The sequence below is a fragment of the Gymnodraco acuticeps genome, unplaced genomic scaffold (assembly GCF_902827175.1).
Source record: "Gymnodraco acuticeps unplaced genomic scaffold, fGymAcu1.1, whole genome shotgun sequence".
Lineage (NCBI taxonomy): Eukaryota > Metazoa > Chordata > Actinopteri > Perciformes > Bathydraconidae > Gymnodraco > Gymnodraco acuticeps.
This window is the reverse complement of record NW_022990693.1, coordinates 999,140-1,143,318: the sequence shown is the minus strand read 5'-3', so window position 1 is coordinate 1,143,318 and position 144,179 is coordinate 999,140. Positions and strand designations below refer to the sequence as shown.

The 144,179-nt window shown below is 42.4% G+C and overlaps 2 protein-coding genes across 3 annotated transcripts; one reads left to right on the top strand and one right to left on the bottom strand.

The window, feature by feature from the left end:
• Positions 1-42,689: 42,689 nt before the first annotated feature.
• On the top strand, positions 42,690-121,828 carry gpr4 (G protein-coupled receptor 4). Of its 2 annotated transcripts, none has more exons than XM_034230513.1 (4): positions 42,690-42,931; positions 116,126-116,936; positions 119,428-119,692; positions 120,876-121,828. In XM_034230513.1, exons 2-4 carry the CDS (start codon positions 116,808-116,810, stop codon positions 121,598-121,600), a joined length of 1,119 nt encoding a protein of 372 aa, XP_034086404.1. In that variant the 5' UTR covers positions 42,690-42,931; positions 116,126-116,807; the 3' UTR covers positions 121,601-121,828. The 2 variants fall into 2 exon arrangements, with proteins under 2 accessions (XP_034086404.1, XP_034086403.1); XM_034230512.1 differs by lacking the exon at positions 42,690-42,931 and adding an exon at positions 99,141-99,489.
• LOC117555597 (ribonuclease P protein subunit p20-like) lies at positions 112,474-112,748 on the bottom strand (the record flags this gene model as incomplete). Its single annotated transcript, XM_034230516.1, has 1 exon — positions 112,474-112,748. A coding segment is annotated over one exon (240 nt), but the record flags the coding sequence as incomplete, so codon positions are not given.
• Positions 121,829-144,179: the final 22,351 nt, after the last annotated feature.

The window sequence follows — 144,179 nt, the reverse complement described above, 5'->3', positions numbered from 1 at the left end:
CAAAGTGCTTACACAGCAGTCAGTGATGGACATCAGAAAATGGTTAAAACAACCAGCCCTTATCGCCAGCAGTAACACTGCATCTACTGCAGGTAATAACAGTTCAGATCATGGGGACATTACGTTACCCGCGGCCACTGTCGTGGACACTAACGTCCTCCCGCCCGACTCGCCGGCTTTGCCCACGGAGGCGGAGCAGCCGCAGCCGTCTTCGTTGCCCCAAAACACCGCCACCCCTCGGCGGCCCGCAAGTGCCAGAGGACCTCGGCAAAACAGAGCCTGCCCAGGTATATTAAAAAAAGTACCCAACTCGCCTGTACAGTGGGGTAAGGTGCTCATTTTGCAGCTCATGGTTTCACAACAGAGATTGGCTGGAATATTCCTCAAAAAATATGCCATCTTCTGCTATGCATGGAGACATTTCGGTCTTGAAAAGGGGAGTGATTTGTAAAATATCCATAAAGAAATAGTAAATCTGCTTACAGTTCTGTTTCATATGGGTGTTGAGAGGTATCCATAGATCTCTTCATGTTGCTCTCAAAGTGCACCAGATTAATGCTTTTAACTTCAATATTAAAAAAAAATCTTCCCGGGGGAGCATGCCCCCGGACCCCCCTAGAGGAGGTGAGGACCCCTTAGAGGCAGGGGTGCCCAACCAGTCGATCGCGATCTGTGTCTAAAAATAGAACAACAATATTCTGTTTTATCGTTAACGTCCTATAACATAATCTTCCTGTGCCAGAATAATACACTTGAATGCATCAAAGCTTTGTGATTGGCCGGCGTGACCCCATGTGTCGGAGCGTGGCTGGTGGGCAAGTGGGCACTATTTCACTGACGTTGTCCGTGTCAACAGGAGTGACAGTCCGCACACACACAAGACCGCAATTATGGCAGAAGCAAAAAAGCCCAAAATATATAATTTTCACTCCGAGTGGGAGGATGATTATTTGTGTATCTATTCCAATTCAAAGTCCATCTGTCTCATCTGGCAATGCGAGCGTGGCTTATCGAAGAAGGGTAATTTAGGAGCGGCATTCAAAACAGTGCACAAACGCTACGAGACGGAATTCCCCTCCTAATTCTGCCCTACGCTCCCAAAAGGGGAGGGGCCTGAAAGGACAGCTAAATGCACAGCAGTCCATTTTCACCAGGCCCAACAACAAGAGCAAGGCTGCTACCATAGCATCTTATCGTGTCAGTCACGTTCTTGCGAAACACATTAAGTCTTTCAAAGACGGCGAAGTTGTGAAAGAAGCATTCCTGGAGACTGCCGATGCGCTTTTGGGGACAGTAAAAATAACAGAAGCATTTCAACAGGTTTTTGATATAATAAAAACTCAAGTTAGATACCGTTATTAATCAGCTGTAAGTTTTAGTTGTTTGAACTTATTCATTATAATTATTGTACAAAATGGTATAAAATAAATATAAAGATTATAGTCTATTATCAATTCAGGGTTAAGAAACTAGTGTTGCTTGCATCCTATTTTAAAGGCATTTATTTTTATACTCGACTAAAATGCAACAAAAAAAGGGTTTGATTCTATTAATTTTGTCTTTTTATTGCACTTTGGCAGCAGATTCCTGTGTAGCTTTAGATCTGAGTTGTCTTATTAGTAAGCCTAATTTATACTTTTGTAGCACACTACTCAGTTTTATACAAGTAGAAGTGTGTATTTACCTGGTAGTAGGCTGGTCAGTAATGGCTTACGCCTCTCTATTTGGACTGGTAGATCTCGGCAGACTGGCCACTTTAAAAGTAGCTCTCGGTTCAAAAAAGGTTGGGCACCCCTGCCCTAGAGGGTGTTAGGTCCACTCCCCACTTATAAAATAGCACTTTACCACTGCACTCTCAGTTGCACCCTTAGTCATTTTGTTCTGGAACGGGGCCTGGGGCCCAATGAACAACTTGAGATCGAAGTTGCTCTGGCACAAACAAGCGACTCTGAGGACACCCTCTAGGGACAGGATTTCCGCTGTTTGCCTGTTTGACCTTGGCTTCAATGGGCCAGGTCACACTCCCTATCACTCGGTCTGGCCGCAGAATGGGTTCTGGACTCTTGGGGACTGGCTCAGGATCATACATTCTGGAGAGTGCATCAGGCTTTCCATTCTGTGAACCAGGTCGATATGACAGAGTGAACCTAAATCTATTAAAGAACAAAGCCCATCTGGCCTGCCTAGAGTTCAGACGTTTGACCTTCCTGATGTATTGCAGGTTTTTGTTGATCCGTCCAGACCAGGAAATCCTGCTCCGCTCCCTCCAACCAGTGCCGCCACTCTCCAAAGCAATCTTCACAGCTAACAGTTCCCGATTTCCCACGTCGTAATTCCCTCTCAGCAGAAGATAGTTTACGGGAAAGATATGCACACGGATAAATTTGTTGTCCCCCGCTGACTTCTGGGACAGTATAGCTCCAACGCCGTCGTTGGAGGCGTCCACTTCCACCACAAACTGTCGGTGGCGATCAGGTACACTCAGGATGGGAGCTGTGGTGAACCTCTCTTCAGTTCCAGGAAAGATTTCTCTGCCTGTGGATTCCACACAAACTGAACATGGGGAGAGGTAAGGGCATGGAGAGGAGAGGCAATGGCTCTGAAATTGCGTATGAAACGTCTGTAAAAGTTAGCAAATCCTCAGAATTGCTGAACTTTCTTTCTAGTGTCTGGTGTTGGCCAATTAGCCACGTCACTGACCTAGCTGGGTCCATTTCCGCCACTTGGTAGGGGAAATCACAAAGCCCAAAAGGCCACTGAGTTCACATGAAACTCACATTTTTGGCCTCACAAACAAATGGTTAGCCAGGAGTCTCTGAAGAACAGGTAAACATGGTTAACATGAGTTTTCTTATCTGGAGAAAAGATGAAGATATCATCGAGATGCACAAAACAGAAAACATTCAGGAAAGCTCTTAACACATCATAATGAGGCTTGGAAAACAGCAGTGCATGTAGCAAAGTCCAAAAAGGCATCACCAAATATTCGTAATGTCCCGTAGGTGTATTGAAACCTGTTTTCCACTCATCCCCCTCCCGGATGCGCACAAGGTGATAAGCATTCCTTCAGTCAAGCTTGGTAAATATCTTAGCTCCCTGTAACAGTTCGAATGCCGTAGAGATGAGTGGAAGGGGATATCTGTTCTTAACTGTGATCTGATTTAGTGGACTGTAATCAATACAGGGCCTTAATGAACCGTCCTTTTTCCCCACAAAAAAGAAATCTGCTGCTGCTGGGGATGATGATGGCCGAATCAAGCCAGCTTTGAGTGATGATCCGATATACTCTTCCATGGCCTCCCTTTCAGGACCAGAGAGAGAGTACAACCGTTCTTTGGGGATAGTAGAGCCAGAGAGAAGGTCTATGGGGCAATCATACGGTCTATGGGGAGGCAAGGAAGTAGCTCGTGTTTTGTTAAACACCTCCTTAATGTCAAGATAACACTCTGGCACTTTGGACAAGTCAGGAAAGTCAGAATGTTTAGAAGAAGTGACACTGTTACTATCTGGCCCCTGTTTAAGGTTACTAGATCTGTGCAGTCCACTCAAAACTGTATGAGAGGCCAAACATGAACGAGAGCACTCACTTCCCCACCCCTTTCCTGTAAGCCAGTCCACGTGAGGGATTATGTTTAACAAGCCAAGGGTACCCCAAAATGAGAGGATGTTGAGCTGAGTTATATAAATGAAAACTAATATGCTCACGGTGCTCCTGATCTATGACAATTACTATGGGCTCAGTGCGATGAGTAACTGTACCATAAAAGGCGGCCATCCAACGCGCTAGCCTCTAATGGCTGATCTAAAAGGACAATGTTTAAGTTCAACTCTTTAGCCAGCTCCCAGTCTACAAGCTCTCATCAGCCCCAGAATCAATTAATGCATCCTGAGTCACAGTTTTAATCATTCAGTTTCATTTATACCCGAGTCAGTTTTCTCGAGGGAGGGTCGAAAGAAGTCACTCTGCTCACCAGCGTCCCTCTTCCCGCTGATGAGCCTGATCTTTTGCCCGACAGGCTGCCAGAACATGACCCTGCTGGCCGCAGTAGAAACACCGCCGCTTCCGTAGGCGGCGCTGACGCTTCTCCGGGGTGAGTTTGGCTCTTCCGAGCTGCATCTGTTCCTCCGCGGCGATAGGAGGCGCTGGTCGCTCTGGAGACGAAGTCCGGGTATTTCTCCGCCAACCATAGTGTTCCCTCTGTAACTCCCGTCCGAACAGCGGAGTGGAAGCTGCTTTCTCCCCTCTCCCGACGTCTCTCTGCTAGACGTTGGTCCACCCGGATAGCCATGGCGATGAGCGAGTCCAATTCTACAGGCAACTCTAATGGAGCTAACTGATCCTTTATGGCAGGGGTGCCCCACACTTTTTGGGCTGGTGAGCTACTTTTGAAATGACCAGCTCACCGAGGTCTACCAACCAAAATAAAATCCCAAATTGCATTTATACATGGGATAATAGGGCTGCAACAAACGACTAATTTGATAATCGATTAATCTATCGATTAATGAAACGACTAATCGACTATTCAGACTATTACTGTACGCCTTGCACAATTTCTCAAACCCTCTTATTTAGCCATCAACTTTTAGATTTAGCTTGAGGTTGTGTTAGGCATGTGGAAACTAACAATGAAGACAATAAAGATTCATACTTGATTCAAAAATACATATATTATTAAATTAACAAATTGTTTACAAAATTAACATTGCTTTTTATTTAAATTAGATAAATAATATTTCACATCAAAAGAAACACAGTGTTTTAACAAATCGTATTAAATAATCTGATGACAGAACTGTAAACAGAATAGCTGAAACTTTAACAAAATAAAGAGTAACTCTGTGACCTCTAATCATTAACCCATGTTTGTATCATGGAGTTAACTCTGTGTGTTGCTGCTAGCATACATAACACCTGACGTGGAAACGTTGCTCGTGGACGGGGCTACAGAGCTACTAGAAAGACAGTCGAACCCGGTGCATTCCTCCGTCTGAATGTGGAGCACTTTTGCTAATGTTAGATACATTGCTCGTGTTACCGCCCTTACATGCTAAACACTCTTGGCAAGGAGCATTGTCCACCTCAAGACGGGTAACATTTAACCACACCTTGGAGCGCTTCTCTCCGCCATCTCCTCCGTGTGTTGCTGCATGAGGCAGCCGCGTGTGTGTAAACTGCCCCGCCCCCCTCGCACACAGACGGGAGAGAGATCTCGTCTGGATCGGAAAGGTCGAAAATACACCGACCATAGACGCATTTGTTTGTCTTTTTGCATATTAGAAACGAGTTGGCGACATTAAGACTGCGAGATAATGTTGTGTAGCAATAATACATGACCTTTCCTCTTTCTCAACTCGCGACTCGGAGGGAAGTCCGCTGTCATATGCCTTGTGAACCACTCCGATAATGCCTCTCCTCACGTTACCTTTCTTTGGCAGAGCGACGCTTGCTTTACAAATAAGGCAATAACCTTTGAATGTGACATCACACAAACAAATATTCTTCCTCCCATTCTGGCTGGAAGTGGTATGTCTTAGCTTTTGCTCGGTCCCGCACTCATTTAGTTGTTTGTCTCTTGAACTTAATTTGAGTTTTCCCGGCACTTGACTGATTTTGTATCGCTTTGCATTCTGCTGTAACAGAAAGCGATAGGTCGCGTTTTCTGTCAATCAAGTAAACTCCTGAATTAAGTGGCAGGGAGGTCGACCGGGTCGACCGAGGGTCGACGTACTGGGCACCTCTGCTTTATGGGATCCGCTAATCCATGCAGAAAACGCATCAAAAAGAGCCGCTGAGTTCCATCCACTCTCCGCTGCCAGGGTCCGGAATTCGATCGCGTAATCCGCCACTCTCCTCTGCCGTTGTTGATGTTCACCAGGGCTCCTCGCTGACTCTCTCCGGGTGCTGTCTTGGTCAAAAATGTTTTTCATAGAATCCATGAATAGCCTTAACGACTGGCAAACAGGCGAGTCTCGGGCCCATTCTGCTGTTGCCCAGGCTCCCGCTTCTACACGTCAAGTGAGATACTATGAAAGCTACCTTAAAGCTTGATCTGTTGGAAAATGCTGCGGGCTGGGTGTTTGAAATGGAGATCGCACTGTACCAGGAATGGACGGACAGTTTCCAGAAGCCCCGGAGAACTTCTCCGGTGAAGCGAGGCGGATTGTAGACGATGGCATTGGTATTTGAACGGGATCTCAGCAAACCCGACCTCCGCTGAACCAGAACACTCCTTGGCCGCAGGAACAGCAGGACGTGCCTCGAGGTGCGTAAGTATGTCACGCATTTTCTCCGCCAGGTGATTATTTCCATTGTCACTGTTGACTGGAAGTTTTGCTGACGGGCATTTAAGTCCTGAACCCCTTGATTCATTGTTGTCAGCAGTTCCTCATGTTGATGCAGGAGTGTTCCTGCGCCTGCAAAGCCGTCTTTAACACGGTGGAATCGGCTGAGTCCATCTTGTTTGGTCGGTTCGTTCTGACACGAAGAACTCACAAAGACTCAAATGCACAATCTTCCTTTATTTAAAAGAAATACCTTTTATTATCCAAACAAGGTTAGGAGATCAACGAGGACACTGTTCGCTAGGTTCAAACTAATAGTACAAGAAAAAGTCTTTACAAAGAAAAAGGTTTCTAGGATCTACTAGGACTACTAAATAGTTCACGAGGTCGACTAGCTCAAGTGTGCATGAGAGAGTACAGACATGGACTTGGTAGACAAGACGAACCGACACAAAACAACAGGAGAACAGGGCTACATACACAACAGTTAATGAGGCACAGGTGAAAACAATCCAGAGCAGGAGATCACAATCAAGCTGGCAGGTGACACACAACGACAAGAAGTGATGACATCTGAAATGAGAGGACAGAGCCAACATCAAAATAAAATGCAAAGGCCACAATAATAAACACAAAACAATAAGCTAACAGAACTCTAACGCTGAAACCTTACACCACATACAAGTGAAATTAAGTGAAATTCAAGCAATGCACACAATCATTACAATTTGAGACAGTCAAGCAAATCAGTTTCATCAATATCAGTTAATAACAAGTGCAGACCAGTTGAAAGTGAGATAACAATGCATGTTTAAATATACCCAATGATGCAAGAGATCTAATGGCAGCAGGCAAAGTATTCCAGTCAGTTGGGGCTTTAAACATGAACGCTCTTCTGACAATCAATTTTTTTGCAGAGGGGACAGAGAAATAAATCTGAACAGAATGTCTAACTTGATGAATTGTTGAGTAGGGTACAAAATACTGCTTTAAATAAGGGGGATAGTTAAGATAAATGCATTTAAATATCAGCTGAAGCCAATGCGTGTGTCTTCTTACATTTAAAGAAGGCAATTTAAGTTGGTTATACATTGTGCAGTGATGTGTACGAAAAGGACAACCAAGAACAAATCTGCATAGTCTGTTGTAGGCTATGTTGAGTGGAGCAAGATCTGATTTATGTGCATTATCTGTAGATAGATACCCCCAAAGTTTTTTTCTTATTTGAAAGAAGACCTTAACCTAAAGTATTCTTAATGTGTTAATAAAGGTTAATTAGTTTGTCTGTTTTGCACATCCTCATATTAATATCTTTGTACATCCAGCACTAAACTGTTTATTGTAGAGATCACTTACAGTATCTTCTTGATTTTTATATTCTATATTCTATCATTGACCTTCTACTTTCCCCCTATGAAAGTATGTACTCTTAATATTTTTTTCATCAAATAACATTATTCAACAAAAATAACATTATTCAACAAAAATAATTCAATAACGTGCTTTAACCACTAGGAGGTGCACACAAGGTACACACAGCATACTAATAATAACTTTGTATTATTAGTGTAGGACACTTATGTATGTATAACATTTGAAGATGTGTAGTTTTATTCATGTTTTTACATAATTTTACAGGATATTGCTATACTATTTCTCATGTTTTACTTCTACACATTAATATATGATTTGTAAAACATCACAGACAGAAAGGTATATCCGTCATTTAATGGTAAGCTATTGAAATTGTGATCCATAGATGTGTCTCCCATCACCCAAATCCCCTGACTATTCTCTCAACTCAGTATTTACATTCTGATATTCAAATAAAATCAGTAATATCTTTAAAAACGTGCATTGCTGCTAAAACATCCAATCAGCGAGCTGAGGATCTTTCCTACGTCTGTTTCCGGTATTGTTCCTGTAATGAGAGTTCACATTTATGCTACATTGAAGGGCGGAATTGACTACACATCTTCAGAAACATAATTAGCTTCAGATATAACTCACAGCAAATAAAGTATAAAAATACAAGTTATAAAAATATAAAGCAATGGCATGTAATTTACGTTAGAATAAATAGAATGGCTTTGAATAATAGATGAGAGTAAAATCTACGTCACTTTACAAGCCCCGCCCACTTTTGGGGAAACCAACGCTGTCATTTGAACAGCGATCAAGCCTGAAGCCACAGAGATCTTCTGTTACTGTCCTTTCTTCTTAGAGGAAATACAGAAACACGTAACTCTGGATTTGTTTTAATGTTTGAGGTGCAATAAACGACACAGCAGCTTTTTGGCATGCTAAAACTATTATTTTCTGCCTCGCTCATGAGAGTAACAGCTGGCGATATTACAGCCTCGCCTACTGATTTTAATTTAACAATATATCGAGACCGATTCTCGATTTCAAATGTGTGCTCTAAAATGATATTTATAAATGACTATTATCATTATTATAAGCAAGACAATAAAGGGCAAAGATAAGTAGAAAATAAACGTATTTAAGATACGTTCATGACTAACGTAATGTGGGAGAAAATACGTTTCTAGCTAAACATAATTGAGAATGCAGTTTAGTTCTGTGGGAACGTCATTTTTAGGAGACAGGGTTGGACTTTTTTTGTATGAATTTATGTTTCATCCAATCACAGCAGCTTGTTGACTTATCACGAGGTTTGTCAAAGGGGAAAGACGTCGTCACAACAATAGCTGGGGATTGTGGGTAGTGTAGTCTCTTTGGCGCTCCACATTTCAGAGAAAACAAGTTGTTTCTCAGAATTGAAGGGAAAACACAAAAGCATTGCACACAATTTAAAACTATCAATGTCGTTTAATTAACAAAGGTAATCTGGTGTTTTTGAGTTGATGAGTAGTGGAGATATCACTGTCAAATCAATCGACAGTAAGGAGAATACTTACTTCCGGGTGTACAATTCTCCGTTATCCAATGGGAATGGACACTCACATTGCCCTTAAGAGCTGCCGACATAAATGGATGCGGTGCTTCCCTGAGCGTCAAATACCCTCCGCCGATGGGAATACATTGCAATCAGTTGAAAGCTCTTTGCGTCCGTTTATGAAGCTGAAGGAGCCTCGGTGCGTCCCAACTGGACGCCACGGGACCCTGACCAAGCGTCGCTTCTGGACGCTTAGGGAGTGAGAGTGTGTTGTTTAAACAGCAGTAATGGCGCTGGCATGCATTAAAATGTTCAAAAGAGTGAATACAAGAAAAGTAAATAACACTTGCTAGTTAAAAAGCAGTAATTAATAACTCAGGTGGCATGCTTACTTGTTTTAAAGGTCCCATGTCATGCTTTTCCGGTTATTACCCATCCCCTTGTGTGTTATGAAGGTTTTTATGCATGTAAACGGTCTGCAGAGTCAGAAACCCTCAAAGTGCACCCTTTATGGAGTAAAACACAGAAAATACCTGTCTATGCTGCCCCAGAACGCCTCGTTGGAGATTTCTCTTTTTCTTCCTGGTACTAAGTGACGTAACGACGACCCAAATGGACCCATTGGTCGGGGCTCCTCACACACACACTCTTTTAGCGGCGGAAATGTGACGCGCTGGGGGGGGGGGTGATAGTGGAGCCTCGCAGCGTGGCGAATATGTGGCGCGTTTACACTGTAGGTGCGCTGCGTTTTGGGGGTGCGGGGGGGGGGATGCGGGTGCTAGTGGAGCCTCGCTGCAGCCCCCCTCAGCACCCCCCCCCCCTTCCCGAGTCCATTCGCAATGTCTCGCTGTCTTGCAGCAAACCACACCAGTAAGCCAGCTCACACTGTCAGCTCCTCGCAGCAGCGAGCTGACCAATCAGAGCGCACTGGGCTCACAGGGAGGGGGGGAAGGAGCTCCAACAAGGCGTTTAGGACGGAGAGTGAAATTCAGTGAATACACAGACTATACAGAGATGCTGTATGAGAAAATCAATGTGAGTTTGGAAAATTGAACAATGTAAATCTTTTCTAGTAGACCTCAACAATGGAATTATGATCAGTAGAAATGGCCATGACATGGGACCTTTAAGATGGTTTGAAGAGGATCCAACGCAAACACGTGTCCAACTGCTGAAGAATCGCTGTAAAGAGGAACAGGAAGTCTCACACCGCGGTATTCTCGTTTGAGGGTGTGTCATGACCGTGGCGTTGACAAAAGCATTTTTATGAAGTTTTCCAAAACGTATTTATAAGAAAGTTCAGAAAATGTGATATTAATTTACAAATTAATGAGTTCTTAAAACATGTTCTCATTGTTGCTTAAAGAACCTGTGACAGCCTCCCAACAGCTGTTGTGCAATGAAATATTGGGCTACTAGTAATCTCGAACCGTCAGTTTAAAAAAGAAGGTGCGATAACGTTCCGATAAATATCAATAATTTCGAACATCGCGGGGGAAATTCCTTCGACTCATTTTGAAGTTTTGGGGGGAAGCCGGAAGTGACGTCAATTGCGGGAACGCTTCACTGTGCGGCGAGAGAGCCAAACACGGACAAAGTGTGTTGTCATGCGTAGAAATGGTGAATTACTGAGTTAGGCACGTGAATAACAGTTTTAATGAAGTTGACTACAGTATATTCATATTTGTCAGTGCTTTCATGTCAATTCGGCGAACATAAACATAAATGATCGTGGTGAAGATGATGATTACATTAGGATTAAAAATCGGTAGTGAGAGCTACTGAATTTCCTCCCGTCGGATGTGATATAAAAACAAATCGATTATTTTTGTAGTTGTAAACTCAAGTGGATGAAACTACATTTATTAGTGCTTTCATGTCAATTCGGCGAACATATGATACATTAAATGATCGTGAGAATGATGATTAAAAATCGTTTGAGCCGGTCTGCATTTCCTGATGAGAAAACAAACCGATGCTTTTTGTAGTTGTAATACACCAACATGGATTAAACGTGTGGTTGTTTACCACAATGTTGGGGAAATTAATGGATAAAATGCACGGATTATTATTATTATTATTATTATTATTATTATTATTATTCCCACTCCGATCGGGACACTAGGTCCACCGTTTCCCCGCAGCGAGGCTTCCCCCGTTGACAGTTTACGTGGGCTGGGCTGGGTGCAGTGGTGGACTGGCCATCGGGACGAATCCCGATGGGCCGGTACCGAAGTGGGCCGGTCGGATAAGTCACTAGCACATCCCCCACTCCCCCCGTTGACAACTTACTAGCGGTACCGAAGTGGGCCGGTCGAGAGTCCCGGGCTGATTTTAGTCCCAGTCCACTACTGGCGACATGACCGTATTATCGCCCATATTGACGCACCTAATTCCTAAACTTCTAACAGATACAACATAAAACGATCCTTCAGCCTCATATGAGCTCTCAGACACGTTCAAAATTAAACTCTCATCGCTGTCTGAGCTTGCTGCTGTGTGCGCCATCGTGCGTTTGCATGCAGATGCTGGGATCCTGAACGGTGCAGCTGGAGCGCTGTGCCCGCAATAACGTCACACATCATTTGGCGGGACTTGAAGAATCCCCGAGAAGATCCAGAAAATGGTCAACATTGAAGGGCAGATTAATGGTTATCAAAGTACAAATATCCAAAATCAGTTCAGTAACGGTTTTCAAGGGGACAATATTTACTCAAATTGATGGGTTTGGATGATGGGGGAAACTCGTGTCACAGGCTCTTTAAGTGTTACTTATTTAAACGCACAACATTTTTTTTTTTAGGGCAAGTCAATTACATTAAAAAATGAGGTTATGTTGACTTCACCATCAGAACTGTTTTTACAGTGTAGCCTGAATGGAGGATCGACACCCACTGCCCTACATTATCACATTACACTGGGAGATATCAAGGCATAGCATAACACAGTGTAGCATAACACTGTTGTAGAGCACATAAAACATGATCTGACATCACAAAATATATGTGGAGCATTTCAGGCACTCCACCTCTCTGGTTTCGCTCTCTTATTGTCCAGTATCACTTTACCTCACATTCACACACTCAAAGAGAAAGGGCAGAGATATTTTCTACCTCACTACGCTAAGAAAAGGTTGGTTGTAAAATGTAATTACAGGGGTCAACAACTTCTAGTTCTCCACAAAATTACTTTAAAAAGAGCTTCTGGAGCTTCAATTGGAAACATAATGTGTGGAAACAGGCTGCTTATACTGTCATCTACCAATGGCAACATCAGAAAACACCTCCACAATTGCAGCTGTGCATGTACAGTAAATTACGTACTGAGGGTTACACAACAAGCACATTAACTAGACTCTCTGAAAGTTCCCTCTGCATTACGCCCAGCCGCCATGAATTTAGAGCCTGTGACTCAGTGGCGGTTCTAGAACATTTTACATGGGGTGGCAAAGGGGGGGCAAGAGGTCAAGCCAGGGTGGCATGGGAGGGCGGACAGCACGTGGTATTTTATACTGTATATATATATAACCTATTTATTGTTAAATCATGCCCTAACAAAAGTGTTCTTAATGCACAAGAGAAACAAGGTGTTCAGACAAACAAACAAAAATATAGTATAAAACAGCAGAAAATACTCATGATACCCTAGCATTCTGTTTACTGTAAGTACAGTAAAAGTACTTAGTTATAATTAAGTACACAAATGACATCACTCATCTCTTAAGATAGCTAAAGGTGACCTGCAGCAACACATTTCAATACATATTTGTCAATACTAAGAGCTGCTAGATGGTGCTGCTGTGATGGAATATGTATGCAAGAAGAATAAAAACATACCATGTGGTCCAGCTGGAGTTTCATCTGCCTCTGTCCCTCTTCTGACACTTCATCTTTATTCCTCATACATTTCTTATTCTTATGTCTTCATCTCCTCCTGGCTTCCTCCTGCTCTGAGCCTCCTTGTCTCTTCAGTGTACTGTATTTTCCTTTTCCTCTTTCTGTCCGTCCTGATCACTTCTCAGATATGTCTTTGTGTTGTTGTTGAATCACTCCAGCTACTCTGGCCTGCAAGAGTCTACTTGTGAAAAGCACTGGTACAAATGTGTGTATAACTTTACACGTTAGGGCCATGTAGTGTAAGTAATTCTAGAACCCTGAGAGCAGGACAGACTGAAAAGAGTCAAGGGAAACCTATAAAAGTTAACAGCATTTAATTACACCAAAGATGCGGATGGAATGGAATGTGCGAGTGGATGCTCTCTCCCCATGCGTCCGGTCAGCCAAGGTCAGGGAAATGAGGTCGATTCTTGGCTTGCTCTTCCTGTTGTCATCTGAGGTCTTCTCCTATTGGCTGGCGTCGACGGGGGCAGGTCCAATGCAATTTCTGCCTTTTCTGTTGCTAAATTACATAATTCTGGTGTCTGTGGTTATTTAAACATTCCCTAATAAACGTTATTCCAGCATCAGTAAAATGAGTGTTGATCCCAGTGTGTTTAGGGTACAACATCACGTCATTTCACCTTCAATTCACGGTTTTGAAAACGTAGCATTTCGCCACACGCTAATGCTAACCGGAAATTACAAAATTCATGTGTGAATCTTCGGTTTTTAGAATAAAACAGATTTAAATTAAATACAGTATATTTAATTCAAACCATATCAACATTGATTTTAATTTAATCTAAGTAGCATAGCATATAATAAATATAAAATCAGAAAGTATTTATCAAACGCACAAAGGCTCTGTGTTTAGATCCAGTTTGACGGTAAAGAATGTATCCTGGTTTAATTTATCAGCCTCATTGCTGTGATGTGTACTTTACGTGGATTTAATAGTACCGCATAGTTTAGTAAATAAAGTGATCTATCTCCCAGCTAGTGCTGCCTGCGTAGTATTTTGTAACGTAACATTCCAAACAGCGACCGTCTGTTAAATGCTATCGATTCAAACGGCAGCGTTTTATTAATATTTTGTTTCAAGCTCTCGTCCTTAATAAAAACAAAACTAGTGGAAGGGGAAATGCTCCCAGGGGAAGCTGATCCACCCTCAGGTGCTGGGACAGCTCGGTCTCTCTGCAGCTGCATTTAATGCAGGGCCGTAGCTACGTTTGTTCGTTTAGGTTTGTTTCTACAAGTACAGTTTTAGGGACACAAAAGTTAGGGGGGCAGCTGGGGGGGCAAGGCTCTGCCCCTTGCTCTGTAGAGCCTTGCCCCTGCTGTGACTACATACCGCCTTTTTCTCAGCCCCAGTAGATTTTTTTTCTATTGTTTCCAATAGAGTGCTCTGCACATTTTTATGTGGCCGCTTCAAGGACTTTGATTTTAGTTAAACTTTTCAGAAAGCAAGGCTATGTGTTATTTTTGTACTGGTAGGGTAATGAGAGAAGAAGCTTTCTCTGGCCATGTCTTTGAGACGGAAATGATCAAATCAAAGATCAAAAGGCCATTTGTTGATCAGACGGCAAGTGAGAGTTTTTGGCCAACTTTTCTCACCGTACATGGATCGTCCTCCTCACTCTATGGCTCTCGGATAGAGCGGTGAAGCTCATTCTTAAAAGTGTGTGAGAGCAAGAATATTTTGATTGGTTTCAAGAATGAAAAAACATTGTCTGCCCAGCGCCCTTCCAGCACCTTTCTGACAGAAAACCTGCTATGTAATCCAAGGCCCTACTTCGTGATTGTGGCAATTTAAAGGGGACCTATCATGCAAAATGCACTTTTTTATGTCTTTTATACATAAATATGTGTCCCCGTCAGAAAATAAAACCCTCTCTCTTTTCCTCCGTACGCAAATCTTTTAAAAATGGGAGTACAACGAGCGGATACAGATTTGCTGCCGATATGACGTCAAATCGCCGGCGGACCCACAGAAAGTTGCTATCAGAAACAATGCCTGACGTGTTTTGGACGTAATCTCGTCTTTGTTTACATTAGCAAGCTAACAAGCTAACACTCCGAGCTAACCTGTACTGTAGAGCACGTGTTTAAAAAGCAGGAAATAACAAAAGGAACTCACCTTGTGATAAACCCGCAAGAGAAAAAGCATTTGAGCTCCATACTGTTTCAGAAATAATCCTTGATGTGTTTTAGAACAGGATGGCGTTTTATCAAAGCAGAATTTTACTTTATCTCCGGTAGAATTCTGATCAGGCATTAGCTCCGCCTCCTCTTTTTTTTTTTAAAGCTAATTACCCAAAATCCACGTTTCTCTAACAGGGCTGCAAAAGAGGGGTATGAGCAGCATGAGGCATGGCTACAATGGGTGAACTGTTTGGTATTTTAAGCAAACAGACATGTTTTGTATAGGTATGGCCCTACAATATATTTTTCCAATATAGCATACAGTAATAGGTCCACTTTAAATTTGGTTGGTCCTGAATCCTTACTACAAGCGGAATAAGTAAACTTTCTGTTGCTGCCATGGCACGTAAGCTTCCTCTATGGTGAGTCACTTACTGACACTGAGGTCGCTTTTGTTTATAGTAGATGGACACCAGCGCTAAGGTGCATTACCGCCACCTAAGTAATGCTAAGGTTTCTCATCTGCTAGGTAGCTTTTAAGGAAAACAATTTATAATGAAAAGGAAACCCTGGAAAAGCATGGCAGAGTGTTGGCCAATGTACTGAGTCACGGACAGCCCACGCCAAATGTAACCCTGATTACAACAAAGACAACAAGTGAGATACTTTTCAATCTAATGCTACCGTACAATAGTGACTGTTTGAGAAAAAGCATGCAGTGCTGAAATAATTGATCTACCAGGAAAGTTAATATCGATAAATCAAAATCTCCCTAAAACCAAACGCACCCACATTTGGGTATTGGTTGGAACAATAAATTATCTTGTCCAGTTTCAAAGAGACACGTCAGCCCAAGCCTCGTCTAATAGGATAACTGTTCCGGAGGACACGGAGATGTGTCAGGCTTCTGCTCTCTTAATTACAGCGATGACTCATCAGCTAGTGAAGTGACAGTGGTGTGAGTCACACACACCTACACAAACACACATACACATAATCGTAGGTCTCTGAGCGGAGTGTTATTTTTGTACTGGTAGGTTCAATTGTGGGCGATTCTGCTTCTGTTTTCGAGAGCTCATTGGTATCAGCAACATCGCCTCCTTCCAACATGTTATTAGTTTGTTGTCATGGCAATGAGACTATTATGTTACCCCAACAATTAGTTTATTTACTGTTTATCTTTGAAACAGTGTTTCTGTTCTATTGCTAGCCTCTGTTCTACACTATTTCATTGTATTCTTGAAATAGCTTGTATTACATCAGTCCAGGGACACTTTACTACTCCATCACTTTATTTATTGACTGACTCACTTAGAAAATGATAAGCTGCTGCCCATTCATCAAAGTGAAAGTGTTATGAGTTCTTAGTATTTAATCACCGTCATTAGATCGTTAGACTCTTCCATCAGAAACTAGAATTAATGTAGGTGAGTATCAAGACAATTTAAGTTTTTAGAAATGAATGCAAAACTCTTTTCATTTTTGGTCCGATGGGTGCTCGATTTGAGCTAATACCTCTAGTTTGAAACCATTTTGTTAAGAGCTAATGAGTGGTGAGTCTTATATTGAAGCATCAGTGGAATATGAATAGCCTTTAATTCCCTTTCATGTCACAGCTGTTCTTTGAGTAACTTACAAGACTGGACTAGCATTTTGATGATTGTCAAAAACGCTGTCCTATCACAGTCCGATGAGGGTTGTTTAGACACATTTTATCCTGGTATAAAAAAAGAAGATTTCTCATAGGATTGAATGGAGCGAGTCCATCGACACAGCTGGAGTGCCATCATAGGGGAAAAAGTTAAAAAAAACATAGTTGCAGACGCGATAACTTAACAGTATTACAAACCATTGTGCAGTTTTCTGAAAACCCTTAAACGCATTCATCTGTTATTCACACTGAACTTCCTGGTAGGGCTGAACGTTTGGAAAAATTGGGACTTAATGTGTTTGATTTGTCTTATTTAGAGTTGTGCTGGAATGAGTTAGCATTTTAGGCACTTCCAATTCATTAGTCTCAACAGTGTGCAAAATACGGGGGGGTCCGGGGGAGCTCGACCCCCCTGATTAACACCCCCTGAAAGCCTCAACAGCTACATTTGAGGGGGGTCTCAAATTATAATATTTATTTGTCACTTGCAATGGTCACTAACATGTTTTTAAGCTTACTATGTCCAGTATTCACAAATCAAAACATGTATTCACAAATATCTTCTATTTATAAAAGAGGAGGGGTGTAACCAATTAGATTTGGCGTTACTGGGACACGGTACGCCCACTTCCTAAAATGTCTCCGCGAGTGAGAGCAGGCCAGAGTTTCACGAGCAGAAGAGCAGGAATTGTTCGCGAGAGGCATGTTTCTCCCCTGCAGGCTTCAATATTGCTCTCGCGCGAGTGCCGTTTTAGTGCTCGCGAAAATAATATACGTCCGCGGCTGCTTGACTTGTGCTCATGTGGATCTCATATGCCTTCGCGATTTATGACAGAGATTTGCCGCCATAGGCGGCGATTTCATTTGAACAGGACGGCGCTAAACGAGAAGCATTCGGAACCAAGTACACGGAAGGAATGAGGTATTTGCGGTCTAAAATGACAGAGAAGAGACTGTCAAGTTTGGCTGTACTCAGCATTGAATCAAAACGCACCATAGCTTTAAATCTTAATACGTTTGTGAGAGGCGATTTGCTGAACAACATGGTAATCGCCAGGGCCGATTCTAGGGTCTGTGGGGGCCCTAGGCAAAAATTCACTGGGGGCCCCTCGAACCAGCTTTCATCACCATTGTGTTATAAATAATGTGACACCAACAAAAAAATTGCTAAATGTAAACAGTTTTTTATTTAACAACTTCACATTTTTGTTATATTCAAAGTTAGTTATTAGTTAGTAATATGAATATAAAAGACATACAACAACGAATCAATCACACATATAAATATAAAGAACAATTAAAACCAGAATAGTTTTCCTTTGTAAATCTACGTGAAGTCTACTGCAGGTCTCCCTTGAAAAAGAGATCTATGATCTCAATGGGACCAATCTGGTTAAATAAAGGTTTGAAATGAAATGAAGTTTTTTCAGTATTTTGCGGAAAGACTATCTGTTTCTTGTATTGGTCCTCTTTTTACTAGGGCACACTTTTCACTATCATTTAGGACATATGGCCATTGTGCAGGGTCGTCTGATGTGATCAAACCTTTTGTAGTCGTGGTAGTGCTTCTGGAGGTAGGGGTTGACATGTCATCTTCATGATGAGAAGATGTTGCTGTCCCACTGGAGGCAGATGTTAACGCCCCACTAGAGGCAGATGTTGACACCCCACTGGAGGCAGATGTTAACGCCCCACTGGAGGCAGATGTTGACACCCCACTGGAGGCAGATGTTGACGCCCCACTGGAGGCAGATGTTGACGCCCCACTGGAGGCAGATGTTGACGCCCCACTGGAGGCAGATGTTGACGCCCCACTGGAGGCAGATGTCGACACCCCACTGGAGGCAGATGTCGACGCCCCACTGGAGGCAGATGTTGACGCCCCACTGGAGGCAGATGTTGACACCCCACTGGAGGTAGATGTTGACTGAACTGCTATGACCAAAAAATAAACAGGGAATATCATGTTACAAGGAATCTTTGGAGTGCGATGCACAGTATAATCAATTAAAAGTGGAATACTTAACTTACCATCATCAGCATTTGGAGGGGGCACCTTATCCTTTTCCGTTGCTGCTGCTGGTGCCAGCAACTTAAGAAAGGATCCTGAGGATTGATAACAAGTTAAACTTATAACAGTAACATGTTAACAATTCAGAATGCAGGCTGCAGGCTTTCATAGTGTGGCTGATGAGCAGGTTGCAGGTGTGGTTGATTGGAGATTGCTCCCAGCCGTGTAGAGCAGACCAGCAGGCAGGTGGGGGGAGAGAGAGAGACACAGTAGAAACAAACACATACAAACACTAACGGGGGTTTCAGGGACGGGCAGTGATAGTTGGTCCATTCTTCTAAATGTCTGTCTTTGGTTTTCTCAGTGTTATTCGATCCATATGAATAGAGATATGTGCATAAACAACAAAAACACTTGGGGTATAATGTTCGAACAATGTTATCACCAAACATTTTAAGAATGTTTTTAGAGAACGTTATCCTACCTTTCAGAAGTACATTCTAGCAACCAAAATAAAACTTCTCGATGAAACCATTCCTAGAACAATGAATGGTAACATTCTCAGAATGTTTTTAGAACCAACAATGTCTAGCTGGGAACTCAGACATGCCTACGCAAATGTGCAATATCATGAATTACGTGCTTGTTTTTTTATAAAAACGAAAATGTGGTGACATCAGATTTCTTTTAAACATCCTTTTCAAACAAATGCAGCACGTTTGTTTTTTAAAGCGCACTACAAATAAATCTGACGTTGACCATGACCGTGTTAATATTTCGCATCACAGGAACATTTTATAAAAAAATAATAACCTCCTCCTAACATTATCCAAATGTTGCTTTCAACATGTTCTTCTTTGGTTAACATATCACATTGAAGGCACATTTTATAAAACCCTTTCTGTCATCTCAGGCCTCAATAACATCCTGAAAACATTTGCAGAATGTTGCTTAGAGAATGTTCTTCATTTGTTATCATGTAACGTTTTATAAAGAACATCTTTAATGTGTTACCCCAACAACGTCCAAAACACATCCTTATAATGTTGCAGGCAAAACGTTCCACCTTTGTTAACATATCACATTAAAGCAGTGGTTCTCAAACTTTTTCTGTCAGGCCCCCCCTTTGGAGAAAAAAAAAAGTCGGGCCCCCCCCCAACACAAATAATCAGGCTCAGTGGCGGCGCCAGAGATTTATTTTGGGGGTGCTGTGGGGTAGCTTGACGTTTCATAGAGGGTGCTCAAACATTTAGGGTTTCCCATTAATGTACCGGTCGCTACAGTGGAATGTTCTACTGCAACACTCCCCACGCACATATACACAGTGTTCCCGCAACTGTTACAATGAAGGCTCGATAATCAGCTCACGGCATATAGGTGTAAGCAGGGGTAAAGTGCTATTATTATAGGTGGTGTGTGGAGCTCACATAGGGGGGTCCGGGGGCAAGCTCCCCCGGGAAGATTTATTTTTAAATATTGAAGTTACAGTAAAAGCATCAATCTGGTGCACTTTGAGAGCAACATGAAGAGATCTATGGATACCTCTCTCAACACCCATATGAAACAGAACTGTGAACAGATTTACTTTTTCTTTATGGATATTTTACAAATCACCCTTTTAAACTTTATTCTTTTTTTAATGTCATAAAGTATTTCATACCTGTTTTTCATTTATTCTCTTATTGTTTTATAACTATGATGATCATATAAATGTGTGCCTCGGAAATAATTGTTTACATTAATGGTGACCAAAACATTTGAGACCCACTGAGATAACTTAGACTAAAGTTAACTATCTAAACACTCAGAGAGTCCTTTAGTTCACTGAGCCTCTCAGTCTGACAGGAGAGGACTCTCCTCCACTTTGTTGTTGAAAAAACTCCTTATATCCGTTAGCGTAGCTCGCTAGCAGCAGAAGCTAACAACAACGATCTACGGTACCGGTGATATATCCCCCCCTCTCTCTGGTCGCTGAAATGGGGAATGGAAATTACGGGCCAAAAGTTGTATTTACAAGTATTAAAAGTAAGCAGAGGACACCAAACCAACTGAGACCCGTCTGTCCGCCGCATCTACGCACTGTACAACACACACCTACACACTGTACCACACACCTACACACTGTACCACACACCTACACACTGTACCACACGCACCTACAGCTCCTAAAGCATAATCAGGATACAGCCGTTGTATATTTTATTATGTGAAGCACTAAATGGTCTTAGAAAAATATCGACTCTTTGTTTGTAGATATCTACTAAACTAAAGCAAATAAAGAGAGTAGGCCTGTTATACTGAGTGATATATATTATACACACTGCTCTGCTTTCTGCACGGACCTCACAGCTGTTCTCTCTGGAAACATCGCGTTGTGATGAAAGCAGTTTCTAAATTAATATCCAGGGGATGCATGCAGAGCTGTCATTGGCTGAGATAAATCCGGCCGTGCGGAGGAACCATCAGTGTATCCTTGGTTATTGCTCCTCCAGAGAGCCTCCTCGACGCTCGGTCCTCGGTGTGCATTTAGAGAAATGAGATGTCCTTCAACATGGTGCGCTGAAATTCATTTCTGGGTCACTACCGGAGGGCCGAGGAGTCGAGGAGGGGACATTTGAGAATTGAGAAGCCTCTTAGGTGAGGAGGAATGCTCCAAGATGTTGTGGAAATACTTTGGAGAGGATGGTAACGGAGTATCTGAGATGTATTTTCTCTTCCTCAGTCACATTCTGAAAGTGTTTTCAGACTGCATTGAATCACTTGAGGCCAAATCATTCAGCATAACCTCTGTGTTTAAGGTAAAGGGAAACTTGAGAGAAGGTTAAAGGACACATTTTTTGGCTTTGCTGTGAACAACAAACTCAAGCAGCTAACCCCTGATCTGGCAAAGAAATGTGAGGCTGATTTTCTTGTTTTCTATGAAAGAGCCAAGAAATACGTGAGTGAAAGGTATGACTTCTCTGAGAACAGCTTTTATAGTAAAGTGGCAACTCACAACTGCTGAGTCCTATGGAGAATACAGTGATGCAGTCCAAGCCTGCAGCCTGAAAGACATTGACATGGATGGACTCTATGAGGAATATGGCATGGTGGAAGCTATTCTCAGCTCTTCAGAAATGGAAGGATGCCACAGTGAGGAGCGGTATCTCAAACTGTTTTCCAAAGCAGAAGTCCCACTTGTGAATCTGAGGAAGGTCAGCGCCTACATCTTCTCCATCCCATGTAGCAATGCACATACAGAACGAGTGTTCTCCATGATGACCTCAGCATGGAGAAATGAGAGAAATCGTCTGGATGTGGACAGCGTCAAGGCAGAGCTGCAAATTTGTGTCAACTTCACATTTGAGTGCACAGACATGTACCAGAGACTCCTTACAAACAAAAAACTCTTGGAAGCAGCCAGGAAAGGGCAAAAGTATCGAAAATAGACATTCAACTTGTGGTTAGTACACTAGTCTCATTGTGTTTTGAGTGTGAAGGATTCAGTGAAGCCAGGATAAAAACTAAAAGATAATCCCAAGGTGTCCTCCTTTTTGGTGTTGTGGAAATGGCCACCCTAGGCGTTGTACCGACCCGGCTGCGCACACTTGACTCGGTAATGTCACGGCCAGCAGAGCAGATACTGTTCTGCTAGGTTAACTCATGTCATGTTAAACGTAAGTAAACAAAATAAATAATTTGATTCTAGTGGAAGTTACGTAATTCAAGTTTCTCTATCCCACAGTTAAGGTTAGACTAGCAACATTTAGTTATTTAGTATTGCATCGTTATCTACTCAACTTACTTACCACTGTCTTGATTTTTTCTCTCATCTTCATATTTTTTCTTTTTCCTTTTTTCGCTTCCAGAAAGATAATTTCTCTTAATCTTTCAGTGCCTTTCCTTGTCATCAGGATTATTTTGTAAACAATCATGCACGCGATTTGCGACACTGACCGGAGTGAGCCTGGATAAGGTGGGGCCCCATTAGGGAGGTTTCCTACTGTCTGTCATTGCAAACGTTGCGCATTGCCCCACTCACTCAAATTCAGTTCATCTACAATAATGGGGCCCCCACTATTGTAGATGAACTGAATTTGATGAAGGCTTATGGCAATAATGATGTCTGTTTAATTGTATTTTTTGTATAATTTGTTGTTCTGAATTTTGCATTAAAAAAAACAAAAACCGACACTGATGTCGTTTTAAAGATGTGTCGCCCCTCGGGGGCCCCCTACTGGTCTGGGGCCCCAGCAGTTGCCTGCCTTGCCTGTCTGCAAGCGGCGGCCCTGGTAATCGCCGCATTCAGCTGTTGACTGACTCGATGAGCATACAAAACTGTTAAAGGTAGGGTATGTAAATTTGAGAAACCGGCTCGAGATCGATAGAATTTGAAAATACATGACCGGAGAAAATCTGCCACTTCCTTATAGAGCCCCTCCTCCAACACACACGAACGCGCACATGACCAATGAGGGCACGAGATAAGTTAGTGTACAGATGGAAGGCTGACAGGCAGGTAGGCCATCCAGTTACTTTAGCCGGGCCGGCTCAGATGATTGGTCGTGCTTTTTACAGTACTACGGCTTCCACAGATGACGTTTTTTAATGGATTTTTTGTCAAAGCACTTAAGATATTCATTGCTATCGGGATGTTAAGAGCATTCCATGGAATATAACAAAAAGCGTATCTCGAGCCGGTTTCTCAAACTTACCTACCCTACCTTTAAGATGATGACCTTATGTGTGTATACAAATGTTTCAAGTCCTGAGAAAGTCAAATAAGACCGGTGTAAAACTTCACTGCCCAGCCAAAAAAAAGTAACCACTTTGATTGAACTAGGCCAGTAGGTAAGGACTTTCCACTGGATAATAACTGCAGTGATGTATATGTTTTAGTTGAATACACGTTTTTTAAACCTAACTGATGCAGTTAGTCACTTCTTTAATGTTTGTTCTTTCTGATGTAAAGTCAAGGTTGTAACTGTTTGCAGTGAAGTTGTTTTGATATATGATAGTAATTACTTGTCTTTCAAATTTGAAGGAGGGTGAGCAAGCATCTTGAGGAACATTCATCATTAACTCTCTTATTCAATAATAAATGAATATGTGAATCATAACAGTGATTGACAGCTGATAGGAATAATATGATTGTTAATAGTATCATATTCATTCAGACAAACATCGATGAGACAGTTAATTAATGTACTTATTGCAGCAGTCTTCATACATTTGGTTCCCCTGCTGGTCTAAGAGTGAGACAAACTCATTCAGTTATTGTTCAGTTAAAATTCATTAAATGATGTCTGCCACCTTATATATGTATATGTAAGGCTTTACTGATGTGCCACAATAATGTCACCTAATGTTATTGAGTTAAAATATCAATATTGTGGCTTTCCAAGTTAACATTGATTGATATGACTGCGATTAAATCAGCAATGCCACCCCTCAAATTCTCCTGCCACCCTCTTGCCACCCCATGAATATTTTTCTAGATCCGCCCCTGGTCCTATACCTCCCACCCTAACCTTCCCTTATATTGTAAGCGATTTTGAGTCCTTGAAAAGCCCTATAAAAATATGATGCATTATTATTATTATTATTATACTGCCAGGTATCAGATCTTGCTGTGTAAAATAATCTTCCTGAGAGGTGTCACTACTTGACTGTGTGGTCCACAGTGAATGTATTCCTGACAGCAACAGGTGATAAGAATCAAAGGTTCCCATGGGATCCCATAGAAAATGCACGCGGGTCATTTTTTACCCATGTATGGAAGCTTGGGGTAGAAATACAAAAACTACAATTTCTTAAAATGTAAATTTAAAATGTGAATGGCATGATATCCAAAACATGTTTTTTGAGGAATAGCTGGAATATGAAATGATAACAAAATGTAATTACAGAGATACTTCAAGAAAACCACCTCACCGGGCCCAAAAAGACCCACTTATGCATCTAAGGGTACACACGTTTAAGTATCATAAACGTGTGTCTGCCATAGAGCTTTTTTTCTGCAATATTTCAAAATCCAAAGGAAAAATCACTTTTCTTTTTGTTGGGAAAGCCCTTGCGATGATAACTTCCGGGTCGTCCATCAAAAATACATCATCACTGCACCACTCTATTGTCTATCTAAGTGCAAAATGATCCACAATATTGCAGGGAAGGATCATTGGTGCATACTTTTCACTTTAATTCAAATATATATTAAACTGATGCTAATGTGTTACTCTAAGAGGATCTGTTCTTGTTATCAGAGGTCTGTATGACATGATCTAGGCGGGAAGTCCCTGAAGCACCACAATACTTAATTTAGAATGATGTCGCTGTTCTAGGGGAACCTACACATACCATGAAAAGTCATAGATTGATATGAATGTTTTATCTCGCCTTACATTTGTTTGAGTCTCCTGCGATTTGGATGCTGAACTAATCCATGTTTTGGTAGAGAATTTTTCAACCCTACTTCCTGGTTCGTGATTTATGATCTCCGGGGTACCCTTAACAACATGACCCTACAACACAGCCCCCTCAGTGCACCGCTGACTCCCAATTTAGTATTTCTCTTAAGCTGACTGCTACCACTTTTTACACAGTTTGAAATAGATGAGGGTTTGTTGTTTCATTTTTCCAGATGGAAAACGGGATCCCGGTATCAACTGAATGTGTGTGCTCTCACACTGCAGTGAGTCTCTGTAATGTAACGCAACGGAGCAGATATGTGTGTCGATGAAATGATACGGCTGATGGCCTGCAGACCGAGAGGGGAATTAAACAAAAGAGAGGGAAAAAGAAAGAGGGTGGGGGGGTGATCAGAGGTGTGTGTTGGACTCTCTCTGTGTGTGTGTGTGTGTGTGTGTGTGTGTGTGTGTGTTTGTGGAACTGCTGACAGTCTGACGCCGCGGCTAAATGCACCCAGGACGTGATGAGGTAACCACTGTCTGTCTGTAAACACAGTGAGCCCTGTTAGACACACACACTTACACACAGGGACGTCTCCGTTGTGGAGCCAGCAGCACCTGCTGTGGCCATATTAGAGCAGTTTCAGATGGTCGATAGCGTCTCCCTCCCTCCCCCTTTCTCTCTGTTAGTCTCCACCTCTAACCTCTTTCTGTGTTATTCTATTGTTCATCTTTCTTCTCTGTTATTGTTTTTGCCTCATTGTCGCATTCTCCATTTCCAATCTTCTCCTTGATCTTCCCTCTTTTTTTTTTTACGATGGATCTAAAATTACACCCATTTGGCTCGCTCTCTTTTCTAACTCTCACATCATTTCTCTTTCCACTTCTCTTCCCCATCTCTTTCACTCCTCCACTTTTTCTTTCCCTTGATCAATATTTTCCTTTCATCGCTCCATCTCTTATTCCTCCATACCTTGTCCCTCTCTCAGTGTTTGGTTGCTCACACTGCAAAAAGCCTGAAATTATTATGGATTATTGTAGAAGATGGCAAATTGGTGAAGATCATTGCTTTTTCTTTGGTTAAAATTTGGTGACTTACTTTCGGAGTGTGATGATATCAGGAAATTAAAAGTGCTTGATGAAGTAGAGGAAAGATATCCCTCTCTTTCTATCTCTCCTCCCACACCCTCTCCTAAGGTCTGCACCTATCGACTGTTTTAGTAATGGAGTATTGAACATGATTAGATGAAACTTTAATGATCCCAGAGGATAAATGGGGTTGCTGCAGTGGCAAGAAGAAATATGATACATCAAATAAAATCAGGCTCTATGTGTGTGTGCATCTCTGCGTGCAGGAGTGTGTATACCGATATATTGAGCAGACAAATTGATGAATGATGTGCACAAAAGTCTTACAGGATGACTGTCTTGTGCAAAACAGCAATGTTTGTATTATTGCTTTGGATTATTAGCAGCTATATAAGACAATGTTCACTTTACTTTTTGCTCTGGTTTGGTCTCCATCAATTTCTGAAAACGTGGCTCTTTAGCTACAAAATTCTTCGCTGTGTTAACTACGTATACGGGCTCTGCCTTCTGGTGCAGAGCAGGTCACATATAGAGTGTATCGGAGCTTATTTGCTGAAAACTGCTAATGTTGTAACTAAAACAAGGTTGCTCAGAACAGTCCAGAGCTGAGGGGAGCTGTAGTATAGTGGCTGGCCACTTAGTCTCAGAGTTATCTTGGCTCTGACTCGTGTTGCATAAAGCTCTGACCCTTTTGTGAAGATCCAGGGAAGGCAGGTCAAACTTAAACAAAGGTCTATTCAAAGAAAATAAAAGCGCTACGGCAAGTTAATCAAATCCAAACTGCATCTCGACCGACTATAACACATTAGATGACTGAAACATTAACATTTGGCTGAACGGTCAAACTTGTTTTTCGATCCGAAATTGCATCAATCCGACTTCCATCACCTTACTGGCATGACGCAGCTAAACTCTTTTGGAGATACACACTGAAAGCTGCATTTTAGCATTATCATATGTCGTAAATAACAGAAACAAAAGCTCAAAATAGTCAAATAATATATATAAAAATATGCAAAACAGTCTTATCTATTTACATAAAATTCAAAGCAAATGTCATCTGTCCAACATAAATATTTTCTTGGACATACATACTGTATGTGCTGGAGTGGCTCTTACATGTAGGGTCGAGTGATACATATTGTACACCCCAGCGCGTGCACTACGCTCTGCATCAGCCAAACGACTCGCTGCACCCTCGCTGCGAGGGGGACCCAAGTTCCCATCAGCAAAAACACGTGGGTTTGCTATCCTGGCTCCAAGATGGTGGAATGAGCTCCCCATTGACATCAGGACAGCAGAAAGCTTACACACCTTCCGGCGCAGACTGAAAACTCATCTCTTTCGACTCCACTTCGAGCGATAGAATGACTAACAAAGCACTTATATACTAATAAAGGACTGGCTTATCTAAAGCCAGTTGAGTAGCACTTGAAATGTTTGGCTCTATGAAACCTGATGTACTTATATGATTCTGTTTTCTTCAAGGTTGTATTTTGTTGGTCGAACGCACTTATTGTAAGTCGCTTTGGATAAAAGCGTCAGCTAAATGCAATATAATGTAATGTAATACCATCCTTAGTTTACACTGAGGCTTTTTCCCCCCTCTGTCGGCAGGATTATTAAAATAAGATCTGAACCTTGTTAAAAGGGTGAAGCAATGGCCGTGTTAGAACAAACACACTTTGGAGAAGATCTGAATCACAATGCGTTCATAAGAGCGATGATTTACTAAAGTTAACATTGTGAGGTAGGCCAATTGTGCCACATTCATGTGATAAATGAAAAATGAATTCTTGACCTAGAAAACTCATGTTAACATTTCCCAAAGTCGGAACAACAGAAATAGATATGAGCATGTCGTTAACAAGGTTTGTCACTACAAACCCCTCTCCCATTACACATTATGAATGATTAATATTACTGCAGCGTAACGTGTCATTACCTTCAAGAGGGACAATGGGATAAACAGATAATACAAAAAGGACAAAGGATGGGGTACATATAATGCTTATTGAATTGATTTTGATCGGAAATACATGCATAATTCTTATTAGATCGAGTCCACATTTAATCTATATAAAAAAAAATCATATTGAGTTAACAGTGAGGTAAACACTGAAACCGATCCAGTGGAGTACTGTAGCTACTTTTTGTAAAAATAAATGTTCTCACATTGTGTCAATAATGATTAAAAACCGACTAAAGTTGGTCAATAAATAGTTTACAAAAAGATAACCTTTCTTCTTTTTTCCCACATCAATACAAAGCCCTGAGAGATGTTTGACCGCTCAGAGCCACCGTATATGCTGATGTCATGATCCAGAATGGCATCTGATAAACTTGCCCTCCCAGCACATAAAACTTTAAAAAAAAACAAAGTAAAAAAGCAAGGTGAAATGAATGAACAGAGGATTCTTAAGGAGGACCGATGATGACTGTTATGTTGGATTGAGTGAACATTGCCTTCTTGGTTCTCTTTCTTCAGTCCAGCCTGGCAGCATGTCCTCTAAAACACATTCCACACTCTGCAGAAATATTTCGCTGAGTCAGTTTTAATTTGCTGCAACTTATTTTTTCTCAACGATGACATCTGGCAGATTCATGAATGCTAATGATTTAACCCCACTGCGTGACATTTACTTAGAACATTTTTTTTTTCAAGCAGAAATTCTAAGTAAATGTAACAACCTATATTTCAAGTAACATCTACTTACAGTTAGGGCATTTTAACAAATACACTTAACAAAGTAGGCACAGAAACACATTGATATACTGTCAATCAGGTCGAAGAAGAATCCGGCCCTTTAACTTAAGTACAAATATTCATACCACACTGTAAGAATACTCTATTACAAGTGAAAGTCTGGTAATGAAAATGTTACATTAGCTAAATGCTGTTTGAGTATTACACGTTAAAGTACCCTATAGTAAAACATCCAAAATTAAACAAAAAAACATCAAAATTAATAAGTAAAATGTACAATTTTTTGTAAATAAAAAACAGAAGTGTATACTTTATAAACTCCATAAAAGATCTAGTGAAGCACAGAGTACAATATTTTCCTTTGATTTGTAGTGGAGTATAAAGTGCAATGAAAAGAAAATTCTCAAGTCAAGAAAAAGTACCTCAAATTTACACCACTGCTTATGCAAAAAGTTGGACTTTCAAGAGAGATCTTGAGGAAATTAAGTTCAAGAAAGATTTTTGAAAAACGACAGAAGCGTATTTCAACTTTAGTGTGTAACTTAAGTTCATTGCATGGATGATGCCCGTGAGCAGAAGGCAGGCGTTCACCAAACATTTACACTCATCAAGCCCCTCAGATCCCTCGATGGAGATAGGAGGTGTGGCGTCTTCTTTTGCTGAACTTCATGGGGGACATGGAGCTTCACGACACTCAGCATAGTCCTTTTTCGACGATATCTTTGCCTCCATAGAGAACCGCAGTGACGGGTCCTAAAACCCGGAAGTAAGTTAGCATTTTTACCACTGCCGGTTCCTTCGATAAAAAGCAATGGGATTTCTCCATAGGGTTTTGGAAAATATCTGGAAATAAGGTCTGTGGTTGAGACACATTTAAGAGACGGATCACGTTTTGTTCTACGACATTAAATACATCAGCAGTGACCCCACTGGTGATTTTTGAAGAGTTTACGTGTCTGAAAAACGATGGTTGTTACCAAGTGGCTGAATAGGACTACAGAAGTTGTCCAGGCCGTTTTACGTCATTACACCGAACACGTAAAACACTTCCGCTAAGTTTGTTTGCCCTGTTCTGCTTGAAAGCAAGTACCTGCCTCCTGCAAACTGTTAAAACAAACGCTTCAACTTGTATCATTTACAATCTGTATGTTTGAATATGGATCTTAAGTTGGCGTGACATTGAAGCAGCGACCCTGCTGTAGTTCGTTTATAGCATAACGTTAGCATTTTGCTTCTGGCGACTAGATTTATGATTCGAAAATTATAAAAGTAGGATAGACATGTGGATATTATCCGGCTGAACAAAACGTGATCCGTCTCTTAACACTAGAACCGTCAATCGGGTCAATTTGACCCAGAACTGTTTTTTATTGGATGTAACTTTTTTTCAATAACATATTAAAGTCTCCTAGTCCGTGACTTTTCCTGAAAGTGTGTTATGTAGCACCCTATGTTGTTAAAAATTGTCAATATGAAGTCAGATTGAAGAAATCACCCACATTTTTGCCATTTATACCTATTTCCGCCAAGCGGGTCATATTGACCCCACCCCTTTTCGCGCTATTGATTTTGCGTGTAAACAAACATGACGTGTTGCTATAGCAACGCCTTTTGTCTACTGCGGTTCCTTATAGATTGAGAGATAGATTTAGAGAGAGATAGATAGATTAATAGCGACAGTCTGTAGTGAAGGAGCGCACTCCCGCTCACGGGAGACTGCTTGCTTTTCACCCAACAACGACAACCGCCTCACGAAACGCTATTTTGTAGCGTTGATAAACGAAACAATTTAACAAAATTGCTTGTCAAAATACCAATACCACAGGACCATTTTTCTTTTTAAAGCAATACTTTTACTTTGAAAAGTAATGCATTATAATACCGAGTCAATTTGACTCCGGTGGCGGTTTTAGGTATAAAAAATCTCTGGCGGTTCTAGTGTTAAATGTGTGTCAACCACAGACCTTATTTCGAGCTATTTTTCAAAATCCTATGGAGAAATTGCATTGGTTTTTGACGAAGGAACCGGAAGGAGTTTACTTCCGGGTTTTAGGATGCGTCACTGCGGTTCTCTATTCTGTCAAAACGTGTAAATCAGTGTTAACATACAATACTGTATACTTTTCTTTGATGTTACTTAGAGTTAGCTATTTAATTAAGTATTTAAGTAGCCATTGATTGTACATGTTCTTTTTAAGCAGAGAGGGATGTGAGCTTCAAAAGGTGCAAAGGGCTTTATTATCATATGCACAGTAGCTACAGTGTGGATATGCAATGAAAAACGTCAGTCCCAGGCTCTTCCAACAATGCAACATAAATATATATATAGGACATAAAAGAAATACAAAATATATATAAAAATAGTGCAAGCTCAGGATACTATTAAGGGAATTTATATTAACTCTTATTTGTTACAGTCAAAGTATGACTACAAGTAAGGAAGCTTAGTTTATTAAATGTTTGCTTTGTTCCCAATTGGAAGTAAACCTGATTAAATAATTGGGTTCTACAGGCTCAAACTATCAATTCTCCTGAAAAACACATTTTGAATCAGAATATTAAACATTTAAATGTAGTAATTTAGAAAATATAAATAAATATTATACAGTCAAATATCATTCCAATGTACTTTATCTAAATGTTAACTTAAAAACAACTGGAGACTGAAGAGGTTTTTCACATACTGGCAATATGTACTTACCTTTAACAGACATGTCAATTATTGTAGCGAACACACATAACCAGTGGTGTAGTGGGTGTTGGACGCGGGGGTACGCCGTACCCCCACTTATTTGAAGCATGATTTTTTTTGTAATAGTCTAATAAATATAAAAATCATTGCCAGTGTTATCAGTTGCAAGTGTGTATTTGTTGTAATAATGACGACAACATAATAGGCAGATTTCACAGTAGCCTAATTATAATAAAAACAGAGCTCAAGCATTTATGCAACTTGATTTGAAGCGTGGGTGTGTGTGAGGGGCAGCACCGTGTGTGTATAATGCATTTTTATTATTTGTCCTGCGTCCCACAAATTGAGACTATGTCCCGCATTTGAGTGACAGTCACGCAGAAAGGCCAGCTCGGTTCGCTGATGGCCGGCACCGCCCTTTATTATTATATTATTTAAACGGCATCATGTAAGTTGCGCTGACAGGCGACACAGAGGTCCACACACAGTGTGGGACAGCAGTGGTCGCGTTAACCGAATATTTTATTTAACAATGACGGAAAAATCTGAAAGCAGTCTGTCATTTTGACAGATTAGAACAAACTCGGAACAGCGCCAACGTTTCCCCGCAGCGAGGCTCTGGTGTTATGCCGTGTTATGCATGCCCTCCAAAGGGAAATGATATAGTTTCCAAACCGTACTTTGCCGTACAGATCAATACATGTCTGGGAGGTTGCATGCACCCACGGCATAACACCGCCCCCCCCGTTGACAGTTCACGAGCGTGCTCTCTCGTGAACTGTTCAGACCCGACGGGTAATAAGGGATTATGACGGACATTTTACGATCCTGTCTGTCAAAATGACGGACAGCGAAAAAGTCTGACGGACAGCGAAAAAGTCTAACGCCACCTCAGTGGGACGGAGAGATATGCTTTGGCCATGGGTGACAGCAGTGGTTCAAACTGTGCATTGTCTCTCCACCACTTCAAAAACAATACAGTTTTTGCCAAGAAGGTGACAGGGCGAGATGTAAATATACTGTTGGAACTTGTCAATGTCTCTAGGTGTGTATATGTAGCCCTGTAAATACGATGTCCTTTTGTGTTCTGTTGTTTTGTGTTCTGTTGTTTTATGTTCATGTTGTAACCTACTTGTTGCCATGTTGGACAGGTCTCTCTTGAAAAAGAGATCGATGATCTCAATGGGACCACCTGGTTAAATAAAGGTTTAAAACAAAAAAAAGTGTTTAAATCGCGGTAGATTTTGTCAGTCTCACGACGGTATTGGGAAGTTTATTTACCGTGATACCGCGATATTCGGTATATCGTTACATCCCTACAGAAAGATATTGGAGACAAAGATTATGCATTAACTTCGATTTAACGCGCTACAGAAGGAGGCACCAGCAGTTAAACTTCCAATAAAGTCACTATTGTCTCAGTAGTCTCCCTGGATTACAGAGTGGCCCACAGGCAGTTTACACAGAGCAGCGTCCATGGCAGGGAATGTGTGACATACCTTTTTTAGGAATCTGGTGCCGCTATCTGTCTCAAGGTGCACAGGAAATAAAAGCACACATGTGCATTACACACAGTCGGATGCATGTGAGAGAACTGACTTGACTCCCCTAGTAAAGGAAAACTATAGGTTACTTACGTAACCCCAGTTCTCAGAGTAACATGAAGTGAGATGTCTCACTATGGGATGTGCCTCAACGCGTATGCAAACAGAAGCATCAATCTCATTACGCCAATCCTGATTGGCTGGTGATCTTGACGTCAACGTCAGGGAATCTACCCACCCTTTAAGTAGCTTGCGCTACGACGCAGCGTCATTCAAAATAAGCACCTCTTCTCGCTTCGCCTTAGCAAGAAGGGCCGTCTGGTGAGACATCTCACTTCATGTTACTCTGAGAACTGGGGTTACGTAAGTAACCTATAGTTCTCATTCATAACACTCCGTTCGATGTCTCACTATGGGATATTGAAACTCCCGTATTGCTAGACATGCTTATCTCAAAAATCACCAAAAACAACCAGAACTTAACAGGTAGAACTCTGTCTCAACACGGGACCCAGCACGGCACGGGCCACACTTGGAGCAGAGACATCTAGCCTGTAAAAGCGGACAAAAGTGAGCGGCGAGGACCAGCTCGCTGCTGCACACATGTCTTGGATGGAAACACCCTTGAACAAAGCCCAGGATGTAGCCAGTCCACGAGTAGAATGAGCACGCAGGCCCGTTGGTGCCTGCAAACCCTGACTCGTATAAGCCAGAGCAATCGCTTCCACAATCCAGTGGGAGAGCCGTTGCCTGGTAACAGGCTTGCCCTTCTGAGGGTTAGCCCAGGATACAAAGAGTTGGTCATTACAACGAAACTCTTTTGACCTGTCCATATAGATGCGTAAAGCACGAACTGAACACAGCAAATTCGGCCACTGTTCCTCAGAGGAACACAGCGGCGGAGGAAATGCCACAATGTCAATGGGGGTACATGAGCCAACCACCTTAGGTATAAAGGCAGGGTTGGGCTTCAGCAACACTCTCGTTTGCCCCGGGGCAAACTGAGTGCATGAAGGATGTACAGAGAGCGCATGAATGTCACTGACTCGCTTGGCAGATGCCAGAGCCAGTAACAGCACTGTCTTCAGTGACAGGTGTTTCATGTCAGCTTCTTCCAGGGGTTCAAATGGAGGTCGAGTGAGCCCATCTAAAACCACTGCCAAGTCCCATAAGGGCACCAGTGACCTGGAAACAGGGAGGAGCCTGCGAGCCCCTTTCATAAAACGGCAGACCAAAGGATGTTGGCTAGCCGTCTTTCCCTCAAAGCCCACATGGCATGCAGCAATAGCAGCCAGGTACACTTTGATCGTAGAGAAAGCTCTGTGTTTATCAATTAAGTCCTGTAGAAATGATAAAATCACCCCGACAGGACATTGAAAAGAGATGTGTCCTTTTTGAAGGCACCACTCCTCAAACACCCTCCACTTACAGTCATAAAGAGACCTGGTGGAGGAAGCTCTCGCACTCTGAATAGTGTTTATCACCTTCTGAGGGAGACCCACTGTATTCAGATTGTACCACTCACGGGCCAGGCCCATAGTGCCAAGCGCTCTGGGTGTGGGTGAAAGATTGCCCCCCCCGCCTGAGACAGTATGTCCCTGCGTAGTGGGAGCTGCCACAGCTGCCCGAACAGCAGCTGATATATCTCCGCCAGCCAGTACATTGCAGGCCAGTGCGGAGCTATCAGGATAAGTGTGTGGCGTTGTTCTCTCACTCTGGCCAGAGTTGGGGGTATCAGAGCCAGGGGTGGGAACGCGTACAGAAGGACCGGAGGCCAAACGTGCGCGAGCGCGTCCACGCCTAACGGTGCGTTTAAATCGCGAATTGAAAAGAACAGCTGACATTGAGCATTTTCTTTTGATGCGAACAGATCTACCGCGGCTCGGCCATAACTAGGGATGGGTATCGTTTGACATTTATCGATTCCGGTTCTGCTTATCAATTCCGGTTCTTATCGATTCCCCGTTTCGATTCCAAAATTGTAAAAGAAAGAGGTCAAACGTTTAGATAACAAAAATATCTTTATTCTTTTCAGCTTTAACTGAAATTGTTACAAATAAAAAATATACATGCAATACAAATGTATTGCACAATAGCTGTGCTTCATTTTAACTGAGCTATGCCTGTGGCAAGCTATTAACACTGTGCCCAATTGTCTTTTTATTTTTTAGTGTAGTGGAGCCTCACTTCAGAGCGTTTACCGCGACCCATCTTTGGTGTTATGAAGTGACTGAGCTCGTGAACTGTCTACGGGAGGGCGGGGGGAGCCTCGCTGCGGGGCAACTGTGGACCTCTGTCGCCTGTCAGCGCAACTTACATGATGCCGTTTAAAAAAATTAAGGGCGGGTGCCGGCCATCAGCGTACCGAGCCGGCCGTCAACGGCCCGCTGACGACCGGCCGTTCTGTGATTCTCCAGGTCCGCCCTGTATTCCACCGGGTCACAGACGGACCCGCTGGAATACAGGGTCTACCGCGTTTAGGAACCGTTAAGCAGAACCGAAAAGGTGTATTTTGTATGGGTACCCGGTACCCGGCATTTTCTTATCGGTTCTCATCTGGAACCGAGTTTCGGTTCCCAACCCTAGCCATAATGCACCCACAGCTGACTCACAATCCTTGGATGTAGAGTCCAGTCTGCATATAGTGGTGCACCTCTGGACAGCAGATCCGCCCCGAGGTTCATTACTCCTGGTACGTGCGTCGCTCTCAGAGAGAGGAGACGTCCGCAGCTCCATAAGATCAGTTTGCGTGCCAGCATGTGTAACTGGAGAGAACGCAAACCCCCTTGGCGGTTTATATACGATATTGTGGTCGTGTTGTCTGTCCTCACGAGAAAAGGCAGAAAGTGTTTCAGGGTGAGGAACACCGCTAAAAGCTCCAGATAATTTATGTGTGACCGTTGGAGGTCTCTGCTCCAGAGACCCCTCACAGGTCGACCTTCGTATATACCCCCCCAGCCCGTCAGACATGCGTCTGTGGTGACCACCTTCCGCGATAGGACAGCACCCATAGGCACGCCCCGTACTAGAAAAGTCGGGTGTAGCCAGTGGCGCAGAGCCATTACGTATTTTGACCATCACTCTCCGCGTGCCCTGACGCGTGGGGTCCAGTCTGAGGGCAGCTACTGTTAACTGTGATCGTTATTCTCGCGTCCAGGAAAGAGAAGCTTCAAAAGGAGACTAAATGGAGTCTCTGAGATGTTTTCAAATTGGTACTTTAATTAATAAAAAGCATGGTAAAGTCACAAACAGGATATTGTTCGACAGAAAAGCAGCTGTCTCTGGCTCTCGCTAGCAGAGAAAAGAGGCCGACCCCTCAGGTCTCGTTGTTTATATATCCTCTCCTGGCTCCTCCCTGCGGGCCGGCTCTCCACGTATTTAATGTTCGTTGTTACGCATATCAGAGGATACAGACATTGTACATTCAATATATATCTAAACACGCCCTTTCTCCTCCTTAACTCTTTCATGACTTTTCATGTTTTTTCTTTGATGTTAAGTCCATTTCCCTGATGGCGCGAACTTGAGGATGACGTTCTGGCATCACTCGAGGCGGCGGGAAGATAGGGGCATGGTGGCACCCCGAAAACACATGAGCATCCAATACTGGAACGTGCTCTGGAGCTGGGGAACAGGGAACTTCCAGCTCCTTCATCGAGGAGAGGAGAGGAGGCTGTCCGGCCGCCCGCTTCTTCTTCCTCGCCTGGTGGCTGAAAACCTGGGTCAGCTACGGGACCGGAGATTTTCTTGGCCAGCTCCCTCTTGCCTCGTGCCTGGGCTGGGGACCCGGGACGGGCTGCGGTCTCTGCTGCTTCGGTATTTTGAACCGGGCAGGACGTGAGGCAGCTTGGGTGAAGGCCTGCCGCGGGACCATTGGAGGTGGCGGCTGGACCCTTCGGGGGAGACAGAGCTGGAGAGCCTCGTCTCCCTTCCTTTTTGACTCGCACCTCAGCTGCATTGAAGCTAGAGCGGAGCCAAATATGCCCTCGGGAACAATAGGCATGTCCAGAACATTCTCTTTTTCCCGGTCTGGAAGGTTGGTCAGGTTGAGCCACCTGGCTCTCTCCTGTACCACCATCATTCCCAGCGCTTTGCCCGTGGCTTGGACTGCGCAGCGCTGCACACGGAGGCAAATGTCTATGATCGCTATGATCTCGTCCCACACCAGGCTCAGGTCTGCTCGACATGTCCTCGCAAAGCTCCGCCTGGTAGGCGGTCAGCAGCGAGGAGATGTTGAGAGCCCTGGCGGACAAAGCTGCGGCTTTATAGGCCCGTTCGGTCATCGCTGACTGGAACCGGTCTGCCTTTGTCGGTAGCATGGGGTTCCTGCTTGGTGTTGAAGCCAGCCTCGGTTGGAGGTGCCACCAGCGGTTCCATGTGCGGCATGCGGAGGCCGAGCCTCTCCATACCGTCACATTCCAGGGAGGAGGCACCCAGGATTGGGGCCTTGTTGTTGAAGGGACGGTCTCTCCACGAGACCGACACCTCGTCCAGCATCTCCGGAAAGACTGGAAGGAGCTGCCTCTTCGTCCTCGCTGCTTGGGGAAAGTTCTTCCCCTCATAGCGAGATCTGGAGGTCTCCTTGGCTGCTTCAGGCCATGGGATGTCCAGCCTGGACGCAGCGCGTTGACACACGGCCTGCAAGTCCATGCTTAGGACGGGCGAAGCTGGTGTGCTCTCGCCCGGGGGAGAGGACATCGCTCCCGGCTTTGCGGCTTGAGCCGATGAAACGAAGATGTCATCCCCATCCGAGTCAGACAGGAGGAACTCAGAGGTATCCTCTTCGTCCTCCATGTAGTCCAACTCCAGGACATCCTCCGCGGGTGGAACCATGGTGAGGTCGAATTGGGAGCCCCAGCTTGACACAGCGCGGGGCTCCGCTCTCGCGGCTCTTGCCGCCACCGGGTCCCAGCCTGAAACGGCGTAGGGCTCCGGTTCAGCGGCTGTCGCTGTTGTTGAGCCCCAGTCTGATACAGCGCGGGGCTCAATCTCTGCGGCGGACGCCACCATGTCTTGATTGCCGGACGGCGAATCAGCGGACATGAGGGGGTCCTGTCCCGACAAGCTAGCTTGGCGTGCTAACCGTCGGCGGAGGCTCTTCATGGTGAAGCGGGTACAATGCCCGCACGAGCCGGGGTTATCGATAGCCTCCCGGGCGTGTTCCAGCCCGAGGCAGGATGAGCAGACCTGGTGTGAGTCTGTGCCTGAAATCTTATACCCGCAGCCGCATAGCCGAGCCTCCGAGTCCCTGACTCCTCTGGTGTGAGGGAGAGAAGGGTCCATCTTCGATCGCCGGGGTGTCGGCGTGGAGTGGACACGCTAGTAACAGGTACGTTACTGAGAACAAATCCAACCTTGCCGTTAGTCCGAAAGGAAAAAAGGCAACGGTGTAGATTTGATTCTTTAAAGAATATTAACTGGTGTGTTAATACCTTTTTGTATCTCTGTCTCCTCTGGTGTGAGAGAGAAAAGAGAACGTTCTCTTTACCGTGGTGTCGGTGTGGAGGGAAGAACAAACTAGCAACAGGTATGTTACTAGCTTGAAGAAAAAAATCAAACCTTACCGTTATTTCGACAGAAAGAACGGCGAGGCAGATTACAATATTAACTGGTGTATTAATATTGTTCAGTCTTCTTGCAAATCAAAAAAAGTAACCGGCAAGCGCCCGTCGACCGAATGTTAGCTTTAGGTTCAGTCTGTGGACCGTTAAGCTAGCCCGGTTACTGATAAATCGAGATGTGCTCTGAAGCGAGAAGAGGTGTTTGAATGACGCTGCGTCGTAGCGCAAGCTACTTAAAGGGTGGGTGGATTCCCTGACGTTGACGTCAAGATCACCAGCCAATCAGGATTGGCGTAATGAGATTGATGCTTCTGTTTGCATACGCTTTGAGGCGCATCCCATAGTGAGACATCGAACGGAGTGTTATGAATGAGAACTCAGTTTGGCGACACACTGCTTAACGAGCAGCATTTGAAAATGTAGCGTGAACACCCCCCCAAGTAAAACAAACTCTTCTGAACTACTAATGCCCCATTGCGAAACAAAATTATTCTAAAATGTGAATTTCGCCGCTGTTAACTAGTTTGAAGCAACTACTAAACCACTAAGTATTACATGTTGTGTGTGAAACCCATGAAAGCAGGCTAAATTAGCTAGCACGCTAACTAGCTAAATTGCTAAGCTGAAAGACTGACTAGCTAACATTCGTTTGATATCCAAATTAAGCTGGCAAGCTAACAGGGATGTACAGAGTTAATAAAGTACATACATATACTTACATGATTCAAAATCCACGAGTATTCATATTAGACGAGGGGCCATGCTTTCTTCTCTTCAACTGGAACCGTCTGCTTTTTTTCAAATGTCTGTAGCTACTGTGCGTAAACTCCTCTGACGTCATCGGGGGCGTCGCCCCCCTTTACTCACATTGCCCAGGTACATTTTACTAGCTTTTCACAGGTTGTAGGTCAACACATTACTTTAGGTAGCATTTACTTGGTGCTATGATTTAAATGTACTTAACAAAATTAAGATACAAAATTCAAGTAACACATTAAATAATAGGAGAGATTTGGAGTAAAAGAACATTATTAGTAATTTGTTGTAGAATTTAAACAAATAATCAAAGTATTTACTGAACCAAAAAGTCTTTTTTTTCAGTGTGCCGACGGAGAAATTCTAAATATACTGAGAGGCAATTTGACGACAAAAGCCTTTTCTAATCCCAGAGAAAGGATTTAATATTCGTCTCTTTTTAGTGCATGTTTATTTTGTCTGGCATGCATTTATTTGAGTGGCCTTGTTCCTGTGACTAACTGCATAGCCAGTAGCAGCAGTGTCCTTTGTATTGTTTCATTTATTTTTACATAAACATACCACATTTCATTTGTAACTGAAAAGATTTGCTCAAAACGGGTTGTTCATTCATTTTCATTAGGAGGCAAATGAACAAACAAAAAATTGTACTATTTAATATTTGTACAAACTCTCTTTAAGTGCCAATATATTTAATTGCATGATACTTACTGACTAATAATTGTTCTGGCTTCATGTACAATCTTTTCTGTATCCATTGGTTATATAATTACAATAAGTTGTTGGTTGCAAATGTTAGACACTTTTCAAACAGTAACATCCATTTTTTTCTATAAAAAAGGGCGTGTACCAGATTTTTCTCAGATATGTGTAACCTACTTCAGCTGGAGTTAAAAGAGGTAAAATACTTTTTACACTTGGACCCTGTGTGCCCTCATATCACTTGACACGACTGACCAGAATAGAAGAGACCAATCAGACGATAAAAGATAAAACAGGAAGCGGCACAGGAAACAGCCACTTCCTGCCAGAAGGCCGGGGCAGCCGCCACACAGTGTACCACCAAAATAACATTCTTGTTATATTATTATTATTATTATTACAACTATTTCTTCAGCACTCACTGCATTTATTTTCCTTTTTGTTAAATGATGACACACACCTAAGACAAAACGGATAAAAACAATAACACAATAATTAATGAATAAAAGAAGAAATAATAATACAAATAATAAGAATGATAAAGATTAATGACACATTTAATGGGGATGTTGCTTATTAAAAGCTAATCTAAATAATGTGTTTTCATGTTTGACTGCTATTAAACCTTTGTGCATGTGTGTTTGCACGTTGTGTGTGAGCATATCTGTGGATAATGGACATGGTCTCACACACTCTTACCTATACACACACCCACACATAACCTTGACTCAACAGAAATACAGGCTTTCCAATGCATAGTGTAACACACACACACACACACACACACACACACACCAACACACACACACAACACACACACACACACACACCACACCACACACACACACACACACACACACACACACACACACACACACACACACACACACACACACAGTTCCGGTGGGATTAGTCTAACAGGCAGCGTCTCAGAAATGAGTGGAGGTGTTCTGCATCCCATCATTAAAACCTCTGACACCCCCCTCTTCAAGCCTCCACTGTAGTGTCATTAGTCTGAGGAGCAGCCGGAGACTGACTGACTGACTAACTGCACACACGCACGCACGCACGCACGCACGCACACACACACACACCTCTTTCATTTCTCTCCAGACGTACAGTAACGAGCTGTTGTGATCTGATCAGATTCGAATTTGTTCAATAAGGTTCGATGCGGGACACGTCACAGGAAAATGTGGCACTATTATTGGAGTCATTAATTTTCCCTGCAGGGCATCAGGTGGAGCCTGCGAGGGCTTTGAAACATGGACGTCTGCACGGCCACCCGAGCATGAAATGAACAGCCAGGATTAACTACGTGCAGCCGTACACCCCCCCCATCTCTCTCTGCCTCAGGCCCGGGACTGTTTTGTCTGTCCTGTTTTGTTTGTTTGTTTGTAGCCTTTATTTAACCAGGTGAAAGCCCCTTGAGATCAAAAGATCTCTTTTTCAAGAGTGACCTGCAGGACATTAGTTACACATGTAACATAAAAACAACAGAACAACAATAAGGATGACAAACAACATAATGTACAGGGTACAGTTTACAAACTCTATTTACAGAGACAGGTACCATGAGTATCAAACAGCATGTCACCCAGCTGAGTTTTAAAATGATGCAGGGGAACCAAAGTGCTCAGTTTTAAACATGTTTGCAGACTGTTCCAAGTTAGTGGAGCTGCACAACTAAAAGCTTTCTTCCCTAAGACAGTCCTAGCACTTGGCACATTTAATAAAACAACATCATGAGATCTCAGGCAATACGTACTTTCAATTCGTCGAGAGATCAGGGAGCAGATATAAAAAGGTAGTTTACCCAACATGGCTTTATAGATGAACATGTACCAATGACTGAGCCTCCGTACAGTTAGTGAAGGCAGACCTGCCTTGGCATACAGGGTACAGTGATGAGTAAGTGCTTTACAGTTAGTAACAAATCTCAGGGCACTGTGATAGGCGGCATCTAACTTGATCAGGCAATGGGCAGGTGCATTCATATAGATCAAATCACCATAGTCCAGCACAGGTCAAAAGGTCACAGTGACTAGCCTTTTCCTGGCTTCAAAAGAGAAACAGGACTTGTTTCTGAAAAAGAAACCTAGCCTAACCCTCAGCTTTTTAAGCAGATGAATGACCTGAAGTTTAAAAGTAAGACAATCATCAAGCCAGATACCAAGGTATTTATAACTGGTAACCACTTTGAGTACTTGTCCTTGCATAGTAACAATATCCAAAACAGGCTCTGGTGTCTTTTTAGCTTTAGAAAAGAGCATTACCTTGGTTTTATCAACATTTAAAAGAAGCTTCAGTTCAGCGAGCTGAGTCTGAATAATGTTAAAAACAGCCTGTAATTTAACACCAGCCTCCTGAATGGAGGGACCTGCACAGTACATCACGGTATCATCAGCATAAAAATGTAAAGTAGCTTTTCATTCATTCATTTTTGTTTCTTTGATGTTCACTTCTTTCCTTCCTGTGCACTCTTCTTTTCCCCCTTCATTTTCATGACTACCTTTCCTGGATACCAGATGGTCAGAGTGCTGTGTACAGACAAGCTGGATGCATGAGGAGTTGAAGGTGGAGCTATGAGCCTTTGCTGAGGACCTTAGCTGCACCAGAAGCTTGTCGGTATTGATTTGCGCCTTTTCAGCAATTTAACATGTGGGGACACAGCAAACTTTCTTGATCATGGTTGGCCTTCGATTTATTGTAGATTTTGAAGACAATGTGGATATGTTCAGTAGAACATGTAGAATCCATGTAGGTAGATGTTTCCAGAGCACCAAGAAATTGAGATTTCAACCTATAAAAACGTATTATCGTTTGGTTCGTAGCGTGTATATGGAACAGTCTGCACACTAAATCTGTGTATTTGATAAAGAAAAAATAGAATGTCACGAGTATAGATACTTTGGGTACCAAGTTGAAAACTTGACGTTACTCATTTTTTCTCTAGTCCAATGGTGTTACGTACTCCCGGGAGGCGATTACAATATCTTTGTGGGGAACTGAGATCTTTCCAGGGTGGCCATTTTTTGTTTTTAAATCTGAAAGGATGCAGTAAACTATATTGACATGTCAAAGAGAAGCAGCTTGTTTTTTTCCCTGAAAATTCTATATTGAAAACAACAAATCGTTTTGAGATCGGCAGGAAGAGAGCAAGTCAAGTTAGCAGCGTTAGCATACCAAAGCTAACAGGTAACTAGGGATGCTCCAATCAGGGTTTTTGGGGCCGATCGCCAATCACCGGAATCAGAATCGGCCGATCATAGGGTGGGTGGGGGCTATGGGGATCTTCCATTTAATGTGTTGTATTGTGAATTGGCTGGTGAGGCACTGACTCTTTCAGAGTCAGATTTACAAATATTATATTTTGACCTTAATCGAAATGTTCGGTTATTTTCAAAAGCTTTTTTAGTATGATGCTTCGATTCATTTTAAACAGACTGTTCAACAAAAGGATACCCCAAATCTAAATATTGGATTGTTCTTTCTTAGTAAGATCCCATGTTCATTACAATGGTGGTCTTACCTTGACTTGAAGATGAAGTCCATGCTATCCTTCTGGACAACAATCTCCATTACATTTTTGTAAAAGTCCTCCTCATCTCCCTCTAGTTTCAAAACAAAAGTCTAGTTTGTTGTTTGCGTCTACCGTCTCTGAGAAGAATAACAGTAGCAACAAGAACATGTGGGCTCACTTGCGCCCCCTTCAGTGCGGCAGAGGTTATGGCTGCCTCCCCTGGTGCTTTTTTCATTGCCGTTGTATGATGAGACCAGCGAGCCTAAATATCATATATACGTGAAATAAGTTATTTAGAGACTATGGATGGCGAGGATAAATGTAATAAAGGGATCTACAAACATTACATTGGTGACATACAGTGAGATGGTGCAGGCATGCGCTTAGGGCCCGCTTTCCAGCCAGTTTCTGTGGGGTGACGCATTCTGAGGTGAGGCAGAGCTCATCTGTGCCTCACCTCACCCCACAGTAACTGGCTTGAGCGTGCTCACAAAATAAGTGCCCGCGCTAAATTAGTGCCCGCGCTCCAGCAAGTTACTGTGGGCTTACGAGAGGCAGAGCTCGTCCCTGCCTCACTCCTCTTCGCTCCCATGTAGTTGTAGCGGAGCTATAAAAAGCGATTGGAATCATACAGAAATCACACTTACAAAACAGATCAGTGGAGACATTTTATTATTATTACTATTTAGTTTTTCTTTAGTTGTTTTTCCGTTACATTGGAGTATGACAGGTGAGGCTCTGCCTCCCCTGACTGCACGTCACTGCCGGTAATATATGCTGATGTTTAAAACTCAGTTAATGGGGCTCATTTTTATATTGCTTCAGTTTATAATCGTAACAGATCGAAAAGATCAGATTAATTTTTCAATAAATGATGCGCTTCCACAAACAACAAACAACATAATTATTACATTCAAACAAACTACTTATAGTAGATGAAGTACATTATTAAAAAGTTTACATTAATTTTGCATAATAACAACGAAGAAATAAACGGAGCCTCTCTCTCCCTCTCTCTCTAACAGCTAGTCTGTATCTCATGCAGCTCGCTGATCCAGTAATGAGTGACCCGAATAAACATATTTATTACCAGTTTAGGTTGTTCCAGAGGTAGATAAAATAGATAACACAAGCTTCAAGTTAGTTCTAACTTGAAGCTTGTGTTTTGCTCCGCTGACCGGTCCGTCACAGTGGGCGGAGCTGCAGGTGATCCGGGAGAGCTGCGTGTTCTCCGTCAGCTGATCCTGATCTCTGATCTCTCTCTTTCTGCTTCACACATGTTGCATACCGCTATTTTATCGTCTTTTTAGGACACCTTGAACAACTGCAAGACCGGTGAAACCATTGTGGCAAGCTTCTTTTGCCGCGCACAGAGAAAAGTCTCATGTATTTTGCGTCATCTGATCGGCTCTCTTGATCGGCCTTTATAGGGAGCATCGATCGAACTATTAAGAGTGAATATCGGCCGATAATGATCAGAGGTCGATCGATCGGAGCATCCCTACAGGTAACGTTAACAGAGGTTCCATTGAGCTACATTTTGAGGCATTAGAGACCGTTTAGCAAAAATAAGAATTGGGTGAAGATACATCTTAAAGTTATCACGATGTGCTTAAATGTCAAATTAAGTTCTTGGTGAGAAACTTTAATAAAAACCTAGTATGAAGAAGATGTTTTTTACAGCAAAATAACATGGACATTGGAGAGGGAATTACGACCTGTTTAACTTCCTAACAAGAACCAGAAATGTACAATAAAGGAGTGTGTGCATTTTTTTGTTTATCATGGTATTGAATTGGGTACAGAGAATTGTGTAATTTTACTAGTATTTGTATCGACTAAGGAATTGTATCCCTAAAGAAGATAGTTCATCCCCTCCTTGGTACAACGCAGTCCTGACACACACATCCTGACGCTTTGCATTTCTGATCCACCAATATTTGCATCAGATTCACTCTCTAATGACGATGTAAACCAAACTGTATACTGGCATGTGGTTGTCATGCAACTTCTTGAAGCCAATTTCTTTATTTGCATTGTAAAAGTGTTGGTTTCAGTCACTGGTGGACGCCGGCTCACTATAAACATAGGCAAAGTCCTAGAATACCAGATGGCCAGTACACTCCGATTGATTTTTGCATAACAGTTGTAACTTGAGCTTTTATGGTTTCTAATTGTCTCCTCTTTGTTATGAAAGGAGGGTCAACACAGATAAAGCACCATGGAGAATGTAGTATTACTTTCCTACTGAAAAGTAAGGATTGCTATAACTGTAAGGCTGCCTCCATATGATACACAATTTGCTCAATTTGCTGGTAGTGCGCAGAGCCGTGTGGTGAAAAGTTAGTTAGTTTAATTTCAACGGTTACCTCGCCTGCTAGATTGCGTCGCTTAATACAGCAGTGAGCTGATCTGTGGCACGCCAAAAGGTCAGTTGCAATCAAGGTGAAAGTTAAAATAATTGTAACTTTGAGCACAGGCGGCTCCGCTCTCTCCATAGGGACACACCGGCAATATGAATACAGCTTAATCCTTTTTGAAAAGTCAAATCAAAAGACAATGAGAGCAATGAGAACAAACATGGAAAGGGCTCTGGTAATATGGATGGCATCTAGCCAATTGTTGGCTGATTCATTACCAAAACAGTTAGACAAAGGATCAAAGCTCCTCTTATGTCTAGTACACGTTCAATGAATGTCCTACTCCTTATCAGTCTCTCTTTGTTTCAATTTATGACTTTGTGTTACTGTCAACAGGCTGCTGGTCAGCGGAGGGGCATGGATGTAAAGGCGCTGGTTGATGGCTTCCTGCTGCCTGATATAGATATAGAAACAGGAAGTTAGACACATGTAAGAGGGGCTAGCCTCTGAGTGTTCCCCGTACATTGTAGAGTGATATACAGTCTGCAGGTAGTGTCACAGTCTGGCACAACTACTTGAATTCCTGAAATATGTCTCATTATTCATGTGACAGAGCAGCGAGCAACTTCTCACTGTGAGCCAGGGCAGGTATACTACGTCTGGAAAGTCAGGGAAAAGTTTGAAATTCAAATCAGTTCTGAAGAAACTGCAGTTATGTTTTCTACCTGTCGTTTTGAACTGTTCTGCAGGTGGAAAGGTCTGGAAGTTAAAAGCCAGCTGCTTAGCATTCATTTGCTACAATCTGTGTGTGTGTGTGTGTGTGTGTGTGTGCGTGTGTGCGTGCGTGCGTGTGTGCTAGTCAAACCCATCCTGTCCTGATGTTTTCACCAATGACATGACTGCTTAGATCTAGTGGCTGAGTTTCTCTTAGGTGACCTGTTGTGTTAAAGCTGTCTAACTTATAGAGTTTCGTTTTGCGTTGTTAACAGATAAACAGTTTACATTTAAGTGGTATAATATATATTAATTGTATCATCTTAAACTTTGACTAGGGGTGTAACGGTTCACAGAAGTCACGGTTCGGTTCATATCTCGGTTTGGGGGTCACGGTTCGGTACGGGTTCGGTACAACAAGGAAAAGCAAATAAAAGTCCCAAATGCATCATTTTTTTTTGCTGTTATTTATTTTTAACAGTAGTGCAAGTTTTGGTATGAAAATAAGGAACTCTAACATTTGGAATCATTAGCTGTATTACACAGTTAAAAACAAACCACAAACAGTAACACACACTCTCAGATGGCCATATTATTTATAATGGCTGATGTCAAACAAAAAGGTTAAATAAGTTGTACAACTAAAAATAATGTCTTGAAAATACTAAAATAAATAATAAGTGTTTCAATCACAATCAATAAAAGGCAATACAGAACTGTATAACATCTCCTGATGTCAAAATATAAAATAAATACAATGATAAATATAAAACAAAAACAAATCTGTACCTTTAGGAGCAATGTCTAACATGTGTAATTAACTTGTGAGTGTGTGAGGCCATTATGCCTAAATAAAGGTACTCAAGCTTTACTCTATTTTCAAGTTTTTCTTCAAAAAGATGAGTTTGTCTACGTTGTCAGCAGTGAGGGCAGATCTGTTGGCGGTAACTATGTCACCTGCCGTCGAGAAAACCCTCTCGCTGGGGACTGAGACTGACTCGGATGTGATTGAGCATGTTTGACGTGTTACCACCAGCATACCGCACCGCTGTCAAACAACGCCGACACACCGTCCTCGTCCGATCCACAACTCGCACCCCATCATTGTTGTAGTCCACAGGGAACGTAAAATGTTCCCACACACCTGGGTTGCGTTCCGATAATCCAAAAATCAGCTCCTAAATTCTAACCCTATCGTCTATTCCTTGACCTCTGAGTGAAACGTCACAGGGTTAAGGGATAGTGGATAGGAGAATTCAAAAGGACTTAGGAGAAGAGACTGCGGTACTTTGAGAATCCAAATGCACTTTCACTATCCGACGTGTTTATGATGCGCCAGCGGACGTCATGAATGTGCGTCTGCTGCTGTGGGGAAACTATGGAAACTACAGTTTTCTATACAGCGGACTACAACATGGATGTATAATAAGAAGGAGGGACTACTGTAAACTCATCTAGAGACTCTGCACCGTGCTCTGATGCTGTTGCTTTATGCTTTATGAACGTGGACAACAGAGAAACATATTCTTCATGACCAAAGTTGGAATTGAAATAAAAAAGGAAAGTGAAACTTATGCTCGTCACCCTCTCCCTCCGGTCCACATTAATACAAATGATCCCAATACGTATGATTGTATGAAAAGATCTTAAAACCAATACAAATGTATTTATTATAAACGTTAGTCCTTAACATCTATCACTGTGTGTATCACCATTCAAACATCTTTTAAAAGTTGAGCAAACCCCACACAGCTCAGTAAAGACTGTGAGATGTTGACTTTATTTGATCATTTCATTAAAAACTAACGTTCATATTTCTTTTTTTGATTATAATACTGATGCAACTTACCACATACGTTTTAAAATGCTTAATAAGCACCGTAACGTTCATGATATCATTTCTCGGTCATAATCGGTTGTTTCCGTGAACGGCCGACTGTTGAGTGACGGCAAATGCTGCGGCTGCAATGCATTGTGGGGCAGAATTTTCTCCTCTCCTTTCGTCAAGGGAGGTCCAGTGGTTCCTAAGCTAAAGGAGGTTATAAAGGAAGTTTGAAACCTCCTTTCCTTTCATTTAGAGAATTGGAACGGCACTTAACATGGCTGCCACTGAGGGACTTCCGGGTCATTTCACTTGGTTAGGAAGGTTCCTAAGCTAAATGGACTATTGGAACGCAACCCTGATTTAAAAGAAGCAGGTGGGTCTTCTAGCTCCTGTGTGTTGTGTGAACTCGCCATATTAGCTACTAACTTTTCTTCTTCATGTATTGTGTTCGTTTTGTTGTGTTTTGTTCTTGTTCTTCATTTGTTATTTACGGGCGGCTGGCTTTAGGCGCAATACCGCCCTCTGGATTATATATAGTGTAATACTGCCCTGAGTGACAGACTTTTTTCCCACTCGTAAAAAAAGGCGTATTCGCCGTGTGACTGCATGTGCCGAACCGTGACGTCCGAACCATGACGGTACGGGACGGATACAGTTACACCCCTAACTTTGACACAAAGCCACACTGATAGAATAAAATAGGACTCCTTGTTTTCATCTCTATCATGACATGTATGGGAAACCCATCGATTTGTGTTGAGATGTCCGGAAGAAGTATTTGTCACGCCCTGGCTCAAGGACGGACAAAGGAAGGAGACCACACATGATTCATCCAATTGAAGTGCATTTATTTAAAGAAACTAAATTAACTATGAAGTCAGTTAATCAGTAATGTGTGTAGTGTGTGTGTGTGTGTGTGTGTGTGTGTGTGTGAACATGCATCAGTATATAAAGAAAGAACAAACCAACCAAGGTCCAGTAGAGCCAAGCAACCCAAGAGGAGAGAAAGACTGACTGCTCAGGCACCCATAATTGTAGCTGAGCAGTCAACCCAAATCAGGTGTCAGCAATCTCTCCTAATTTGGGGAGTGGCTAACCAGGGACCTGAGTCTAAGGCCTAGGGGCCGTCACACCTCCCCCCTTAAGAATGAGGTAGCACCTCAGATCCTGAAACAAAACAAGAACATTACACACAACATTTTCTTCTAATTCATAAATCCGAGTAACACGTCTCAGAGCACATAAAAACTGCATTATAAGCCTATCAAAAGTGATACTAGGCAAAGAAGGAACTATGACAAAAAGTACATGAGGTGACTCCCGAAATTTGCACAAAACCCGCAATCATTACAGCCTAACCCCAGGAAAAGCAACTACTGCTGCTTAGTGGACGAAACAGGGAATGCCTGTACGGCCAAAACTTCAAGAAGAATGGGACAAAGCTCCCCTTGCCTGCCCCATCTTACCCAAAGAGGTTATTGTAGCTCTCTTTCACATACTTCCGTGTGTTACAAATGTTGCACTCTGACCTTCTCGCCCAATTGACATTGCCACATGTTTTGCACTTCCAATCATTTACACTGAAGAGACCCCTGCTCTTCCCAGCCAGAGTTTTCCAACTATCTGTTCCTCCAGCTTTCATCATCTGTGCCCTCATGGTTTTCTTCCTGCCACATCTGTAACAACTGCTTCTTCTAGCAAAGTTCATCATTCCACACTTATCCGGACAAAACCAGTCCTCGCCTCTAACTTGAAAACTCTTTCCTGCAATGTTTATTTTGTTACCCCTGAATGGCTTTGCATGATCTGGCCAAAAACGACCACCCGCCAGGTAATTTCCCAAAATGATGTCCACTCCAGTCACAGGCAACTCTGAACGAACACCAACCTTCACTTCTCTCTGGACCAAATCACAGGACAGAAACAGTTTATGCTCAGGCACAGAAATGGTTTGCAGACCAATCCCTCTAACTGGAACACAGCGCCCCATGTCTGAATCTGGAGAAAAAGGCAAGATGGCCTCCCTCACAAAAGTATTCAAAGCGCGTGAGTCCCTCAAAATCCTGACTTGAACTTTCTTGTCACTTCCAACTAGAGTTACAAAACCGTCAGACATAAACGAAGCATAACCCGACTCAACCTCTGAGATATCAATTGCCTTACCCTGCATTTGCAATGGAGCCAAGACTTCTGTTTCACCAACTTTGGGATTATGAATAGTTGTAGCCAAACCAACTGACTTCACATGAAAATTGTTGCTTTTCCCCTCTAGCAAAGGACATTCTTTTTTCCAATGACCCTGTTGATGGCAATAATGACACATTTGCATTGCTTGTGCCATTAGGATGCTGTGCAAACTTTGGGGACAAAGATCGTGCTTTCTGAGATTCATTCCTTTCATAACGCTCACCAAAGATGCGCCTGTGCGTCAACACATACTCATCAGCCAGTATTGCTGCCTCCCTAGGACATGTGACTTTATGTTCATTAATATAGGTTGCAATGTTCTCAGGGACAGACTGTTTCAACTGCTCCAGAATGATTAAATCACATAACTGATCCAATGTTTTTACTCCAGAAGAAGAGTACCAGCGCTTGAAATACAAGATCAAATCCCGTGCAAATTCCACATGTGTTTTGTTACCACTCTTTCGCCAGTCTCTAAAACGTTGGCGGTACGCTTCAGGCACCAACTCATAAGCCTTCAAAACAGACGATTTCACCGTGTCATAATCTTTACAGGCGTCAGAAGATAAAGCGGAGTAGGCTTCTTGTACTTTACCTGTAAACACACACTGCAACATTAAAGTTCTGTCCTCATCAGGCCAGCCCCTTGAATCAGCAACACGCTCAAACAGACAAAAAAAAGTGTCTATATCATTTTCATTAAACTTTGGCAACAACAGTAAATTACTTGCAACATCAAAGCGTGAACTTACAAGTTCCTCATTCAATGCCGATGCAGACATTTTACCTGCCCTAATCAAAGCCAATTTTTGCAGTTACAAATCCAGTTTCATTTGTTCTCACCTCAAAATCAACAATTGTTCCTATTGTTCAAATGTCAAGCCAGACACATAATTAGTGACAATGCTCTTACCTCCCCTGTCCATCAGTACCGCACAGTCTAGCAAATGAGCCTTTATAACACTTTTCAGGGTTTCCTTTGTTTGGAATCAACGACAGAGTAATAATGAGCAATCTTCACCAACTGCTCCTTTGTACATTGCTCCAACAACTCATCCGAGGGACACTGAACAAAATCTTCCACAATGTTAGCCATATCGAACCACAAAAATCTAGCAACCTAGATAACCAAATTGAGGTAACATACACCAAACCTTTACACTATGCAACTAGTGGCAACAACAACTGGTGACTCCCCATGCTCAAACTAATTAGAGTATGTCCCTTATCTGACTAAACTCGTACCTAGTCTTCGTACAGATACTTGTGGCGGGTATTTATTCACTGCAACCCAGTGGTACTGGAAGGAAACTGTATACACAGCGACCCCACAAGAAATCATGGACGTGATCCCGAGACAACTGCTCTAGCCACTTTCTCTGTCACACTAAACCCAACTCCCGACAACAGACTCTCTATTAGAACCTGCTGCTTGGCCTCACATAGGAGAACACCAGTCACATGCCACACCAAACATTTAGCATATTTACCTCAAAGAAAACTGGCCCACACTAGATTATAATAAAGCTCTCCAAAACAACTACATCCATGTGTGATACTCCAACCTAAATTAGCACAGACAATTCATACCAACAAAATGTATGTCAAAATTTGACTTTTGACTTTAGACAAGCCCCCATGTCACGCCCTGGCTCAAGGACGGACAAAGGAAGGAGACCACACATGATTCATCCAATTGAAGTGCATTTATTTAGAGAAACTAAATTAACTATGAAGTCAGTTAATCAGTAATGTGTGTAGTGTGTGGGTGTGTGAACATGCATCAGTATATAAAGAAAGAACAAACCAACAAAGGTCCAGTAGAGCCAAGCAACCCAAGAGGAGAGAAAGACTGACTGCTCAGGCACCCATACTTGTAGCTGAGCAGTCAACCCAAATCAGGTGTCAGCAATCTCTCCTGATTTGGGGAGTGGCTAACCAGGGACCTGAGTCTAAGGCCTAGGGGCCGTCACATATTACAGAGTAGCATCAACACCAATGGTAGTATTGTGGACAATCCTAAAATGTACAGTCCCTCGAACCTCCTTAGTAACAGTCATGTGCTCTTGCAGTGGTTTGTTAGCAAGCATTTAGAACCTCTGAAATGTTCAAATTGACCAATTAGAATCGAGACTTCAGCTAAGACACGTAATAACCCAGACACTGACCCCGTACATAAACCTCACTTAAAAAAAAAGAAGAAATAGAGTGTATAAAAAAGTGAGGTTTAGAATAGGAAGCTAAAATGTTCTAGCACAAACCCCATTGTTCTGTGTGTACATTAGGCGCGTTCACACCGCAGTACTTTTCCCACTTTAGTTCCGATATAGTTCCGAAATGTTGCGTTCACACCAAAAAGAGCCGGAACTAAAATGAGTTCATGAGAACTTTTTTACCCCCTTTTCCGTCCCTGCTAGAGAGCAGGGACTTTCGTGGGAGAAAAAGGTTCCTATTTCTGATTGGCTGGGCGGATTGCAAACCACGCCCCGTAAAACTCCCAAAAGGTTTTGTGAAGCCGCCATTTTATTATTCTCGCATTAGCATTATTAGCATTAGCCCAGCTCACAAACGCAGAGAGACTAATTTACGGCAACACAAAAGAAAACATGGGAGCGGTGGAGATGAGGAGGTGTCGGCATTTTGGCGATTTACTCGGAAGGCTTCAGTACCCAACTCCGGGGACTTCCGGCCTGGGACTTCGGGTGGCAGTAGAAGAAGAAGAAGAAGAAGAAGAAGAAGAAGAAGAAGAAGAAGAAGAAGAAGAAGAAGAAGAAGAAGAAGAAGAAGAAGAAGAAGAAGAAGAAGAAGAAGAAGAAGAAGAAGAAGAAGAAGAAGAAGAAGAAGAAGAAGAAGAAGAAGAAGAAGAAGAAGAAGAAGAAGAAGAAGAAGAAGAAGAAGAAGAAGAAGAAGAAGAAGAAGCTTCATTTGCCTAATCTTTCCTCAGGGACTTATTCCGGTGTGAACGCAATCTGTACTTAGTTCATGAGAACTAAAGAGTTCTCATGAACTAAGTTCTGATGAACCTTTGTGGGAAAAGTACTGCGTTGTGAAAGTGCCTATAAGTGGTGACAATCATAAACATGTCTCGTGTTATCGCAATAACATTAATCGAGCACTATCTGATCCTACAGTGGTGACCCTGTCAACTATCTTACACTTCTGAGCAGTTTCAAAAACTGCCACATGTTTAGGCAGAATGCCTTTCCTCCGTCTTCACCACACCGAATGCTAACAGTTGTGTCGTTACAGCGAGGCAGCGATTGCTCTGACTGAGTGGTCTCCAGTCAGTGTAATACATGTCTCTTGTGCTGATTTACCTTCTTTCTTTGCCTTTTCACTGCCATGCTATTGATGGTAAACATCTGTGCTGGAAGTAAGGGTTTTTTATGCGTTATGTTTTCCGGATTAATCGTGAGCGTTACCATGTTAACGTTAACATCCCTAGTGTGAATACATTGATCACCACTAGAACTACAAGGCCATTTTTTTCTGATTCTGGTGTCAGTTCTATAGGATTTAGCCCACTACATTGAGACATTGGTATGCATGGTAAAAAGCTCATCCTATATGAACTGATGATAACCTCGAAAATAATGCTACACTAGTTATGTGATACGCCAAAGGGACAAACAGGAACGTTTGGGACAGTACACACTCCTTTAGAGTAGGGCTGTGCAATCAATCGTATTTTAATCTCGATTACGATTTTGGCTTGCAACGATTACGAAAACAGCGTAATCGAAATAAAACGATTATTTTGCTTTATTCCCTTTCGCAATGATGCTCTCAATTTGTTTTGCGTTATACATCCTGCGCTTTCACCCCTCCCTAAAAGCCCTCTCGGCCAGGTTGTGTTGTGACTTACAGTCTGTTTAATAAATCCATATAAACACGTTACAAGGGAAGCTTTAGTTGCCGTGTCTTTATTCTCCGGTCCTGCATGCTACGGTAGCGTACAATCAACTTTTACTGACTCGTCAAGCCGGAGCCTCTTAGCTACTTCCGGTTTCTGGATAAGGGGTTACCAAAATAAGAGCACTGCGTGGAGCAATATATTCAACATTACAGGTTGTGAGTGGCATTAGTTATCATATTTATATTAGAGCTGTCAAACGATTAAAATTTGTAATCAGATTAATCACAGCTTAAAAATTAATTAATCATGATTATTCACCATCCAAACTATGTCCAAAATATGCCATTTATTTATGTATATTGTTGTGGGAATGGAAAGATAAATGAAAGAAGGCGGATATATCCATTTAACATACAGTATCTATGTTTATTATAACATTTTTCTGCGTGTCAAAATGAAAGACAATCCACACACCTATCAATCATCAAACCGTGGGGTCTTAATACATTACGTGTTGATTTCTATCAACGGGGGAGTACTTCAGGAAAGTCCACAGGGGGGCGGCGGCTAGTGGAGTACTTCGTGACCACAGAGTGTGAACGTTGTGATCAGCTGTTTTAGCTCAGTTCTCCAGTGACGGGGGGGAGAGAGAGAGAAGTCTCCCTCCGCAGCCGGTTGGCGTAGTTTTGGCACAATTCCGTTGTACAGACCGACGTTAACAGCAGCCCTGTCTGTGCACACGGAGACCGACTCTGTCGTCCGGTGATCTAACCGCCTTCTGGAAAAGCTTCACAAGTAGGCCTACGTCGCTACGCAAATGCGCTTTGTGACACAAGTGACGGTACGCATTTCAGATTACGCACATAACCTGCGTACCAGTTATGTGCACCCCTGTACTACAGCAAAAGTATTCTCCGTCGGGACTTCCTGCAACAATCCACGCCGTTATCAAAGATGTTCTATTGAGAAGACGATCACTACGTGACAAAAGTTTTCAAAACCGTGACTACTGAAATCAATCTTACTAACTGCTGTCTGTGCAATTTACTCCGCGTGAGTTGGCAGTCTTTATTTTGCTTACTTTAACATCATTTTTCATGGTGGGGCTAAGCCATTTCTTGGTATGGGTGTAGCCTACCCCAGCCATACCGTGGCGCTGCCACTGGTGGCACGTATGGGGCGGGCCATTCTGCACATGCGTTAAATGCGCAATTAATTCAAAAAATTAATTACCGCCGTTAACGCGATAATTTTGACAGCACTAATTTATATATGTTTAGTAGGTTGTGGAAGTGCGCTCCAAAATATTTGTTGATCTTTATTGGTATTTATTATTTTTGATATTATTTATTTAAATGTGGATATAAATGTATACTTTTTTATATTTCTTTTTTTTATTGGTTTTTCAGTTGAATTATACTTACAGTTCAGGGTAATCAACTGTTCAAAACATACTGTTCAAATTATTATATATATATTTTTAAAGTTCAATAAATGGATGTTTTCAAAGTCAGTGAATAATCGTATTTAATAATCGTGATATCAATATTGACCAAAGATAATCCCAATTATGATTTTTGCCATAATCGAGCAGCCCTACTTTAGAAACTGTCACCTTGCTTAGTGCAGGCTAACACTGAGCAGCAATTTCCTGCTGGTCTCACCAACATGACACAGGTGAGACTCAGACGTGTTCTGGTCTCAGCTGAGGACTTCTGCTGCAGTGTGCTGACTCACACTCTGCAGAGACATTCAAGAGGGATTCACCAGCAGTGCATTTTACTCTAAAGATATTTAAACTGATGACCATGCTGGACACTGAGCCATTCTAATAATACAGTCTGTTTGTTTGGTCCAGATATACCCAATCATCTTCACTGTAATCTCATCTGAAGTCACTGTCTGTTGTGAGTCACCTGGAAAAGGGCTTTTGATGGATCACTGTAGTAAGGTGACTGCCGCTCTGGTGACAAGTGTTTGTCAGCACTTCCTGTAAATGAGAATTTAAACAAGGGGCTGGACAGATATCCAATAGAGCGCTTCTTTAACGGCAGGCTGAGGTAGATGTTTTGTCTTGACTTTTGAAAGATGTCATGCCACTTTATTGAATGTTGCTGCTGCAGTCCAGAGTAAAAAATAAACATACAACAAAGAGCAGATGGACACAAGAAAGTACGCTGAATACAGGTGAAGAAGAACCTTTTAAGAATCTTATTTTGATGCAAATATTTGTTAATGGGCTGAAATGAAGCAAAACCTGAAAGTGAAGGCAGTGATTTAAACATGTGTAAAACACGTATGTACAATTTCATTTAAAATGGTTAAAATGGCGAATCTCGGATTTAGACCTATTGATGGAATAGCCACAAACCAATCACTAAACCATCCCAGCAACACTTGGCAAAGATGCCTATGACTTTTGTGCTCTTTTTAAACACACGCCTCAACCATAAGCCCAAAATGACATAATTTCTGGTATCAAAACCAATACATACTACCATAAAATCATTTTTAAGCCAATGACATTTTGCATTGCATTACAAAACCATCAACATCCCTCCAGTCACTCCACTATCTGATTAACAGACATGGCAACACCTGCTTCCATGGGACACAAAAGACGTGTCTGAGCTCAACACAGATGTTGCGCTTTATGCCTTCATACTAAACAGGCTAACACTTTGACCATCACAGGAACATCTCCCTTTTAACTCTTTCTACCAGGGCAACAAAAGCACCCGTACCCTCGATAGACATGCTTGAGGAACTATGATGCCATAAATCTAGTTTAGACAGGCCCCAGGGTGCAGTTTGATTCAGCCTTATCAGCTGCCAAAAATAAAGAAAGTAGCCCACATCAAAAAACGATTTTATCACTATCAAAAACAAATTATTGTTGGTTTTGCAGCTTAACACCACATTTAAACTGTATACATTTCTCCTTAAGCTCTCCTACAGATTGAGTCATGTAATTGTCATACAACTGGTTTGGCAGAAAAAAATAACCTCTCCGTAATGAGCTGGAACGTCACAATAACGCAGCTGGCACTTATGTAGATAACAGTGATATTACTGGAACACAGTCAGAATGGCTTCTCTTTCAGAGCACACTTTATTTTATTATTTCCCATATGGTTGATGTACCAACACAATACAGTTAAAGTTCCACATTTGGCTGTTGGTCTGATTGTAAGGAGCTCGTCAGTATAGGTTTATTGATTTTTGTTATTCTAGTTTATTTATGTTGTTTTTGGGTTACTTGTCTGTCCTAGTCAATGCGATATCTCAGGATGACTAAAGGGTATCTCTTTGGAACATACTTCTCCTCTGACTGAAGGGTGAACTGATTAGATTTAGTTGGTCAGAGGTCATTGTGACATTACAAAAAGTAAAACAATTCACATGCTAATTATGACTATTTCTCATAGACTGTATATATAAATGGACGTAGGGTCCGTGACGTCACCCATAGGATTCTGCAGAGTTGCAGAGAAGCCCTTAGTAGGCGGAGTCGGCTACTAACGGCTCGACAGTGACGTCAGAGTCTAACTCCCACCTGCTCCAGCCTGATCCAAATAAGGGCAAAGAGGCGGGACAGGGCAGGACCTGCTGCCAACGAGCGTGAAGTTCCAGACCTAGCCCAGGCTAAGAAGCTAAGCTAACATGCTCCCAGTATTAAGCTAACAACCCAGCTTGCTGCAACTGCTCCTCGTTCCTCCTCGATAATTAGCTATTTGTTGTTATTCTTAATGCTCGTCATTCACACCTTAATAAAATAAAAATAAGTACCGATACAGAGCAGAACAATTGTGGCGATGTTCAGCTTAATAAGCCTTGTTCAACATCATTTCTTTAGCTAATACTACAGCGGGCTGCAGGCGAACCAAGTCCGCGTTTCGATGCATTCCTTGATCTCCAGTTATAACGCCGGACTCCGCCGCCGGCCGAAGCTAACGGAGCCGCAGGGGGCTAGCTATGGCCGCCGGGACGCGCTAGCGAGCTAGCCCCCTGCGGCTCCGTTAGCTTTGGCGGCGTGGACTCCGGCGGCCACCACCGGGATAATTGGGTCCCCTTTTAACATTTGCTCCCGTTTAGCATTATGGGCGTCATAGCCATATACTATAAAAGTCTTACCCAAGGCTGAATCATAAACTAAACTGTAGGCCTATATATATTCAGAGGCGCGGGAAGGTATTTTGAGTGGGGATGCTGAGGTGCTGGACTCCAGTGAACACTATTACGGGCACGCACAAAAGCACTCCCCACACGCAAATACACAGTACACCGCGACTGTTACGGAGCGTCCACACTACAGCTTCAAAAAAAGCTTGGCGCTGGGCGTGTCTGAAGCTTGGGGATGTTATTCACGCAACGCGACCAACAACCAATCACATGAATCTCCCGCCCCCGACATACAAAGCAAAAACCCCCAGGGGATTTTATGGGAGCAATATATATATAAACTCCCCAAACAGGCGAAAACCTACCAGTTTCACCCACTGTCTCTGCCACCTCCCTCCATGCCTGGTTCCTCCGGTTTGTATCCCGGTAGGTGAAGAGGGTCTGGTCATACAAAACCGGGTGATTTGCTACGGCGATAATGTTTCTCCTCCATCTTTTTTTGAAATATAGAAATGAACGGCGGGATACTGTATCTCTCCCAGCTTAGACGCGGTTTGATTGGCTACGGCTTGAGCTGTCAGATTTTCCGAAACGGGATTTGATTGGCTGGCGCTGGCTACTCCGGCGTCTCCGGCGGAGACGGACCGCTATGCTACCCACAATTCAGTTCGGCGGAAAAAAAAGCGGCAATGTGACGTCACCCCATTCAATGTGAATGGGCAGATTGAAGCTGTCGACGCTGTAGTGTGGACGGGCCGTTACAATGAAGGCTCGATAATCAGCTCACGGGGTAAAGTGTTATTTTTTTTACGAGTGGGGAGCGGACCTCACCTCCTCTAGGGGGGTCCGGGGGGATGTTCCCCCGGGAAGATTTTTTTTAAATATTGAAGTTGAAAGCATCAATCTGGTGCACTTTGAGAGCAACATTAAGAGATCTATGGATACATCTCTCAACACCCAGCAGATGTTCTTTTTCTTTATGGATATTTTACAAATCACTCCCCTTTCAAACTGTATTCTTGTTTTACTGCCATATAGTATTTCATAACTGTTTTTCCTTTATTCTAACTGTATTCTTGTTTTACTGCCATATAGTATTTCATAACTGTTTTTCCTTTATTCTCTTATTTGTTTTATAACGATAATGATCATATGAAGGTGTGCCGCGGAAATAATCTTTTGAATCATTTGTGACCAAACCGTTTGAGACCCACTGAGATAACTTAGACTAAAGTTAACTATCTAAACACTCAGAGAGTCCTTTAGCTCACCTGAGCCTCTCAGTCTGAGAGGAGAACTCTCCTCCAGCTTGTTGTGGAACCAACAGCACCGTATGTCCGTTAGTGTAGCTAGCTAACCAGATGCTAACAACACGGTCCCTGCTGCTAGCACCGGTCCCTCTCTCTCTCTCTCACACACACACTAAATGCGAGACACACAACATTACATTGCATTTAGCTGACTCTTTTATCCAAAGCGACTTACAATAAGTACATTCGACCAGGAAGACACAACCTTGAAGAAAACAGAATCATAAAGTACATCAGGTTTCATAGAGCCAAACATTTCAAGTGCTACTCAACAGGCTTTAGATAAGCCAGTCCTTTATTAGTATATAAGTGCTTTGTTAATAGTGCTATTGCTCGAAGTGGAGTCGAAAGAGATGAGTTTTCAGTTTGCGCCGGAAGATGCGTGTGTGTGTGTGTGCGCACACACACACACACACACACACACACACACACACACACACACACACACACACACACACACACACACACACACACACACACACACACACACACTTTTATTTCCATGCAACTCTCTGATTGGTCCGGTGTCTTGCCTCTGTTGCATTCACTGAACACGGGAAATTAGTCCTGTCGTCCTCTGTGATTGATTGATTGAAAAGTTTATTAACAGCTTGTATATTGGGTACAGTACAGTACAGCTCAAAACATACAATTGTTAAGGGGATGCAGACCAGAGAAAGACTTTCGTCTTCTTTACATCAGGGTCCCCCATTTCCAATTCATCATGTCATTTAAGACATATAAGACATATTTGACATACAGATGGCTTATTTACAATTTACATACAGGTGGTTTTTTACATACAGATGGCTTGTTTACAATTTTCATTTTAGATTTCGTTCCAATACATCCTAACCGGACATTTAAGACATACCAAGTCTACAGATATACAGTTAGTAACAGAGTCTAAAATGCGAGTATATACATAGATGGGGGGGGGGGGGGGAAGCTGTCCATTGAACGACAGGTTGAGATTTGTACCATTACCGGGGCCAGTTTTGCAATGCTCTCCCCCGAAGGTGCTCTTTAAGAGAGGTTTTGAAGGTAAGTATACTTTTACTTTCCTTTACAGTTGTGGGAAGAGCGTTCCACCTTGATGTGGCATAATTGCGAAACGTGTATTCCCCCTTTTTTGTGCCAAATCTGGGTTTCACATGATTTGTGGAGCTCCCTCTGGTGTTATGATCATGGTATTCCTTGACCTTTGGGAAGAATTTTGACATGTACATGGGTAGCATAGAGGTGTAGTGGATCTTGTAGACCAGGCCCATTGCAAGTAGCTGTACTCTGTCGTCTACTCTAAGCCATCCTAGGTTGTCAAAGTGGGCAGAGGTGAGGTGGGTTCTAGATGAAAGGTCAAGCAGTAGTCTGACCAGTTTATTTTGCGATGTTTGAAGTTTTATTTTTAGCGCCTTGGAGGTGCTATGGTACCATGACGTGCAAGCATAGTCATAGTACCCTTGAATGAGTGCTCCTGCCAGAGTTTTCAGGGTGTTTTTGTTTACCAGAGAGGAGATCCGGTATAGGAATCTAGTTCTTTGATTGACTTTTTTTATTACATTGGATGCCATTTTGTCACAGGAGAGGTTTGCCTCAAGAATAGATCCTAGGTATGTAATTTCCTTCTTACTTGTGACAATAATGTCGCCCACTGCAACTGAGAAGTCGTCGGATTTGCTGAGATTATGTTTCGAACCGAAGAGAATGGACTCTGTTTTACCCAGGTGTAATGATAATTTATTATCGGCGAGCCAGGTGCAGATTCTGCCGAGCTCGGAGCTGAGGGTTTTTTCAACCTGCAACCTGTTCCTGTCAGAGACCAGCAGGGCTGAGTCGTCGCGAACAGGAACAAGTTGCAGTCACATGCTGATGACATGTCATTTACATAAATTAGGAACAGTAACGGACCTAATATGCTTCCTTGTGGAACACCACAGCTCACTGGGAGGGGGGGGGACAGAGTACCGTTTACCTCCACCATCTGTTCTATCCCCTCCAGGTAGGATTGCATCCAGCTCACCGATAGTTTATCAAAACCAATTGCTTTTAGCTTGTCAATCAGAATGGGGTGATTGACAGTGTCGAAAGCCTTTTGTAGGTCCAGCATCACCATGCCGCAGTACTTGCCCTCGTCCACCTCTTGTTTGATGTGGTCGCTCAAATAAAGAAGGCATGTGTCAGTGGAGTGGGATGTTCTAAAGCCAGATTGAAATTCATAGATTAGTTTATTTTCCGCGAGGTACTTTTCGACCTGTTCATATACTATTTTTTCCATGACTTTCGAGATGGAGGTAAGTATAGAAACAGGGCGGTAGTTGCCTGGGTCCAATTTGCTGCCCTTTTTGTGCAGGGGGGTTACTCTTGCAATTTTGAAGTCTTTGGGTACTTTTCCCTGTTTTATGGAGAGGTTAATTATGTGAGCTATTACTGGTGAGATGGCGGTTGCTGTGTCTGAGGAATTTGGAGGGGATATTGTCGTGGACAGTGGCCTTGTTAGGTTGGAGGGCGCTCAGTTTAATGAGTACCTCTGCTGTTGTTACCCTTGCTAGACTGAAATCATCTTTGCGTACCCCTAGGTTTTTGTAGTAGGTCATGATGTGATATACTCCAAAAAGCCCTGAGTGGGAGGGTAATTTATTTACAAGAGTTGTGGCTATGTTTGTGAAAAAAATGTTCAAGTACTTGGCCACATCCAGTTTGTCTGTGATGAGCCTGTTATCTGTCTTTATGTTTAAGTTAGAAAATCTCGTTTTGAGTTTTTTACTGCAGCCAAGCTGGTTATTGAGTAATTTCCAAAGTTCACGGGGTTTATTTTTGTTTTCCTCAGTTTTGACATTGATGAAATTCTTTTTGGCAGTTTTGATCATGGAGCTTACGTCATTTCTTAGTCTGTTTCTTTCAATTTTGAGTTCAGTCACATGGGCCTGGAGTTCACTGCTCGTGCTTTTGGAAAGCATTGACTGACTTTTATGAAACTCAGAGCATTTTTTGTCTCTGGTTTTCCTGGCGGTCAGTATGCCGGAGTGCATCCACGGCTCAGCGCGATTGTTTACCCTGGTTGTTCTTAGGGGGGCCAAATCATTGAGTATTGCAGAGAATTTGTTTTTGAAACCAAGCCATGTTTCTTCAACTTGTGTACCACTGAGCTCATCTGACCAGTCCAGGCTCTCCAGTTCTAGGTTAAAGGCCTCGCTAGAGTAGTTTTTGAGGTCTCTAGATATGACTGTTTTGTGACAGCCGGCCCTTTGTTTTAGCTTTTTGCGGGTACAGAATATCATATAATGATCACTTAACCCGCATGCTATAACCCCTTTACTGGAGATCCTGGACTTGTCAGAGGTCAGAATGAGATCAATGGTAGTTTGTGTTGTTTCACATACCCGGGTGGGTTGGGTGATTAGCTGGCTGAAGCCGTGCAGATCACAAATCCTACTGAAGGACTTGAAGACGGACGTGTCTTTACGTTGCATATCCGTGTTCCAGTCTCCAATAATAATTGTCTCTACATCCCCCACATCAGCCAAACACCCATCTAATGTATCATAAAAGTCACTCTGTTCCGGTGGTCTATAGATTGTCCCGACTATTACAGATTTAGCATTGTCAAAAAGAATTTCAACCCACACAGATTCAATATTTTCATGATGCAGGTCAGTACGGTTTTTGAAATTGGTGTCTTTATGTATGTACATGCAGACACCACCTCCATTCACGTTCCTGTCCCTTCTCACTACAAGATAATCTTCAATTTCAATCTCTGAATCTGTAATGGAATTGTCCAATTTGGTCTCAGAAAAGCATAATATGCTTGCCTTACCGTTCATGAATAGCTGCCTGAGTTCAGCCAGTTTGTGTCTCAGGCTGTTAGTGTTCAGATGAAAAATATGTAGTCCATTTTTGTTGCTTAAATGCACAATGTCGTCAGCTTGCAGATATTTGTCTTTGTCCGTTACAGCAACCGGCTTGTCGTGGTGTGGGGTGGTGGTGTGGGGGGAGGGAGGCTCCTTTGTAGCTTTAGCCGTTGATATGCTAGCAGGGTGGCTAACAACATGGCTAACAACATGGCGGATATTTGTTCCCTCGGATCTCGGTTCTCTTCCTCTCGTCACTGCCTCATGCGTGTCTGTCTGCCGAGGCGTCCCCGGGGGAATCTCGAAGTCTCCGTTTATTCCTTGGTCTCCGCTGTCTCCACGGTCTCTGTTGTCGTCGCGTAGTTGTTGTTGCAGCGGAAGAGATGCTAGTTCTGATGCTAATTGTGATGCTAGCTCCTCGAGCCTGCAGGACTGGCTTCTTGTCTGCACCGGGCCCGGATTCAGATGGATGTCTCCCGCTAACAATAAGACCAAGACGATCAGACTTCTTCGGTCTAGTTTGCCTGACGGGGGTAAGTACTTTCGCGTCGGGTTTGCAGTTAATAATGCATGAATGCTTGCACTTCCAAAAGCGAGGTGTTTCCTTTCCCAGCCGTTGAGAAGGTAAAAGTCATTGTGGTTCATTTTATCCCCGCTTTCATTACTCTCCTTCTCTAAGTGATGTTGCCTCATTGATGAGTTGAGGTAGGAGTCCATAATCCATATTGTCAGGAGGATGAAATATGTAAAAAATCGTGAGGAATAACCGCCAAAGCGGGAGCTCTCGAAAATGCGACCACTCATAGTGAAACCGGATGTTGATGATGAGGTTCACGTAAAGCACGGTTAATGTATTATATTATTGAGGTAGAATTGTCCGGGGCTACAGAAAAAACATTCGGGGCAGGCCAACATATTATTTTACCAACAATGTGGAATTTATTGGCTACATATTACACAGATTATGCACAGCGGGAGCAGCAATAACCGTCAAATAATAATTCAGACAGGGGAGCTCCGCACCCCCTGCCTGCCGCTAGGGGGTGCTGCAGCACCCCCCTTCCCGCGCCCATGTATATATATATATATTAGGGCTGTCAGTCGATTCAAATATTTAATCGCAAATTAATCGCACATTCTTTATCTGTTCTAAATGCACCTTAGAGGGATATTTTTTCAAGTTTTTAATACTCTTATCAACATATGAGTGGACAAATATGCTTTATATGTGTGTTTATTATCATTTGAACAATGACAAATATTCTCATGAATATTAAACACAACAACCTCTGAACATTACAAATATTCGCCTCAATTCAACCTGGAACCTCTCTCATACAATACAAAGTGTGTGTGTGTGTGTGTGTGTGTGTGTGTGTGTGTGTGTGTGTGTGTGTGTGTGTGTGTGTGTGTGTGTGTGTGTGTGTGTGTGTGTGTGTGTGTGTGTGTGTGTGTGTGTGTGTGTGTGTGTGTGTGTGTGTGTGTGTGTGTGTGTGTGTGTGTGTGTGTGTGTGTGTGTGTGTGTGTGTGTGTGTGTGTGTGTGTGTGTGTGTGTGAGAGATCGTTGGAGCTATGTGCAGCTCAAGGCATATGCTCGAACGGGAGCTGCCTGGACGCTGCAATCATGTTGTGCGCACTATCCGTGCTGAGTGTGCTGACTTTTCGTACAATGTCCCACTGTCTGGCTTCCTGCATAAAGTCAAAGTGCTCAGCGAAATGTCGCTCCTCTGTTTTCATTGAAACAGCTCCTTATATCCGTTAGCGCAGCTAGCTAGCACCAGATGCTAACAACAACAATACACGTAAGGTCTCTCTCTCGCTCGCTCGCGCTACACATACACACACTCTCCCGGTCCTCCCGATGGCCAGTCGGTGCCTGCCGGTGAGCGTGGAAGTGTGGTCTGCCACAAGCGGGCAGCAGGAGCGGGGCTGTCAGCATCAGCTTGTAGAATTTATTTTAAACTCGATGCTCTCTGAAATTACGGGGCGGCCGAGGACCAAAAATACACATGCGTTAATCGCGTTAAAATAATTAGTGGCGTTAATTTTGTTTTGCGTTACCGCGTTATTAACGCGTTAACTTGACAGCCCTAATATATATATATATATATGTATATATACATGTATAAAGGGTTACGTCCTTAGCTGGCTAATAAGCTACATAACAATGTAACCCAGGTTAAAAAACCTTCAATCCTAGCAGGCTCAGTATAAATGTCAGCCAGGTCACTTCCGTTTCCTTGGCTGGTCGTTTGTGATGCTGGTTGCTACGTTGATGCTACATGCTACACACAGGGATTCCTCCACGATTCATAAACAGATTAACGTTTTGTTAACAATTGCTGCAATCAGCGGTCAGGTTTTTTGTTTGGATATTTTTTTTTTTGCCGGGTGCTTGCCGCACCTGATGACCTTTCATGGACCTTGATGGCGAGCTAAGACTCTAAACCTATCCTCCCTGCCACATGGTGAAGTAGGATTAAACGGAAATTAATGAACTTTACCCCGGAAGCTTTTCTTTTGTTGTCTTTTGCCTTTACTGGGCACCTGAAAATAATCATGTGAATTGAAATGAACTTGTTGATATCTTGAATACAACTATTTTGTAACGCATACCTGGTTTCAGTTTGTATTTTTCACACACATTGAGCTCCATAGTCGTTCCTAGTTCTTCTGAATATCACTCATTTAATTACAGCTAATACACTTGCTACAACAAGCTAAGCTAACAAGCACACAAACACCTTCTAACGGGGTTAACATGTATAATATTATCATTTTAGACTTCTTGGAAGTTCTGTTAGTACATTCAAGCGCACAGAACGACATTTTAATTGTCTGGTATTTGTAACAATATTCCCTAAAAGGCACAATCACCACGAACACGGCTAAAGCTAAAGGGTCAAGTACAGTACTATGACTACCTAACGTTGTAGCCTAGCAGAGTGGACAAGTTGCTGTTAGCTGACAGTTAGGCACGTACCTGTCTATCAAAGTGACCACGCCCTAATTTATGCAAAAACTTTAAGACCTAATATAAATAAAAGGGTCGCGTTAGAAAACAATTCACTCACAGATTCATAATCATGAAGGTGGAATCTAACTATATCCATCATAATATGTATTGCATCCACGGGTAGAAACATGTTTTTTTCTGCTGTAAAGTTGGGCATTTTAACATGGGGGTCTATGGAAATTGCTCCTTTCTCCAGTCATCGCCTATCGCCCAATATATGAACTGCAGTTGGTGGCACTTACGTATTGGCGTCCCGGCTCTTCCCCAGAATTTGCCGCTTGCTATTTCTAATAGGATCAAACGATAAGGTGATGACATTTTAGACGGACGTGTTGGCAAACAGCAGCGAGACTGGTTGGAAGAGGTATAAAACCACGAGGAGCTCATTCTGGCAATATTTTTGCAGTAATAGTGCTTAGGGGGAATAAAGTAGAAACTGTTAGAGCAGCGCAGACTCCTCAGAGCCCCGCAGGAGGAACATAACATACAAACAACAAGCATCAGCCATCTGCAGCCTGCTGTGCTTGAATGAACAGTGGCTGTTTGGCTGACTGATGTGTAACTCCACCAATGACACACACACACACACACACACACACACACACACACACACACACACACACACACACACACACACACACACACACACACACACACACACACACACACACACACACACACACACACACACACACACACACACACACAAACAAACAATGCTGAGTTCAGCCTGACCCAGCCACTGTGTCCGCACTTTCTGGCACAGAGATAATAAGCAAACTTTCTCCCCACAAACCTCCTCTTCTCTCCTTGTTCCTTCTCCTAGTTTCCTCTCCTCTCCTTCTGCTGTGTTTATTGTTGCTAAGTTTGACAGGATGATGCAGGGGCTTTTCCCACCACACTTATGGTCCCCCCCCTCTGGGACGCCAGACTCAAACATGGGAGCCATGAGGACAGGAGACGCAGACCAACTGTCGTCTCTGACGCTGTTGAAGATCTTGACTGATTTACATTACATCGTCTCCAATTCCCTGAAATCTGGCACTAATATAAGGCTGAGAGTCACCAACAGAGTTGGGTGTAACGCAGGGGTCGGCAACCCGCGGCTCTTTAAGCCCTCGGCTCTGGCTCCCTTGAGCTTAGACAAAATAAGAAGGAAATAAAATAATAATAAGTATTTGTAGGACTATTTATATTTTGTTGCATGGTTGAAAATGTTTCGTATCTTGTATTTTGAGGTCATACTGTGACACATAAATAAAAAACAAAGCGGTTTTAATTAAGTCAACTAAAATATGTGTCACATTCTGCTACGGTCCCGCGCGAGCGCCTTTCTTGGAGGCGAATAACCTGACCCCCGGCTCGATGAGCGAGCTATGGATAAATCAAAGAAAATAAAAGTATCGGAGGAACACAGAGGGTTTAATTCTGCGTGGTTAGAGTTATCTGCTTTCACAGCAAACAGTTCGAGTTGTCAAAGGTGCTGCAGCCTTTACGTATCGAGGAAAAACACGGAAGAGGAAGACAGCTGACGATCTTCAGTCATAATTCAATCGGTTAACTCTTTTTGGGGTGCAGCTATATGTTTTATTTATTTCAAAGTGGGTCAATTTTAATTGTATTATTTGTCCTTCAAATGTGCAGAGGACTGCCTGTAGGGAGGGGCGGGTACCCTGCGAGTAAAGTAACGAGTAAAGTAACGAGTAAAGTAATATAATACTTTTTTTTAAAGTAATGTAATATATTGCTTTTTTTTGGGTCACCAACTCATTTTTAATTTTGGTGAAAGGAAGAGCGAGTGCAAACCTGCAGCATGGCATGAGATAGAAGTGTGTTATTTGTATGGACTCAAAAAGACACCTGTTATTTTGCGAGAATACAACAGTAACTGCGGTGGCTGAGAAGTCCAAACGACAATTACAAAGTGTGAAACACTTTAACAAAGCTTGAGACAAATTTACATTTTCTAAAACAAAATTACATTAGCAAAACACTTTTACCAAAGAAAAAACCATTTAACATTAACAAAAACAAATTAACAGGATGCGAAACACTTTTACAAAGCTAGAGACAAATTCACATTTTATAAAACAATTACATTCCAGTGTTTCCCATACATCGATTAATTTGTGGCGGGCCGCCACAATTAAATATCGTCCGCCACAAATTATTGTACTCAGGACGGGAGTTTGACCGAGTATTAATTAAAAAGTACACAGTAAAAGTACTTGATTGTACTTGTGCTAGTAGTCAAACTAGGACTGAGTCAAACAGTGTCAGTTTTATTAAGAACTTATGGTACAAATTATTTGTATCGCAAATAAAGCAGAAAAAAATGCATTATTTGAGTCTTCTACTAGCGTCAGTGCCGCTTCTCGGCGATTACCGTGAAGGCGTGATTAATTGCGCACTCATAAATGAGGAGCTGCTGATTTGACCAAGCAAACGCGAGAGACGGCTGAGTTGACCGCAGTCAAACATGGCAGTTTCAGAAACTACTTATGGAAGAAATGTTTTTTATCCCACAATAAAGTTGACAAAAATGTTCATTCTTGTTCTCTGGAGAGGACTTTGAAACTCAAATTACTCAAAAGTACACAGTAAAAGTAGTTCATATTATTTTTGCAAGTAGTACTAGAAGTACTAAGTACAAACATGGCAGTTTCAGAAACTACTTATGGAAGAAATGTTTTTTATCCCACATTAAAGTTGACAAAAATGCTCATTCTTGTTCTCTGGAGGGAATTTTGCCATTCTCAAAAAGTACACAGTAAAAGTAGTTCATAGTATTTGTGCAACAAGTTTATGAAGCAATAAGTCCTAACATTATTCTCATAAATTACCCTGTTCCTCAATCGCAAATAATATAAATGAACCACATGCCATCCTTTACTTTGAAATCCTCACCGGAAGTGTTCCTCGGTGGGATTTTCCGTAGCTTTAAAGTGGTCGAATATATAATACTGCACATACGAAACGGGAGAAGTGTACGGCCGGGCACTAGAAAGCTTCCCAGCCAGGGTTGTTTTTATTGCATTACCGTAAACCTGTAACTAATCGCGCACTCGAAATACAGGGGCAGCTGGTTTGACCACGCAGAAGTAAAAGACGGCTGGCTTGACCGCAGTCTGCAACGGCAGCTTTTCTGTATTTCCTTTCTCCTGTAATATGACTTGATCGCTTTAAACTCCGCACACTGAGCTCTGATTGGTCAGCAGGCAGTGCTTTCACTGAGTTGAGCTCTTAGCCTGCAACCTAACCTGGTCCCGACCAGGTTAGCCGCTAAGCATAAGTTACCATGGAGTTCTAGCCTGCTAAAAAGAGAACCAGCTTCGAAGGACCGGAAATTGATTGATTGATTGAAAAGTTTATTAACAGCTTGTATATTGGGTACAGTACAGTACAGCTCAAAACATACAATTGTTAAGGGGATGCAGACCAGAGAAAGACTTTCGTCTTGTTTACATCAGGGTCCCCCATTTCCAATTCATCATGTAGCTGGAGTTTCCCCTGAATTTAGCCGGCTAAGCGAAAATCCTGCTTCGTAGTATACCCCCCAGGCATCTCCTTCATAAATAGAATAATAAGGCGTAATAATCGGGCAGTTCGATGTGTGTAGAGGTGTGTGTGTAGAGGTGTGTATGGTTAAAACGAAGCAGCCTGCAGTCGCTCTTTAGCTGTCTAATGAAGGTAAACACAGCGAAGGTACAGCTCCACTTCCTACTTAGCGAACCGGTAATTTTCTCGAGCGCACGAGAACGTATCTCTTGTGCACAAGAAAGTATATCGTGATGAGCAAAACCGTGTCACTTGGCCCAGGTGGTTTCCACAGAACGGACAAAACATGTTTAACGACCATGAACACACTCGTACCGGCGGTCTATCCACCAAGACAAACTTAAGTTTGTGTCAATCACTTGCACGTCACTTCTGGTATGATGGGCATTCTCTTTCCGGTTTGATTCTCTAGTTTGTTAAAGTGTTTGGGCAAATGTTAAAGTGTTTCGAGACTTGTAAATGTGTCTCAGTTCTTGTAAAAGTGTTTCGCTAATGTAAATTTGTTTTATAAAATGTAAATTTGTCTCAAGCTTTGTTAAAGTGTTTCACACTTTATAATTAGTGGAATGCTGTTTACAGCATTCCACTATAGTTCTTCGAATCTTTAATCTTATTATTTCAACCAATACTTTGGCTCTCAATAACTTCAGCTTACTTTCAGCTACAGAAACCATTCAAATATAAAACTATTCAGCCTTTTCAGCAAATGATGGGAAACTTTCAACTTTTTAAAAATATTTTATACTTTTGGAAATATTCAGCTTTTTAAACTCTTTTTTTAACATGGAAGTCAATGGGAGGAACCTTCAAATCCCCTTTTAACTACACCGTGCGCCAAATGCTACTCCTTCCACATACTTTCAGCTTGAGACTTCATTCCAACTTTAAAATGATCACAAGACCTTCAGCTATAAAATAGATTTTTCATATCTTTTACACTTTTTGAGATATTTAACTTAGTTTGGAGCTTGGCAAAGAGGCCTTCTTCAGATGTTAACATTAGTGTGTATTGAGCAGCTCGTTAAGGCTAGAGTGCTTTGATCTCAAAACAGAGTGGAGCAGTGCTTGAAATTCGCCCAATTCTTTTTTTTAAAAACATGCCATAATTCCCAAACCCTACACTCCTTGGACATCATTGTTCATGAAAAACGTAGGAAAACCTCTCCTACGTTGGAAAATACAAACAAATTAAGCTAAATAATTAAACAAAATGCCTCTTGAGGGCATGAAGTGACACAAACTTTCAACATGTCTCCATTAAGGCCTATTGTAAATACAGCCTGCTCTTTCCTCACAGCAGCAGCCGCACACCTTTAGTTAATCTGCCAAAAAGGCCACATTATTGACCCGAAAGTACATAAAAAGCACACTTCAGACGCTCGTCAGGGTCCTGAGACGCTTCACGCGTTGACATTTCACCGATATCTGCCACAGTTCTTCAACAAAACGTTCAAATGTAAGAGGTTTATCTCTCATTCAGACCAATGGAAATAATCTCCTCTCACTGATTACTGCACATCTCCATGGAAACCTTTGATCTCTGGGCTCACACACAGGTGTTATGATTATTTGTTATGAGTAGGTGCTCAGCACAGAAACAAACACTGACAAACACACTGGACTTTAACAGACTGTCTCAGCCTATTATTTTCTGTCTGATGGAGACTTCATACTGACTTCAACATGTTCCACATATTTTATACATTATTGGTGACATTATGGTTTTAGTTTAAAAGTTTGCAGTTAAAATATTCTGCTGCTTTTCAAAGCGTTTTTACTTTATTTTCTCTTCTTAATACACATTCATTCACTACTACTTACATTTAATATTTAACTCCTTCAGCCTATTTTCAGCTGCAGAAACCATTCAACTATTACAGTATTCAGCTATGTCAGGACATTGAGGCTATACATGTTGTTGTTTAAACCTTTTCTTTTAAATATTAAGCTTCTTCACTATTTTTCCTACTCTTCCAGTTTAACATTTCACTTTCAAGTTTTCAACAAAGTCATTGCAATGCATTTGAGCTGTAACAATTTGATTCAAATCATTTCACTTTTCTGCATTTCTCCGCTAATTTCAGGAACACACTTGGTTTCTGTAGCTAAAAGCAGAGACCATTCAACCAATGGCATATTCAGCTTTTTCTGCATTTTCAGCTAAATTCAGCAACAAATGTTCACAGTTTACAACATTCACACGCATTTTCAGCAGGAAATGCATTTTCTAGTTCAACTTCATCTTCTTCTTATTTCAGTTCTTCTGTACGTTCTGCACCACAGCAGCACAGTACAGGTGGAAGCAGGCCTCCGCTACAGCAGTACAAAACAGGCCCCAGCCCGAGACGGGGAGAGCGATCAGGCCACTCCGCAATGCCCTTTGGCGTTTTTGTTTTCTACTGGAGGCATTCTACCAGGCACTTGGAAGTTCATCATTGTTTATTGCAAAGTTTACATCTGTTCTATCATTTATTGGTTACTATTGCTCAATGTTGTTCGGCAAACATATGTATAAGGAGGATAAGCACCTGGATTTCAATGTACAGTTAGCAAAACACTGAAGTGGGGTTTGAAACAAAGAACAAGACACAATGCAGATTTAATAGTTCATTTAAATTACTGGTCATAATATGAATACATTGAATTTCATTAGTTATAATGTAAAAGGAATCAACCACCCCATAAAGAGGAAGACAATGATCAGTCAATTGAAGAGATTGAATTGCTCAGTAGCACTACTGCAGGAGACCCGTTTGAGTGCAGAGGAACACAAAAAGCTGAGAAGGGAATGGATGGGGCAAGTTTTCAGTGCCTCATGTGGAGGAGGAAAAAAAGAGGAGTAGCTATTTTGTGTCATAGGTCGTTATGTTTTGTTCCAGAGAAAGTACATGAAGACAAAAAGGGACGCCATGTTTTGGTGGTGGGGACAATTGGTAATGTAAATATAACTATTTTGAATTGATATGCTCCAAATGAAGAAGATCCCGGCTTCTTAGCAGAAAACGCAAAGGGAATAATCATAGTCGGGGATTTTAATTTTGTTGTGAACCAAAGAATAGACAAACAACCACCTGTACTAGGACCATAAACACGAAAAGCTAAAGCATTATGTAACATGATAGAGGAACTTGGGCTCACAGATATGGAGCTTACAACATCCTAGAGACAGGGACTTTACATTTTTTTCAAAAGTGCACAAGAGTTACTCCCAAACTGACCTATTTTGTGTCTCCAAACAGGATGCCACAGGTTGTCACATTGAACCAACTACCATCTCAGATCATGGACCAGTGGTAATGTCAATCAAGTTGGAAGAGGAGAAGTATTTTAGATACTGGAGGTTGAATGTTTAATGATTAAATAACCCAGAGGTGGTACAAAGTATAAGAGAATAATTTAATAATTATTTGGAACATAATGATAATGGAGAAGTTTCGGTATCGACAGTATGGGAGGCAGCTAAAGCAGTTCTTAGGGGAAAAATAATTGCCCTCTCCTCGAGATTGACAAAAGAACGTGACAAGAAACAATTCGATTTAGAAACTTGCATACGGGAGTTGGAGCGAGAACACAAAAGGACAAAAAAAGAATCCACTTTTTCAACAAAGTCATTGCAATGCATTTGAGCTGTAACCATTTTGATTCAAATCATTTCACTTTTCTGCATTTCTCCGCTAAGTTCAGCAACACACTTACTTGTTTTTTTCTGTAACCCTGCATACCAACCAAGGGCAATACGGATGTGCTGTTTACTGACGGACACAGCATTGTAAGCAAATAAAGAATGCCATTGCAAAGAGTTCACAAGAGTGGTGCTGATGGATGTCTCTGGTTGATGGTGTGTCTCTGCCTGCATATTTGCTTTTTAATTTAGACTACATTGTGGCGTGGCCCCATCAGACATGCTTGAATGGAGTACTGAACACAGTGACCCAGATTGGGACCAAGATAGTATTATTACCCATCTCAGTGTCACATGCAACAAACATTGTTAAAAGGTCACATATGTTTCCCTTTAGGCAGAAGGAAACCGTCTTTTTCATCTGTTAGCTTCCTCAGATTGAGGGTAAAAAATGGTTAGAGGAGAAATAAAGAGATGAAGAGAGCAAACTATATAAAGTGTAAAGGCGAAACTTTGCTAAACATCAATCATTCCTTGTTTAGTTTACTCGACTAACAAAAGCAGCAGATAAAATGTGACTGCTGTTACAGACCCTGCTCAAATTTCTTTGGTCAGACTGCCAGTGTGTCCTATTTCAAATATCATATTAGATATGGACAGTGCCAACTCCTTCTCTACACAGCTTGTGAAGCAAAAGCAACACAGCAGCTCTCCTTTTTATCTACAGTCATGTGTGTAATGCAGTAGTAAAGCATGTTTAAATGTAAAGCTGTTATGAATTTGTGTCTGCTCAACGCTATTTTTGTACAAACAGTATGAGCTTAAACAGATCCTGTTGAAAGGCTCAGATGACATGTTGGCGCACTAAATGTGATTTAAATTGGAAAGAAAAAATAACTCATCCAAATCTTTCATTTTATGTATACAGTGTGTGTGGCTGTTGTGGAAATGAGTATCACTCAGCTTGTTCTATTTCGTATAAGGCTTCGCCCTCTAAGGCTATCGCTATTGGGTAATCCCACTGCATGTGTGCAGCACTGACAGACTGAATCCACGCCCACCTATGACGTGGGCCCCACCTACGGCCTCACTTCCGTATAAATAGGAAGTAGTCCCTACAATCTGCTCCCACTTTTCTTCAGCACTCCGTTGCAGAAGCACTGTTCAGGCACAAGCTCTTTTCAGAGCTGTTTACTAGAAAGCAAACATTTCCCCCTGGCCCCATCCTCCCTCTCCTCCGGATGGGGGGGACAGGGCAGTGCTCGGTGTTAGCCGACATATGAGTTACGACCGGCTGTGGCTGGCTCTCTCCAGGGAGGAAGCGGCTTTACACAGACGATACAGGTGAGTCTTGCCGGGGATTGGAGCACGCAAACGCGGCTCTCACTCCCCAGGTGTCATGCACTCATTGTGTCCGTCTCCCTCTGGCCCACAGACAGCGGAGAGCGAACGCTCTCACGGCTGCGGCCGGGGATGATTGGCTAGTCCAGGAGTCTTACTCTGTGGACCAAGCCCTTGATTATTGGATCCGAGTGGCGGGCAGCAGTCAGGCGACTCCTTCCCCTCCATTCACGGATCACCATGTGGTTCCCCCGGCCCCATCCTCCCTCTCCTCCGGACGGGGGAGACAGGGCGGGGCCCGGTGTCGGCCCAGCAGCCGAGCCTATAGGTTCGGCTGCCGGGCTGACACTATCCGCCATCTCGGCTCTGCCGTATAGGCGGTATTCTCCAGGAACTCCCGGAGATCATCGGAAAGGCAGCCGCCTAATGAGATCTCCTGTTCCCCCGGTTCAGGAGAGCTCTCCTCCGGATGACATAAGGCTGCCTCATAGCCTGTCGGTTATTAGGCAACAGGGCTCGCTGCACAAACCGGCTGTCTTTAAAACCTGGTGGTTGATTAGACAGCACGGGCTTGTTTCCTATGTCACAGATATGCCTCCACACACCGTTCATTCCTCAAGCGGGTTTGAGCGTGAACGCGCCTCAATGTCCGGTTTACTAGCCTTCTCCTAAACGGCGACATGATGAGAGCCGCTGTGCAATACAGCGTGTGGAGGTGCAAGAGCCGGCTGTAACCTGTCAGTCAGCAGGCAGCAGGGCTCAGCTGTATTTAACCAGGCGGTTATTAGACAGTAGGGCTTGACGTTTAAACCTGATGCTCCTAACCTGTCGGTTAGCAGGCAGCACGGTTTTTTTCCTCTGTCCCAGATGTGCCTACTACACACGGTCGTAATGAGCCCAGGGCTGTTATTACGCACTGTGTGAATAGCACTGCACACACCTCCGCTCATTCCTCAGCAGGTTTGAGCGTGAACGCGCCTCAATGTCCAGTTTACGAGCCTTCTCCTAAACAGAGACAGGATGAGAGCCGGTGTGAGATGCAGCGTGTGGAGGCCCCCTCGCAGCTTTTCGGTCCGGGCCCCTCTTGGGTTGCTTCACGGGCAACGGCGGCGAGGGCTCTGACGTGGCTCGTCACCATGACAACCACAGCACATCCAGAGCATGTTGCGCGCTCTCAGAATATTACTCAGAGTGGCGACGCGTGTGTTCGATGGACAGATGAATAATAATAAGCAGCAAGGCCCACCGAGTAAGCCGGCTGCCCCTAACCTGTCGGTTATAGGCAGCATGGCTCGCTGCATAAATCGGGTGTCTTTAAAACCTATTGGTTTTTCTCCTCTGTCCCAAACCTACCTCCACACGGTCGTAATGAGCCCACGAGTGCCATTATTACAGTGAGGACAGCACTGCACACAGCTCCGCTCATCCCTTAGGGGTGTTGAGCGTGAACGCACCTCGGTGTCCAGTTTAACACTGTAAGCATTTTGCTGTTATTTTACAGCCAATTTTCAACACTAATCTACTGGCAGCCCCCTAACCAGAATGTTACTGTGAATTATTTATTTTTTTACAGTAATAAACTGAAATTGTTCAACAGTATGAATGCTGTATAATTTCAGTGTGTTGCTGCCAGTATTTTACTGTTAATTGAAAAAATACAGCAGTATACTGTATTTTATTTTTACAGTAAGAGGCTGTAAAGTCATTTCACAGTATGAGTACTGTGGTATTACAGTGAAGTGCAGGCGTCTGTGAAGAGACTGCCGGCACTTTACTGTTATTTGACAGGAAAATGTGTTACAGTGGACATAATGAGAGCCTGTGTGAAATGCAGCGTCTGAAGGGCTCTGGCATGGCTCATCACCATGACAACCACAGCACATCTAGAGCAGGTTGGCGCGCTGAGTGGCGGCGCGTGTGTTCAATGGACAGATGGAAGATAATATGCAGCAAGGGTCCCCGGTTAAGCCGGCTGCCAATAGCCTATTGGTTACTTGGCAGCATGGCTCGCTGCCTAAGCCGGCTGTTTTTTTTAACTTATGGGTTAATAAAACAGCAGGGCTTACTATTCAATCCGTCTACCTTTAAACTTTTTGGGTTTAGGCAGCACGGATTTTTTCTCTTTCTCAGACGTACCTCCTACCCACGGTCGTAATAAGCCCACGGAGGGCCATTATTACGCATTGTGTGGACAGCACTGCACACACCTCCGCTCATCCCTTAGTGATGTTGAGCGTGAATGCGCGGTTTACGAGTCTTCTCCTAAACGGCGACATATTGAGAGCCTGTGTGAAATGCAGCGTGTGGAGGGCTCTGGCGTGGTTTGCCACCAACCACAGCACATCCAGAGAATGTACACCCGGCGCTATCAGAGTACTGTATGGTACTCAGGGTCAGAGGCGCGGGAAGGTATTTTGAGTGGGGGTGCTGAGGTGCTGGACTCCAGTGAACACTTTTACGGGCACTATAGAGCACGCACAAAAGCACTCCCCACACGCAAACACACAGTACACACCCGACTGTTACAATGAAGGCTCACGGCATATAGGCAGGGGTAAAGTGCTATTTTTTACGAGTGGGGAGCGGACCTCACCTCCTCTAGGGGGGTCCGGGGGGATGCTCCCCCGGGAAGATTTTTTTTAAATATTGAAGTTGAAAGCATCAATCTGGTGCACTTTAAGAGCAACATTAAGAGATCTATGGAAACATCTCTCAACACCCGGATGAAACACAACTGTAAGCAGATGTTCTTTTTCTTTATGGATATTTTACAAATCACTCCCCTTTCAAACTGTATTCTTGTTTTACTGCCATATAGTATTTCATAACTGTTTTTCCTTTATTCTCTTATTTGTTTTATAACGATAATGATCATATGAAGGTGTGCCGCGGAAATAATCTTTTGAATCATTTGTGACCAAACCGTTTGAGACCCACTGAGATAACTTAGACTAAAGTTAACTATCTAAATACTCAGAGAGTCCTTTAGCTCACCTGAGCCTCTCAGTCTGAGAGGAGAGCTCTCCTCCAGCTTGTTGTGGAACAAACAGCTCCGTATGTCCGTTAGTGCAGCTAGCTAACCAGATGTCTCTCTGTCTCTCTCTCTCTCTCTCTCTCTCTCTCTCTCTCTCTCTCTCTCTCTCTCTCTCTCTCTCTCTAAAAATGTGCTATGTCCGCACAAACAGAGCCGAGTTTGAATGACACAAGCACACTTTTATTTCCATGCAACTCTCTGATTGGTCCGGTGTCTTGCCTCTGTTGCATTCACTGAACACGGGAAATTACAGTCCTGCCGTCCTCTCGAGTGTCATGATGAGGTACACGTAAAACACGGTTAATGTATTATATTATTGAGGTAGAATTGTCCGGGGCTACAGAAAAAACATTCGGGGCAGGCCAAAATATTATTTTACCAACAATGTGGCATTTATTGGCTACATATTACACAGATTATGCACAGCAGGAGCAGCAATAACCGTCAAATAATAATTCAGGCAGGGGAGCTCCGCACCCCCTGCCTGACACTAGGGGGTGCTGCAGCGCCCTCAGCGCCCTCAGCACCCCCCTTCCCGCGCCCATGCTCAGGGTGGCGGCGCGTGTGTCTGATGGACAGATGGATGAGCAGGCGGATGGGCAGAGGATAGTCTCTGCAGTTCGCCTCTCCCCCCCGCAGTTCTATGGGATACAGGGAACCCTGTCATCCCGGGAACAGTGTCTCGCGCTCCGTGCAGAGCAGCAGGAACTCTTGTTAAAAGAAAGCTTTTTTCCAGGGTTCCTCATGGGGAAGAAAATCAGGGTTTTTTACTCCCGGTATTTTCTGGTCCCGAAGGAGACGGGGCGGGGGGAATGAGACCCATCCTCGATCTGTCAGTGTCCAACAAGGGAATGGCCTTTTCCCATGCTGACGATCAAACAGGTGCTGGAGTGTGTTCACCAGGGAGGTGCACATCCATAGTCCTGAAGGACGCTTACCTCCACGTAACCATCATCCCGAAACACAGCAATTTCCTGCGTTTCTCATTCCTGGCTCCACGTACTTTTTCAAAGTGGGTGGAGACGGTTGGAGCAGCTACTCAGAATGGGGATGAGAGTGTTGTTTTACCTGGACGACCGGCTGTGGCTGGCTCGCTCCAGGAGGGGAGGAAGCGGCTTACAGACGATACAGTTTGTATCTCATCTGTCAAACCTGGGTTTCATTATCAACTGGAAGAAGAGCTGTCCTCGTCCCTCCCAGGTTATCTTTTTAACTGGGAGTGGAATTGAACTCAGCCCGCATGAGAGCGCGACTCTCACAGCGGAGAAGGGAGAAAGTGACAGCTCTCCTCCGGCGCGTCACACCCCGCGGGGCGGTGACACCCCTATCCGTGATGCAGCTGTTAGACATGATATCAGCTGGTCACGTGGTGATTCCCCTGGGTCTCCTTCCTAGTGAGGAGACTCCAGAGGTGGTTTATTCGCCTGTGCATCGACCCTGTGCGTCAGAGGAGACGCATGGTGTACATTCCTCCTTCCGTGGTTTTGGATTTGACCTACTGTAAAAATCTCCACGTCCTGTCAGTGGGGGTGCCCCTGAGCAGAGTGACGTCACACACCGCAGTGTTCACAGACGCATCTCTCGCAGGCTGAGGAACGTGCATGTCGCAGGCAGTGGGGGGACAGTGGCTGGCTCACATGTCTCTCCATATAAACGTGCTGGAATTACTCTCCGTATGGAAAGTGCTCCAGCACTTCGTCCCGTTGCTGTACAATCAACATATGTTGATTCAAACAGACAACAAAGCAGCGGCGGCCTACATAAATCGCCAAGGAGGTGTTCGATCAGCGCAGCTGCTGAACACACATCCTACACAGCCAAATGGACAGCGTTCTGTGTGGTGTGCAGGGAAAAGCCTGGAACCCGTTGGGCCCCCTGCCTCGTGCTGTCGTTCCTCCAGCTGTTGCTGGACAGGAATTGGCTTATAGCACGGTAAAAACATATGCTGCTGCCATTTCATCTTTCCACGTAGGTTTGGGGTCAGCACGGTGTTTAGTCACCCGCTGACAAAACGTTTTCTACGGGGAGTACAGAGACTCAGACCTGTGTCACGCGCTTTGGCGCCTCAATGGGTTTCGGCTTTAGTTTTACGCGCACTGAGTAAAGCTCCATTTGAAACTTTAGATCAGGTCCCCCTAAAGTTCTTGTCAGCCAAAGTAGCTCTGCTCTTGGCTCTGACATCAGCTAAAAGGGTGAGTGATTTGTCTGCTCTCTCTGTGGCTCCGTCATGTCTCCAGATCCAAGGAGATGGCAGTTCAGATGTTTTGCGCCCTATCCCGGCTTTTATGCCAAAGGTGATCACAAGCTCTTTTAGATCGAGAGTGATAACCTTGGATGGCTTCTTTCCTCTTCCTCACACATTAGAGGAGGAAGCCACATCTCATCTCCTCCGTCTGTGGATGAACCCCAGTTCATCCTCCGTCTCCGGGATGAATCAAATGTAACCCTGTATTTTTAAACGTAACTTATTTAAAAGCCGTAGCCTAAATGAGATACATTTTTAACAGATATAGCATATCAGAGATGAGCTGTTTAGCTTTGTTCATTGTTCGACAGTGATGAAAGGTGAGGTCAATGGATGGGGACTAGGGTTTGGAACCGAAACTCGGTTCCAGATGAGAACCGATAAGAAAATGCCGGGTACCGGGTACCCATACAAAATACACAATTTTGGTTCTGCTTAACGGTTCCTAAACGCGGTAGACCCTGTATTCCACCGGGCCCGTCTGCGCCGCGACGACCCGGTGGAATACAGGGTAAGGGCGGACTGGCCATCCGTGTGTTCTGGAGAATCACAGAACGGCCGGTCGTCAGCGGGAAGTTGGCGGCCGGCTCGGTACGCTGACGGCCGGCACCGCCCTTAACGGCGTCATGTAAGTTGCGCTAACAAGCGACAGAGGTCCACATGTTGCCCCGCAGTGAGGCTCCTCCCGCCCTCCCGTAGACAGTTGACGAGCTCAGTCACTTCATGACACCAAAGATAGATCGTGGTAAACGCTCTAAAGTGAGGCTCCACTACACTAAAAAAGAAAAAGACAAGGCACAGTGTAATGCCTGTTAATAGCTTGCCACAGGCATAGCTCAGTTAAAATAAAGCACAGCTATTGTATGTATATTTTTTTATTTGTAAAAATGTCAGTTAAAGCTTAAAAGAATAAAGATATTTTTGCTATCTAAACGTTTGACCTCTTTCTTTTACAATTTTGAAATCGAAACGGGGAATCGATAAGAACCGGAATCGAGAAGCAGAACCGGAATCGGAATCGATACATTTCAAACGATACCCATCCCTAATGGGGACGCACTGTCGAATATCAGAGCCCTATGGAGGTAGCTTAAACTCATCATTTCATTTGGATGTTGCACGTTGCCTATCCTATTGGTTTGGCAACTGCATGTTTGTATGCATACTTTATATCAGCATTTTTACAACACATACATAGGCCTACAGGTAAGGTACTTATTCTATTCACGTTTCATAGGTGAATGCAGTTCCACTATGTATACTAGGGATCGACTGATATGCCTTTTTCAAGGCCGATACCGATACCGATTATTAGTAATCAAGGAGACCGATAACCGATATACATTTGCAGTAAAAAACCTTCTCCTAGTTTCTTTCAATTCCCCTCAGACCTTCAGATTTTTCCTCAGATGTTCTTCTATTAGTTCTGATTATTTATTTTATTTTATTTATTTATTTCTGTAATAAGCCTGATTCTCAGAAGCATGATCCTAAGGGAAACATGCTTGTAACCAGAGGTTTACCAGTTTGTGTCCCCAAAAGGATTTGGTGACATCTCCCTTCTCTTCGAGCATTAACAAACCATCACTGAACTGACATTTTCAATTCTAAAATGTCTTACCTTTCCTCATGGGAGTACTATAATCAAAGGCAAACAGCTCTGGGAGGAACCGTTCCAGCCCTGGGAATACACAACACAGCACGGAATTATTTGATTAGACAAGTGCAAAAACAGAATATGAATTTAACTGTGAGAAGAGTGCAGCTTTGGGAGGTTCGTGTCTAACTGCCCATGTCCGAAATACATTTTAGAAACCTGTCTTTTTTGTTCAGCCAGCACTGAGCGCTGCGAGTTGAAAATATTTCAACTTTTGAAAAAAGCGCTGGTGATGTCACAAAGCGCTGGTGATGTCACAGTAGAAATGAAGGCAAACATGAGAACAAATGGTAACAGAAGTCCTATTTTACTCCTTTTACACCAAAGCCATGAATACCTATTTTCTGGTCAATTGGAAAATGAAATAGATCTTCTGAATTGGAATTTTGAAAAACGAAAGGGAAGACATTTAAACAACTTTTGACGTTTAGAATAAACAACCTTTTGGAAATATTCGATCACACAAGTCTGAAACAATCCTACCACTGGAATCTCACTATACAAATCATATAACACATCATAAGACTTGAGTTTTTGAATGTTGATTTTTTTATTTAAATGTCAACATAATGTAAATAGAAGCATAAGAAGCTTCAAAGTCTTCGATACAGCCCTATTTATTGGTGTATATCTGATGAACTGGGAAACTAATTTCTACTTTGAATCATTTGAAATGTGTCCCCAACATATTAAAGCCGTTTCATTTGGTATGACTTAATTAAAGTACATTCATCTCATCTATTATAGAGCACTTAAAACCAAGCGGCAAACTCTGGGGCAGAGCCGGGAGGCCAATAAGGAAGTGCCACAAACTGCAGGTCATCTATTGGCCGATAGGCGATGACTGCAGAAAGGATCAATTTCCATAGACCCCCGTGTTAAAATGCCCAACTTTACAGCAGAAATAAACATGTTTCTGCCCCTGGATGCAATAAAAATTATTCGGGATATAGTTAGATTCCACCTTCATGATTATGAATCTGTGAGTGAATTGTTTTATAACGCAACCCTTTTATTTATTTTAGGTCTTAACGTTTTTGCCTAAATGTGCCTCACTGTCAGCTAACAGCAACTTGTCCACTCTGCTAGGCTACAACGTTTGCTAGTTGTAGTTACTGTACTTGATATATATATATTAGTGGTGCACGATAATTATCGGCCCGATAATTATCGGTCCGATATTAGGAATTATGACGTCATCCCGATAAACCCGATAACAGTATTAATAGCCCCGATAATATACAATATATTTTTTGGGTAAAAAAAAAGAAAAAAATACTGCGGTGTGGGTGGATTGGAATGAGGGGCGCTTGTTTTTCACTCGGCTCCTCCCGTTTTGCCAGTACTGTGGTATTAGTGCAGGGGTGGGGAACCTTTTTCCTCTCAAGGGCCATTTACATTTTTTCAACATCCTCCGAGGGCCGTACAAATTGACCTCTGCTTAAAAATACTAAAATCACAGCCCATTAATTGTGCCTTTCTTTCATGCTGTGCAAAGAAAAAGCAACCTCGTAATCCAGATATTTTACCATGACTTTCCTATCAATGTAGACATGATTTAAGTGGGGGAGGGGGCCTCACCTCCTCTACGGGGGTCCGGGGAGATTTTTTTTTTTTAAATGTTGAAGTTAAAAGCACCAATCTGGTGCACTTTGAGAGCAAAATTAAGAGATCTATGGATACATCTCTCAACACCCATATGAAACAGAACTGGAAGCAGATTTATTTTTCTTTATGGATATTTTACAAATCACTCCCCTTTCAAACTGTATTCTTGTTTATTAATAAGAACTTTTGTTTACTGTCATTACTTTATTTTCTTGTGTTTTTATAACTATAATGATCATATAAAGATGTGCCTTTACCTCACTGATTGTAGAAAAAGCTTCTTATATTCGTTAGCATAGCTAGCTAACCAGATGCTAATAACAACAACAAAGTTATTGACTGTATGATCAGTGTGACAGTTGAACAGATCGCCACTGGGCTTTCAACTAAAGACACAGCCACGCAAAAATTGCGGCATGTGTATGGCTCCTTATAGATACTGCGATTTGTGAAGTCCCGGCCGGGAGCCGCATTCTGGTGCTCTCCGTCAGAACTGCATCCCTGTCAGACGAGACATATACCACGTGATGACACGTTAGGCTCGTGTTGTGTTCAAGGACCCTAACCTTGGCCAGGAAAAACAGGCACTCGCTTGTTTAATTTTTTTGCGGTCTAGATTTCTTACATTTTTTTCTTTTTTGCGTGGGTTTATAAATTACCTCGAGGGCCGTACCAAAAGGTCTCGCGGGCCGTATTCGGCCCGGGGGCCGGAGGTTCCCCACCCCTGTATTAGTGGTTTAGGAAGAGGGGAGTTTTTCACAAATCCAGCGCTCCCTAACTCATGCCTGGCTGTGACGTAAATGGTGTGCGGCCGTGAAGCCAGGACAGTAAACAAACATGTCGTCGGTAGTATGGGACTATTTCAAAGTTTCAGAGTTAGATAGTTCGCTTGCTATTTGTATTAACAAATGCAATGCAGAAGTTCCACGAGGAGGGAAAAAGGCAACGAGCTATAATACTGCCAACCTGATTGGTCACCTGAAACATCGCCATCGCTACGATGGTGTGTTAAAAGCGTACGAAGACGCCTGCGCTGCTAAACTAGCGGCAAATCCAAAGCCAGCTGCAAAGGCACCGGGGCTTTTACCTATCGACGAGGCTTTTGAAAAAGGCAAGAACTTTATTTGGGAAAATAAATATGGTCACTTTGAAGAGTCAAAACTGTTCTTGGCTTTGTTTTGTTCATAGTAGTAATGCTCATGTCATTTGCTCACTACTAGTCTTTTTTTTACCACCAGGTGTGCAAAAACTACAGGTACATTTAATAATAATATTATATTATTATCGGTTATCGGTATCGGTATCGGTCTTGAGAAGTAGGAAGTTATCGGTATCGGTTTCAAAAAACCAATATCGTGCATCCCTAATATATATATATATATATACAGTATACAGTTTAGTTTATGATTCAGCCTTGGGTAAGACTTTTATAGGCACGCATTGTCTGCAGGAAATGCATTTTCTAGTTGGTTTTAGTTGTTCAGATGGGAACACTACAACCTGGTTGAGTTCTGATCGGGAAACACAATCCACACTCGGATTGTACAGACTCTTCTGGAGAAAGTTCTAAAAGGACCCTTATACCATCCTTCAAGACAACTTCAAACAAAAGCTTTTTATTTTATTTTTATTTATTTATTCATTTATTTAGGGACAGTGCACATTAATGAACATTTCTGTAAATGTGCCAGTTAGCCAAGAGGCTTTTGGGTTGGCTGAATTAAATAAACCAATCACTGAGCAGGAGCTTGGACTTATTGGTGTTCTTGATGAATAATACTACAAATGAAGTGTTGTTGGCAAACATTTTGACACAGCTAATGGCCGAGGCCCTTAGAGAAAGTTTGACGTCATCTGGTTTGTTTCAATTCCCCAGAGCCGTCCCACAGTTCAGTGGACAGACACATCATTAGCAGGCTGCCTATACCACAGCAGTGTTGATAGAGAGCAGGTCACAGTGACAGTCAACAGTTTTTTAGACATCCAAGGCTTGGTGAACTCTGAAAGGAAACAACATGCTAATGAACCTAGCTTGTGTTCTTGTCCCTACTGTTTCTTGAAAAGAGCAATGGTGACTTTGAAAAGGGCAACATATACTTTAAAGGAATTTAAAAAAACACTACTAGGGGTTTAAGGTTAACTGCACGAAGAAAGTATAAAAAACAGAACAGACTGGCCAGACGTGTTCAGTGAAGATGCACTGACATCCAATCTAATTTGTTCTCTTTCTATGATGCAAACACTCATACTTGTTACCTAAGAAGATCCAGGTTAACCAAACTCCCAAACAAGATGGATCTAACTCTATGTGACTTGTGTTTGTTTCATTTATAATCACACAGGGTAGACATAAACTAAGTAATTAAAGGAAAAATATTTCTACTGGGGTTTATGCCAAAGAAAATGTTGGTGTGATGACACCCTGGGGTTTGACCCTCGGGTTTCACTGACACTGGTAATGAGGGTTCATTTAATTTAATTTCAAACCTTTATTTAATCAGATTGGTCCCTTGAGATCATAGATCTCTTTTTCAAGGGAGACCTGCAGCATATAGGTTCCACATGAAACATAAAACAATAAAGGTCATCATACATTATATTTACAGGATACATTTACATAGTTATAGACATTTACAAGTGCCCATAGTATCAACGAGCATTTCATTTAGCCTAGTTTAAAAACATGCAGAGGAATGAGATTGCTCAGTTTCAATTCTTGCTGAAGATTGTTCTAAGCAAGTGGAGCTGCGCACATAAAAGCTGTCTTACCTAAGACAGTACTTGCTCTTGGCACATCTAACAATACTACATCATGCGATCTCAGACAATAGCTGCTTGCAACTCTCTGTGTTATCAGAGAGCAGATATAATACGGGAGTTTACCCAACAAAGCTTTATAAATAAACGTGTATCAATGACTGAGCCTCTTTACAGTAAGTGATGGCAGACCTGCCTTGGCATAAAGGGTACAGTGATGAGTAAGTGCTTTGCAATTAGTGACAAATCTCAGTGCGCTGTGATAGGCGGCATCTAACTTGATCAGGTAATAGGCAGGTGCATTCATATACAACAAATCACCATAGTCCAGCACAGGTCAAAAGGTCACAGTGACTAGCCTTTTCCTGGCCTCAAGCGAGAAACAGGACTTGTTTCTGAAAAAGAAACCTAGCCTAACCCTCAGCTTTTTAAGCAGGTTATTGACATGAAGTTTAAAAGTAAGACAATCATCAAGCCAGATACCTAGGTATTTATAACAGGTAACCACTTCAAGTTTTATTCCTTGCATAGTAACAATATCTAAAACAGGCTCTGGTGTCTTTTTAGCTTTAGAAAATAGCATTACCTTGGTTTTATCTATATATGGAGAATAAAAGTGGACCTAAAACAGAACCTTGAGGAACACCATTAGCAATGTTTAACCACTCAGAAGACAGCCCATCAAAGTGAACACATTGGGACCCTTCAGAGAGGTAGTTCACAAACCACCCCACTGCATGGCTGGATATGCCAATACTGAGTAGCCTCTGCTTTAAGTTGCGATGATCGACGGTGTCAAACGCTTTGGAAAGGTCAATAAATAGAGCTGCACAATTCTGCTTATTATCTAAAATACTCGTAATGTCATTCACCACTTTCATTGTCGCAGTGATGGTGCTGTGTTGCTTTCTGAAGCCTAACTGATGTTTAGACAGGATATCATTTTTACATAAAAACTCCTTTACTTGTTCACTCACTAGGCATTCGAGCACCTTCGCCAGAACTGACAATTTAGAGATTGGCCTATAGTTATTTAAAATAGTTGCTTCCCCTCCTTTTAGCAAAGGCAAGACATAAGCTGACTTCCATACTTTTGGAATTGCATTTGTGCTGAGAGAGAGGTTAAAAAGAGAAGTGAGAGGAGGAGCAATAAAATCTGCAGCTATCTTTAAAAAGAAAGGTTCTACGTTGTCCGGGCCAGCCGGTTTCTTAGGATCTAGCTTGGTTAAAGCTTCATGAACAACATTAACAGTAAAAGGAGTAAAACTGAAAGGGTTTTCCAGACCACATTGTTCAGAGTCACGGATTGGGGTATTCACAGAAGCAGAGTTAGAAACAGAATCAAACAGAGAACCACAGGACACAAAATGCTTAAAGCAATTTAACATGGTGGCCCTGTCCGATATAGTGCCAGATGCTGTGGTAAGGCACGGAGGTAGCTCATTACGGATATTGATTTTATGGCTTTCCAAAATTTCCTAGGATTATTTAGGTTTTCTGTGGTAACTGACAAATAGTACTTCGACTTAGCACTTTTGACATGTGAAGTGAAGCTATTTCTTAGCTGCCTGACACGCAGCCATTCTACCTCTGAGCCTGATTTCCTAGCCTTTGCCCAGGCCTTGTTTCTCTCATGCAGGAGACTAGACAGTTCAGCAGAAAACCAAGGATTGTCTCGTCCCTTTACTCTAAATTTACGCAGGGGTGCATCAAACCCAAACAGATCATGAACAAAACCCTGCTCCACAAAATGTTTTATGTCTCTCTTAATGATAATACGAGGTTTAACCTTTTGGACCTTAGTGTCCCTAATTGTGGCTACAGCAGAGTGGTCACTCACATCATTCGCAAATACTTGATCGCAAGGTTTAAGGTCAAATTCCAAAGTTCTTACTCACGGACTCACAGATGCGTTACTCGGCTTAGGGCTTTCCCACCGTCACATCTTCAAGTGCGTGAGAGCCCTTTTTGCACACTTTCAGTAATTCAACTGACTTTGCCTGTGGGAATTTCCCACAATTCATGGTATTCTGACATTAAACATGGGGTGACAGGAAAAGAAGGAATGTCATGGGTGTTCAGCCTCAATAGACAGTATATTGGGTGTGCGGATATGCCTAGATGTATACAAATACTACTTTGACATATCATTCAAGATAGGGCTATATCGCACTTAGTTGGTTAATTATGATTTTTTTTTACTATTGTCTCAAGTAAAGTGCTTTGGTTTCTTCACTATATCATCATATGTGATTGCCTTTCCTATTTATTCCATTGTAAACCTTTGCAGCCTCACACACTTGCACTTAGCAAATGACGTAAATTAAGTACCCGAGGGTTCAGGGATTATTATTGAGATGGTAACCTGGGATTAGGCTTTAGAAAATAAAGGGAATTGTCCGACCGTGTCCACTGAAAACTTCAAGGTCATTTTTGCTACACTTTAAACTGGAAAACAGAAGACTATAAGGAGGGTAATATAGCTTTTAACTCCCCTTTGATTGTGGTGTCGGTTGTATTTACCACAAAAATCTGACAGTAATACTTCCTGGAGATACTCTGTGTGTGTGTGTGTGTGTGTGTGTGTGTGTGTGTGTGTGTGTGTGTGTGTGTGTGTGTGTGTGTGTGTGTGTGTGTGTGTGTGTGTGTGTGTGTGTGTGTGTGTGTGTGTGTGTGTGTGTGTGTGTGTGTGTGTGTGTGTGTGTGTGTGTGTGTGTGTGTGTGTGTGTGTGTGTGTGTGTGTGTGTGTGTGTGTGTGTGTGTGTGTGTGTGTGGCTCTTGGACATGACCGAGTTGTAAGAGGTGTGTTGACATGTTTCATGGTGTAGCATTACGGTCTTCCTGCTTCCACTGTCAACAGGAATGTTTGGCAAACTGCCACATAGTTAATGCCAAAACACAAAAACACACGAAAATGCACACGGGTTGGTACATTTTTACTTTTGAGTACCCTCATTGATAAGTCACATTCCCATCCCTCTAACCCTAAACCTAGATTTGACTGTTATCCCTGAAAACGTTAAAAAGATTAATTTGATCTTATTTTTGAGGTTGTAGTTGGAAATAATTCCTATTGGTTATGGAATCATTATGCTCCAAGTCAATTAATGAGTTACTGAAACATAGCAACATCACTCAATAAGGTCAGATAAATTGTATAAATACAGAACAATGTAATAACAACTTATTGTAATTTGCTTTGGATAAAAGCCACAGTTAAATGAACTGAGGTTTAGGTTAAGGGTAAGGGTTATGTAATATAATGATAGAGAACAATGGCCACAACTATGAAGATTATACCAGAGTCGTGATAAAGTGGAATCCACTGTTAAACCTTAAACATCCTAATCAAGAAGTTAAGAATGGACCTCGCATTCTATCAAATGTCTCTCATGGTTTGGAATTTCAGTTTGGACGCAGTATAACAAAAGTTAACAGGGAACATGACTTAATTACTGATCATGTTGTTTACATTTTTTGGGAGGAAATACAGATCAAGTTCTTGTCTGAGTCGTCTTCCTTCCTTGCTCCACAATGTGAAGTGTTTCTGCACTGACACAGAACGGTGTAAATAACACAAAAAATAAATAAAAAATGCCAGTAATCCATCCATCTTCTCCCGCTTATCCGTGGTCGGGTCGCGGAGGTAGCAGTTCCAGCAGAGAGCTCCAAACGTTCCTCTCCCTGGCCACCAGTGGCGGCGCTAGGGGTGGCTACTTGGGCTCAAGCCCCGGATGTTTTCTGAAAAGCCCCGGATGTTTCACTTAAAAAAACAAAAAAAATTGTTGATAACGTCTTGAGAGTAATGTGCAGTACCGGAGTCCACCAGAGAGGCAGCCGCTGCGGGACAGTAGCCTGCATACTGCGTAGCCTTCCCTGCCCATAAGAAGAAGTGATCCTTCCTAGTGCCTGACGAGTTTTAAGCTAATAGCCTATAAAGTTATGGATATTAGAAAGTTATTTTCATCGAAGCAGGCGCCACAAGCTGCAGCAGCAGCAGCAGCAGCAGCAGTATCAGTGACAACAATGTCATCACCAGCAGTGAAGAAATGGATGATGTTTCAGGTTTGTGAATCTAATGGTGATATCTGCACTCTGGCTGACTGAGTAACAAGTGAAAAAGAGTGATGTAACGTTAATGTTATAGCTAGTAAACATGGAGTAACCACACTAAGCATACCCTTATAGTTAGTATACAGAACATGACTAACAGAAGGACATCCCGGGGCAAAGCAGAAGCCGAGAAGAGGGACTCGGGCGGACGGCCCGGGGGAACAGCAGAAGCCGAGAAGGGGGACTCGGGCGGACGGCCCGGGGGCAAGGCAGAGTTCATAGTGGGGGTCTCGGGCGGACGGCGGAGTTAAAAAAGGGGCGAAGGCCACAGCGGGCAAACTCAGGGGGCCGGGCATGAGGGCGAAGGCAGCGGCTGGAAAAATCAGGGGGCCGGGCTTGAGGGCGAAGGCCGCGGCTGGGGAACTCAGGGGGCCGGGCACAAGGACGGGCAAGAAGGCGGCGACGGGACAGCTCCGGAGGACAGGCAGGAAGGCAGCTCTGGAGGACGGGCAGTAAGACGGTGTAGGCCGCGATGGGACCCCTCCATTGTCAGCTGGATCGCCAGAGCACTGGGATCGAGAGCAGTAGCTGGTGGAACCCCTGGCGGGTCAGGCGTAGACGGGACCCTGGACGGAACATGGGCTGGTGTCAGTGGGACCCCCGACGGAGCAAGGGCTGGTGTCGACGGGACCCCAAACAGGACAGGACATGGTGTTGGCAGGAAACCCGGCGGAGCACGTGTCGGCGGAATCCCCAACAGGACAGGATATGGTGTTGGCAGGAAACCCGGCGAAGCAGGTGTCGGCGGGACCCCCAACAGAACAGGATATGGTGTTGGCAGGAAACCCGGCGGAACCCCCAACGAAACAGGACATGGAGTTGGAAGGACCCTCAGCGGAACCCCCAACGACACAGGACATGGAGTTGGCAGGACCCCCGACGAAACAGGTGTCGGCTGGACCTCCAACGGCACAGGACATAGGGTTGGCAGGACCCCCGGCAGAACAGTAGTCAGCGGGGCCTCCAACGGCACAGGACATAGGGTTGGCAGGACCCCCGGCAGAAGAGTAGTCGGCGGGACCTCCAATGGCACAGGACATAGGGTTGGCAGGACCCCCGGAAGAAGAGTAGTCGGCGGGACCCCCAACGGGGCAGGACATGGAGTTGGCAGAACCTCAGACGAAACAGGTGTCGACCAGACACCCAACGGCACAGTTCATAGGGTTGGCAGGACCCTCGGTAGAAGAGTAGTCGGCGGGACCTCCAACGGCACAGGACATAGGGTTGGCAGGACCCCCGGCAGAAGTGTAGTCGGCGGGACCCCCAATGGGACAGGACATAGGGTTGGCAGACCCCCGGCAGAAGAGTAGTCGGCGGGACCCCCAACGGGGCAGGACATGGAGTTGGCAGAACCTCAGACGAAACAGGTGTCGACCAGACCCCCAACGGCACAGTTCATAGGGTTGGCAGGACCCCCGGTAGAAGAGTAGTCGGCGGGACCTCCAACGGCACAGGACATAGGGTTGGCAGGACCCCCGGCAGAAGTGTAGTCGGCGGGACCCCCAACGGGACAGGACATAGGGTTGGCAGACCCCCGGCAGAAGAGTAGTCGGAGGGACCTCCAACGGGACAGGACATGGAGTTGGCAGGACCCCCGACGAAACAGGTGTCGGCTGGACCTCCAACGGCACAGGACATAGGGTTGGCAGGACCCCCGGCAGAACAGTAGTCAGCGGGGCCTCCAACGGCACAGGACATAGGGTTGGCAGGACCCCCGGCAGAAGAGTAGTCGGCGGGACCTCCAATGGCACAGGACATAGGGTTGGCAGGACCCCCGGAAGAAGAGTAGTCGGCGGGACCCCCAACGGGGCAGGACATGGAGTTGGCAGAACCTCAGACGAAACAGGTGTCGACCAGACCCCCAACGGCACAGTTCATAGGGTTGGCAGGACCCCCGGTAGAAGAGTAGTCGGCGGGACCTCCAACGGCACAGGACATAGGGTTGGCAGGACCCCCGGCAGAAGTGTAGTCGGCGGGACCCCCAACGGGACAGGACATAGGGTTGGCAGACCCCCGGCAGAAGAGTAGTCGGAGGGACCTCCAACGGGACAGGACATGGAGTTGGCAGGACCCCCAGAGAAACCTCCAACGGCACAGGACATTGGGTAGGGACTTGAGAGGGGACTCGAGAGGTGACTTGAAAAGGGACTTGAGAGGGAACTCGAGAGGAGACTCGACAGGAGACTTGAGAGGTGACTTGAGAGGGAACTCGAGAGATGACTTGAAAGAGGACTCCAGAGGGAACTTGAGAGGGAACTCGAGAGGAGACTCGATAGGGGACCTGAGAAGGAACTTGAGAGGGGACTCGAGAGGAGACTTGAGAGGAGACTTGAGAGGTGACTTGAGAGGGGACTCGAGAAGAGACTCGAGAAGGGACCTGAGAAGAGACTCGAGAGGGGACCTGAGAAGGAACTTGAGAGGAGACTTGAGAGGGGACTCTAGAGGAGACTTGAGAGGGGACTCTAGAGGAGAATTGAGAGGAGACTCGAGAGGGGACCTGAGAAGGAACTTGAGAGGGGACTTGAGAGGAGACTCGAGAGGATACTCGAGAGGGGACTCGAGAGGAGACTCGAGAGGGGACCTGAGAAGGAACTTGAGAGGGGACTCGAGAGGAGACTCGAGAGGGGACTCGAGAGGGAACTCGAGAGGTGACTTGAAAGGGAACTCGAGAGGAAACTAGAGAGGGAACTTGAGAGGTGACTTGAGAGGGGACTTGAGAGGGGAACTGAGAAGGAACTTGGAAAGGGACTCGAGAGGGGACTTGAGAAGGGACTTGGAAAGGGACTCGAGAGGGGACTTGTGTCGGTCGGTACGCCGACAGGACACGGGGAGCTGGAGTCGGCCGGAACGCCGACAGAACACGGGGAGCTGGCGTCGGCCGGAGAGCCGACAGGTGACGAGGAGCTGGAGTGGGCCGGAACGTCGACAGGACACTAGGGGCTGGAGGGGGACGAACCACTGACATGATACGGGGGGCTGGCGTCGGCCGGGGAGCCAGTACTGGAGCCAAAACGGGAGCCAGAAACATGGCAGCAGGGGCCGAAACTGGGGCGGAACCATGGCTGCTGGGGCCAGGACTGAGGCTGGAACCATGGCTGTGTGGGCCGGTTCTGGAACCGGAACCATGGCTGCTGGGGCCTGTACTGGAGCCCAAAGCATGGCTTCTGGGGCTCGGGTTGCTAGCCTGGACTTGCGACTCCTTCTCTTAGGAGCCTTTTGGAGGCTCCGTGGACCTCCAAAAGCCAGACGAGTACCCGAGAACGGATCCTGGACAGGAGGAGGAAATGGTGAAGAAGCAGGGGCTGACTCCAGACAGAACAAACCGAGACGTATGGTGTCAGGTAGGGAATTGGGAGGCAGGGGGCTAGCATGCCTGGGGCTAGCAGGCCGGGAATCACATGTCGAGAGGAAGTCCGAAATCCAGTCAGGTAAGAACTTCACTAAACATGGCTCCTCTGTTGCCACCTGGTGCGCCTCTGCCAGAGCAGCCTCTTTCTGCTGAACACTGGACGCTCCCCTCCACCTACCATAGCAGCAAGCCAATGAAAAGGTCAAATTAAGTAAATCCACCTCAAATGGATCTGCTGGGCCCATCTTTGGTTAGTTCCTTCTGTCAGGGACCAAATGCAGAATAAACAGAAAATACCTTTATTTCAAGGTTTCAAGGAACAAACAGAACACTAACCCGTGAACACAGTCATAGACAAACAAGGAACTAACAATGACAGACAGAAAAAACAGAACTTAAATACACACAAGACTAATCAAAGAAACAAGAGACAACTGAGGAGGGAGGAGAAAACACAGGGGCACAAGGTGAACACAATCGGGTAATCAGACAGGAGGGAACAAAGACTGAAAGCAACAGGCAAGACAGGGGGTGACACTTTTCAAAATAAAACAGGAAACCAAAGACAGAAAAAGACAAGACAAAACAAAACACAGACAGATCGTGACAAAGGCATTAGTTTGCTTCATTAAAGGGTGTTAATGAATAAGTGTTCTCCAGTGCTTTTTGTCCGCTTTAAGGTATTATTAAGGTAGGGTTAATGTTGCTCTCAACATGCACCAGATTGATGCTTTTAACTTCAATATTTAAAAAAAAAAATCTTCCCGGGGGAGCATGCCCCCGGAGCGCCCTAGAGGAGGCGAAGACCCCCCTAAAGGACGTTTGGTCCACCCCCCACTTGTAAAGAATAGCACTTTACCCCCCCCCCCCCCCAACAACAACTCCTGGGCTAAGCCCCGGATCTCCTACAATCCTAAATCCGCCACTGCTGACCACATCAACCAGCTCTGACTGGGGGATCCCAAGGCGCTCCCAGGCCAGCGAAGAGATATAATCCCTCCACCTGGTCCTAGGTCTACCCCTCAGTCTCCTCCCAGCTGGACGTGCCTGGAACACCTCCCTAGGGAGGCGCCCAGGTGGAATCCTTACTAGGTGCCCGAACCACCTCAACTGGCTCCTTTCGACGCGAAGGAGGAGCGGTTCAACTCCGAGTCCCTCCCGGATGACTGAACTTCTCACCTTATCCCTAAGGGAGACACCAGCCACCCTGCGGAGAAAACCCATCTCGGCCGCTTGTATCCGCAATCTCGTTATTTCGGTCATGGCCCATCCTTCATGACTATAGGTGAGGGTAGGAACGAAAATGGCCCGGAAGACAGAGAGCTTTGCTTTCTGGCTCAGCTCTCTTTTCGTCACAACGGTGCGGTAAAGCGACTGCAGTATCGCTCCCGCTGCTCCGATTCTCCTGCCCATCTCACGCTCCAAACGGAGGTGTTGCTCACGTGGCCTTTTCGGGCTGTGCCCGGCCGGGCTCTTAGCCAGTAATCCATCTGTTAATTTGTACGTATTCTAAATGTGATATTCCACTCAAAAAGGTTGGGACTTCATATTGTTTCTGTGCCAAAGCAAATTAATCACTGCAAAATTAAAAATCTAAACAGTCAAAAGTCAAATAAACTAGAAGGGTACTTGAAGATCGCAGACCTCTGCCAAGAGCATGCCCTATCTCACAATGTTACGCAATAACATATTTTGTTTATCCGCCCCTAGAGTTTGGATGGGTTATTTCTTGGCACATGCTTCAACCTTCCACCAAGTTTCATTTAAATCGGGCCAGAGGTTTTTATGTATTCCTGCTGACACCCTTTTATGATGATCATTAAGTCGACTAATTGGTACTAATTGGACATACAAGCAGGCATTACTTAAGAAGTGATCTGACTGATACTTACATTAATTTACAAATAGCAACCATTTAATATTAGCAGTGGAGAATGTAACTAAGAACATTTACTTAAGTACTGTACTTAAAGGTAGGGTAGGTAAGAATGGAGAAACCAGCTCGAGTGAGCTAGAATTTGAAAGTACGCAGCCGAAAAAAATCTGCCCCTTCCTTCAGACTTCCTTACAGAGCCCCTCCTCCAACCCACACGAACGCGCACATGACCAATGAGGGCACGAGATAAGTGTGTGCATGAGATGGAAGGCTGACAGGCAGGTAGGCCATTTTAGCGGCTAAAATAATTGGTCGTGCTTTTTACAGCGCCACAGCTTCCACAGATGACATTTTTTTATGTATTTATTGTCAAAGCATTTAATGTATTCATTGCTATCGGGATGTTAAGAGCATTCCATGGAATATAACTAAAAGTGTTTCTGAAGTGAATTACCTACCCCACCTTTAAGTACTATTTTGACATACTTGTACTTTACTTATCAAACAAATACTTTTACTCCACTAAACATTTTTAACACTAATTGGGACTCGTTACTTTTTACATATAAAAACACATGGTATGTTTATATGATATGAATCAGTATGTTACCCAGTAATTTAAAAAGCAACTAAAACTGGCTCTACATAAAAAAAAGCAACATTGACTCTTTGTCTTGTGTGTTAATCTCACGTAATGGTTTTCATGGCTTGGTTGTTCTGGAGGGTTTGGTCAACAGAGGTCAAGTTGCTATACGCAGGTAGTCGAGATATTGTAAGTGAAAACATATATCTTAGTATTGTAGGTCAATCAATCAATCAGTGTTGTTTGTATAGTCCAATCTTCCATATCACAAATGTGTCTCTATTATTATTAACGAGTCTTTATAGTTTGTTAAGCATGCAACACCATCTGTCCTTAGACCCTCGTGGTGGTCAACGAAAAACCTCTGGGAGAGCTACCGAGGAGGATGCCTCTTCCAGGACAGACAGACGTGCAATAAATGTCATGTATAGATTAAAAAGATCTTAAAATAACAATATGGATGATCCAAATCTCAAACATGATAACGTGAAAGAAAATAATTAAGGGTCGATCCAGGAGGATGCCGAAGATCTTCCATAAGCCGTCAAAAAATATTAACGTAGGTGTTGCGACAACAGGCACGGCCACGACTCAAGGTCCAGACGTAACCTTTAATCGAGTCAACCTGTCAGATGAGACACAAAAACTCCTGATGATTCCCCGGATGCTGAGAGTGCATTTTTTGGACATAAGTGCATACAGTTAAATAGAAGTGGGAAGTGAAAGATGAAAGTCCCCTGACAGTCTAAGCCTATAGCATAGTTCAAGGTTCAATGCAAGGCTGAGCCAGCCCTAACTATAAGCTTTATCAAAAAGGAAAGCCGTTTGCCATCCGAACACACACTGGTAAATGGTGTTTGCTGACAACCAGCAAGACGTCTGCATAGCTGCCATGACCTAATCTCCTCTGGCAGCAGATCAGATGCTGCTGAGCCGGACGGTACAGAACAGGTTGATATAGGCCCCCATTTTACATACACACTGTATACACCCACATTCCTAATTTTTATCACTAAGGCACCTCTTGAACTGCTTTCCACCTTAAAATTCTAGTAACGGTATGTCCGAGCATAACTGGACTCTATGTACTTTAATACAAACCTTTTTCCGAGGGCAACACGAAACCTTTTTGTTAACCAATCTCTTTAACACATACAAGACTGTACAGGGATACATAAATGATGGCAAGGTTGCCAAGAGGACAGTGGTCAACGTTAAAAAGAGCTACAGAGTTGTGTAAAATGCCTTTAGATGAAATTCCACTGTCATGAGACTCAGTGAAAACACTTGTAAAATTCACTTTTTTGCCCAATATAAACGTCTTATAGGTAGATCAGCAATTTCACAAGCAAACATTTAGAATAATAATTGGGGGGGGGGTTCGAGGCATTGCTCAAGGGCACCACAGTAGGGCTCAGGAGGTGAACTAGGACCTCTCCAAGTAGCAGTCCATACTCCATATTTAAGTCTGGTCAGGGATTCGAACCGGCGACCCTACGGCTCACAGTCCAAGCCCCTACTGACTGAGCCACTGCCGTGTTTTGCTGCTTTTTCCGCTCTTCGCATTTTTACAGTGGCTCCCTGAACTGAGTTGCAGAAACATCAATATAGAGCAGAAAAACACCCTAATTTCGTCAAAGGGATGGTTTGATGTGCCTGTTGCTGGATACCCAAAGCTATTTGACTTCGTAACAATACAAAGCAGTGTGCGTCAACACACTTTGCATGAATGTGTAACATAGTCCAAATTGACTGTAATTGAGCGTCCTGCTTCTGTTCAACTGTGTCAGAAACAGGATACATATTTGACTACTGAGGAGCATGTCAGCTGATGCTAACTGACTTAATAGAGTAACAGAACCTCCTACACATGTTCTCACTCACATCTTCACAAACAACACAAGCAACAACACCGACAAAGAGTTGCGTGCCTGTTTCCAATGCATACAAGTTCTGCGTGATAAACATCTGTATTATTATAGAACAAACCACATTTCTGGTGACAGGGTGGACCAAGTGCACAGTGTGAAACAATAAAATAAAGTAAAATAAGGACAACATCCCTTTTAGCTAACCATGGCTCACGCGACTTCTGATGGACAGTGAAGTCCTACTGATGTCTGAACTGACTGAAAGCTCAGTTTGATGTGAGCCACAATCACACCCTGCCCTGCACACACACACACACACACACACACACACACACACACACACACACCACACACACACACACACACACACACACACACACACACACACACACACACACACACACACACACACACACACACACACACACACACACACACACACACACACACACACACACACACACACACACTCACACTCACACTCACACTCACACTCACACTCACACTGAGCAGACTGAAAGACGTGATAAGGTTAACTGGCAGTGGTTTTGATGCTGGTATGTGGCCCCACTGTTTTATCTAATGAGGAAGTAGGATGGCTCCGTGGTGACAGATGTGATCTCAGCTCTTTGAATGTTGAGCGCTGTGACTGCCGGCTGAAGCAGATATACTAAACCTTGTTTTGCTCGACTTGTCTGAGATATTGTGTATGTTTTATTCTCAGAAACTTGCTCTGGTTCGAAACATCTGATTGAAAATGTATCTTGTAACATTTACTCAACTACTGGGTTCAAGTACAATTTAAAAGGTACAGTACTGATATTTTATTTCCATTGGAGTTTTAGTTTGATCAACTATTACATTTTAAGTTCTTACTGTCCTACTTTCCTTTGTGCTTCTTTTTTCTTGTGTCCATCCATCTATTCAGTAATTTGTTTTTCTCTTTGTCTTTTCTCAATCCCTTGTTCCATCCTCTGCAAAAGTGATAATATGATACTTTGAATAATGTTGATGTTTGAATGTAAAAATAATATGAATACTTAGGAGAACTTTTACTTTTAATGGAATTATTATGAATTATATATTATATTATATATATATATATATATATATATATATATATATATTAGGGGTGTAATGGTTCACATAATTCACGGTTCGGTATGTACCTCGGTTTGGGGCTCACGGTTTGGGGCTCACGGTTTGGTACGGGTTCCGTACAACAAGAAAAAGCAAAACAAAGTCCCAAATGCATAATTCCAGGTTTGTTTTTATTTATTTTTTAACAGTAGTACAAGTTTCAGTTTAAAAATAAGGAACTCTAACATTTTGAATAATTAACATTATTACACAGTTAAAAACAAACCACAAACAGTACCACACACACTCAGATGGCCATATTATCTATAGAGTGGCGAAGTCCCTCCCCTTCCGGTGGACCTCCATGGGACCTTAAGTCAATGGAGAGAGAAAGATTATCTTTCGATCCAGTTTGAATTGTGCCACGAATTACACATATGATGTTTGTCAATTTAAAAGATAATTTTGCCAGTAAAAAAAAATAAAATGTGTCGTAAAACTGTGAAGTAACACATTTTTTTGTGTGAAACGGTCAATGAACTATGAACAATGAACCCAGCTGGAAATGTTTGGTTCTAAACATTCTGAGAATGTTACAGTCATTGTTCTAGGAAGGTTTTCAGCGGGAAGTTTTTGTTTGGTTCCCTCTGAACGTTCTTCTGAAAGGTAGGATAACGTTCTCTAAAAACATTCTTAAAATGTTTGGTGATAACCTTCTTCAAATGTTTTTGATAACATTGTTAGAACGTTATGCCCTACTGTAATTAAAACGTTTTCAGCGGGAGGTTTTATTTTGGTTTCTAGAATGTTCTTCTGAAAGGTAGGATAACGTTCTCTAAAAACATTCTTAAAATGTTTTTGCTAACATTGTTAGAACATTATGCCCTACTGTTCTTAAAACATTTTCAGCTGCAAGTTAGATTTGTTATGTTGCCAGAATGTTATTATTTTAGAGAAGGATAACATGGTTTATGTTAAACAAAGTATGCAAATGTTCTGTGGTAACAATTTACTAAAATATGTTTACATTATTAGAACATAAAGACATAATATTCCTGTAATTGTTCAACTCAAAATTCCTGGGTAAGTGGACTGACCACTGTGGTCATTAGGATGATTTTGATGGTTTACTTAACAATTGGAATTTGACTATTAACACATGTAAAAGGATGACTCGGAATCAGCTGGTGAAAGTAACATTTGTTTATTAGAAAAGGGGAGCTGGGAGTGGAGGTTGGTTATGGCGGCAGTGAGAAACAGTTGTTCCAGGGTGGAGAGGCCTGGCTGGTCTTGGGAGTGTGGAAGGCCTTGGATTCCTCCTGGGAGAGACACAAAAATGAGTGTGAGGCAAAAGCAGGCAAAGTTGTCAAAGAATATGCTGGCAAAAAGCTAGAGCGGCACGCAACAAACCGTTCACGGCAACAATCCGGCAGGGAATGAGTGCAGGCTGCAGGCTTTTCATAGTGTGGCTAATGAGCAGGTTGCAGGTGTGGTTGATTGGAGATTGCTCCCAGCCGTGTAGAGCAGACCAGCAGGCAGGTGGGGGAAGGGGCACTAACTCACTAACAGGGGTTTCAGGGACGGGCAGTAATAGTCGGTCCATTCTTCTAAATGTCTGTCTTTGGTTTTCTCAGTGTTATTCGATCCATATGAATAGAGATATGTGCATAAACAACAAAAACACTTGGGGTATAATGTTCGAACAATGTTATCACCAAACATTTTAAGAATGTTTTTAGAGAACGTTATCCTACCTTTCAGAAGTACATTCTAGGAACCAAAATAAAACTTTTCGATGAAACCATTCCTAGAACAATGAATGGTAACATTCTCAGAATGTTTTTAGAACCAACAATGTCTAGCTGGGAACTCAGACATGCCTACGCAAACGTGCAATATCATGAATTACGTGCTTGTTTTTTTATAAAAACGAAAATGTGGTGACATCAGATTTCTTTTAAACATCCTTTTCAAACAAATGCAGCAAGTTTGTTTTTTAAAGCGCACTACAAATAAATCTGACGTTGATCATGACAGTGTTAATATTTCGCATCACAGGAACATTTTATAAAAAAAATAATAACCTCCTGAAAACATTATCCAAATGTTGCTTTCAAAATGTTCTTCATTTGTTATCATGTAACATTGAGGGACCGTTTTATAAAGAACATCTTTAATGTGTTACCCCAACAATGTCCAAAACACATCCTTAGAATGTTGCAGGCCAAACGTTCCACCTTTGTTAACATATCACATTGAAGGCACATTTTATAAAACCCTTTCTGTCATCTCAGGCCTCAATAACATCCTCAAAACATTTGCAGAATGTTGCTTGGAGAATGTTCTTCATTTGTTATCATGTAACATTAAAGGAACATTTTATAAAACCCTTCTGTCATCTCAGGCCTCAATAACATCCTGAAAACATTTTCAGAATGTTGCATTGAAAATGTCCTTCATTTGTTATCATGTAACATTGAGGGAACGTTTTATAAAGAACATCTTTAATGTGTTACCCACAACGTCCAAAACACATCCTTAGAATGTTGCAGGCAAAACGTTCCACCTTTTTTAACATATCACATTAAAAGGAACGTTTTATAAATACACTTTCTGTCATCTCAGGCCTCAATAACATCCTGAAAACATCCTCTGAATGTTGCAGTTAAAACGTTATGTCTTAGTTAACCTTAAACCTTATAGGAACATTATTTGAAAAAATAAACATCCTAAAAAGGTTCTTTGAACATCAGATTAAAACGTTTCTTTAAAACCTTATTAGAACCAATAGGTAACGTTAGCCAAAGTTGTGAGAACGTTCCCCGCTAGCTGGGACATCTCTGGTCTTGCACACCAACACACGTCACCAAGATGGCCGTCACTACTGTCTTGCTAAACAAGGGATTGCCTACCCTCACTATCACCACAATGAAACGCGTCCGGAAGAATGTCATGCAAAGCTGCCTGCCTGCCTGCCTTCCTTTGATTCTCTCTGAACTGCCTGATATTTTTAATGTTTAATGTCAACCATTTGTGCAGATAGCATGAAGTAGAAAAGATCGCCGATGCTAATGTAGCGTTAGCGTTAGCATTTCTCCCCGGGCTTAAATGGCGTATTATAGAATGATCAAAATGCTCGTTTAAAGTGTGTGCTGAGTGCAATGAAGTTGCGGAGATGTTTAACCCAGAACTCTGGCCTGAAGGCTCAGTTGTGAGAAGATACTATGAACCACGTAAAGCGGAGGTGATAGGGGCTAGCAGAGCTAGACCTTTTGCTGGTGCGAGGGTACTGAATGGGGCTACGGCTGAGCTGCTTAGCTAAACGTTATGCGGGTTGGATCATTTAACTGTCGCGGGCTGCGCCTGGGCAACAGCGCTGCTGATAGGATCCGACGTGTAGTGGTGGACAACTTGCTACAAAAATGTGACATTTTATGCTTGCAAGAAACTTTCTTACCAAAGCAGGACTTGGGAAAGTTGAACTCTCTTAATGACAATTTTCACGGGGCTGGTGAGTCCACTACGGACCTATCTCTGGGAATAGTGAGAGGAAGGATAGCAGGGATGGTGGCTATCCTGTGGCACAAAAAGCTGGACACTGTCATTAATGTCATCAGGCTTGAAGTTGACTGGTGTATTGCTGTACAGATCAAAATGAATAACAAGGAGTTTAGCATTCTCAATGTATATACACCATATGAGTCACAGCATAATGAAGATGAATACCTGAACAGACTTGCTTTTATACATTCTTTTATTGCTGATAATCATTCCACCAGTGTTTTTGTAGTGGGTGATATGAATGCTGACATATCAGACAAAAGGTCCTTGTTTGCTAAGCATATGCTACAGTTTTGTGATGATAACAATCTTATATTATCAAGCCAAATACTTCTGCCTACAGATAGCTATTCATATATAAGCGAGGCCTGGCATACAACTTCATGGCATTGACCATTGCATAAGCACTGCTAATGCCCATGACACTGTAAGATCAATCGAGATTGTGTATGAGGCATCAATGTCAGATCACATTCCTTTTATAATGTCACTAGATTGTGATAGTCTCCCTGAGATGTCTCAGGAGGTTAAAAATGCCTGTAACACTAAAGTGGATTGGTCCAAGCTCACAAATGAGGATAGGCTATTGTACTATGGGAGAACTGATGTCCTATTGAGTGATGTATATCTACCCAAAGTGGCAACTCTGTGTGTTGATGTGGGTTGTAATGAAAACTCTCACCGTGAAGACCTCTGTAACATGTATGATTGTATTGTGGGAGCTGTATGGGAGGCCAGTAGACCGTGCTGTACCTACTCTAGGAAGAGACACAACGTCAAGCCAGGGTGGAATAAACATGTGGCTGATCAATACGCTGAAGCCAAGAATGCTTTTGGGGCCTGGGTCCAGGCAGGTAGGCCCAGAGAGGGGCCTGTCCTGGATCTCAAAAAGCGTACAAATGCTAGATATAAATATGCAGTTCGTTATGTCAACAAACACACAGAAACATTGAGAGCGGACTCTATGGCTGAAAAGCTGCTTCATAATGATGTGACTGGCTTCTGGAAGGAGGTGAGAGCTCTGAACAGGGCCAGTACGTCATTACCGTGTACCATAGAGGGAGTATCTGGAGCCGATAACATAGCTGAGTTGTGGAGGCAACATTACTCTAATATACTTAATTGTGTTAAAAGTGACCCCTACAAAGTTGGTGATGTTGTGAAGAGTGACACAGTTGGAATTACAGCTAAAGAGGTTTATCGAGCAATTGCACAGCTAGCTGATAATAAAGCATGCGGCTCTGACCGAATCACTGCAGAGCACCTTAAACTGGCAAGCCCGAAGGTTGCCGTTCTTCTTGCCATTTGTTTTACCGGCCTCATGACTCATGGTATGTTGCCAGACTCCATGTTGACTGTTACTTTGGTGCCTGTCATTAAGGACAAAGCGGGCAAGGTAGGGAGCTTGGATAACTATAGACCAATTGCTCTAGCCAGTGTGTTATCCAAAGTCTTGGAAATAATTTTGTTAGATAGACTATGTTCATATTTATGTACCTCAGATAACCAGTTTGGCTTCAAGGCTAAGCATGGTACTGAGCTATGCATCTATGCTTTGAAAGAAATGGTAGAAACATATAGAAGACAGAATTCCACTGTTCTGATTGGTTTCATTGATGCCTCTAAGGCTTTTGACCGAGTTAACCACCATAAACTGTTTTTAAAATTGAGACAAAGGGGTGTGCCTAACAGCATAATTAGGATCCTGGCTTATTGGTATGCCAACCAGAGCATGCGGATCAAATGGGGGAATGCAGTCTCTGCGCCATTTGGTGTTGGTAATGGAGTCCGCCAGGGGGGGCTCCTCTCACCATGCCTTTTTAATATCTATATGAATGATCTATCAGATGATTTAAGTGTCTGTAAAACAGGGTGTGTGATTGGTAATGTGATTGTAAACCATCTTATGTATGCCGATGATCTGGCTATTGTTTCTCCTAGCAGTGCTGGTTTTCAACAGTTGCTAAATGTTTGTTCTGATTACGGAGTCAAATTTGACGTTAAATACAATGCTAAGAAGAGCGCTGTAATGATCTGCAGAGCAAAAGGGGATAAGAACCTTGGTTTTCCAACATTCTACCTGTCAGGACAGGTGCTGTCTGTTTGCTGTAACACTAAGTATCTGGGACACATCATCACAGATGAAATGGCTGATGATGATGACATGTATAGACAGCGGCGTGTCTTATCTATGCAAGCCAACATGTTGGCTAGAAAACTCTCTTGGTGTTCAGATAAGGTTCTGGTGAACCTCTTTAGAGCTTATTGTACTCCTCTCTATACTGCCCCCTTGTGGGTCAAGTATAAGAAGGCAAGCCTCAAGAAGCTCCAGGTTGCATATAATGACTGTTTGCGTATACTGCTTAGAAAACCAAGGTGGTGCAGTGCAAGTGAAATGTTCTGTAACGCACGAGTCAACACGTTCCATGCTCTTTTGAGAAATCGAATGTACAAATTCATCTGTCGATTGAATGTTTCTCATAACTCTATCATTATGCTGCTGTCAAATCCGTGTTTCAGTGCTGTACGATACCAGTCACCTCTGTGGAAACATTGGTATAACTGCCTTTTTTAATTTATATTTGAGTGTTGTATGTTTTTGTAATAATGGACCAAGAGTCTCTTTAAATAAAAGATGATCACACCGGTGTGACAGTACTCTTCAAAGGGTTCACGAAATATGACTACTACTCTTACTTACATTTTGGGTTACTTAATGTTACTTAATGTTAAGGCTAATAAAAATGACAAGGCTAAGGCTGTAATGCTAACTAACGTGCTTGCTACTAGCTAGGCAGCTAACTTGATCCAGCCACTCCTGGTCCTTTCATCAGACGGGAAGCAAAAGAACGAGCAAGACCCATTGCTGGTATGATAACAACCTGGTACTAAGCACACAGGCACCTTGTCAAAGTTATCTTATATTTAGCGGAGGAAAACAATTGTGACATCAGTTATGACATCACTTACGCGACGCTGGGATTTGTAGTCTTTCTTGTTGTGTATTTTTCATAGTCTTATATTTCAACAGTTTTACGACAAACTGTGACTTTTTTGACACGAAAATGATTTGTTAAGATTGACAAACATCATATGTGTAATTCGTGGCACAATTGAAACGGGATCGAAAGATAATCTTTCTCTCCCCATTGACTTCAATACATACTTTTTCCGAAATAAGGTCCCATGGACCGGAAGTAGATGGGCGTGACTTCGCCACTCTATAATGGCTGATGTCAAACAAAAAGGTTCAATAAGCTGTAAAACTAAAAAGAATGTCTTGAAAATATTACAAAATAAATAAAAAGAAAGTGTTTCAAGGGCGCATAGCCGTTGAAATATATATGCCAAAAGCTTCCGTTATTTATTTTGGTCTCTCGGCTTTCATGTCTATTGGCTTCTTAAAAACAGCGGGGATAAACTGTTGAACTGCTGTTGTCTTTTGCCGGGCTCCGGTGATGGCCAAATCTGGTTGATGCCTTCTGATATGATTTAGCATGTTTGGCGTGTGTTCTATTAGCATACCGCACCGCTGTCGAACAACGCCGACACACCGTTCTCGTCCGATCCACCACTCGCACTCCATCGTTATTGTAGTCCACAGGGAACCCGAAATGTCCCCACACAGCTGATTTAAAAGAAGCTGGTGGGTCTTCTAGCTCCTGTGTGTTATCTGAAATCGCAATACTAACTTTTCTTCTTCTTGTATTTTGTTCGTTTTGTTGTTTAAGGGCGGCTGGCAAACAGCTTTTAGGCGCAATACCGCCCCCTGGATTATATATAGTGTAATGGATACTGCCCTGAATGACTTTTTTCCCACTCGTAAAAAAAAAGGCGTATTCATTGTGTGACTGCATGCACCGAACCGTGACGTCCGATCCGTGATGGTACGGGACGAATACGGATACCGTTACACCCCTAATATATATATATATATATATATCAGTTCAATTTTTCAAACTTAAAATTGAACTGCCATGTCGATGTTCCCGGAGGGTATTCCCCTTGTTCTTATATATATATATATATATATTTATATATATCATATTTGTTTGGGCCAGAAGATGCCTTTATTTGAGATATATAGTGAAAGGGGTAGACAAAGGGAAGGACATTGACCGTAATGCAGCGGTAACTGCATTTGGGCGGCGCTCTAACCACTGAGCTATCCGGCAGTCCAAATATAATATGTCTGATGGTATTTATTTCACAGGAAAGCCTAACTGGAAGATTTTTTTAATTCAGCTGTAGTTACACAAATTCAAAAACACAATAATTCCTGAACACAACAGAGTAGATAAAAGTTGTGGAGGGAGTTATCGCGCAAATAAGGTCCTTCAAACTTCACAGAAAGGGGAGTTATGTTTCCCTTCAAGGCAAAAACAAATAGTATGTTTAGACTTTGTGGTAGCCTATGTAAACCATATCAACATGGGTGTTTCCTCCAACAAAGAGTTACTTGACAAGGTCGGAGAAGAAATTAGCTAATTTAGCCTTATGGGTGTGTTTGGTCATGGTTGTCTTTATAAATATGGCACTCGGTCAGCTCTGTGCAAAGTCACTGTTCCACACCACTGAATGTCACATTATCACTGGCTGAAGCTGTTTCCTTAAGAGGACTTTAAACCTGGACTAAGGCTAAGCCTTCCCAAATATTTGTGTCACTGCATCCTGGTAAAATAAAAATATAATGTATAATGTTTGTGTCTTTGACATTAGCGCTGCTATGCAGCCACCTGTGCCCTGTACTACGAAGCCAGTTCAACAGACCCTGGATATATTTGAGTAACAAACTAACTAACAACAACAAACTAACAAACGAGATCTCGCTAAGCGGTTCTACGACGCTGGTTATCAACTCGGTAAATCCAGCCAGGGTTTCTCTCTCCAGCTGAGAGCGCGTTCACATGAAAGTGGCGGCGTTAGCAACATTTGACCATTCACAAATAGGGACAGCGCAGCGTCATACTTCATTAATGAAAAGTAAACTAATATTAGACAAATATGAACTTTAACCATCCATGATTAAACATATAATCCAGGATACAAGCCACAGAGTTACACCTGCAAGGTGAATACAGCACAACTGGTTAAAAAACTAATATTAGACAAATATGAACTTTAACCATCCATGATTAAACATATAATCCAGGATACAAGCCACAGAGTTGCACCTGCAAGGTGAATACAGAACAACTGGTTAAAAAATAACTACCGAGTGTTTAAAAGGGTACAACAGTTTTATGATATCACTGCCCCATCTAAGACACGAGTGGATCTGACTTTAATTACATTTGAGTTGAGTGTTTAGTCAACTTAATGTGTTGCTTAAAATAATACTTCTGCATACAGTATGTGACAATGTAGGTGATGCACGGCCAGATACGGCTCGAGAAGCTGACTCAGATAAGGAAATGTGATATATTATGATATTATATCTGAAGGATAAAGTGCGACACGTCGGCATCTTCTCTGCATAAGGCAGTTTAAACTGTATTTCCTTTATCCTGTAATATGACTTGATTCAAACTCCGCACACTGAGCTCTGATTGGTCAGCAGGCGGTGCTTTCACTGAGTTGATCTCTTTTCTAAAGACGCCGGAGCCGGGCAGCGTCAGGTAAAAAAAAGTTATTTAGCCTTCCCAAACCTGAGCCTCACGCGCCGCCTATGCTCTCAAGTCAGAACTGAGGTCAAATAAGCAGTCTCAGAGCCCAATATGATCAGTCCACCAGGATCCAAATTAAAACTAAATATCGTTCCAGGGCAGGCTAACCGAGGCTAACCAATGAGCACCTGCATGTGTGTGTATGAGAATGGCCCTGACACCATTTCAGCCCAGATCTAAACTTCTGGCAGGACAAGCTCAAGCTCAATTCTCGCACTGAATTAAAACAAAGTGAGCAGTGGCGTTTTTATATGTACAAAAGTGGTGGGGCACAAACAACGTAGATGTCTATATATAAGCTTCTGCAGTGAGGTTCATGGCTGGTGAGGCACTGGCACTGACTCTTCAGGTTTACAAATATTATATTTTGACCTAAATCAAAATGTAATATTATTTTCAAAATCTTTTTTTGTCTGATGCTTCAATTAATTTTAAACAGACAGTTCAACAAAAGGATACCTACAAAATGTAATTGTATCATTTAAATATTGAATTGTTCTCTCTTAGTAAGATCCCATTTTCAATAAAATTGCGGTCTTACCTTGACTTGAAGATTAAGTTCATTTTCCTATCCTTCTGGACAAAAATCTCTATTACTTTTTTGTAAAAGTCGTCCTTATCTTCTTGTAGTTTCAAAAGTCTATCATAAATCTAATCAATAGATTTATGATTCGAAAATTATAAAAGTACGGTAGACATGTGGATATTATCCGGCTGAACAAAACGTGCATTTATCTAACAGCTACGTTTCCCACAGATCTTATTTGGAGCTATTTTCTAAAATCCTATGGAGAAATCTCATTGCTTTTTTGTCGAGGGAAGCCATGCGCAGCTTACTTCCGGGTTTTAGGACGCGTCACTGCAGCTCTCTCGTCTCCTCTTCACACACCACACTTTTCGCGGCACGTACTTACAGCCAATCAGCTCTGAATGATGTGAGATGACGTATGGTGGGGCTGGCAGCTCTATGCCCCTATGGTCATAATTGTTTTGCCCCACACATTAAATGGGAAAATATTCTGAGCATGCGCAGTGTAGTTTTTACAGTCACCGTTCACTTAGAAAGTGAGAGGGAGGGGCAGGATCGGTTTTTGTCCCACATGGTTCTAAACAGCTCAATAGGCACACACTATAGAAACTAATTAGAAGAACATAGACTAAAACAGCAATGTACAGACGAATCAGGTGATTAAACATGATCTTAAAATATATTTAATATATTTTTTAATTTATTGTTTGCATTTTTTTGTAATCATTATTTTTAATACTTTCTGCTGACACTAGGTGGGGCTGTGCCCCACCTGCCCCTAGTGACCAGTAGCCACTTTAAGTGAGTGAGGGACTGCAATATAAGAGGGAAAGAAAGAGAAACTTTAAACTGTTCAATTGTTATGATGTGTAAAGACTGATATTGTTCTATAATCGGCTGAAACTGTTAAGTCATGATGTGAAACGGTTAACAAAGAAAAAGAGAAACTCAAGCTGCTGCTACACTTTATTTTATTTATCTTTTCAAAAGCTATTTTATTTATTTTCTCTATTTTTAAATGCAGCCCAAGATGAACATTACACATATCCACAGTATTTACTGTATATCTGTATAGTTCAATGTTAATTGACAATAAATATTGTTGTTTTTGAATTGTACTTTCTTTATTTGATTGGCAGTCAGTTGTTGATTACACATCCACAATCCACATAACAACTGAGTACTGTTGTCTGTGTGTGGAGATATTTGAGGACAGCAGCAGAGGACTGCAGAATGGAGCAGGATGCTCCGATTGGGACAACTTTAGTTGACTAAATACATTAAGCTCTTGTTGTCAATTGCAAATTGTTGTTTTTTATTTACTTTGCATGTATTGAGGCAGCAATGGTGATTACCACCTCAATGTAATGTAATACTTGTAGATATAGCTGTGCCAAATGTACAAGTGTCTTTAATTTCAAGGTCCAATTAAGGGTCTATAAAAGGGTTTACAGTTCCACTAACTTGAATTCTGTTGGCTTTGATATTAGCAGAAATATTTCTTTGGTTGTGGTATTCAGTGAGACTGACAAACATATGTGGAGTTCGGCAGGGAAAAGGGAAGCATGTCCGATAAATGGGTCACAACATGTAAAGCGAATGATTTTGCTTCTCTGCGAGAATTGCTTCTGTTAGAAGAATTTAAGAAATGTTTGCCGGATCGTATTGTGGTGTAGAGTGTTTTACTGATACTAAACGTTTTCTAAAAGCATATTTACATCGGGAAAACGTCGATGAGTTGTTACACCGGTCCTATTTAAAGCAGATTTAACAATGAAAGCAAACACTGGCAAGAGTACTCAGTTGTTATGTGGATCTACGTATTTTCACAAATGAACTATCTAGCTGCATTTCTTGGAGGCAATGTTTTTGTTGTTTGACCTGAACAACAAGTCAGTATGTGATATTCAGATTATGTTCAGATTATGTTCAGATTGTGATGTTCAGATTGTGATGTTCAGATTATGTGATATTCAGATTATGTTCAGATTATGTTCAGATTATGTGATGTTCAGATTATGTGATGTTCAGAGCCCGTTAGTCCTTCAGAGTCCTTATGAGCCCTTAAGAGTCCTTCAGAGCCCGTTAGTCCTTATGAGTCCTTGTGAGTTTGTTAGTCCTTCAGAGTCCTTATGAGTCCGTGTGAGTTTGTTAGTCCTTCAGAGTCCGTATGAGTCCTTGTGAGTTTGTTAGTCCTTCAGAGTCCTTATGAGTCCGTTATAGTCCTTCAGAGTCCTTGAGTCCTTAAGAGTCCTTATGAGTCCTTCAGAGTCCTTCAGAGTCCTTGAGTCCTTAAGAGTCCGTTATAGTCCTTCAGAGTCCGTTAGTCCTTGAGAGGTCAAACATCCCTGGTTGTTATGTGTATTGTGTGTAGTCTTTTAGTCCTTCAGAATGATTAGGTAGGTTTAGTAGTAGGCATGGTTAACAAAACTGTGAGTTTGTGTCTTAAGGGGTGGGGTGTCACGGCTGCTGCTGCTGTCTGCTCGTTAACCTGTCTGGGATTGTTTTCAGCTGTGTATGTAATATGTATATGAGATGCGCCGTTGCCCGGACGCCATTGGATGCCAGTTTCCTGTCCCTCCTCCGGTAGGCGTGACCGAAGATCTGGATTGGAGCAGGTCGGGCCCGACTTACCAATCCCTGCCCACACCTTCCGGGGACTCTTACAAGAGTGTGTGCATCTCAGTTAGACGGGAGAGGTCTGAATCTGTGTCAGACGTCTCTCGGTGCTCTCCTTATGTTCTGTGTAGCTCTGTGCTAGTTCTGATATAGTGGTTAGTTAGGATGTGTGTATTCTGTGATTTGTGACGGCGTCGAACTTGTGCGAGGCGCCTCACTATTTTAGCCGTAAGTGCCCATGACTGTGATAATCTGTGGCCTTCGTTTTGTGTAGCGTCATTTTGAACAGACAGCTGGTTTTAAGAGCCTGTAGTTTTTGTTATATCATCTTTACTGGTTTATGAGGGAACAAATAGCACACCTCTACTTCGGTCACTGGGGGTCAGGGTAGAAAACCTTGATATGAATGGCTGAGTTGTTGCGTGTACGCGTCAGGTGCTCGCCGGCCTCGTCTGGATCTTCAGGCTCCAGGTCGTCCACCAGCTCCACGGTGGAGGTGTTGGCTGCCAGCTGCAGCACCCCCTGGCTGCTGGCCTGCAGCTGGAGGGCGATGTTGATGGCTCTGTTGATGGCCAGGCCCAGGCCGTGGACACAGATATCCCGGACGAGCCCCCAAATAGGTTACGTCCCCAGCTCGCTTAGGGTAAAAGGGAAGCAACACGAAACCAGGTGTTCTTGGTAAGAGGTTGATTTTAATAATAAACTCAAAATAAAGATGATATAACAAAAACTACAGGCTCTTAAAACCAGCTGTCTGTTCAAAATGACGCTACACAAAACGAAGGCCACAGATTATCACAGTCATGGGCACTTACGGCTAAAATAGTGAGGCGCCTCGCACAAGTTCGACGCCGTCACAAATCACAGAATACACACATCCTAACTAACCACTATATCAGAACTAGCACAGAGCTACACAGAACATAAGGAGAGCACCGAGAGACGTCTGACACAGACCTCTCCCGTCTAACTGAGATGCACACACTCTTGTAAGAGTCCCCGGAAGGTGTGGGCAGGGATTGGTGAGTCGGGCCCGACCTGCTCCAATCCAGATCTTCGGTCACGCCTACCGGAGGAGGGACAGGAAACTGGCATCCAATGGCGTCCGGGCAACGGCGCATCTCATATACATATTACATACACAGCTGAAAACAATCCTAGACAGGTTAACGAGCAGACAGCAGCAGCAGCCGTGACACATGCAGACGTTGATAAAGCTAAAGCTACTTCAATATATATCACACTAATTCATGAAGCAAGTTAGACATTTTGAATGTTCCGGACCTTTTCATGGGGAGATTTTCTCTAACTGGACCTCGTTGAATTTTAGTTGAATACCCCTGCCCTAGACCCAACGTTGGCCATGTTAAGCCATTATTAGGCAGATACGGGCTCAATCCTAATCTACGTACTTTTGTATGCACGTGACTTTGAGGCTCTAAGTGTGTGAGTTGTCAGGGTTTTTTTTATGAAGGATTTTCCGATGCAAATGAAGGCCCTTTCTGTGAGTCTAAATATCTGCAGTCTTTCCTGAGGGACTTGCCCTTATAGCAAAATGTATAACTTATTTAACGTGATTGTCCTGTCCCCTAAACATGTATGGGTAGCATAGGAAAGAACTCTGCAAGAAGTTCATTAGAACTAGGATAATAATAGACATTTATCCTATCCTTTTTGGATCGATTGAACAATTATTATACATTGTCCTCAGATTTAATTGTCAGCTTTGCAAGATTTTATACCGGATTGCCATACATGATGTATAAGCATATTCACCAGAGAAAACTTCAGACTATTACCATTGTCAGATTGTCCTTTTTACTATGATATTTACTGAATATGTGGCCCACAGAGGATAGTCCATTTCAGTGATTACATGACTTTCCATTAATGCAACATTTAGATCAAACCATTTCTAAGATTACTACAGTATACTTGCCAGACTGTTATGGCATGTTCTGTGGATATTCATGTCCCGCACAGGATGAACCTCAACACCACATGCAATAAGAGTAATTCCAACTCCGTTAAAAACTGTGTATTGTTAAGATGATGAAATCAGCCCCTGGTGGGTGACAGTAGGACGGTCCTATATTATTCTATCATTCAATTCAAATGTACGTCTGTCGGTGAGAAATATTTCACTTAACACTAGAACTGCCAGGGGTCGCAGATTCCATGAAGTAGCCTATAGTATAGTATTATGTGCAAAGTGTCTCTCTATATATAACTATCTATCTATCTATCTATCTATCTATCTATCTATCTATCTATCTATCTATCTATAAGGAACCGCAGTAAACAACAGGTGTTGCTATAGCAACACGTCATGTTTATGTTTTCGTGCAAGATCAATAGCGCGAAAATCACTGCATTTTCTAAAAGGTAAATAGTACCCGCTGTCGCTAATGGGTATAAATGGCCGTTTTTTGGGCCATTTTTTCAATCTGACTTCATATTGACCATTTTTAACAACAGAGGGTGCTACATAACACACTTTCAGGAAAAGTCACGGACTGGGAGACTTGAATATTTTATTGAAAAAAAGTTACATACAATCAAGAAACAGCTGCGGGTAAAATGTACCCGTTGGCGGTTCAAGTGTTAAAGTCGCAAGATGCTGAGGCTCTTCAGGCAAAAACAAATCTTCACAGTTCAGTTACTTTTGATGTCTGTTGATCTAAGAGGAATGAGAAGAAGCTGAAACATACAGAAACTTTGAATGAAGGCAGTAAACAGTGCTCAAGAACATGCTAAAGTAAAGTGATTGAAAGCATATGAAGCATATTAAGAAGGCCCTAGAATATAACCAAAATCATGTGAGAAGTTTTGTAGTGAAACAGAAACTGGGTCCTTCTTTCTCTCTCTACATGCCTTATTGAGGTCATGTTTAGATACAAGCTTACATAAAGCTTATCATATGTCCTGGGCTCTTTGTCTGCACTCGATGCAAGGCCTTTTACTGCCAGTACGTCGTGTCAGCATGTTCTGTGTTATCATCCCAGATGTTGGAAAATCTAAATGTCCCATCGATACAAATTCTCCTGTTTCACTGTACAAAGACTTACACTCTGTGAGTCTTTTTTCCATTCTCAATCTCAATCCATCACGGGACAACTACAATTTATCAAAAGGGTTTGACTGTATATGTTGAGGGTGTGTACATTCTAGTTTTCAGTAGTTTGTTATCACTGCAAGAGATTCCATACACTTCAAATAACCAAGCCAAATGGCTGAAACAGCGCGTCGGAGAGTTGTTTCAAAACGCTTGGGTGCATTCAAAGTATATGTGATCTATAGAGCACAGGAAATGAATACAGGAAATGAGCATGAAACTCTAAGTCTAATGGTTGAGGTGTCAGAAGGACTAGGCACGTAGGAAAAATTAAAGACAAACTGCAGTCTTGACAGATTTCTGTTTCTGCATTTCAGGCTGGTATGGGCACTTGAGGACTTGTCAATTACTGAACAATATACATCATTCATTTGAATTTCCTCAATTTCAAACTCAAGCTGGTTCCAAAATGATGCACGAGACCTTCAAGTTGTAGTTTAATGCGTTGGATTTTTTCCTGGAAAAAAACATTGTTTGGAATTTTCAACGTTGCATTTTGATTTAACATGGGACACAAACGGTGGCCTCTTAGGTGGAAGCCCTGAGTTTGTTTCTTCACGCAAAGAGATACGTGGAGCGCCAAAATGTGATGGTTGGGGCCAATGCCCAAGCTGCCATAATCGATGAGTTGGGAGAGAGAATGTCCTGTTTCGGTTTCAATCAATCATGTTTATCTTATTTAAACACAGTTGTATTTTTTGCATTCTCAGGTAGTTCATGAACATAAAACAATGGGCCCATTTTTTTCACTGAAACAAACCCAAAACAAATGATGTATTGTTGTATTGTCGGACGTTTTGATTATAAAGCATCCTGCTCTCTTCATGCTTAATGCTTAATGCTCTCTTCATCTCTCTTTCTTCCTCTCTTGCAGATGTTCAGCAGTGCAGAACAAACTCCAGGGTGGTGAATCTCTACAAAGTTATTCCTGTGTTTAAGAGCGAGCATCCCAGAGGTGTCTTGTGTGTCATCAGGACCTTGAGACACACCCACAGACATACACAAACACACACACACTGATGCTCAGCCCCTCCTTTTTACAGTAGACCTGGCAGACCTCTAACATCTGAAAGATTGATGAGGTCCTGTCCAGGCAGAGCCCTAGCACAGCGTTGATAAGGCAGCTTTAATTTCACCACATTTTATCCCTCGGCCATTCCTTTATTATCCTCTCTTCCTCCATGCTGGGCAATCCGGGGGCTGGCTTTGAAGGGTGAGAAAGGAGTATGGCACGTCAAGGCCACTGGGCGAGGAGGACATTGCTTTAAGAAACAGGAACAATGAAATGCCTCGTAAATGATAGTTATTTTTTCCTCATGTGGGACAGCCGTGTGATAGCCAAGCATGAGCTTAGTGTTGGCATGTCACTGTCAAACTGTTGGAGCTGGAACATAGTTAAACTACAGAGGGACACTCAGAGCTGAGAGTTGCTTCACACACACACACACACACACACACACACACACACACCACACACACACCACACACACACACACACACACACACACACACACACACACACACACACACCAAACATAGTTGTTCCACACAGGACAATGTGCAACATCTCATTCTGTAATGTGGACAGTAAGGTGGACCAGTTCTTCCAGCCCACGCTCTACATCATCGTCATCGTTCTGGGGCTGCCCACCAACTGCATGGCCCTGTGGGCTGCCTATATGCAGGTGAGGACACACATGCGTGCATGCACACACATACACAAACATACACCAGCCACTGGTTCTGATAGCAATTCTGAATTGACAAACCTTTAGCCAAAGCATTGAGAGAGTCGCTGTCACAGAGAGCCACTGTGATCACCCTCTGTATAATCTGTGCTACACAGGGCATATACTCATATGGCAGTATTCTTGCTGCGAGCACTATGTGTCCCTGCAGTGATGACCCTGTCCACTATCTCAGATTCCTGTGAAACTCCTAGAAATTTGCTTCTGCATGCTTTAGTAAAATACATTTCCTTCGTCCTCACCAAACCTAAGTAACGAGTGCAGAACATTTGTCATTGTGTGCCGTAACACCGAGGTAGAGATGGTTCTTACTGATGTCTAGAGGTCTCGAGTCACCTCCTTTGCCTTTTCACTTCAATGCAACCCATGGTAAAAATGTGCGCTGGAATAACGTGAGGAATTTGGGAGAAAGAATTCCTTATTTTATAATTTGCGTAAAAAAATGTTAGACATGAAATGGTTTCCAGATGAATCATGTGCGTTAATGCATTAATGTTGACAACCTTAAAAATGTCCCTTGTTTGCTTAGAGTTTAATGAATCTTTTAACACATTTTATATTTTTTCAAAGTTTGGGCAATGTAAACTAATTTCAAAGGCATTTAGAATTATAGCTGAACTTTAGTTCGGTTTAGATTTTACTTAGAAAACCCCAAAACAGGAACGTAATAAACGTATAACAATTATGTATCTCAATATTGTTATTAGGTTTGTGTAACATGACCCCTTGGAGTAGACATCATTTTCACACTCTTACACAAAAGACATTGTTTAGGTTGCTCGTCTGCTTGCCTCTCTATCTACTAATCTCCTGACAGTCTGACTATCACTGAGTCATTTTTAACTACATATTCTGCTCAGTGCTCTGAATCCTGAAGTCTAGAAATGTTTGAAAATCCGAAGAAGCTACTCCGTCCCCTGTATGTGCCTGACAGTCTTATTACCTACAGTCATCAGACGACTGGGGATATTTTCCCATAAGGCTTAAAACATTTCCAGTGTTTCCCACAGACTTGTCAGTTTACTTTGGCAGCAGCAAACATCATTGTTATTGACTTTTCATTCAAGCAAGTTCACCAGCTCACAAAGGAGTGACATTTCAACGTAGCGCTCTGCTTCCATCTCAGCATCGAGGTCGTTTCTCAAACGTTTAAACTCCAACTTTTTACATTCAGTTTGAGCCTTGGCCCCAACATGGCATGATTTACCAGGTGTGCTGTGTGACAGGTGCATCATGGGTATACTGAAAACACCATTCAGTTCTCTGCAGCAATAACTGCATTGATAAGATCATAGGCTTTATATAAAAGCACACATAGTAACTGTGACGTCAACCATTGGCAGTTTTAAAGCATTCAGTGTTTTGGTGTTTGCCATATTGTTTTTTTAATGCAACCGAACATGCCAGGACATTTTTAGTTGCAGGTGACTTTCACGAACTGTAATAAACACATTGCTGAATGGTTAAAGTTGCAAGACGAAAACACGGAAAACTCAGACCTGTCAATCACAGGGCAGCCCCGCACTAAATGCAAACGCTGCTTCATCCTGTATTTTCCTCTAAGTGTGAATTATTATTATTTACAAAATGTACATCATGTCTATTGAACAAAACTTGAATCTAGCCATTTATATAATTAATCAATAAAACGTGTACTCAGGTAAGGAATGAAGTGAGAAGTAAGGTCATTTTCTAACAACAAGTCTTCTTTTTGCAAACAGTCGAATCACCCCCCCCCCCCCCCCCCCGTGGTCATTACAATTAATGCAAGTTTATGACATTTCTACATTGGCTTTTCTTTTCAGACACAGAGGTTGCCGCCTGGCTTATAGCCACCAACGTCATTATTGAACAAAGCATTAACATAGTTGGCGCGCTTTTTATTTATATGGGCAGTTCTGCCTAAATATTAACATTGCAATATCAATACTGCATGGGAAACAGAGTTATCTCACAGTGGCTTGATTCCAATCCAAGTACAGATAAATACAATTAGGAAACGTAATAGATTCCATAAAGTGGACAAGTTGATCTGCTGCCGCTGAAATATCTGTTCACATTTCTTTCTCTGATTTACTGTACAAGCCCTCGTTGTGGTTGTACGTCCCTAATGCACAGTTGCTATCAAGTGCTCTTCAACAATAATAGATTCAGCCATACCAGTTATTTGAAGACTGCATTTGTTATTATGTTTTGACATTCAGGAAGTCAAATGATTTGCAGATGATTACAATACACTCATAATTTGCATTTTATTTAGTTTTGCAAAAATGGAAACATGTGCACTGCTTGCCTCAAAATCTTCTCACTGACTACCTTTTATGCAAAAGCACAGAAGTTGAACAAAACACTCTTGACCCTCTCTATCATTGCACATGATTTTATCCATAAACTTGAAATCTCATCTTCTTCATATTCCTCCATCCAGGTAAAGCAACGCAATGAGCTTGGCATCTACCTGATCAACCTGTCAGTGGCTGACCTCCTCTACATCATCACTCTTCCTCTGTGGATCGACTACTTCCTGCAGCACGATGACTGGATCCACGGTCAGGAGAGCTGCAAATTGTTCGGCTTCATCTTCTACACTAACATCTACGTCAGCATCGCCTTCCTCTGCTGTATCTCACTGGACAGATACCTGGCTGTGGCATATCCTCTGCGCTTTGCAAAGGTCCGACAAATCAAAACAGGTATGTTGGGTTTTCTCCTTAAATATTAAAGCCATCCTAAAACAAATGCTGATAGATACATCTGAAATAAAATACTTATTGGTAAAGAACTAACTTTTCAATAACACAAAAGTCAGTACAATTTCATTTTCTGTATTGGAAGGATAAAGATAGGTCATGTGACCATTAGTTCCCGAAACTGTGCGGCCACTGAGCCCTGAGAGGATGTGCGTCTTCAAACTTGACATTCCTTGACATAACAGGAAATTCAAGTTTGTGTAGAGATAAGATCACTTCCATTGCAAAATAAGTTTTATAAATAACTATTTGAACAAGAATGTCTACTAAAGTAATTACTTTTATTAAAACGTAATGATGCGTAGCTTATGCCAAGAACATGGTCATGGCCCCTCTCTAACTTTTCTACAAACAAAAAATGATTTTATTTAGAGCAGTGTTTCTCAAACTTTTTCATACCAAGGACTACTTAACCAATAAATGGGTATAGATCTGCAAACGAAACGCTCTGGGGGGGCAAACGGCTCCGTGTTTACGCCTATACAATCATTTCCTGATAACGTTGAAGCAATAGCCCCGCCTCTCCCACTTCTCCTGCGCAGAGATCAGCTGCTGGGCTGTCAGAAGAGGGGGAGGAAAAGAGAGGCTCCGTTTTTTATTATTATACAGAGTCGTTATCAATTTGTTTTAAAGCTCAATAAATAACAAAGTAGACCTCTGACCGGCACTTTTCACATGTTGACCGGCGAAAACAAATCTAACTGAAACTCTGCTGCACGGTCCCCTCGTCCCTTGGAAGAGGCGGAGAGGTGGGTGTTTGTCATCTGCTGGTGGACTACCGGAGAGACATACAGCAGGAGCACACGCTTGCCTCGGGGAGGAAAAAAAAGAGCCAGAGCGGAGAATAAACAGAAGGGCAACCATGGCAACCATGGCGACCATGGCAACCATGCGCGGGAAGTCTTCTTCGCTGCTTTTGTGGCAGGACTACAGCGCCACTTACAGGCCCGGCATAGCGTCTCCAGCGCTTCCGATCGGTCTCGTGTGAACGGACACGTAGATTCTCTATTAACTGTGTTTGTGTGTCTTTTTTCCTCCAATACAGTACAATATTTACACGGAGGTTTCTGAAAAGTTGATTATTTATCACTCCTCTTCTTTCCTTCCTTCTCCCAACCTCCCACAGCGGTCCTGGTCAGCGCCATGGTGTGGATTATTGAGATCGTAGCAAACTCTGCTCCCCTCTTCCACGATGAGCTCTTCCAGGACCGGTTCAACCACACGTTCTGCTTTGAGAAGTATCCCATGCAGGACTGGGTGGCAGGGATGAACCTCTACAGGACATTTCTGGGCTTCCTCGCTCCATGGACAGCCATGCTTGTGGCCTACCGTGGGATTTTAGCAGCAGTGCGCTGCAACGTCTCAACAGAGCGTCAGGAAAAGGCCAAAATTCAGCGTCTGGCTTTGAGTCTGATACTGATTGTTTTGTTCTGCTTTGGACCGTATCACATCCTGCTCCTGGTGCGGAGTGTGATGTTTCTAAATAAGCCATGTGACTGCGGCGCAGAGGAGAGCCTGTTTGCAGCCTACCATGTGTCGTTGGCACTGACCAGCCTCAACTGCGTCGCCGATCCCATTTTGTACTGTTTTGTCAACGAGGGGGCCCGGCACGATGTCGCCCGAGCGCTCTCAGCTTTACTTTCTGCAGCTTGCTTCAAGGGCTCCTCTTCCTCACCATCGCACGGGGAGATACTCAACGCTGGTTCAGTGACTATGGAAACGCCGCTGGCAGCAAAGAAGCAGCCTTGTGTATACGCTGATGGAGCAAAGACCAGCAGCTACAAGACAGAACTGGTGGCTCTGAAGGAGGAGTGTCTACAGATGACTATCCTTAGTGTTAGGAAGACTTAAACCTGAAGCTTGCTGTCAAAGGTCCAAACTCTGTATCTCAGTGGATGGAGAAAGCCCTGAGAGGGTCCAATGTCTTCTGGCCTGAGATGAGAAGCATTTTCTGAGGCTGTGTGTGATTTGCCTCAACATTTCCATTAAATGGCATTGACAAGCCAGAAGTGTAATGAGATTCCTGAAATATTGTCTCTTGTCACAGTAGCTGCCTGTGCTAGATTGAAATGCTCACAAAAATTACACATTCCAATTCCAATAAATGTTTCCACATTTCAAACATGACTATCTTTTGTGCCGCAACATTTTTAGCACTTCTGACATTGACAGCTTGTCAGGCTCAGTTATTTGTTGGTGATTTGGTTAACGGTTCATGCTAATGTTAGCATGCTGTATCATCATCAATCCCAGAGTGCAACTGAGGCTGACAAGGAGTCAGTCATAAGCTTTAAAGGATATTCTGAAGTAGTGTTTGACCAGAGTTTAAGTGACCTTCTGGTGGCGCTAAATGAAAAGTCAGGGGATCACATAAATCCTCAGGATTTAGACCAAAAATGTCTGTACCAAATCCATCCAGTAGATGTAGATATTTCAGTGTGGAGCAAAGTATTGTACCAACAGATCAACAGAACAGCTGGGCCAGCAGTTATTTACAATGCCATAGGAAGATGTGCTTGAATATTTAAGTGGAACTATTCAAAAAGACCACATTCTGCATGGATGAGTATTTTTAGTGGGCTGAGAAGAGACACCTTTGAAGTGAGACTGCATGGAAAACCAACCTTGACAAAGGGGCAAATTAAGAAGATTGGGGCCTGACACCCTGACACCACTGTGGAATATGTAAAAAGAACAGAAAGTAATAAAAAAGATTGTATATTACTGTTCGATAAATCGTTTTTAATGCTTGTTGGAAATGTCTTAACCGTTTTGAAGAAATATTGAAGCCTATAAAGTACCTCAGCTTGTTAACTGTGACAGCAAAAAGGCTTAGAGTAGATGTGTCTCTAATGTAATGTGAGCAATGTTTTTTTCTTCTTTTTTTTTTACCATAGGCAGCAAAATAATGACACTGAAAACAAGTCAAAAACCTAAGCCTGCATTCAGCTCAATTTGAAAGTCAAATGTATCAGTTTTAAACTCCATTACGTTGAAAGCACTGAAGCGCAGAAAACAACTTCTTCCAACCTCCGAGACAGCAGCCATAGTTCACCGGATATCGTTTACATTCCCATGTTCAGAAAGATTAGTTCCCAAACTTCCTAAATATGCTTTTATACACATTTTCTTTTTCATCACATAAATTAAACTAATTAAATAAAAAGTTTCAGATCTTCAGTTTTTGTGTATTCTTTCTGGATTGAAGCTACAATCCTGGCTACTGGGACTCTGCCTTTTTGGAAAATACATTGACATGTCAAAAGTGTAATGTGCAAATGAAGACGTACTTTTGTTGATATCCATATAAAACTAACCCTAACTGTATTTCCAGTGGTAAGAACTGTGGCAGCAGTCTACATGGTAGTGTTTTATTTAACACTAGTTGTATTTATTTTTTACTGCAAGTATGCCTTTCCTTTTGTAAGTGAAGCTGTATTAGCTGCCATACATTTAATCTGATTCACTTGATTTTGAGTAAGAGCTAGAGCCTGGAAAAAAGGGATCTTAAAATATTTTCCTGTGATGCACGTATTTCCAGGATTTCACAACACTGACCTGAGAGATTTTCCATTTTTCAATTGGCGGCATATTTTCACAAAAAACAACACAAATATCACTTTTTTTTGGCAGATGGAATCCCCAAACTGGATGGATATCTGCTTCTTCAAAAGAACACTACTGTACATAAAGATAGGATAGTTGTCATTGCTCCTATGTGTACTTTTTCTTTTGTAACTCAGTGGTAATAACATTTCAACAAATTGTCTGTTTATAGGTTGTCCTGCTGTATGTTCAGATTTATAACGACGTACAAACAGTTCTTATGGGAATGCATGTACGTCTGATATAACTCCCTTCCCACACAGCGATTTCGTGTTAATAAGCAACGAGTGTCTATGTTACAGTTCCACAGGCCTACAATTATGTTTTACGGCTGTTTTGGAAATCTTTATTTTTATGTTGTCTTGGCACAAAGCATTCATCTACTCAGTTTCGATGATGTTAAGGCAGATTTTCTAGACACTTTAAATCATCAGTCTAAAGCAGCCTAAACGCTGCTGTGAACCGTTGCATTTGTTGTGCATTTGCATGTCAGTGTGACAGTGGAGGTCCCAGGCTTTAAAATATGTTTTTGTACACCATAAATGTCAGTGAGAATTAAATGATGCATACCGAACCATGGATCCCAGTGTGTGATTTTTTTGTTTGCCATCTACAAGCAGAAAAAGCTGCATGGAAACAGAAGCTGTAATCCATTTTAAAGGGAAATTAACTCAAGCAGTCACACTGTTTTTCATCATATTGTCTTCCTTTTTGTCTAATGAATATTCTCTTCCACATCTCCTCTTTGGTTATATCAACTGTGTAATCTGACTGAAATTGCTGAGATTTGGGAAATATATGATATTGGTCAAATAAAGTCAAAGATGTGCTTCAATTCCCACCAAGGGCTGGCCGTTGGTTAGGGTTAGGGTTAGTAGGGTAAGAACGAATCATCTGTACATTTTTGACGAAAAATAAGCAAACGTTTTACTAATTTAGTTCTATGCAACATTTTCAGAAGACAGATTTTTCAACTGAATCTGCAGCGATGATGAAAAATAATTGGCAACTGATTGGTTCATATAATTTTCGTGCACAGTTGGTAGAAAATGCTGTTTTCAGCTTCTCAAATATGACAATTCTCTACTTTTCTCCGTTTTATATAATATTAAACTGGTTGGATGACACCTCGTGCGCCAGACTTTATAGGAAGCACGCTGAGATCTGAACATGAAACCTATCAGTGAGATGGCAGAGCATAAACAAAAAAACTGTACATGATGCATGTCAACGGCCTTGACAAATCGAGGCCGGGCTCTCGTGGACTAAGTGCTACAAATCACACACTTTGGAACAAGAGCGCTGCACATTCCTGCAACGCTGCAAGTATCCCCCGGTAACAGTGCTGACCAGCAGCACCAGGCAGCAGTTTGGGATGCTGCCAGCACAAAGTCACCTTCTTCACTCCTCACTCGGTCCTGTTCACTCCCAGAGCCGCACCGCTAATGAATGACATGAAGGACAAACTGTACAATACTTGAACGTGTCTGGTGTATCTATTTGCATGTGTTTAAATTAGCTCATTTGTGTGTGTCCTTTCTATTGTTACCCCGCACATCCGAGGGAATGCTATACACTTACAACCTGTCCTCATGGGGGTGGACACATTCACACTGTGTTATACAAGATGACAGTGTGTTCCTGTAGGTGTGTGAGGAAGAAAGCAAGGACAGAGCTATAAAGAAGTAAGAATGGAACTGTGTAGCATGCAAGGATGAGCGTATTTAGAATGCAAGCAAAGAAGAGAAAAGGAGGTGCTCACAGATGCCTTAATGTTCTTGAGAGGAGAAAAAGGACATAACTCTCTGAGGGAACATTGTCTCTCGCCCTCTATGCTTCACTGCTCACCTCCACTATAGATCTGACTCTATATATAACAGCTGTTATAACCAAAAGCTCACCTTTTTACGACAGTGATTTATTATAGGGGGATGATACCGAAACACATCCGTAAAATTCAACTTATTTTAGACCCTACAAGTTATAGCTTTAAGATTATTGCAAAATCTATGGGCATATAAAGAATGTTGTTTTCTATATAGGATATGTGCATAATGCCACAATGAAGTGTGTATTTGACTGATAGCATAATGACTTCCTTATTTATCTGATTTAGCTTATACTCCCCTTTGTGTTCATATTTGTGTCTCTATTGTACATGTCTCAATGCTTTAATGTTCAAAAAGCTCTTTATTTTTCTCATACTGCCTGTGCTGCAGCACCCCAGTTAGCGGGGAACATTCTCTCAACTTTGGCTAACGTTACCTATTGGTTCTAATAAGGTTTTAAAGAAACCTTTTATTCTGATGTTCAAAGAACCTTTTTAGGATGTTTATTTTTTCAAATAATGTTCCTATAAGGTTTAAGGTTAACTAAGACATAACGTTTTAACTGCAACATTCAGAGGATGTTTTCAGGATGTTATTGAGGGTTCAGGTTTTGGCTTGTAGGAGTTTTGAGGTTTTTACAACCCCACTCGGCTCCGCGTGTCGTTTTCACGAGTCCTGCTTAAAATCGTAATAGGAAGGAAATCAGAGAACACCCGGATACCAGTTTAAACAATAATCTGTTTTAATTATAAAAGGTAATAATGCAATGCAATATAATACATTACAATACAATATAATACAATACAATTATACTGTAATGTAAGGAGTAGGCCCACTCCTGCCCTGGTTCGCGTGCTGCGTAGATCCTTCGGTCCTGGCAGCCCGAGAAGAGAGAGCGAACGCCAGGACTCCACAGGAGATATACAAGAAAAGACAGGAGGGGTTAGGTCAGCTGATCATCTTTTCAGGTCATCTCATTGGGAGATGCAAAAGATGCTGTGTCACAGTGAATCAGCGCGGGCCAGCAGAGAACAAAACAGGCTCACTTTGCAACAAAACACATCTTATCATGTAGTTTATCACATAAGTTATGTGTTTCTTTATGAAAGCCATACTTGTTGGAAATGTAACAGTTATCATCTCATGACCTCCTCAGGACCAGCTCACCAACAACGCCTAACTGTCTTCATACCCCCAGGCCATCTCTGAACTTCCATCCACCCGAAGTCAGCTCACCCAGAATCAGAAGGACCATTGTCTCTCTTAACTGTGTGACTCAATTCTCAAGGCCTGCAGGATGCGCATCATTAACTTAAGAAGAATTTAACCATTATATCTAATGGTTAACCAAGAAAAACACTCAAAGGGGTAATCTTTTCACTCAAAACAGAACTCACAAGTAATTCTGCATTTTACCTCCTCAAAAATAGCCTAAAAACACCCTTTTGATAAAAAGGGTAAAAGTGAACGAAAAAGACTATTGCGCTAATCTACTTTTAAGAAAAGAGAACATTGTTTCAGGAATCTATAAAAAACCTCTCTATATTTAAGAGGAAAAATGTACTTTGTTCCTTCAACTATTAACACACAGGAATGTATATACCCACACATATATTAGGGATAATATGATGCAATACACCTCTTATATATGGGTGACATTAAAATGAATATACCAAAAATATGCTGCATCACATCTTCTGCATAATACTTTTCATCAATCTCCACAATTCCCCCTTTTTATCTCTTTCTCCAGAGATAAACTTAAACAAGGCATTTTGAAACATACCCACTGTCATTCTTTTCTACTGTGTCCGTCCCCCAAACATTGTATAAATCCATCCGAAGCTGGGATTTAGAGTACTTGAAACCTTCATGGAGACAGAACACCACTTTCCATGGCAGTGAAGGAACCATGAGAGGTGTAACCTGAGAGGGGAGATGCGGCTTCCCCTTCACGGGTGGAACTGATCAGAGAGAAGTAGACTCCTCTGCTGCCTCGACAAGTCCCCTGTGCCGTCCTGGCTTGCCGTGTCTTTGTCCCCCCGACCGCTGACGGCAGCTTCTGGGCTGCCTGCTAGAGAGATGTCTTCCTCCTCCTCCGGCCCGCTGATGGCGGCTTCCGGGTCGATGCTGGAGAGATGTCTTCCCGATCCTCCTTCTCCGGCCCGCCGATGACGCCTCCCAGTCGACCTCCTTGACGAGAGCCAGATCCGTCCTGATGTCGTCCCCTGGTCCTAGTAGGTGGTTTCCCCGCCGCACACTGGCTCCCGTGGTACGAGCTGTCCCCCTTTTCTCCTAGGCAGACGGTATGAGAGGTCCGCTGGGTCACTCGGTCGGGGCCGGAGAGCCTGGGGTTGAGCCACTTTGTCCTGATGACCTTCAGCCAGACGAACTCCGCTGTGTCGGCCTCCTGGGTCCCCCTTTTGGCGCCAGCAACCTGTGCGGAGAAATCTGATACAAATCCCTCAAGCCTACGCTCAGCTGTTTTGACCCACTTGGAGCCTGTTGGTGGGGTGTCTTGAAACAACAGCCGTCTGTGAACAGGTTTTCTAAATTAATTGTAGACCTCCTATCTGCCAGTGCAGCTTCAGAATCTTAATACTTGGACTGTGCCAACTAAATAAGAACCTCAACATCTTTAGGTAAACTAAATAACATATTTCAATAGCTCTGAATTTCTGACAAGCATCTGTGTTTATTCTTAAATGAAATCCTTGAGATCCCCTTTAAAATCCAAATATAATATGAACTGCTAATGTTTCTGGTAAAGAAACACACTAATGTTATGGATTCAAAAACAACCAAAATCACGATACTAACAAAGTGAATGATTTCCTGGTGATACTGCTTCTACCTGTCAGTGCTTAGATATTATCACGCTGAAAAAATGAATACAGAATTCCAACAAACTGTCATCAAATGTCTTTCTATTATACATTTAGATGAAATGTATATCCCCATAATGACCTAAATAATAAAGTCTATGGCTTTTACTTCTTTACCAGGCTAGTTACATGATGTTGTCTAAATTACATTCTGTCTCATTACACTACTATGTTTTAGCTTTAACTGTAATATGTTCTTTCTACATTTCAAACCTCAGTTACTTTTATACCTGTTGAAACATTACTCACAGGTCAACTTCTTCAGTATTCCATTCTGGAATCACATCTCTCACAGTAGCCCCTTGGCCACTGATTCTGCATCTGTGTTACCTGTTATAACTCAATCAATATTAGAGACATGTCAACATCCATCAAACAGTATCTTATCCCCAGATATGGAGCAGGTCAATTCTAAAACTGTCAATCAAAGGTCAGATTGAACAATCGAGTTGGGGCAGCAGTACACTCCCCCTTTTTACACATGACTCATGTGTAACCAAAATCCTGTATGGGAAGAAAACCTTCAGGTAATAATGGATTATAAGAAAATACCAAACATTTTTTCCCAAATGTACATCCATAATTTCCACAGTAAACACTTCAGTGAAATGAAGTGTTTCTCTCCATCCTTCAGTCCTAAAAGAAACAGAATCTTCATGTTTTAGTTTGAGTTTCACATTCTGCAAACTGCCACCTCGTGTGGGAGTGTACAAGTGCGGTTTTCCAATTCTGTGGAATGTTATTGAGGCCCAGAAAAATGTGTTAGTCCAAAAACATGCTTGATTAGTCATTGTTTTAAATCATGCAGTTGCACTGATCACATGCAGACATACACTCACATTCACACTCACACTGTCAGGTTGTAAAGTCTTGTTTGGTCAGGTTCACCCCAGAGTCAGTCGTTCACAGTGCCTTGTCAAGTTACACTGTCGGTCAGGGTCAAAGGTCAGTTGGTCTCAGTCTTTTTTGGCCATGTGTCGTGCTCTGTAGAGACTTTGACATTTCAGCATAGGCCAGTATCCTTTGTCTACAAAAATATGTATATATGGAGCGCCATCATTTATTAATTCACAATTACAACTATAATGTTCAAGATATCTCTAACTTTTCATTGGGACAGCTGTTTCCCACATTCTCTGAAAAGTGTTAGCCAAAAAATGTCACTTCCTTATTGTACTACTACTGCAGTTTATTAACACCTAATCCATATTAAAATGTCTAATAGATCTATTTCAGAAACTTGTGCACATAATTATTATCTTGAGTCAAACCATTACTAGGATCTGTAAAGCTCTGCCATGTATTCCATAACTCATATTAATTTATCTTCAAATCTGGTGCACTTAAAGAACAATGTTAACCTCTTTAACAGTGCGTGGAACCTTGGGTGTCCGAATATGTAACAATCACTCCTTCCTTTATCAAGGATTCTAAAAACAGAAGTCATTTCATCAATGGTTTGTAGCTGAATTTAGGAATTATCACTTATGGTAGGTATGTTTTTACTTTTTAACATCTCTAAATGTCAGTTAATTACTAACTAAATTAATGTCCATTAGGAGGTGGTGACGCTAGTCTTCCAAACTCATAATCTGCTGCCGTGCGCTTCCTGTGAAGCTACAAGTAAGATTTTAAAAACCACTGCAGGGTGGGTCGAGTGACCCCTCCTCCCTATTGGTCGTCAATAATATGCACCATTACAATGGGTGATTGAAGGTCCAATTTCAGCATCAGCCTTCTTTACTCTAAAATTACTTTTTAAATAGGAATATTTAGAAATGGAACAAATATTCAATCTTCAGAAAAGTTCTTAACCAAAGTCTATCTAGTGAATAGCCAACATATTTGAAAATGTCAGATGTATAAAAATAAGCCTAAACACTCCCTTACCATCAAAGTCCAAATCTAGACATAAGGTGAACAGTTTTGGTAATGGACAATTTAATCTAAAAACAAAACAAAATTGGACTTGTGTCCTTGTTATTTGTTCTTCAAAATACATTAGTAAATACCTTGTGAAGTATTCGCAACATAACTAACCCTCTCTAGGATATGAAATCCATTCATCTTTTTACTCATAGTTAGTTTATATGTCAAGATTATTATGTGTGACCTAATAATCAGATGTGTTGTTTGCTAAACAAGGATATTAAACTTTAATCTTTTCAGTATTCCAGACCATCGTTTAAACAATCAGCCTCCCTTCTCAAACACTAAACCTATTGTTGTACACCACCCTCTGGAAAACTCTTGCACAGTTATGCTCTCAAATCATCGCATCATTTCTTCAGAGTCTGAACAATCTGAGACAAGCCTGTCTCAGATCTTGTCATCATGTGAACAGTCAGTGATGCGTTGTCTTCTGCAGCTGTAGTCAATTGGATCAATGAAACTCTTGTTTTGCACTGGGATGTCCTGAGGGGGAAGGAACCTCTGGATCAATGTGGTACAATCAGCAGACACACGTTGTCCTCTGCACAGCAGGAATCCCCAAAAACTGGAGTTCCTCTTCACACCACTGTTGCCTTGGCAACGAGGCCCAAGCTAAATGTCAAACCCTCCTCAGAGATGCGTTCTTTGCACAGTTCTTCTGTTTCTGTAGTGAGCAACTCTTCACCAACACACTGATTCAGAGTACAACCCAAAGGTGGCGCACAACTATCCAGTGCTGCTGTAATCACAGCAAATCAGCAACTGGAGAAAAACTCAATTGAAATCTCTCCCCCAAAGGGTTACAAAATAAAACGGCTGAGTGTCTATATGGTCAGGAATGCTGAAACATGTGAATGTTAAAACAAACCAATGGCAGTAGTCTACCCAGATTCTTTACTCCATTAAAAGTAGTAAAACCACATCGTAAAATCTCTTGTCTAGTTGAAGTCCTGCTTCTAAAATTCTAGTCAGAAAAAAATAAAATAAACTTCATCTTTAAAATCTTCTTTAATTTGAAACCAAAAAAGGTCTTCCTTCTCCACCATGATCCTATTTCTACATCAAAGTCCAAACAAACTAATGATTTATCTTTAAAAACCATGAGGAATGACAGTTCTCATAAAACACTATTCTTCCTTACTTCAGTTCTAAATCAAATGAGCAAAACAGGAAAACCTCCTTAACCACTTGCTTATTCTATTATTTTTCAAATGGTTTATCTAACTTGTGTTACAAGCAGGTTAGATTTGTAACAGAATACAAAACTAACTGTATTTAGTGCTATATTTGAAAAACAAGTAATCTGATTACAGTCAATGAATACATATTTTTGAACACTTATTATTGGTGGAAAAGTTTCCTCACAAAATGTAATCTCCATTACTAAAGCTAAAACCTAAAGAAATCATCACGGAACAGTTTTTCTGTCCTTACCACTTAATTGTTTCAATACAAACTAAAAAGCGTTGTGAAAACTCCCACTCTCAGAACATCTCAACACTTTATTCCATCTGAGCACGAATGTTTATGACAGACATGCCCTATTAATCCAAAACGGCCTTTAATGGTATCAATTGTGAACTTTCTCAACATGAATTGTAAATGCAACGTATGTTCTCTTTGGAACACAGATAGGACAGTAGCTGCTGAAACTGGTTAATAGCAGTTTTCTGTTAACCTAGATAAGCATGTTGTTCTTATATCTAGTAAATATATTCTTACTTCATGTTCACTCACAAAACAATATGACATTTTTCAGACTAGTAGTTAACTTTATATAAGTTTTACTCTCTCTGAACTTCCAAAACATCTACTTCTCCTGTCTCTCTCTCTCTGTGCCCTGCAGCTGCTCCTGCACAAGCTTCTCTCATCAATCACCTCTCTGTGTTTAGCCAACAGTGTGAGATGGCTTTTAGCCTCGTGCAGCACCTCTGTCATGTTTAAACATTAACAGCTTCCTTCTGACTGACAAAGTTGTAAAACCCTCCTGTTTACTTTCTACTCTTTCTTCATAAACTTAAAAACACAATTGAGGTAAATTGTTTACGTTTTCAGTTTCCTATCTACTTTTAGGTTGTTTAACTGGATTAAATAAATCCGGGTAAATGAGGGGGGAACTGAAGGGGAGAACTGGATCCTCTATAGGTCCTGTCTGAGACCTTTCTTCTGAGCCAGCCTTTTGTACAGTGCACATGTCATTTACAGCACTGCTGAGAGTTTGCCTCCCCATGTCTTCCCTGTTTGGTTCCACTGAGAATCAATCTCTCAGTCTGTCCCCATTGCTCTCGGAAACCTCCGGGAATTGGGACGTGTAAATCATTTTTTTTAAAACTGTCCCTCCATAGTGATTGTATCGTATTTATCTGACTAGGTTGCTGTGTGTTCAGTGGTATTTATTAATATAATGGACAATACTTGTCGTTACTCCCAACGTAGTTAATGTATTTATGTAACTGCCCTGCCCTTAATCCAAATGTGTAACTATTTTGAGTGTTAAAACTCAAGTATTACCCCTCCACTTCGAATGATATATATTAATATATATATATTATATTAACCAAGAAGTACTAACAGAAGCACTTATGATACTAACAACGGACTGGCTTATCGAAAGGCAGTTGAGTAGCACTTGAAATGTTTTGGCTATAAACCCAGATATATTTTAATGATCCTGTTTTGTTTTTGATTGTATTTTCCTAGTCTAACGCACTTATTGTGAGTCGTTTTGGATAAAGGCGCCAGTCAAATGTAATGTATGCAAGAAATACTACAAAATACGTCCAGCAGATGGCGGCACCTCACCAGGAATGAGTTCCACCTCACTTGAGGGGAAGAATGCTTCTGAGAGCAACAAGCTTAAACTTCGCGTCTTTATCTGACTTTTCTCCCTTATCTATTAGAAATTATTCACAGAAAATTATTCCCCGTACAGTCTATCCAGCTTTATGGTGCGATGTTTATTTCAACAGATAATGGACCTTAAAAACGCGCTTTGACACCGCTTTTCAGCGATGTGAAATTATCATGGAGCCGAAACCCTAGGTCAACATAATCTCTTTATCGTCACGTTTAGCCAGATAGATTAACCCCACAGAACAAGAGAACGAGATTCCGGTCCTTTCAAAATGGTTTTTTGAAATTTGCGTATCTCCTCATAATGCAACTGCAGCTCCTATGAGACTGGAAAACATTATTCTGTTTTGTTCTGGATGGAATCATTAGAAACCACTGAACTCCCCCGATGGGTTAGCCGTCTCGATTTCTGAAAAAACCCACGGGGCCTTTCACCTTCAACTGACACTCCTCATCGCTTCACGTGTAGCTAACGAGTTAGTCGTATGATCCCGAAAAATCCACGAGGTTGCTAATCGTTGCTTTATTAATGTTATTATTATTAGTTAGTTACCTATCTATGCTAAAATATGCATTGCATTATCTTTAGCGTGAAGACTAGACACTGAGAAATATTCCTGACAACTCTAAAAAATTTGAATATATCCAAATCACAGATTTTGAGTGTAACGGGTATCCGTGCTTACCTGATATTTTTGGATAGAGCTCTGTTTTTAGTTATCAGAAAGTATTTCGAGGTGTCACCCTGGACAGCTTCGTCCGCTGGCTGCTGATGTGACTCCCTCTGAACTCCCACTCGCAAACGTCGAGGTCACCACTTGTAGGAGTTTTAAGGTTTTTACAACCCCACTCGGCTCCGCGTGTCGTTTTGACGAGTCCTGCTTAAAATCGTAATAGGAAGGAAATCAGAGAACACCCGGATACCAGTTTAAACAATAATCTGTTTTAATTATAAAAGGTAATAATGCAATGCAATATAATACATTACAATACAATAGAATACAATACAATTATACTGTAATGTAAGGAGTAGGCCGGCCCACTCCTGCCCTGGTTCGCGTGCTGCGTAGATCCTTCGGTCCTGGCAGCCCGAGAAGAGAGAGCGAACGCCAGGACTCAACAGGAGATATACAAGAATAAACAGGAGGGGTTAGGTCAGCTGGTCATCTTTTCAGGTCATCTCATTGGGAGATGCAAAATATGCTGTGTCACAGTGAATCAGCGCGTGCCAGCAGAGAACAAAACAGGCTCACTTTGCAACAAAACACATCTTATCATGTAGTTTATCACATAAGTTATGTGTTTCTTTATGAAAGCCATACTTGTTGGAAATGTAACAGTCATCATCTCATGACCTCCTCAAGACCAGCTGTCCAACAAAGCTTAACTGTCTTCATACCTCTGAACTTCCATCCACCCGAAGTCAGCTTACCCAGAATCAGAAGGACCATTGTCTCTCTTAACTGTGTGACTAAATTCTCAAGGCCTGCAGGATGCGCATCATTAACTTAAGAAGAATTTAACCATTATATCTAATGGTTAACCAAGAAAAACACTCAAAGGGGTAATCTTTTCACTCAAAACAGAACTCACAAGTAATTCTGCATTTTACCTCCTCAAAAATAGCCTAAAAACACCCTTTTGATAAAAGGGTAAAAGTGAAAGAAAAAGACTATTGCGCTAATCTACTTTTAAGAAAAGAGAACATTGTTTCAGGAATCTATAAAAAACCTCTATATTTAAGAGGAAAAATGTACTTTGTTCCTTCAACTATTAACACACAGGAATGTATATACCCACACATATATTAGGGATAACATGCAATACACCTCTTATATATGGGTGACATTAAAATGAATATACCAAAAATATGCTGCATCACATCTTCTGCATAATACTTTTCATCAATCTCCACAGGCTACACGTCACTCTCACTCCTTATTTGGTAATGTGTGTATTAGACTGCCGCATAGCCAAGACCGGAAGCAGCAGCCACTCTAGTGGCTACCATTAGTAGCTAACTTTTGTGCTCCGATTTTTACATAAAAATGGAATTATGGATTATAAGTAGTAGTAACAATGCTGTTTCAATCACATTAGTATGCAAGAAAAGTGACAGGTGGTGAGGTACATCACACGTAGGTGTGAAATGCCCCCCCCCCCCCCCCCCCCCCCTGTGTAGTGCCTTTGTTAGAGATCCTTTTGTGTCATGTGAAAAGCCCCGGGCTAGCGCCTTTGTTGTCTAATTCTTTGATGTGTTGATTAAGTCTCTTTGTGTTGTCTGGCCCCTTGTCCCCTCAGAGTTGTATAATCTAATTATGAAGTCTAGTCCTTTGACGGGAGGTGTTATAACACACCGGTGTGACTTCACACTGGTGTGTTATAAGCCTCTTATGTTAATTTAGGAGATGATTAAGTCTCTTTATGCTGTCTGGCCCCCTGCCCCCTCAGAGTTGTATAATTATGAAGTCTAATCTATGAGGTGTTGTAAGCCTCTGATGTTAATTTAGGTGTCTCTTGAAGTGAGGTGAGACTGTCTACCAGCCCCCTCCTAGCCTCTCCCCCCTTCCGGGCTATGACGCAGGCAGATAGTGGGGGGTGGTGGAATTAGAAATATGCTCAAATTAAATAAAAAGACAGCAATTCCATTCACCTTTTCAAAAAGAAAAATGGCCAAGAGACGCCTCGAATGGGTTTAATCAGTCAGCTTACCGCATCCGTCCTGAGCGTCAAGAAACGAATGCATCAGCAGCAATGCGGGGGTCTCTGTGCACAAACTTATCTCGCGAGGAAGTGACAGACTTTCCCTGGTTTGACTGCAAATTCTCCAAATTATCTAACCCTTACCTTAAAGAACAATTCACACACACACACACACACACACACACACACACACACACACACACACACACACACACACACACACACACACACACACACACACACACACACACACAACCAGATGTGGGGGGTTGAGATAGCCGGGGTGTAAATGCATATGTTAATTAAGACACTCTCTGTGGAGAAGAGGAGAAGAGAGAAATGAAGTTAGTTTTTTTAAAAGAAATAAACTCAAATTAAATAAAAACAGCCATTAATGTTCACTCACCAAGACATCTAAAACGTTATTATCCTCTCTAGATTTGATTCAGGGTCTGTTTTAAATGGTGTGTGAGGATGGATGTTTTCTTGTCAAGTTTTTGTGAAACTGCTAAATAAGTATCTGTTTTTGCAAAGAGGTTATTTTCAAAAGATCTTATTTAGGTTTTAATAGTGATACCTAAGGATATTCTCTTTTAGTATATGGATTGTGAACTAATGTGTAATTACCTTTTATTAACTATAAGAAAAGTCTCTCTGAAGAAGGAAATAATAAAACAAATTAAAAACATGATATTGTCTTTTTTAATCATTATTTTACACCACTGTAAGGAAACCCCATATGAGGTGGTAATATCAGAACTCTGCTGTAGCCATAAAAGAGAAGTTTTCTAAATGTGTTTTCTATTCACTCCATGACGGCTCCAGGGTGGCTGGATATGCATCAACCTCCATCAACAGTCTGAGGGTAAATTTAAATAGTCATTTCTGGGGGGGAGAAAGACGCATAGCTAATTACCTGGATAAAAGGACTCATCGATTGGTCAGTTTATTTTTGAGGGGTGACAAGGCTCTGTTATTTGATGGTCTATATAAGACGACAAAATATTTACAGTTAGAGAAAAACTGTTGTACTCATTACCTCATCGGGCTGTAACAGGGAACATGTCTGAGAAACGTGTCATGCAAAGGCTGTATTACACTCCTTCTAATCCAGGGAGTTTAGGAGGTGTGGATAAACTCCATAGAGCTGTACAGAATGAAATGGGTAAACAAGTAAATGTAGAGAAAGTCAGGGAATATTTATCTGAGCAGGATGCATATACTTTGCACAAGCCGGCTCGGGTGCATTTTGTAAGAAACAGAGCTTTCGTACTCAGACCGCTGCAGCAATTTCAAGCAGATCTCTGCGATATGCAGTCGCTGTCCGAATATAATGATGGTTTTAATTATTTGTTAACAGTCGTAGATGTATTTTCGAAAAAAGCCTATGCTCAGGCATTAAAGAAGAAGACGGGTATTGAGGTTACCCAAGCCTTTGATACAATTTTAACACACAGTGAGATTCCTAAAAAGATACAAACAGACGCGGGGAAAGAATTCTTTAACAAAGTTTTTCAAAACTTAATGAAGAAAGGAGGTATACAACATTATGCAACCGCCAGTGATATGAAGGCATGTGTGATAGAGAGATTTAATCGTACGCTGAAAACTAAAATGTGGAGGTATTTCACAGCTAAAAACACTCATAGATATATAGACGTCTTACCTGAACTACTTGAAAGTTACAATAATAGTTATCACCGAAGTATTAAAATGACGCCACTGCAGGTAACCAAGGAGAATGCGGCTCAAGTGTTTCGGAATCTATATAACCCCTCCAGCCTTCGTAAAAAAGCTGCTGTCAAAATGAACTTTAAGGAGGGGGAGCTTGTAAGGATATCCAAATTGAGAGGAGTATTCGATAAAAAATATGAGCAGAGTTATACGGACGAATTATTTACGGTGTCTGAAGGCATACCTCGACAGCCACCTGTTTACAAACTCAAAGATTATGATGGAGAAGAGATCAAGGGTACTTTTTATGAGAAAGAGTTACAAAAAGTACAGATATCCAAGGACAAGGCTTTTCAAGTCGTGAAAATTCTAAAAAGGCGGGTGGTGAGAGGGAGAAAACAAATGTTTGTATCTTGGCATCATTGGCCCGAAAAATTCAACAGCTGGGTTGATGCAGGCGAAATCCAAGATGTATAAAAGCAAACAGAATCGACGCTCAGTCCTTCATTACAGCCATGGAGATAAATGAAGGGTTCTACATTACGCTGCCGTCCAATGCCAGCCTTGATGTATTTCAAAACAATACAAGCTCTAGTTATCAGGTGAACCTAGCACAACCTTTACACTTGGATGGTTCGTGGCAGGTAGCCCTGACAGAAATATCATACCCACACACCTGGTATAACTTACCTACGGAAGCAGCCTTTTTTGAGTGGATAAAGAAAGCAAAACTCCCCGACATAGCCCCGACTAGCAAGTTAAGGCTTCATATGTTTAGAGCTGGTTACTATAGTAGCATAACTCAGCTCATGGAGGAACTTGAGTCCTGCTTCAAAAAAATTGACTCTGATGTCACTTTGTACTATAGTCCAATTCACAGGAAAATTGAATTTCTAGGAGGGGCCCAATATCGTTTCCGCTTTCCAAAAACCGTTGCTTATATGCTTGGAATACAACCAGACCAGTGGCTCAAATTTGATGATAAATCAGCAGCCTATCCAGCGGATATAAATGCTGGCTCAACACATCTATACTGCTATAGTAATGTGGTCAGTCACCAGCGGGTAGGTGACGCTTTTGCTCCTCTCTTGAGAACTATAGATATAAGAGGAACATTCGGCGATACCGTAACTCAGTATTTTAACCCTGCATATTACTTACCGGTAACAAAAACGCACATCGAGAATATACAGATAGAGATAAAAAACGATCAGAACAAACCAGTAAACTTCACCTACGGGAAGAGTGTGGTGAAACTTCATTTCAGACCCTCAAAATCAGGGCAATCTTTTAGAAAACGATGATTCATCAAGACCCCCAACGTTTTGTGAGTTACTATGAAAATCAAGTGGGAGGATCCCTGCCGGGTTTTTATGGTGCCCCAGTGATGTACGGGCGAGGCATTGGCTCTATATTTTCCAGATTATTTTGTTTTGTCGCACCCCTGGTGAGAAAAGGGTTCGCCATAGCTAAACCTCATCTGAAATCGGCTGCCAAAAATATTGCATCAGATGTGATCAGTAAGGCTGTCCGTAAATTTGGCCGCCAGTCAGACCCCGGATCTCAAGAAGGAGCAGGTGGTCTGATGGTTCTGGCAAGAAGGGCCAGGAAGAGACCTCCAGGCAAACGGGTTCCGGTAGGTGTTAAAAAAGGAAAGCACTCAGTCAAAAGAAAATCATTAGGGAAAAAACACCCTCGGAGAAGGAACGTATTGGGGAGAGATATATTTTAGCGTGTTAAATATGGCTCTTTTACATCACAAATCTGCTGAATGCAGCATGGCAGAGCTGGATTTATTTTCAGCACCAATGACGCAACTGTCTATAGAAGAAAAACACTACACAGAGGTCCTTCCGCTGTCTGCCATTACGGAGGACGGACCCATAGCATTTTTTATCCCCGGGGACGGAGATAAATACCTGGATATGAATGACACCTTGATACATCTCAGGATCAAAATAACCAACGCAGATGGGACTAATCTGGCAGCAGGTGCCCCCGTCGCCCTAGTTAATTACCCTCTGAATACAATTTTTAGTCAATGCGACGTTATTCTAGGGGACAGACTAATTTCTCAATCCAGTTCGACTCATCCTTACTATGATTGAAACGCTATTGAATTACTCTGATTCTACTTTAAAAACTCAGTTCACAGCCGGCTTATTTTATAAAGACACCGCGGGGTCTATGGACTCTATAGTCATAGCCAATGGACCAAATAAGGGCCTGGTAAAGAGGGCCTCATTCACAGCAGAATCTCGGGAGCTTCACCTGATGGGTGCTTTACATACGGATATATTTTTCAGCGAGAGGCTTCTCCTGAACTCTGTAGATTTGAGAATCAAACTCACCAGATCTAACGATGCTTTTACGCTCATGTGTGCAAATGACTCTACATACCGTATAAAAATACTGGGGGCTTCACTTTTTATCAAAAAAGCCACAATCACGCCTGCGGTGCGTTTAGGTCATGCTGCGGCTCTGCTGAGAGGTAACGCCCTCTACCCCCTATCACGGGTGAATCTAAAGACCTATAGTATACCGGTTAATTCTAGAATATGCAACCAAGAAAATCTCTTTTTGGGTAATATGCCAAAGTACATAGTATTGGGTATGGTAAATCACGAAGCCTTCACCGGAAGGAGAGAGCTTTCACCGTTTAATTTCATTCATAATGACATGGAATATCTGGCACTATGTCAGGACGGCAGACAAGTACCAGCCAAAGCATTCCAACCTCAATTTAACCGAGGGTCGTCAATCAGAGAGTTTTACAACATGTTCACTGCTACAGGGAGACACATGAAAGACTTACCTCTGAGTATTGACAGAGATGATTTCGAACAAGGATACTCATTGTTTGTGTTTAATTTAACTGCTGCTGAAGATGCCGATGCACTGTCTCCCATTACAAGCGGTAGTTTAAGACTGGAAATGAGGTTCAGAGTACCGCTGCCACAGACTACCACGTTAATTGTGTATTCTTGTTTTGATTAGATTCTGGAGATTAATTCAAAACGTCAAGTGTTGGTAGATTATTACTAAGAAGACTACAAACATGAATAATCACCAATTGGATAGTCTCCTGCGTCACATGGTGGGGGACTCTTTCGGTGGGGTGTGGGCCTCAGATCAGCTACCCCGAGTAAAACAATTATTTAGATGCCCTGTATACATGATTGTAAACACCCACCCCTCCCACATGCCCGGAGAACACTGGCTAGCAGTGACTTTAGAGGAAGACTTTAGATTCTTTCGGATTTCCCCCTGATTTTAGTCATTATCCGAAAAGCATCCTGCAATTTCTAGAAACACAGTGTGAAACTATTTTATACCATAACCGGCAACTTCAGAATGTCATGTCTACAGCCTGTGGTCAACACTGTGTTTTTTATCTATGCAAAAGAGCGTCCGGGTTGTCTTACGAAAATGTGCTATCTCTGTATCACGATGATGTTGTAAAAAATTATACTGCTGTAACGAATTTTGTGAGAAAATACCAAAGGTGTGAGAGACGTCATAAAGACACTCATTTTAATCACAGTGTTTGTTCTCTACAAATGTTTAAAGATTGTTATAAAATGTAGAAATAAAAAAGGTCTGAAGACAAAATTAATTCAGGTGACTCTGTCTTTTATTAGGAGAATAAAATATATAATACAACTTTAAGGGGTTAAATGTAGCCATCTTGGACTTAATATTCTGTCTTGCCTTATCCTTTTCTTCTTAAACAGGGCACTCAGAGGTTCTCCCCCCTCTGTGGTGTCTGGCCCCCCCTGCCACCCCCCATCGGGGGGTCGTAGGAGATGATTTAGTAATCCTTCTTCTTCTTCTTTTTTGGGGTATATTTTCTCCATTTGGCTCGCCCTCTTTGATTATACGATATTGTTCACGAGCGTGCAGGTTTTGAAAAGCTGATAAAGGAATGTTGAGCTCATTCAGACTATTTAAAAAAACCCACCAGCCTTTAGGTTCCCGGGCATTTGATTTATACGAACAGGATAAATGTTTAAATAAATCTAACATGTGTGATCCTTTGACGGCTGTCCCTTTTTCTACAAATTCCCCCGCTGGTGTCCATCCAGCTGTACTAGTGATTAATTTACTCATAATGTACTCTGCATTCTTACGGCTGCGCGCAGGAATATTATGAAGTACCTCATTCTTTATTTTATCATCGGACGTGCCATCCTTTTCTTCTCCTTTTACCAACCCGCTGTCTTCGGGTAGAGTTAAAGTAATATGGCGTTCCTCTTTCCCGTCTTGTTTGAGCAAGGTGTTGTATTTTCTTATTTTTTCATAAGGGGGTAATCCTGTTTCGTTTAACACTGCTCTCATTTTTTCATCCAGAACATCTTCGGCAGTGCTTCTCATTGTTTCCTTACTATGGGGGGTAGTTACACCAGTCTGATTGAGCTGATTAAACTGGTGAGGTGATAACAAAAACATCTTTTGACTCATGATCGAGTGAGCCCTCCTAAAAGTTGTCCTAATATGGGGATCACAGCACCAAGCAGTGGTAAAAGAAAACCTCCAGATTGTTTTCTTAAGGCCGTGAATTTAGTTTTTAAGTTGGTCTTTTTATCGGCCAAGAGTTTGAAAATGTTCTTTTGTTTCTTGAGCTTCTTATACTGAGCGCCTGATAGTGGAATGTTACCCTTTAAAAGATTTAGAGACAGCTCACAGAGTGATTGAAGAAAATCCGTGGAGCAGTTCTTGAGAATATCCTTGCGCCTCGAAGCTTTTGCGTTACACAAAGCCTTCAGCAGAGGCATGTTTCTTTTTAAACGGGCCGACATACTGTTTCAAATTTTCGTTTTTGGTACATAAACAACTGGCCACTGATTAGGTAGTGCTCCCGATCTAAGTCTGTAGATGTCTGGACAGCTGGGGGTCATGTCTACGATTAAATAACCGTGAGGTTCCGTTGTAGTGTCTTCAAAACTTTGTAGGAAAAATGATTTATTACCCGGGTGTATTTGTTGAGCAAGTATGTTCATCTGTAATCTGTCTCTGGGGTTTTTAAACAAGACCATGTAATTAGTATTAGTATTAGTAATGGTACGACTGTTTTTCCCCTGATGAAAAACATTTTGGGTAAGCATGATAACACTCATATTTCTGTGATGACGGTATTGGGTGAAAAGTCGGACTACTTCAGGATGCTCCGAGGCCTGAAATATAACATCGTCCAATATAATCGGCAGATAGCTTGCACATCTTCCGGCGCAAACTGAAAACTCATCTCTTTCGACTCCACTTCGAGCGATATAACTATTAACGAAGCACTTTTATACTAATAAAGGACTGGCTTATCTAAAGCCAGTTGAGTAGCACTTGAAATGTTTGGCTCTATGAAGCCTGATGTACTTATATGATTCTGTTTTCTTCAAGGTTGTATTTTGTTGGTCGAACGCACTTATTGTAAGTCGCTTTGGATAAAAGCGTCAGCTAAATGCAATGTAATGTAATGTAATGTAATAATCAAATGACTTTGATCAGGAGGAAATAGAGATTCATCTTGAAATGATTCAGGCAAATCTTTGATGAACTTTATATTTTTATTATTTTCCTGCAGTTCAGCATACATGGGCTGGAAAGAAGTATAAATCCACACAATATTTTTAGGCTGTACATCCATTACATGAATACAATTTTGCAATACACTCTTGACAAAAAAAGTTTTTCCGCACCCACTGGGGCCCACGACTAAACAAGAAAAAGGAACTCGTAGTCGGGGCTCAAAATCAATTTGACGGGGTGAAAACATTTTGTCTCAATACCCAAAAGGCAAAGTATTTCCTCCGTCTAGCAGACGTCTCTTATCAAACACAACTCGGAACTTTTTGGTGAATGACACATTTCTCAAAACGAAGCCCTTTTTATTCCGTGTAATGTTGTGTTGTGGGGCCTGAAGACACCTCCCCCTCTCAGAGTTTTGAACGTAGCCTTCCACCAGATCTGTCAGACTGTCAAAGTTCACTCGTTCACAACATTCGTGCGTTTGTGTAATGCCTTTCACACGCATCACCACCTTTTTCTGATTTTTGGTCTGATAGGCATAACTTTTAGGGCCTGCTGAAACAAACTCTGCAATCGTGTCGCCCCCCAGTTCGTCTGTCAGATCCCCCAGATAAACCCCCATGGGCAGTGGAGTCTCACCCGGTCTCGTCACATAGATGATACTGTCTGTGTCATAATAGAAGACTCTGTGCTGTAATTTCTCCAATTCACTGTACAGTTTCAGCCTGGCATACGCAGTGGTAAATGCTGCAATGAATATGTTATCTACCTTGTTGGGGGGAGAGTAGCATTTTTCACCGTAGCACCACTGAACAAGAGCCGTTCTGTCGTTGAGGAATGAGAAATACTTAACCTTATGTTTAGCTGAAAACAAGAGGTTAAGAAATTCTTCTGTTTTGGTCACAATCTTAGTCTGAGTCAGGTTGCTTCTCTGGGCAAATTTACCCAAGAAACTGTTGAGACATAGTTTTGCCACTTGTCTTTTGGCTGGATTTGATTTGATTTTATCTGCATCCAGCAAGATACCCTGCTTAGCATGATAGTCTGCCACATACTTTTGTCTGCTCTCATCATCTGAGGCCTCTGAAGGGTAACCTGATGCTTCTTGTTTGCCCTTCAAAAATGTGTGTATATAGTCTACAAAAATGCTGTCACTTTTCTTCTCAAAATGCCACACCTCTGTGATCTGAGTCATCTTGTAGCCCATGTCCAGGGCTTTGGTGAATTCTGTGGTCACCCAAACTCCTGTTAATGCTCTTTCCTCTTTGCTGTGCATGCAGGGCCCCTGTTGGTTGTTAAGCTCTGCGCATGTGCGGCATAGAGTGAACACCAGTTTACCAGCTGCATTTCGGTAGGGCAGGACAGGAAAGTATAGACCCCTAGGAGGTTCTACTGTGGCTTTGATTAACCCGAAATAACTGCGAG

Coding starts and splice junctions, on each gene's coding strand:
- gpr4 (XM_034230513.1), top strand. CDS start 116,808: ATGTGCAACATCTCATTCTGTAATGTGGACAGTAAGGTGGACCAGTTC. Junction 116,937..119,427: donor TGTGGGCTGCCTATATGCAG/GTGAGGACACAC, acceptor TCCTCCATCCAG/GTAAAGCAACGCAATGAGCT. Junction 119,693..120,875: donor GGTCCGACAAATCAAAACAG/GTATGTTGGGTT, acceptor AACCTCCCACAG/CGGTCCTGGTCAGCGCCATG.